The sequence below is a fragment of the Sceloporus occidentalis genome, unplaced genomic scaffold (genome assembly GCF_023333645.1).
Source record: "Sceloporus occidentalis isolate IW3139 unplaced genomic scaffold, rSceOcc1.0.p SCAF_104, whole genome shotgun sequence".
In the NCBI taxonomy this organism is placed as follows: Eukaryota; Metazoa; Chordata; class Lepidosauria; order Squamata; family Phrynosomatidae; genus Sceloporus; species Sceloporus occidentalis.
The window spans coordinates 2,326,396-2,470,574 of NW_028317084.1; the positions used below are offsets into that span (position 1 = coordinate 2,326,396).

The window sequence follows — 144,179 nt, forward strand, 5'->3', positions numbered from 1 at the left end:
CCATCACAAGCACAGTTCATGGGGACTCAAGAGAGGGCCTTTTCTGTAGCTGCCCCTAGACTATGGAACTCCCTTCCTCAGGAGACCAGAATGGCTCCTTTCTTGATGGGCTTCCGCCAACAGATGAAAACCTTTTCAAACAGGCATTCAAAACAGAAAACTTTTAAAGAACGCCCTGGGGTACTATATTGTTTTAATGTATTTTAGACATTTTTAATCTTCTTTTTTATTTTACTGTAGTAGTTTAATACTGTTTTAATGTATTGTTTTTGTATCTTTTTAATTGTATTGTTTTTAATGTTGTAAGTCACCCTGAGTCCCAGTCCTGGGAGAAGAGTGGGATATAAATAAACAAAATAAATAAATAAATAAATAAATAAATAAATACATTTCTTCTTCTATCTTCCACTTCCATGTATATTCAATCTAAAGCTAACAACAACAAACAATGACAACAACATCCAAAGGAAAAGTGGTCTAGGTCTACAGAGTTATGACTCTGATAAAAAATGTTTGTAAAAATAAGACCATAGTATTTTGTTATTATTAGCTGGAAAAATGTTGTTAAAAAAATAAAGCTTAGATCCAAATATTCCAAAGCAGTGTTTAGTAATAATAAAACATGCAATACAGACAAATAACAACATCAAAATATAATATTTGTATTGCCCATGTAATAGGGGATAGGTTGGACCCTGCAGGCTTACATAATTGGCTTAGGTTTTCAACAAATGTGTGGTAAAATTAAAAATAGTTGGAGCATGTCAAATTTCAGCAGAATGAGTTTTCCCCATAATGGATATCAAAGTGTGTAATGTCATGTTCTGAATAATGACTGTGTGGACCCCAGGGACATCTGGAAAAACCTGGAGAGCTTTTCAGATGGCTTTAATGATTGCAAGAGAGAAGGCAGTCTCACAGTAATGAGGCTCTAAGTTGTTCAGGCCTTTAAAAACCAAACACAAAACTGGAGAGGTGTTATGTGCTCCTGGTAGCTTGTCTCACTTGGAGGTGTCAGGAGAAGATTCACCCTTTAAAGTTCATGAAGGTCCCCTTCCCACTGAACAGAAAAAGTGGCTTATATTGCTGCGATTCTGACTTGGATTTGTTTTCTGAGTCGTATTCAAATCTGCTCCCTCGTTCCCATTACGAAAGGGGGAAAGGACTTGGGTTTTTTTTACCCATGTTCTCGTTCCCATTGAAATTTTCTCAGTTGTAATTGGAAGCGGACTTTTTTGCTCCCCGTTCTCATTGCCCTTCCGGAACCTCTTAACGTCACAGCCAATCAATCGCTTAGGCACTTTTCCCCTCTGGGAAAGAGAGAAGGAACCTCTCTTCACCCCAAATCCCCTTGCCTCCCTGGCTCTCCTATGTCTTCCAGACTTCCCTTTGTCTCCCCCATTGCTCCATGGGCTGTTTGGGGGACGATTGAAATAGTTAAAAGTGGTATTCAACGAGTCTCCTCACATGTTGATCTATGCAGGGGGGAGGTTGCAGGGGGGCGTAATGTGTTTAATGTGTTTGGAGGTCAATGTAGCAATTTGCTGTGTTTGAACACCCGACAGAGCGCCTAGGCAATCGAAAGCTTAATTTTTTAAAAAAAAATACATTTGTCTACACATGCGATTGCCTTACCCTGCTTCCCACTCCACCGGGGGAAAGGCTTTGTAAACGGGGGAAATGGCACTGGTAATGCAGGAAAGAGAACAAAGCTGGTAACTCTCCCAAGCCAGCCCCTTGAGCACTGCTCCTCCAATCCCCAAATTACTGAATCAGACACCCTTGTCATTCCCATTCATTTGCCTTGAATCAGGCTCAGGAGGCTCAGGAAAAACCTCTAAAAATGTTTAAACCGGTTTATTCACCACTGATTTGGGTTTCCCAAGGAAAAATCGAATATATGGGGATCAGATCCGAATTCCAATGGGAACGAAATCGGCACAGTGAGGATCGAATGTGCACTCAAATAGGAACGACGCACCCATAATCCAATTCTTGATCCGTGTTATAAGCCAGTGGGAATGGGGCCGAAAAAAATCTGTTGACCTTTTGTCTTCAGAAGACTAATAGAAGCAAACTGCTTTAATCAAACTTTCCAAACCAGCCTTGTTAGCACACCCTATACCCCTCTCACTGAATATTGGGTTTCATATTTTTATATTTGAAATCTAGTGTCAGGCATGTATTTAAGAGGTTACAATAACTTTTGGAACACTATAAGCAGGAATAAATAGAATCCTAGAATAAGAAGGGACTCCCAAGGGGCATCCAGTCCAGACCTCTTCTGCCATGCAGGAATACAAAGAATCCTTGAGTTGGAAGGTGTTGATAGCAATAAAGTAGTTGTAAGTATTTTACATAGAGAGACATAACCAGGAATAAATAGAATCCTAGAGTCAGAATGGACCACCAAGAGGCATCCAGTTCAGACCCTTTCTGCCATGCAGGAATACTGAGAATCCTAAAATTGGAAGGGATCCCCAAGGAGCATCCAGTCCCACCCCCTTCTGCCAGGCAGGAAGACATAGGATCCTATAGTTGTAAGTATTTTACAAGAGAGAGTTTCAAGTAGCTACTCATAAGGATGGGTGGGAGAAGGCTGCCTTTCAAGTCCAGCATACTTGGAAGTTTCCGACTTGGAAGGTGGTGATTGAAGCATTGTCTGGCCATGTGGGGAGGAGGACAAGGCAGTTCAGCCCCACACACACCAGTTGACATCAATGCTAGTGACACCACTGCTCAAGGCTATGAACCTGGATATACATATCAGTCACAGACAAAGCCACCTTGCACTCACAGTTTGCCTATGGCCCCTGTGTGCACAGAGTCTCTCTCACTCACTGTATCTACCATCAACATAGATGAATCCAGATCATCTATGCAAATTTCCAGATGATCACTCCCAACAGCTTCATACAGATATTAAACAGCATTGGAAAGGGGATGAAAATAAACAGAACATAGTTGTCAGAGAAATAATTTCCCAGTGCCCCTTTCTGTAATCTGCCCTATAGTCAAGAGAACGATTAAAGTGCAGGCCTGCCAACCCAACCCACTGAGCCAATTCAGAAGGTTACCATGACTGATGGTATCCAAATCACTGAGAGATAAAGCAAAAGTATCATGACTGTCTTGCCCTTGTTCTTCCATCAATAAATATCGCCCATAAAGTGACTAGGGAGTTTAGCGCACAGCTAAATAATCTGGTTTACTTTGCCCAGTTATAATTCTCTTCCGGGATGCAGCCGGATATTATCATATGCATTTTTGCCACCTCCCTCCTAAAACCCACCTAAATCCTGGCTAGAACCTGAGCTCAGTCAGCCAATTTGCAAAGCCAGCTGAGCATGACTGGGAGCTGGGTTTTAAGCGGGAGGCGGCATCAGTGGCAAAATGCATATGATAATATCCAGCTGCATCCCAGAAGAGAATTCAAACTGGGCAAAGTAAACCAGATTGTTTAGCTGTGTGCTAAACTCCCTCTACTTCAATCCAGAATCCAAAACCAGACAGATTTAGATGTGTTTTTGTCCCAGTTATGAATCACACTAAAGCACCCACCCGCATGCATAAACCTGAATTTGTTTACTGAGCTTATTTTGCAGGTGTGTGTTGTATGTTTTGGCTCGATTTGTAGGAAACCACTTTTTTCTGTTGCAGCTGTGGCCTTTACCTCTATTTCCTCTTTTACAGCATTGCTTTTTCTTACTTGGCTTGGTGTGCAGAGAGCTAGTTTCCTCCTCCTCCTCCTCCTCCTCCTCCTCCTCCTCCTCCTCCTCCTCCTCCTCCTCTACTCTCTTGCAACTCTAGAAGGTGTCTGTTCTATTCTTGATCATTAGATTTGTCTACAACTGGATGAAGTGTTAGATTTTTGGCAGCCTAATAATTATTTGTTGTTGTCGTCGTCATTTCTGATGTAGGGCAACCCTAAGGCAACCCTATCACAGAGTTTTCTGCAGGCTGAGTGTGTGACTTGCCCAAGGTCACACAGTGGGTTTTTATGGCCGATGAGCTGTAGTCCAACACTCAAACCACTACACCATGCTGAGTCCTCTTTTTAGAGTCCTCTCTGCCATGCTGCACTTTCTCTATTGATTCACAGTAGTATGGTCACTTTGTTGCATTTTGGTTTGAGTATTGTTTTGACTGTAGTGTTTAGAGCTGTGCTTGACCCGCACTCTTGCTCTATTTCTGGCCTCCCCTTCCATTCTTGCTGTCCAGGCCCAGATTTCACATTTTAGAGGAATTTTAAAAAGAGGTTATGGCCACTCTGGGCTTTGATCATTCTGAGCCCTTGCAGCTTTTATTATATAAAACAATTGCCCATTTCCTGTGATGTTGCAAGACATTTCTTCTTCTGATATTACTCAGAAGCATCTGTCACAATTCCTATAGGAATGAGATGATCTGGGATAGGATGCAATGAAATAAGCAAACAGAGCCTACTTTTCATTTCCATAGAACCGGACTGCTGACATGCCAAGTGAGATGTGTTTACGAGTGCCACCTTTCCAATACTGCTTCAATTCCGTGTGAATCTCAGTTGTTTTTATTTTGTTTGCAACTGTTAAAAACCAAACAAAGTGACTCCCACACATCATAACATGACAAATGCTCACCTGCTTATTTTGCCATATAGCTTGTGAGGTATGAATTGACTACTAATTAGAACTTTCTGAGATCAGCCCCATTCATAAACATTGAAAATGATTCTTTTATGTGCAAATTACATACACAGAGTATCTCCTTCGCAGAAGTGACTCCTGTTTAAGAAATTGGTCACAAGTGAAAGGCTGATATTTTCTAGCTTTTCTGTTAATACTAAGTATGTGGGAACCATTTTGAAGGATATTGTGGGAGGAGAAATAGTAGCTAGTTGGAACTGTAAATCTTGATTTACAGTATACATTTCAGTCCCAATCTGGGCGAAAGGTGGGATAGAAATAAATATCATCCTTATCATCATCATCTAGGCTGGATCAGCAGTAAGAAAGTTGGGAAGTTGGGAAATTCTTGTGTTCTCCTGCCACCCCTAAGCCAATCCAGCCAGTTGTAATATGGATTTAAATCACATGCCTTTCCATGTTGCAGTACTTTCCAGTTATCTATATAATTCAGAATTTTCTTACTGACTTCCAGTATTTCTCTACTAGCCTTCAGGAAAGCTTCAGGTGACTGAGTGAGTTACAAAACAAGGCAAACTTCAAACAAAACATAAGCAACAAATTAAAATAAACATTAATACATGCAAATAATTTGTTTAAAGTTTGGGAAGATGAAAGCAATTTTGTGTTGCATCAAAAAAATAAAACAAACAGTGAGCTCTTGGGGGTAAGAATTCAACAAATAGGGTATTGCCATTTCTGAAGGAGGTGATAGGGAGACCTGGCTTCAATGTTGGTTGAGATGGACAGTGAAGGGAGGCTGCGGGGAACCAAAAAGTATCAAAAAGCAGGAGAGTATGTCTGAGAGAATTCAGACAGGGTTTTGTTTTTGGACAGCCAGGTTTGAATTTGAAACTTGCAGTTTCAGGGTGTATAGCTGATAGAGTTTTGGATCTGAGGAGAAAAGAGAGAGAGCTCTCTATAATAATGCGGAGCCTAAAGAACAGAGCATTAGCTGTTATTATATTCTCATACTGTGTTTAATAAATTTATTTCTATTGTTGTTTTAAACCTGTCTCTGGCTGGCTGTCAAACTGAAGAACCCACACAACAACACAACCAGAAGTCCACATGTATAAGGGCTCACTCCAAGGCCCAGTAACCTAATCCATAAAGGAAAATCACTGGGGAAACAAGGGCAGGGTGAGTGGCAGGGTCCCAAGGGCTGGAAGTGCAGGTCCAGCCTGGGGAAAAGGATCTGCCACACCATTAGCAGATCTACTACAATCAAAATCTACTACAACAACTGCATCCTCTGCCACACACCTATAGTGGGCCCAGATGTCTCACTTCCAATGTCCGGGAAAGCAGCCAAAGGGCTGATAAGGCAGCTAGTTCCCAAACAAACAAACCCCCTCCCAGCACAGCAAAGTCAGTGTAAGCTACACAGTCCTGGAGATTCACAGTAGCTCTACCAAAAGGGATTACAAAGAGAATTGTCAGACGGTCCGAGGTTCAGGGCAACAGATAGGCAGGTCGATAAAGCAGTCCAAGGTCAAGGTTTCCGGGTAGTCAAGACAAGAAGCCAAAGGAGCCAGAGACAGAGTCTTTCCTCTAAAATAGTCAGATATCCACTGGCAAAGAACCACACATGCACTAGGTGCTTAAGAAGGCAAGGAGCCGGCCTTCAGCTGTGTCTGATTACGAAGACGCTTCTGATAAAGCCTCCGAGATCTTCAAAGGCCCTCTCTTTCTGCTCGATGCTCATTGAAGGTAGGCACACTGCCCAGATCCTCCTCCGTGTCCACAGCCTCGGCACCAGGCAAACTTGACTGCTGAATCTCTGGAGGGGCCATAGACTCTGCTCCAGCAGAACTAGGGCCAGCCTCTGGCTCCTCCGTTACAGGTTCAAGCCCCAGGGGCTCTAGCTCATCCTCTGAGTCCTCCAAGCCATCCTCCAGGCTGGGCATGACATCCAAATACATAACAGGCATCAGTCAGCTCAAAGACCTCCATAGTTGTGTCAAAAAACAACAATCTAAAATGTTCACCTGACCTGTGATCCACCCCTTTGTGACCCCTTTCAATTTAGTGTCACACCTTGTTGACTAGCAACCAGACTGTTGAGGAACCCCCATGTGCTATGAGGATCCCCGATGTTCTGGCAATTTCTGGCTGACTCCTTGACAGTGTAGATTTTTCTGTGTCCATATTACAATAACCCAACCGGCAGCTGAGCTTCTGAATTAAACTCTCTACCCAGTGAACTGGCTGACTCCAAGAGAAATGCTTGGATACAGGCTTTCTCATCCCAACTCAACCCAGGTGAATAGCACTCTCCTTCAGTTGTCAAATTAGCAGACAAGCTGCACTGTTACATGCAAGCATGCAAACACTCATGCACACTCTAAAAATTCTTCTTGACCATGCACGTAACTGAAAGGAGCACCCTCTTTAATGTGCTTCCTTGGGAGTGTGGTGCAGTGGTTTGAGCATTGGACTATAACTTTGAAGACTAGGGTGTGAATCCTAGTTCAGTCATGGAACCCTCACTGGGTGACCTTGGGCAAGTCACACTTTCTCAGCATCAACAGAAGACAAAGGCAAACCCCCTTTGAACAAATTTCACCATGGTTCATCTTAGGGTCATCGTAAGTTGGAAAAACCTGAAGGCACACAACAGCAACAACAACAACACCCCCAGACTAAGCCCAGAGTATGTTCCCCATCCAGAAGCAACAGGCAAATCTTGCCTAAGGCATGACCTTCATTGCCTGAAAGGAAGATAAAAGCAGGCAGATCCATGCCCAGCTGGAATCACTCCCCTTCTCCCTATTGTTTTGTGAAAACATTTATCTTTAGTTAAGTTATACTCATCCTGAAAAGAGAGCACATAGCTGATCTTTAGAGAGATTTTCAACAATAAAGGTTACTGGCAGGCAAGGCAAAAAAAACCTCTGGATGTTGCTTGACAAGTAATGTATTTTCTAATGTGCGAAGGAGAAAAGACTGCCCATCACAGAATTCACTTTATTTTCTTGCCATTCAAGTCCCAATAAAACTTGCTGACATGTTATTGCTTGGAGGGGGCAATAGTAGTTAAGTCCACCTTGGCATACCTTTCTTTATCTTGTCTGAAGTGATACTCACATGAAGACTTCAGTTTCTTCATCATTGCCATCTTCTCTCATACACAAGCATGCATAATACCCCAGGTTTAACTTCCTTTTTTTAAGTGAAATTCTTTAAACTACTTTTGCTACACAATTAAGCACCACACCCAAACATAACTTTGACATCTCTACTATACCAAAAATGAAGGAAATAAAACTTCAGAGTAGCAACATGGCATCTGCAAAAACCAACCCAAGCTCCTGCCTTTGTATGATATTATTTGTAGCATCACAGTAACAACATCACATGTGTTGGTGTTGATACATTTGTTAGTATGTTGTAATACATCTGAAACACTTATTTAATGACCCAACTATGCCATTAGGAATGACACAGAAGTTGCACAAACACATAGATCTGCTAGTGAAATTGGTACCTCTTGTCCTGAATTCTCTCTTTCCCTATATATTCTATGTAATAATCCTGTTGTGGATTGCATTGTCATTAAGATCTTTTATTTTTCCACTCCAAATCTATATCACTGGTTGCTGTACATGAAGGAGGGAAATGCATAACAACATGGGATGTTTACTAAGCAATCACTTTTTTTGATACATGAGGGGAAATGGTTTATCTAACCCAAAATTATTAAATTATTATTAGATGTAATAAAATGGCACCAGGATATAGGAGTGGCAGTGGTGGGCAGGTACCGATTTTATGGAGAAGAAATGGAGAGGGGGAACAACACAGAGATGACATTTTTTGTAATAACTCCATTTCTAAAGTGTAATTCTGTTCTCTGATTCAATAAACAAAACTGGAACAGCTGCAATTCCAAAAAATGAAAAAAACCTAGGGGCCAAACAAGTTGTGGAATTAGCTTGTTTATTTCTATGAAAACCTGTAAGCATTCAGCAAACTTAATTATACAAAGGGAAGCAATAATTCCTTTTTTAAAATTTTCTTCTTTATTTATAATGGTTTTAAAGGCCTAGAATCAAAATTTGATTTCAGAGATCCTCATTTCCAAGGACATATTCCCAGATAAGCCACTGAAAGTCTTGTTGAGATTTAACATTCAGGACCAAACTATATATAGCAGTGTTGGCCCTAGTTGTTTAATTCCAGGTGTCCTGCATTCATAGAGTCTGACTTTTGCAGCTTAAATTCTTGCCTTCAAGTCTTTTTCTCCAATCACACAGGGACATAGCCAAGGGGGGGGGGTTCTTGGGGTCCGGACCCCCCCTTCCATTAGAAAAATGAATGGTGCATGCTGCTGTGCCGCCGTGCCCAAGCCCCATTATAATGGTGGCATTTAGTCTGGACCCCCCCTTCCTAAAATCCTGGCTATGTCCCTGAATCACAGCTCACTAGTCACGACTAGAGCAGCACAAAGGAGGAAACTACATGGATCAACATAACATCAGGAGGGGAAGGGAATGTAAATCTCAACAGGTTTAGCACCCTGCCCCCCTGTCCACTCATCCAAATGAGGTCCTTACTTTTCACATTACACAGACCTGCAATGAAAAAAACAACTTTTTTCAACACTGTAGTTTTTAATGTTATTTTGGGGTGCTGGGTTAAAAAAACCCACACTCAAAATATAATAACGCACACAGCTCTTTCAAAATATTTTATCAATTCAGTTGTTACTCATCTTTGATTAAATGCAGACACTGATGTCTCAGTGTGATTTCTTTTAGTGCTTTTGAATGGATTTTTTTTTCATATCAGCAAATTAAAGAATTTTGAAAGTCTATTGGCAGACTTTAACCCCTTTCTTACTCTTTGCAGGATAATTGTTTTTGAAGGATCATTTTATTCAGTCATATATTACAGCAGAGAAACATGAAAACATTTTGAAAAAAATGGTCTGAGACCATTTTTGGATTTAGAATGCCACATTCTTATAAAACCAGCATACATTTTTAAATAAGTTTTTATGATCCTCAGTTCTGCAGGCCTGTGCTATATGCAAATAGAGGAGACCCTGGTTTAAGAGATGGCACTAATGATGTTACACTTATTTTGGACCACAGATCTGTGCAAAACCAACAAATGGGAAAATACACCTGGCTACTCATTGGGAAGCAATTTCATTGGGAAGCAATTTCATCCATGGTGTTTATATTACATTCCAGTCTGAGGGTGTCTGCTTTTTCGCTTATTTAAAACACATATTGTTATGCTAACAATGGCACAAATAACAATTACAGCAAGACATACTATGATTACAATTACAGTAGTCATATTTAACACACTGTTCTTGTTTCCATCATCAGAATCAGCTGGGTAAGTGGTTTTTACATGAGAAGGAGTAGTGTGTGTGCCTGGTGGACTTTGGGGAGTAGTATGTATGTCATCTGAAGTAGTTCCAGCAGGACCAGTGGGAACAGGCAGTGCAGCAAGCAGCAAAACTGCTCTTGCGATATTAGATGGTTCTCCAACATTGTTGCTGTCATCGATGGCACGCATGGCAAAGTAGATGGAGGTGCCGTTTTCTTTTGTCAAGTTCTCTGATTTGTACAGAAAGGACTGTCTGACCCCAGCAACTTCTGGTATCAGGGCAGAAGTGTTCAGAGAAGTAGCAGTATTAAAGCTAACATCTCTTAATTCCAAGGGATTTTCACTCATTTTTATTTCATACCTTTCAGCTGCAAAATAAAAAGTAAACAACGTGTGTGTTAAAATATGTCTTCTCATACTTCAAAGCTAACAATGACAACTGGGCATTTTGCTGTCAAAGTTGAAGGATATTGTCCTCATTCAATTCTCCATATAGAAGCTGGCCATACCAACATTTACTGGTAATGGGAGAGCACCTGAAAACAGTTGACTAGCTCAGGGTTTGCAAGGTAAGTTTTGTGGCATGTTTAACAGCCCTGTCTTCAAGTATCTTTCCACCATTTATCAAACTTCCACCACCACCACCATCGCAATACCTGCTCTAGCTGGACGTCTCACTTGTCCTTGAATGACTAAGGCCCTGTACAGACCGGCCTGAAAGGCTGGCCTGGTGGAGGAGTTGGGCACTGCATCCAAATGACTCATGCCCTGACTCTGCCCCCAGGGCACCATGACACTCCTCCTGCACTGCGTCCATATGACACAGTGCCAAAGGAGTGCCATATAGCCACGTCACCATGGCTATAGCACCCCTTTTGCTCCTTTTTGCACCCTCAAAAGACTGGATTGGGGCCATGGCATGGGGTTGCCACAGTCCCAATCCAGCGTGAAAAGGGGCAATTGCAGGCTGCCCCCTTGGGGTGGTCTGTAGAGCCCCACAGGTTTTTTTTTTGTGAATTTCAGACTTATAGTCTTATCAGAACCCTGTGAATATCTTGTCCATCACATACAGCTCTAATGTGTGCCTGAGACATGATTTGTTTGTTTTTCACCATTACTAATCATGTTCCCCCTCTAGCCATGATGGGATTAGCTGTTTTCTCTACAAACTGAAAGCATGACCTAAACAGCAAAACACATTGTACACACCTAGTTTTATCTGGCAAAGGAAACACCAGACAGAGTGAAAACTCAAATTGTTAAATATCAGCAAAGAGGGCCTTATTTCCTGTGCCACTACTGTCCTCAGTCCTCACTGCTGACAGAAAGGATACTCTTGCTACCATCAACAGGAGGAAAATAAAGAGGAAATTTCAGTTAAATTATCTCATTTTTGAGGTTGTATCTACACTGTAGAAATAATGCAGTTTGATACCACTTTAACTGCCATCCTACAGAATCCTGGGATTTGCAGTTTTGCACTCTTTGGCAGAAAAGATTAATGACACTATAATCCATTGTTCTGTGTTCTAATCTCTGGAGCAACACAAAACAATCTTTCTCCTTTCTCAGTATTACTTCCTTTCAAATATTTAAATACTGCTAGTATGTCACCTCTTAACCTTTCCTTCTGCATGCTAAACATACCCAGCTCCCTAAACTGACTCTCATAGGGCATGGTTTCCAGACATATCACCGTTTTTGTCACCCTGCTCTGGACACATTGTCAATACCCTTCTTGAATTGTGGTGCCCAGAACTGGACAGAGTATTCCAGGTGAGGTCTGACCAAATAAAAAAAAAAGTGGTACTTTAATTCCCTCAGTCCAGACACTATATTCCTACTGATGCAGCCTAGAATCGCATTGGCTTTTTTAGCTGCCACATGACACTGCTGATTCATGTCACCTTGTGGTCTTACTATGACTCCTAGATCTTTTTTACATTTGGTGCTATCAAACCAGGTGTCATCCATCCTATATCTGTGTATTTTTTTTTTTTCTGCCTAAGTGTAGCACGTTACATTTCTCCCTGTTGAAATTCTTTTGGTTAGTTTGGGCCCAGTTCTCCTATCTGTTAAGATTATTTTGAATTGTGATCCTGCCCTCTGGAGTATTAGTTACCCCTTCCATTTGGTTCCATCTGCAAATGTGATAAACATACCCTCTATTCTATCATCCAAGTCAATGATAAAGATGGCACCCTGCTAGTCACTTCTCTTCAAGATGAAAAGGAGCGATTGGTCAACCAATTACAAATCCACCTAACAGTAGCATACAGTGGCATCACTAGGTGGGTGTGGAGGGTGTGGATCACACTGGGTGACACCCCAGAGGGGAATGTCACCTGATTGGGTGGTACACCTGGAGGATCTAGTAGGGCTACTGGTCAAGTGAGAAAGGACTTTCCTGCTTGCCCAGCAGCCCTACTAGACCCTGTAGCATCGTCCCCTTCAGTAGCAGAGCCCTGTTAGTGTAGTGGTTAAATGCCTGTACTGCAGCCACTCACTCACAGCCACAAGGTTGTGAGTTCAATTCCATACAGGGGCTCCAGGGTCACCTCAGCCTGGCACCCTTTTGAGGTTACTAATATGAGTTTGTTGGGGGGAATAAGCTTAGACATTGTAAACTGCTTAGAGACTGCTTAGTTCAGTATGAAGCACTAAAGAAATGTAGCTGCAATTGCTATTGCTATAGCAGCAGCTTCTGGGGTAGAGGTGCCTTCGGAGCCCTGCATGGCACAACCCATACAAGACTCTGGAGGTCTTGAGGCAAGGTTGCAGTGATCTGGCCTTCAAGGCAATTCCCCCCACCCCAGCACAGGGGGACACCAACCCGAGCAATGCCACTGGGAACACAGTCTACCCCACATTTTACTAGTTTATATGCAAGAATATAATGGGAGACATTATTGGAAGCCTTACTAAAATCAAGATACAGTACATCCACAGCATTTCCTTCATCTACCAAGACTGTAACTCTATCAAAAAGAGAGACAGAGAGAGAGAGAGAAGATTTGGCTGGCATGATTTGTTTTTGAAAAACCCATTGTCTTTTAGTGGTCATGGCATGATGAACATTAATCAACATTGTGTTGCACACAGATTAATGACTGAAGACCTCCCAGAGCGGATGTTTTTTATGTCCCTGGCTATTCTAAAAATATATGAACATTAAGTAAACATGTGTACAATGTTGTTTAAGTGCTCATAAAAATAATAATGGGCTCCTTACTCCCTAGAATTAAATGTTCCCTGTTTATTCTGAATTTTATTACCAAAACATTATTTGATAGTGATTTTGGAATTAAAGAAAAACCTGACTGAAAGATTCTTTCTGGCACATCCCTTTGTTGTGTGAATTTCTACTCCTTCTTTTCTGCCCTTTCAGTATCTCTGATCCTGATTTTACCTTAATCTAGAACAAGGATGTGTGAAATGCAGCCTACAGTGTATGTGAACCTTCAATTCCTTTTCTGTGCCTCAAAAGGCTGGGCCACATGTTGCCTGTTACTGGCCTAAAATATGTGCACCTCTTCCTGCAAATCCCAAGGGAGACAGGTAGTGGTGGGCCCATGTGCCAGTTGAAACTCTCCATAGGAACAGGGTATTGCTGCTCCAAGATCTTGAAGGGATAGAATTGCTTGTATAAACAGAATCTGGTACTGAATTTTCACCTTATTATGCAGAAAGAAATATCTGTTTTTCAGAAGAACTAAGAAGAGTCCCATACTTTAGCAGCACTGCACTTACCTTTTCCAGAATCATAATCATTCCCAGGAGCTGTCCAGGACAAAAGGAATTCATCATCCTCATTCAGTTCTACCTCAAGGTCAGTGATTTTACTTGGCGGGAATAAATCTGGGGGAGTCCCACTAGGAACGCCACTCATCACAAAAGAACCTCCTGATGTTGTTCTGCTGAAACTTCCTAGATTTGTTTGGATTTCATCTTCATTAGGTTCAGGCTTTGGTTCATTCAGCTTTATTATACCTAAGAGAAAAAGTTATATTGAAACGAAAACTTATCAGACTATGTGGTTACAAACCTCCAAATGTTCTTATTACTCTATTCCTCAGATGTGTCCAGTCTAGTTTTGCTAAAATTTGTCATTTTTCTTTTTTGACTAAGAAAGAAACGTTCTTTTTTACATTAAATTTTATTTAAGACAAAAGAAAATGAGAAGGTGCCATATCTAAAACTGTAATAAGGAAAGGTTTAAGGAAATTAACATAGTATATCTGATTGTTGAAGGAGAGTATGAGAATATGTGGATGTTTTGTAATAGCATATCTATGTTTTGAATGTGTAGTGGATGTAGTAATTCTTCAATTCATAATGTAATGATTCTATGGAAAATTAATAAAGATTATAAGAAAATTAATTAAATTTTATTAAGCACATAAAATATAATCAATCACATAGAACACACATTCCACACAAAAACACTAAGTTCATTAAACAATACATTCCATATATAGTATATGCTGTTATTCTTCTAGCATATTATCCTGTCCTGATAATTAAGTATTGCCATCGTACCTTATTTCTCCTTTAAATATTTGGGTACTGTGGACCATTCCCTCTCAAATTTTGCTAATGAATTGTATTTAATTATTTGTGTTATTCTACCGATTTCAGTTATATCATATAATTTAATAACCATTCTTCTTGAGTAGGATTGGACTCTGTTTTTCACTTTTTCACTAAAGTTATTCTCGCTACAGATACTAAATAATTTTTTTTTCATATTCGTTCTCTAATTTACTTTAAAATATTCCTTAAAGATACATTTCTGGTTTCATTTGCAGCTTCATAAGAAAGAAACATTCGTAATATTCCCATTCTTAACTAAGGAGCTGACAAGTGTGCTTACCTGCTATCTTATTGTCTCAGAATCAGTTATGGTGATATTGGCACGGTACAGACCACGCAAATGTGCCATGCTGACACTGATTTTAGGATTAGGGATTGCACGGCAACCACACAGTCCCTAACCTTAGCATGGTGCGGCAGTGTAACAATGGTGGTGTCCCATTGGCTGCACAGTCCCTAACCCTAAAAGAACCTGGTTCTTTTTGCGCTGCAGGTCAGACGTCACGAGTGCGCCAATGGTGCACTCATGATGTAAACGATGCATGGTGCTGTGTGGATGCCACATGGCGCTTACGTAACAACGGTGGCACCCGTGTACATGTGATGCCACCATTGTTATGCCACCACATCATGCTAGGGTTACGGACCTTGCAGTTACCACGTGGTCCCTAACCCTAAAATCGACACCAACATGGCGCATTTGTGCAGTCTGTACTGCACTACTGTCTTTCTTTTCTGAGCCTTCAGAACCTTTATATATATCTTAAACCTTTGTATATTTTGTCCTTCTCTAGGAACATGCTTCCTTTGTATCTTTATGAGTTTGAAGGTCAGGCAAATGCTCTCTGAAGATCTGACCCAAACCAGTGGTTCTGTGATCATAACGGTATAAATACCGTTATAAATAACAACAACAACAACAACAACAACAACAACAACAACTGCTGAATTGAGTCATACTGGTTGGACCAATTTAGCTCATCACAGCTTCTTTCAGTGGGAAGGCTGACAGTGAAAGCTTTGCACACCTGTCACATTACCGCACTACAGTGGCTGCTATTCCACTATAACTGCTCTGGCTGCCTCCTATTGCATTCTGGGATTTGCAGTTTAAGGAGGATCATTTACAATTCTCAGCCAGAGAGCTCTTAGGCCTCATTGAACTACAAGCCTCAGTATGCAACAAGAGGCAGCCAGAGCAGTAATAGTGGAACAGCAGCACTATAAGAGTGTAGTGGAATAGTGTGGTTGGTCTTTGCATGGTTGTGGTAAATGGAAAGAAACAATATTGTAAGGGAACATCTGTATCTTTCCCCACATTCTTCCCTCCCCAGTGATGACATAAATCAGCAAGCAGTTTGTTGCATAAGATGCATCAATATAGCTGAGGCAGAGATGTCAGGCTATTATATTTTTTATTTTTTGTGAATTAGGGGGATATTTCATCAATTTTCAGCATATTCTGTACACAATAAGATTATCACACCAGAAAATTCTGCTGGGATATGCGTGGGACTGAAAAGTCAAAACCAGATGTTATCACATGCAGCTACAGCCAGGTGAGTGCATCCTGTATGCAACCTGGACCGCAGCCACACTTATCCAGCAGCTTTTCAAAAACAGCAAGCTCCCAGGTGCAATAATCTCTTGAATTAGAAGGGACAAGGCTGATTACAGTATTGTACAGTCTGTCCTCTGTATCCATGGACTTTCCATCCATGGATTTGAGCATCCATGAATGGCAAGCTCATGGGGGGGGCAGTGGTGGTGGCAGCAGCAGTGGAGGATGAGGAAGAGGAGGAGAAGGCAGGGAAGGCAAGGAAGATGGAGAAGGAGGAAGGAAAAGGGGGACGAGTGGTGGCAGCGGCGACAGAGAGAGATAAGAGGAGGAGGAGGTGGGGAAGAGGAGAAGGAGGAAGAAAAAGGAGGAGGAAAAGGAGGAAGAGCCATGGCAGTGGCGATGGAAGATGAGAAAGAAGAGGAGGAGGAAGAAGAGTTAGCCCCTCCTGCCTGCCATGGTGGGAGTAGAGAGGCTCATAGAACCCATTGAGTACTGTGGGACTTGAGCATCCAGGGATTTTGGTATTCACAGGGAGATCTGAAACAGTTCCCTGCAGATACCGAGGGCCCACTGTAGCAGAAAAGTAATTATTGGCCTGTTACAGACAGCCAAAATAAAGCTGCTTCGAGTCACAGTGGAGGTATGGTGTTTCAATGATGCATGCGTCCTAAGAGTCCAGAAGTCGCACCAAAGCCACACTCCAGACTGGAGCGTGGCTTTGGTGTGTCTTCTGGACTCTTAAGATGCATGCATCATTGAAACATCATACCTCCATTGTGACTCGAAGCAGCTTTATTTTGGCTGTCTGTAACAGGCCATTGTTACTGTATGTGAGAGTGTATATGTAGGCATGTACATCTAAATGTGTACTCAGTGTCCTTATGAAATCAATAGGCTTATTGCACGGCACTCGGAGGAACGGGAACAGAACAGAAGGGAATGGAATGGGGGGGATGTGTGTTAGTGCACAGGAGAACGCTATCGATGCCGCCAGGAGTCCCCAAACCATTCCCTAGCCATACCACAGCAGCCGATTTTGAAGAACGGTTCAAAATCATCCTTCAAAATTGGCTGTTTTCCCCTGTTCCATTCCCTTCTGTTCCTGTTCCTTCGAGTGCCATACGATAAGCCTACAAGACCTACTCAAAGACAAGGGGGTATTTATTTATTTACTTACTTACTTATTTAATATCCTGCCCTTCTCCCAGTATGGGCCCTGGCACAGAAATAGCAAAAAGGAACCTGTATTTCTATAAGAATAACTATTTTACATCCCCCCCCAAGTATTTAGCTTCATTTTTACCACCATTCCTTTACAGCAATGTTATTTCATAATTAATCCTCACCATTTTCCACATAACCTGGTACATAGAGAGATTGGCTTTGCCTGCGGACTCGTCTGACAATCTTGTCATTCCCTTGGACACGCACTTTGATGCTGTATCTGCCATTATCTTTGAAGGCTGTAAAATACCTTGAGTAGATTCCATCATGCTTCAGAATATCGGCACCTTAGTATATAAAACATAGAGAACATCTTTAAAAATCGTACTGATGATCAGTAAAAAACAACAACAAACAGCATGTCTAAAAGAAATCCAACCTTGTTTTCATGGAAATAGATAAATGCAGCAGTGTTCCCACACCAGATGTGACCCAGTGCGGGGGGCAGGGCTAGAGGGAACGGGACTTCCAGTGCGGGACTTCTGAGGACTTCCGGGATGGCACGCACTCCCTCTCCCTGTACCACCCCCCTGTGCATGCCACTCTATCCCCACACACCAGTCAGGAAAATGAGGGAAAGGTGGGCAAGAGATGGAGCATGGGGGTTGGTCATGCATGGAGGCATGGAGTGGCATGCATGGAGGTGGCACAGGGAGAGGGCATGAACACCACTCTGCCCCCTGGAAAAGCACCAGACAGTGGACGCAAGACAGAGCGTGCATGGGGGGGATAAAGTAGCACACACTGGGAGGATGGAGCAGCACAAGCGGGGGACAGAGCATGGCGTGGGGTTGACTAGGTGTTACCCCCTTCCTGGGGTATCACCCCCCTCCTGGGGTGCCACCCGTATGGCCTTCACCCCCAGCATGCCCACAGTGATGCTACTGGATAAATGTTTAGATATATATTTTATGTCTTTTATTGGAATGAGTTGATTCTTCATTCTTGCATATGCTTAAAGCAATTTTGATATAGGTGTCATATCCATTATCTAGCTACAGCCAGCATCTCCAGTTCCAAGAGATATGAACATAGGAAAATTCTGAACTGCTTTATATCTCAAATACTTCAAAATAAACCACAAATACAAAGGAAAATCATATTTTATACATTAACATTTTTAAGATGTACAGTGGAAAATCCTAAACTGTATAATACTTCAAATTCTACACCACAAACTGCATGTAACTCCACAAACACTTCAAAATAAATTTACCTGAACCATCATCAAGGAGTTCGATCTCTGTAGATATTTTTTCTGACTCAACTGTGGCCGTGACGTTTGCACCAATAACTGGCAAAAATCCTTGGCTGACTTCTGCATAAATGACAACTGGATTGGGATAGTTGTTGGTATCTTTGTTCATATAAGACTTTACAGTTACTGGAGGCACAGTTGCAGACGCTGCTCGGGTAGTGACTGTTATTGTAAGGACTTGAGCTGTTGTGTGTGTATTTTGAATTGAATAAGTCCATTCTCCTGCCTGTAAATGAAAGAGTTAAAATATGAAATGCTGCATATGTGACTTTTGGGGAAAAAAGATTGTCCCATACTAGTATGGTCTGTCATGTTACTTTATCTGTACTTAGCTGCAATTTCAACAGCTCCATCAGACAGCCATTTTCCCATTTCAGAGAAGAGACAGATACATTTTTAATGACTTAAGTTGAATATAAAAATCAAGACAAAAAAACAGTTTCTACCTGAGCAGTTCCGGGAATCCTGAGTCGAGCTGTTCGGACATTGGTGTTCTCAATTACAAAATCAGTCTGAGAATATCTTTTTCCTTTGGGATCTATCATAAAAATGCCTGGTGGATATGTGCTCAAGCTCCATGTAACTACAAAGAAAGTATCATTTCCCACAGTTTTATCAATGGACACAGTTCCATCCAGCCATTTATGGGGACTGATGCTTTCTCCTTTACTTTCAAGCTGTTGCAATAAAATAAAATAAAATTCAATACCAGCAGTAAATACAGCAGAAAAGGAAATATCTATTAGACTGTGTATCTTATTTCACTTCTTATACTGTACTTAAGTTGATACACTGCCAGGAAGGTATCTGTGGTGTAGATACACTAATGGACAAAAACAAAACAAAAACAAAACCACCACCCCATAATTGTCTTAAATACACAAATGCTGTTTTGTGCTTTATAGATCGTGATTTTCCAGTGGTAGTCAAACTGAAATCAGACTATGCCCTGACTTCCATTGGTGATAAGTATAGGTTTAAACTGGGATTGCACAAGCAGGATGTCTTTTTCTCTCTTCTTCATGCAGTGTCTTGCACACACACGTGTGCACATGCACACACGCGCACACACAGAGCAGCTTTAAAGCACTAGAGCGACTGCTTTGGCCACTGGGAAGGCCACTTGGCTGGGAAGAACAATAGCATCTGGAGCAGTGTCCAGCTACAGCTTTACAGTCAGAAAGAGAGCTGATTTCACCTACCAGATTGCCAGTAAGTACATTTGTACTCACTGGAAAGTACAGTGTCAGCTCCTTTCTCCCAGAGATGCAGCTGAATACTGACTGAATGGCTCCTTCCTTCCACTGGCCACTAAATAACTGCATGGCTTGGAAAGGGCTTTCCTGCAGAAGCAGAGTAGTGAACTGTGCTTGCAGAGCATTACACTGTGCATGGCAATATGCACCATGTGCTACCTCCCTCAATAGCTTATTCCCAGACATAACTAATCTGTTAAACTGCTATGTCTAGTATATAGGAATAACTTAAAATCCAGTCCAGACAACACTGATAGGCACTATCTCAGAGTGGCACCACTCATATCTGCAGGGCCAGTTGCAGAGAGAAGCATTAAGGGGATTCCTGTGCAGCCCCATGGCCATTAAATTGTGGAGTAGCAGATGGTTTCATCTTGCTATTAAATGGCTATATGAAGCCATAGGTTTAGATCATAGGGGGTTTGGTATATATCTCTGGGAGAAACTGGTATGCCATTCGATGTTTAACAATAATTATCCTTATCATTGGAGTCAAATGAGGTGCTGGACCAGTTCTGGGATGCTGTAATAGGCTGGATGAGGGCCAATAAACTGAAGCTGAATTCTGACAAATTGGAGGCTCTGTGGACAGGTGATTCTTGAATTAGGTAAATCACCTGTCCTGAATGGAGTTTTGTTTTTTTCTGAGGGAGCAAGTGCATTGCCTGGAAGTAGTCCCTATCACTGGAGGCCCACTTGGCCTCTGTGGCTTGAAATCCTTAGGGCCAGATTCAATTGGTTGCCAGCTGCAGACTTTTTGGAGATAACCCAGCCATATAAATTCATGCATTTGTAATCTTCTGGTAAGACTAGTATGATGAAATCTATGTGAGACTACCTATCAAGAAGATACTAAGCTGCAGCTAGTGCAAAATGCAGCAGCCTGACTACTGACTAGATATCATCAAAACAGTACACAATGCCAGTCTTAAAATAATTGTACAGACTGACAATATGTTTTTGATCTCAACTCAAGATACTTGTGATGTCACTGGCTGCATCTGCAGTACAGAAATAATCGAGTTTGATACCACTTTAATTGACATGGCTCATTGCTATGCAATTCTGGAAACTGTAGTTTTATACGACATTTAGCCTTCTCTGTCAAAGAGCTCTAAAATTCCCTAGTATAAATATAAATTATATCTATCTATCGTTCGTATATTATATTATATATTTATTATATAAATCATTAATTAATCTTCTTTGTCTTCATGAAATATATTTATTTGGGTCCAGGTTATATGAAGGACTGTATCTCCTTTTATGAGCCCATTAAAGCCCTAAGATAATCAGAAGAGGCACTTCTCTCTGACCCTCTCAGGCTCATTTGGTGGGAATGAAGAAAAGGCACTTCTTTTAAATCCTGTGCAAATCAGATGTTGAGGTTAGTATATAATTATTAATACATTTTAAAGATTTAATGTATAATGGTTTTAAATCATTTAAATGTTTTTAATGTATAGTTACACTTATTAATACTTTTGTATTTTTTTTTATTTGTACTGTTTTAAATTTGTTGGGAGTCCCCATATTAAAAGAAAGATGGGGTGTTAGTAGTATTACTAGTAGTAGTATCCGTGTGTTTATAAGGGGTTTTTGTCTGTATGCTGCCTAGGAATTTTTTAATTGAAAGTGAAATTGAAATTGAAATTGAAACATGGAGGTATTCATGCTCACATATAAAACTCTGGAGTCAAAGATGCATATTTCTTAGTAGCATGTTTCGATGGCATGTCTGAATTGTTCAGCAGATATTTCATTAGCATGATTCCATATAATAGTAAAGTGTAAAACAAAGGAACAAGCAAATAGAAATAGAGTAGTGACTGGAAGTAACAGCACTGCCAGTAGAATGTCACTTGTGGAACTAATGAGGATGTATCAACAAAATTTGTGCAGTAGTTACAAAACACAACTACTTGATTGCTTTGCTTGCTTGCTTCTTTGGTTGGTTGGTTGGTTGGCTCCCAAATCTTTGAAATCCAAACCTGTATAGACTGTTGACTGATATTTCCACTTCCAGATGAAATTCTACTGAAAGCATCTATGAGGCCATTGGAATCCAAAGTATCAGTGGCAGCAAATTTCAAACCTTCTGAAATATGATTAGAAGAGTAATTATGATAAGCTGAAATCTGAAATAAAATGTACATATATAGTAATGTATGAAAGTGAGATTGTGCAAGAATAGTTGCACATCCAGTGGCCCACTATTATACATAGATATGGGGCTGAACAGACAGGCCAGGATATGGGTTGAACCTGTGCTATGCTGGCCTGGGTGCTCACCCAGGTTGGTCCCCAGGTCAGCAGGGGACAGGTATGTCCTTACATGCCCATTCCCATGGCACACTGGGACCTGCTACTAGCACACACTTCTTACCTTGCCGCACCAACGTTCCTACTGTGAAGCCCCCTGTCACCATGACTGACATGGAAACGGGATGCTTGGCTGCACCCACATGGAGAGCAATAGCATGGCAAGGTAAGGAGCACTGGTGTGTGTGTGTGTGTGTGTGTGTTTAAACAGCTAGGGTTTGCTGCAAAGTTTCCAGGAAATCTGGTGTCAAATTGACCTAGGATAAAGGCCATTTACCTCCGGATTGTGATGGATCCACCAGATCCGTATCTGGTCTGCTAGGATCTAGCCCAATCCTGCCCCTGGGGTTTTGGCCTGTGCCATCTAAACAGGATGACATGAAGCCATGAGGAACATGGGCCTTTTGACCTGCGTGGACAACCTCATAGTTGTATTAGGCTCCATAACTTCTTTAAAAAACAGCATTGTTCTATTATACAAAAGAATGCAGCAAAAGTAATCCCCCTATTTTTATTGGCAAAGCCTGTACATTTACAACTAGCTCGACATCCAGATTAATGTAAGAAATTTTACAAATTGTGACATCTTATATAAGAATTATAAAGACATCTCTCCCTGTCCCCGACAAAAGCCACCCTCGTGTACATTTACATGGATGGCCCAGGACAAATGTCACACTACCCAGTGCTGTGATTGCACTTTAACTGCCATAGCTATTTGTAGTTTGTTGAATCACTAGATCTCTCTAAATACTCCTCCCTAAATAGCAAATCCAAACTCAATAGGATGGAACCACAGCAGTTAAAGTGGTAGTGTAGGACTATAATTATGTATTGTGAAAAAGCCCCTACTAGGCAACTGTAGCCTTGACAAATGATCAAGCATGCTTTGACATGGTAGCAAAATAGTTGGCTAAACACCAAGGTTGAGTGCGCTCATGGAAGAAGAAAATGGCAAATGCAGTTTCTCTCTTTTTCTTCTTCCATATGATATCCCATATCTTTCCAAGGTGTTTCCTGAATATTTTGCAGGGTGCAATTATCCTTGTTCCACCAGCAGAACTCAGTTTTCAGTCTTTAGGTTTAAATCATAATGGTCAGATTTTAAATCTGTCAGAGCTGATATACTTAGAAGTGCTATATGATGAGCAATATTCTGATTACTCGCACGCTAGTCTTGTTTGGCAACATTTCTAGTTCTATTGCAGCATCTGGTCCCAAAGCTATGATATGGACTAAAGATCCACTATTTAAACATCAGTAAAACAAAAATGCATAGTATTATCTTCTTTGTTGGTTAAGAGCACAAATTTACAGCCTTTTTGCTTGTTTACCTGTCACGTCTGCCAGCATTTCTAGTTCTTTTGCAGCATTTCTCCCCAAAGCAATGGTATGTATTATAGATCCACTACTTTGAACCTCAGAAAAACAAGAGCTTACAGTCCCATCTTCTCCATCTGTCAAAAGCACAATTTCACAGCCTTCTGTACTAACATATTTTTGTAAAAACACCTAGATGGAAAAAAGTATTTAAAAGTATTTAGCAGAAATAATGCAGATGCAAGAACAAGTTACCTGGAGTTAAAATATAAGAGAAACATCTTCTAAGTTCTTCAGAAACAGCCAGTTTATAGCATGAAATATGGATCAACTAATCTCCTTTTTGTAAGAGTCAGAATCAGGGTTTTGTAAGATTACGCACTGTAGTTTGCTATTTACAGAAGCACACCATATGCTACTTTTTTATCTTGAGGGTGGAAAATCAAACTTGACACTGGGGGCTAGACAGACTTTAAATAAATCATCATAAGGGTGATTGCCCTTCTCTTCTCTCCCTAGATTCTGTTTATCCACTCAACAGCTGTAGCACATTTTTGCATTCTTCTGGAGGAGACATATTTGGTAAATGCCCAGCTTGGCAAAATTACCTGACCACAATGCTAAAAGGTATGGAGCATTTATAATACCATCCCTACTTTAATCTGTTCCACCGACAAACATCCCTTAAAATCAGGAATTTCTTTCTAATAGTTAATTGGAATTTCCCTTCTTGTAATCTGAATCTGTGAGTTTAAATCCTACCATATTAAGTAGCAGAAAACAAGCTCACTAAATTTCTAAATGACAGCGCTTCATATTCTTTCAAAATGATGATCCTGTCACCTCCCACTCTTCTCCAGGCTAAACATACTCTGCTTCTCAGTCATTTCTCATCTTTGGCTATCTTTTTTTAAAATAATCTTTATTAAATTTTGCATTTTAAAAGAAAGAAAACAAATCTATCCGACAACACAATAATACAATGTTACAATTCATTAAAAAAATCTTTGGCTATCTTGACAGCCATCCTCTGAAGACATCCCAGCTTCTTAATATTTTTCCTAAACTGTGATACCCAGAACTGGCCATAGTATTCTTGGTGAGGTCTGGTCAAAGTAGAATGGAGCAGTATCATGAAATCATAGGGTTGGAAGAAACCACAAGGTCCATCCATTCCAATGCTCTACCATGCAGGAATACACAATCAAAGCACTCCAGTCTCTGTTTAAAAACCTCCAAAAGAGGACACTCCACCACACTCTGAGGCAGTTTAGTCTACTGCTGAACACCTTTACCATCAGGAAATTCTTCCTAATGTTTAGGTGGATTTTATTTTCTTGTAGCTTGAATTCATAAAACATCCATTCTTACATTTAGTATTCCTGACCATGGTAATGCCCCTATATTTTTCTAAGTCTACTGAAATCAGCTTTTGAAAAACAACTAGAATATGTGTTTGACTACACTTAATGTCACCTTTCTGCTGTATAACAAATTCCAGGAGAACACGGTCACTCCCATCTAAGGATCCCACCCCTTCCATTCCATTAACCAGGTCATCCCTGCTGGTTAGGTTCAGATCTAAAATAGCTGATCCCTTTGGTACTTCTTCCACCCCTGGACAATGAAGTTGTCTGCAAGGCAAGTGAGGAATTTGTTGGACCTTACATTCTTGATAGAGTTTAACTTCAACAAATATCAGGCTAGCTGAATCTCCCATTATTACCACATTTCTTCTTTATGAATGTTTGGTACAGTGGGCCCTTGGTTCCAGACCCCCCCCCCCCCGCGTATACCAAAATCCGCGTATCCTCAAGTCCCATTTGTTCCCAATGGCAGTGCACATGCACACATGCTGCTATTGGGAACAAAAATTCCTAGCCTCCCCTCCTCTCCTTCCTTCCCTCCCTCGCTTCCCTCCTCCCTGCAACCCTCCCTCCCTTCCCTCCCTCTTACTTACCTTTCCAGCTGAGTGCCAGTGCTGGAGGCCTGGGAGGCCTCCGGCACGACTGCTTGGCCTCCTCGTCGCCGCAGCCACCGCAGGAAAAGCCGTGTGGCAGTGGCAGCAGCAGAGGCCAAGCCTCAGCCTCCTCGTTGCCGCCACGGAAGTGCCCAATGGCAGTGTTGGAGGCCAAGAGGCCCCCAGCACCAACACCCAGGAACAACTTCCAGGTTTGCCATCCGCGGATGCTCAAATCCACGGATGGCAAATCTGCGTATAAGAAGGGCCGACTGTAATCTGTTACAGGAAGGCATCATCCAAGTCCTTAGATTGGCTTGGGGTTCTGTAGTAGATCCTAACAATGACATCATTGTTGTATCTCTCCCCCTTAATTTTTATTCAGATGCTCTCAACCTGGTTCCCAGGATTTAAGTCATGGGTCTATGGATGTAAACACCCTTGATATATAATGCTACTCCTTCTTTCCTGTTTGGTCTATTTCTCTGAAATATGTTATTGAATCACTCTATTAAAACATTCCAGTCATGAGACTGTCAGTTATACCTATTCTATCATTTTTGCTTTGCTTTGCTGTGTTCTGTTTAAATTCATCTTGTTCACTTCTTGTGCTCTGTGCATTCATGTAGACATCTATGATTTTGGGCCATTTTCTCTGTTTATTTAAGGTTTTTTTCCTCCTCTCACTGTTGTATTCTACTATTCACTCAGTTCCCTCTATAATATTCAGGCTATTGACTCCAGCACTTGTTGAACTCCTGTCCTCAAGAATACTGCCTCCCTTCCTCACATAACTCAGTTTAAAGCCCTGCTGATCAGGTCTGTGAGACTCTTAGCAAACTGCCAACTGTTGTGAGGGACAACCCATCACTTGCCAGAAATCCATCTTCCAAAAACCACAGACTATGGTTCAAGAAGCCAAACTGTTTTCCAGCAGCACCATCTGCAGAAGTAGTTAGTTGTTTACCTCTATTATTCTTCTCTCTTTTCCTGAGCTATGTCCTTCAACTGGGAGGAGAGACAAAATGACAATCCGGGCATCAAGGTCCTTGAGTTTCCTACTCAGAGCCTCATAAACCTTCGTGAAATTCTCGAGGCTGTGCCTTGCAGTGTCATTGGTTCCCACAGAGACCAAAAGGAAGGTGTTAACAGTCAATGGGTTTCATGAGTCCAGTCAGCCTCTCTGTTACATCACAGATTTTTGCCCCAGGGAGATAGCACACCTCTTGAGACATCCTGACAGGCCTGCAAACCACTCCTTCTGTTTTCCTCAGTTGGGAATCCCCTACCACCACCACATGACTCCTCTGAGGATTGGAAGGGACCATTAAATGTGACAAATCTTCCAGGGTCACCTGTACATTCTCTGAGGACTGACACTGTTGCTCTTGATGCTGCTTCTCATCATCCCTGATAAGAAAGAGAGCTTTGACTGAAATCTTTAGTTCCAAACTCATGGAATGAACTCCTGGGCCTTCTACTTCTACATGCCACATTCCTCCAAATGCCTCTTGTGCTTGGGGACTGACCTCCTCCTTAGAGATCTCCCCTATGTGTTCCTCACCCAGGACAGTTTGCTCCACTCTGTTCAAGAAAACTTCATGCTCCCTAATATCCTGAAGAGTAGATACCCGGGCCTCAAGTTGCTGGACCTTCCCTTCCAACAAGACAATCAATTTGCACTTACTGCAGGTGAAACTGCTCACATATTCTAGCAAATGCCCAAACATGCCACAGCTGTTGCAGCTCTCTCATCATCCATAATAAGTAGTCTTAAGCAAGCTTTGAAACAAAACTATGGGGTTTCCCCCTCAAACTTCCCCACTAAACACTCACACAAAACACCCATTGGGCTTTCTGCCTGTTCACCAATGAGATTATCATATGGGAGCAAAGCGGCTTGCTCCTGTCTTTAAGGCATGCTAATTGCATGATCAGGGGGAAGATTATCACGCCCTCGCACATTTATCCCATCCTTCTCACATCCAGAAATGAAGCCATCATTTGGTATTAACGGAAACTCCCATTAATACCAAATAATTGCTCCATTACTCTTTCCGGATAGCAGAAAGATGGGATAGGTGTGCAGGTGTGTGATAATCTTTCCCCTGATCAAGCAGTTAGCATGCTTTAAGGACAGGAGTTTGCTTCAAGGTCTGGGGCTGTTACTATATAGAGAGTGAGTGGCTGCTAGCTCCTACCCTAACCTGACTCACTTCCTTTCAACAGATGGCCATGTGCTCAGGCAGAGGACCTAAGTGTATACACAAAAGAGCAATAGAACACTATCAAACACATAAGCAATCCCCTTCCCAGTTCACACAAACAGCATTACCCAAACAGACACAATAGCCTTAATCCAACTATGGGCCTAAACAGATGGACCAAATGAAGCAGCTTCAGACCATTTTGGAGGTATGCTGTTTAAATGACATACACCTCCTAAGAGGCTGGAAGCCATGCTGAAGCCATGCTCCAGTCCTTAGGACCAGAGCATAGCTTCAACACAGCTTCTGGTCTCTTAGGACACATATGTCTTCTAAAAAACACATCTTCAAAGTGATTCAAAGCTGCTTCATTTAACCTATCTGTTCAGGCCCAAACTCTCTCAAAGGACTCTCTAGGGCTGGGGATGTTTAACTCAATAGGCACAACCTCACCTTATGCTCTTTCTTTTACTATGCTCATACAAAATGCCTGTCAGCCTTTCCAAAAGCTTAGCTCCAGGGACTGGGGCTGCAGCTATATAGAGAATTAGTACTATTACTTCTCAGTATATTCTGCTTTGGTCAGCATTTACATGGTGGTTAATAACTGGATGTCAGTCTTCTTTCATTAAATTTCCCCCTCCAAGTCACTCACACACACACACACACACACACACACACACAGCATATATACTTGACTATAAGTCAACTGCATGTATAAGTCGAGGATAAGATTTAGGGCCAAAATTATGGATTTTGCTATGACCAGTGAATAAGTTGAGGGTAAAATATAGGGACATATAGCAAAGGATCTAAAAGATGGAGCAAAGCAAAACAATGTCAAAACTTACAAAATTTCAGTAGACTTTGTCTTTAGTTTTAAGGCTGGAGGGATGAGAGAGTAGAGGGGACTAGTACTTCCAGGACAGATTATACTCTTGTTTTTCACCAGGGGATGGTTCCTTCTTTTAATTAAGAGTTAAGATACAGTACTTACATTGACCCATGGATAAGTTAACTCAGGTTTTTTGGGTCAATTTTTTGACCAAAATTTCTAGACTTATGCATGAGTATATACAGTATCCTGGGCTTTCCAATAACTGCTTCCAAGACAACTGGATAAGTAAGATATAGTCCAAAACAACTAGCGGGGGGAAAAGAAATGAAGTCCAGTTCCATCAGGACTAGCCTGGAAGAAGGAAGAGCCCTCCTTTCAATCCATCTGCCTTGGTCCAGGCCTTAGAGGGAGAGAAGAACCACTGGACCTCATCCCCTTTCCCTCCATCATTCCCTTCTCCTTTTGTTTCGTGTCTTTTAGATTGTAAGCCTGAGGGCAGGGAACTGTCTGATTAAAAATAATATTGTAAGCCACCCTGAGAGCCATTAGGGCTGAAGGGCGGGATATAAATACCTAAATAAATAAATAAATAAATAAGTATCTGAACATTTTTCTCCTTTACCTGAAATCCTGTACGCACTCCAGAGCATATGCTAGTTCCTCCACTTGCTGTAGTAGGAAGATAGGTTTTAAGAGTTTCACGCACATTGTCAGAGATAATTTGTTGTAAATAAGTCTTGATTGTTGCTGCTTGATTGAATGTGACAATTCCAACCCAAGAACCCTCTTCAATTATCTGTAGAAGAAAAAGTTCTGCAGCTTGTTTCAGCCGAGTAATTCGGTCGCTCTGCATTTGGGGAGAAGATGTAGAGTCTTGAATACATATACTATATAAGAGAGAATCCATTACTAAAAAGATTCTGTTCTTAATGACATGTAGCTCTATTTAGGATAAACTGAAATTAATAAACTTTTGTTAATAAAACATAGGCAGATCAAATGATTTCAGTATCTCCATCCATCAATAAGCACCCAGAAGCCCCAGTCAGGATGGTCAGGGATATAGGATTTTACCACCCAGCAAGAGCTGGGGGCCTGGCAGTAGGAACAATTGTTTTAAAAGCAGGTTCATGCACTCCACCAGGGATCTAAATGTTCACTTATTTCATCCCTGCATGTTAAAACAATTTAACCAGGAATTCTTTTCCTTCTGAGCACTGTTTGTACTTTGGAGCTTTGCAGAGAAAAATTCACTTGTACAAAAATATATTGAATTATTCCTACATAGGAAATGTGGGTTTGGTCAGAAAACATGAAAGTCTTCTAGAAGTACAAACTTACAAGTAACTAAGGCCCATGGTGGTGCTGGGGGCGGGGGGAGTGAGAGTAGAGATTCGGTAAAATGTCCAGAAATTTTGAAGCCATGGAGGGGAAACAGGTTTTTTTCCAGGTTTTGAAGGAAAAAATTGAAGAAAATACAACATTGGCCCTTTTTACAGATTGAAAGTCACTCTATTATTTTAGGAACATAAATTATGACTATGTACAATATGATATGGCACTAAATTATCACAACTGGTATATTAAAATATTATGTATCCAAACAATTATTACAAATGGAATTTACTTTTTTAAAACAAATGGAGTATGTAATAATCTCCTGAACTTTTAGTTTATGTGGAGCAGGCAAAAAAAGAAAGAAAGAAAGAAAGAAAGAAAGAAAAGAAAGAAAGAAAGAAATCATCAACATTAGTAACAAAGAAAATTATTCACATTTCCTCTCCACAGTATCAAATAGACATAAAGCATCCATTCCCATAAAAAAAATGGGGGGGGAGGGAAGAGTACGTGGAAGGAAGGAGGGACTAAGGCATGAAATTCAACCAAATTCATTTTCCAAGCTCTGAACTGCATCCACACTGCAGAAATGTTCCAGTTTGACACCACTTTAACTGTCATGGCTCAGTGCTATGGAATTCTGGGAAATGTAGTTTGTTGTGGCACCAGAACTCTCTGACAGAGAAGGCTAAATGTTTCATTAAAAAAGCTACAGTTCCCAGAATTCCATAGCACTGAGCCATGGCATTTAGACTGGTGTCAAACTGCATTATTTCTGCAGTGCAGATGCAACACTGGCTATCAGTATCAGTCTCTGCTTCTGCTTTGGTATGTTTGTCATCATCACAGTTATCATGGACTTCCAAAAACCAAAGGTTTACCCAAACTGAAATAAGCTTATCTACCCTTTCACATGTCAGCTTATTTCTTGATTTAGTGTGTGTTTCCAAGCATAGGAGTTTATCACACTGAGGCTAATTGCAGCATTAAAGAAAGATTAAAGTGCATGTAAAGCATCCCACAAATAAAGCGAAAATGGCAAGTAATTGTGCAAATGTTTATCGTGTGCAATTGTGCAAATAAAGTGATATCTGAAATGCATTGTCACTGAAATCCCAAAAGTAAAAAGATGTGCGTTAATGCTTCTTTGTGGCCACTTTAATGGTGGGTTTTGTGCGATGTTGTGTGAAATTGTTCCGCATAAATACACAATTTTGTGATAAACTCCACAGACCAGATTCTTTTGGTGCCCCCTAAAGGAAGAAATGCATCTTGCTCTTCCACTGGAGTGTTCACTTTGTAACCTAGGACTTGCTTGTCCTCATTCAATGCACAGAAATTAGAATAATTTGATAGTGTACATAGTTTTTAGAAATGATTTAGAAAATATGTGAGCACCTTGTCTTAAATTTTCTTCCTTATTTCAATTTTTCAGAAAAAAACAAGAAAAGTGTCAGGAAAAAACCTGGGGAAAGTGTTATTGTTGTTTTAACTTTTCTGGGGTTTTGGGGGGCCTTCACATCTTTAGGTGAGAGACTCCCTGAAAACAGATCCTGCTGACCTTATCAAAGGAGCCCTTTTCCCACCCATTTGTGTGATTCGCAGAGACCACGAAGAAGAAGCATCTAAATCAACATATCTAATCAGATATAGTAAAACAACCTTAACATTTCTAATGTAATGAAGAGTTAGAGTTGTTAGAGTTTGAGAAAGAGAGAGAGAGAGAGAGAGAGAGAATAGAGATATAGTTCCTTTGTGTTGGTGTTTGCATTACTATTAAATTCCAGATAGGAAAGAAATGAACTTACTGAAGCCATACTACCAGAAACATCCAGTACTAAACATACAACTCTGTCGTGGGTTTGCAGCAATGAGATACTGGGTTCAGGTGGAGGTGCATTTATTGGGGATGAACTGGCAAAGTCAGGGGAATCTTTAATGACTTCCCAGGTGCTTCTGAAGTTACATAGTTTGTTCTGCATATTTGTTGCCTTGATGTTATGGTTGCTTTCATTACAGAACTGAGTGACCTAAATAAAAAGAAAAGAAAAGTCAGGATTACAGCCTTACTAGCAATTTCTATCTGAATACGTACAGTCATTTCTTTCATATAAAATGCTGGTACAAATGTGTGGGTGGGAAAGAAATGGTAGCTACAGGGGCTATGTGGATTTTAAATTCTGAAAAGATTTTCTTCATAATCTCACGAGAATATAATAATGTGTGACCAAAGAGTCTATCCGAGACTGCTGCCACACTGCAGAATTAATGCAGTTTGACACTACTTTCGCTATTATCACTGCAGCCAATGGAATCCTGGGATTTCTAGTTTTTGTGGCATCAGAGCTCTCTAACAGAGGAGGCTAAGTATTTCACAAAACTGCAAATCCCAGAATTCCATAACATTGAACGCTAGCAATTAAAGGGTGTCAAAATGCATTAATTCTGCAGTGTGTCCAACAGCCCAAGTTTACTTGCTGCTCTGAAAGATCACAGAGAAATGTTTCTCATGTTATGTTAGTATCTGTGGAGATAAGGCAGATTTGAGCAGGCAGAGGGAAGCCCTGGCAGCATCCAGTCAGGATGGGTCAAGTGCCAGCCAATGAGAGTGGAGTCAGGAGGGATATAAAGGGGAACAGAGCAGTGTTTGGCATTAGTTAGAGGCGATGTTTTAGTGCACCCTGAGGGGATGAAGAGCCTTGGTGGCTGGGTTATACTGCGGAGAAAGGCAGTTAAAATAGTTTTAGGTACCCAAGATAGACAGTTGGTTAGGGACCAGTGAGGGTCAAGACATGAATTACCCTGAGGGGGTGAAGAGCCTGAGAGGCTAGATTATACTGCACAGAAAGGCAATTAAAGGTTTAAAAAGCATCCAAGAGAGGACTAAGGGCTCATTACCACTTACATTTAAACCGCTTTGCAATTTACCTTTGCTCCGTGTTGGTAAATCAATTCCAAAAGGTTCCCACTATGAAAGTGGATCTTTTCATTATCCCTTTGCTTCTTTTGGGGCACAATTGTCATCCCCACTAGTTTGCACCATTCAAAAGGCATTGCAAAATGCAAAATCATCTGTGCATCATCAGTGATGTAAGCAGCAGCCCAGTCTGGGAACTACACCCTCTGTATATGCAGACTTGCCACCCGCGGACTTAAGCATATGCTGATGGCAAGCCAGTGCAGGGGAGGTGTGGCATTGGCAGAGGAGGAGGGAGTGGCAGGGATGAGGAGGAAGAAGGAGAAGGAGAACAAGGAAGAAGGAGAACAAGGAAAAGCAGAGAAGAAAAGGAGGAAGGAAGGAAAAGGAGGAGGAAGAGCAAAGAAGAGGAGGAGAAGCAGGAGGAAGGAAAAGAAGGACAAGCGACAACAGCACGATAGAGGGAGAGAAGAGGAGCAGGAGGAAGGCAGAGGAGGTGGGTGGGCTGGGAGTGACCCCCGGGAGCTGAGGGGCAGCAGGCTCGGGGGGGGGGGGGCCTTTGGGAGGCCAGGAAGCACAGGGACCAGGAAGGTGGGCAGCTCTTGCAGGATCCAGGCACCTCCTCCCACCGTGCCTGTTCTTCCCAAAGACTCTTTTCTCCTTGTGCAGATGGGGCTGTGGCTGTTCCAGCTGAGGTGCGTGCGCCATACCACCATTGAGTTCTATAGGACTTGAGCATGCACGGATTTTGGTATACATGGGGGGGGGGGGGGGCTGGAACATATCCCAGTGTATACTGAGGGCCCGTGTGTGTGTGTGTGTGTGTGTGTGTGTGTGTGTGTAAATTGATAGAAGATTCAATTCATTGGTTTTGCAGCTACTTGCCTCACTGATTGCAAGTAGTTGCAAAATCAATGAATCGAATCACCTATCAATTTTTTTAAAATCATGTGTCCATAGGTCACACCACAAGCACAAATACAACACTGACAGTGTGGGGGGGGGGGGTGGATCTACCAAAAACTGAGGAGGGATGGTAAACATCCCTCTGCCATTAGTTCCTTCCCTCCGTATTGATAAGTTTTCAGATCCATCATTCTCACTTGTTGAACACGTTCAAGAATCGATTCTTTTCAAAAGAACCACCAAAGAACTAGTGTCAGGAAAGAGTGGGGTTTTTGGTATTTGCTACATTATGACTGAAACCAATAATAGTAGGATCAGAACTGGTTTCAAATGGGAACAACAGTCATATAACCCGATTAGCAATTCACTTTAAATCATCGTGGGAACATGGCCTAAGAGTGTCCTAGGGGAAAGTGAAGTGTTAGTCTCTGAGAATAGTAGACAGTGAAAAGTGAAGCACAAACAGTTAATAAAAGTGTAAGGAACAAAAGTATAATTAAAATTTTGAATAGTTTTGGGTTACTGTTACAAACAAGTATAAGGACAAGAAATCACAAAGGTAAAACAGTTAAGCTTACCTCACACTCCTAGGGACGCTCCTGGTGCGGAATTAAAAGAGAGTGGGATGAGAACAGAATGGGGGCTCTCACGCATTTTATCGCACTCCAGAACACCACTGCCACCACCGGAAGTTCCCATTCTGTTCCATATGCGTCCCAGAGGAGGCAATGTTCAGGAACCCTTCTGAACAGTTCCTGAAAATTGCCTCCTATGGGACGGATCAAGAATGGAATGGGAACTTCTGGCAGTGGCAGCGTTCCAGCATGTGATAAAATGCATGATAGCCCCCATTCTGTTCACATCCCGCTCCCTTTTGTTCCGCACCGGGAGTGTCCCTGGGGGCTGTGCGGTAAGCTTAAGTGTATGTCAATAACGTATCAAATGTGAGCAATGTCCCACATAAGTGATCCTATATTTAAGTTAATCTGCAAATAAACTTACAACGTTGTTTCAATAAATTACTTTCTGTAGTGTTTTCAAAGATACAATTACACTCTACCAACATTGAGCAAAATATTTTGGTATTAAGTCCGATTGAGCAGTTTGAGAAAAAAGTAGGACTTCACCATGGATTGGTGGCAGCTGTGGCACAAGGTGACAAAGGAGTAAAAGGGTATTAAAAAGGGAAATACTGTAAAGAAGTTTGGGGCAGTGCCACAGTGTCATGGTCACTGTAGCTATATGTTAGCCTTATATAGTATCCTTTTAAGATTTCTGTTTGTTTTTTTAAAACCATAGTGCCTACTCGGGTGAATTATCCCTTCCCCACTCATGCCTATGAGTGTGGGAAAACAACAGGATATACAAACAGAAAAAGCACAACATCTCCAGTATATGGAAAGCCCATTACAATTCTGCTTATTTACTATGGAAGAGCACATTTTAGATAGCAATAGAAATTTTAGATAGCAAATTTTAGCCCATCACTATGCATGGGTGCAAAAGCTGGACAGTGAAGAAAGTGGATAGAAAGAAAATCAGCTCATTTGAGATGTGGCTCTGGAGAAGACTGCAGATACTACAGAGAAAAAGATAAACAAATGGGTACAAGAGCAAATCGGATCTGAATTTTCCCTAGAATCCAAGATTACTAAATTGAAGCTGTTCTATTTTGGCCACAACATGAGAAGACATGATTCACTAGAAAAGACTTTAATGCTTAGTAGAAAGAGAGCTAGATCACATACCAGATAGACAGACTCAATCAAATAGGACATGACCCTAAGAGGCAGTGTTATACACCAGCCTTGGGCCAGAGTGGGGGCCTGGCATCTTCACAACACACACACACCTCGATGCTGCCCTGATGCCGTGTACCCAACCACATGGCAGGTGGTGTCACAGCACTCCAGATGATGCAGCGCCAAAAGGAGTGCCAGAAGTATCACTACGGCGCCAAAAGTGTTTTTCCCCCTCGGTGCAAAAAGGAGCAGCATGTGGAAAGGCCAGATTGGCACCATGGCATGTAGTTATTTATTTGCAGTCCCACTCTGGCCCTGAAAGGGGCAGCAGCAGGCCACTCAGAAGAGACAGTCTGCTTAGCTCCTAGGTCTGCAGGAACTGAGCAGGGTCATTGTCTTAGAGATGCCTCATTCATGGGATCACCAGAGGTCAAAGTCAACTTGAGGGCAGTTAGCAACAACAAAGAAATTTCCATTCTGGAAACTCCCCAAGAGTCACTTAAGTTCAACAATCACCACCTGCTTCCTTCTACCTGGACATAAGTTTAGGTTCAGGCATTACTGTATTAAGGACAGTCTCCTAGTTTTGATGTTTGATATTCCTAATGTATTGTCCATTCTTGCTATTCTAATGTTGAGTTATGTTTATGCAATCATGCTATTTTGATTTACATTTTTATACTGTTATTGCCCACTTCACACAATATGCATGTGAAGGGGTTCTCATGTGAGGAGTCCACATGTAACCAAGGAATAGCAGGGTTGCATGATTCATGCTGCTTCTGTGATCCTGCTCTTGTTGCTCCAGCTCTCACACTTTAGGGATGAATTCCTATAGCTGAGCTTAGAAAAGTTACTTTTTGGACAACCGTTCCAAGAACTCCCCAGGCTCCATCACCACTTTATGAGACCTAGAACCCAGTCTGGTTTCTGAGGACAGGATGCTGACACACATAGAAGTTCATGCACAGAGCTCAGTGTGCTGTTTGTGGACAGTTGGAGGCAGAACTGAGGAAAGATATGCAATCCTAGGTTAGAGACAGCAGTGTAGTCCTTATTCAAATGGCATCTCTGTCATCAGGGCTGTGTTATGGCCATGCCGGAAATGAGGACTCCCACTAGCCAGAGTGAAGTGGCTGCTTAGTTGGCACAGACTTGAAGGCACACAACAAAAACAACAGCAACGCACCACTACAGCTAAATTGGGAACCAAGACACACTGAGAAGCTGTACAATACTTTTACTCTAACAGTGCCAAGCCACAGAACTGTAAGGAGCTGTTTTTGTGCTGATGTCCCCACCTTGTACTAATACGTTTTGTTAACTATTAGTGTGCTCAAAAATCCAGTCCATTTTATGTTAACATATGGTTGCCAAGAAGGTCTATGACCTGTGCACCTTAAGTTGTCATCATGTCAGTCATTAACATTACTATTAAAACTCATAGACTTAAAAGGGAAAAAAAATGGCACACAACAATAATTGGCACCAAATGGCATATTGTTCTTGGCTCTTTCAAGAGTGCTGTTCCAGAAAGATGGATTCTGCTCTTGGGGGCTTTCTTTGGCATTGTCTGCTTTTCTATTGCAACTAGCCTGTGGTCCTCCAATAAGAATACAATTCTTCACCAATTTTCTTCTGAAAGCAAGGGACATGTAATTTTAACAATTTTCTTCCCAATTACAAGAATATCTTTAAAAACCACAGTTTCTGAAGCCCATTTGCAATTCATGCCATAAGTGTAATGGTGACCTACCATCATAGACAAATAAAAACAAAATGAACATGGGTGCTATAAGAAGACAAATAATTAATAAAACTGATGAGAAAACTAAAGAAAAAATAAAGAAAAAAGAGCAGGAGAAAAACAAAAAAAAATTGCACCTTTAGAATATCATAGAATTGCACTGGCAATCAAGAGAAGCAGAAATGAAAATGAAAGTGAACAAGCTAGAGAGAACAGGGGGAGAAAAACTAGAGAAGAAACTAGAAGGAGAATGAGAGATATGAATGAACTTTTGGGATTATTGGTGAAGTAATTAGCAAAATCTCACTTTTGCATTAGCTGCAGGAATGCAAACTACAGTGTCTTAAATTCATACAGTATGTAATATGGCAAAAATTCAAAAATATCTTGTATTCTTGAAGACAAAGGACTAAAGAAATATCTTTCCAAGAAACGTTAGTTATACTTACTGAAGAGAGACTTTGCATGTACATTATAGATGCCAATGAGGTTTGTTTTTTGTTTGGAATAAATTCACATCCGGCTTCATAAAGCTGAGTTCGATGTTCAACTTTGCATTTTCTGGTAGTTCCTTTGTTAGTTCGAAATATATACTGTCCAGTGATACCCTCTGAACATCTAAGTAATATTAGGAACAAATATAGTTAGCAGGCCAAATGATCAAGAAATGATCATGTTTTGACACAAATTATTTTTGACACAAATTGTGCTATGATGTTTGAGATTTAACACAGCCAAGAAGAAACCTTGCTAATAAGTTGATTGATAATATCAAAACATTTTCATGCGAATGCTGCAAGGATATGGATTATGTCACACCACTACAGAGAGCCAGTGTGGTGCAATGGTTTGGGCGCTGGACTATGACTCTGGAGAGCAGAGATTGAATCCATGCTCAGCCATGGAAGTCAACTGGATGATCTTGGGCAAATCACACTCTCACAGCCTTGGAAGGAGGCAATGGCAAACCCCATCTGAACAAATCTCACCAAGAAAACCCCATGATAAATTCACCTTCTGCTCACCATAAGTTGAAAACAACTTGAATGCACACAACAACAACACAACACTACTGCTAAAATGAGAACCAAGGCCCACTGAGAAACTGTACAACACTCATTTGCTGCTTCTCTTCCTTGCTTTCCATCCTCACAAACCACAACAAAATGTATGCTGTTCACTCACTGTTCAAATACCATGAAAGAATGGATTACATTTAGGGAGTGGGGGGAGCCTTCAAAATGCCTCTAAATATGTCTAATAATGCCCTATAAAAATAACTGTTAAAATAGAGAAAATACATTAATTGTACAACAAAACAAGTAATGCCACTCTAGAAATTACTTTTGAAATTTAGCTCTGCTGTGTTTTCAATATAGAAAGAAAACTTGAATTACTTTTTACAGGTAATTGCATTTTAATTTGTCACTTCATTATCTTTGGGACCATACAGTGATGAAAGAGTAATCTATAAATAGTAGAAGAAGCTTTATCTCCTACAGAGAGCAGCCATGCATTGAATATTAGGTATCTATTCTAATATTAATCATATTTTACAGGTATGTAAAATACCTGTATTCTACATGCATTTAGAAGAACTGTCAACAAAGATCCTTGCTATAGTAATGACTTTTCATGACCACTGGTGATATCCTTCCAGGATGGTACCTTGTTGCTTCAGCCTTGTTTAATCCGGTAGTATAGAAAGGTGCATCATTGTTATATTCATCAAAGACACCCCATCTGAGGTGAGCCCACTCATGTACCAAAACTCTGCCTGTGAAGAGTAAGGAAACAATTACCACTATGATTTATATTTACAACTTGTCAAAAAGTATGTGAAAGTATCCAGCTTCACTGGGTTAAAAACCTTTTAATTCTACCTTCACTGTCGTGCTCCTTCCCTTCTTTTCCTCTCACTCTCTCGAATCATTTTTCCCTTTCAACTGATCTTTGCCTCCCTTCCCTCATTCAGCCTCTGCCAGCTTTGTCTGGGTTAGAAGCACCTTTGTTTCCTTCGGAGACATTTCTATTTCCCTCTGCTCTCTTTCGCCCACCCCCATTTTCTTCCTTGCTGGTCTTTCTCTCCTTCCATCCCTGTGCTCAGTCAGCCTCTTCTTCTCCTAACTTTCCTCTCCTAGTACCATGTGTTTTTCTCTCCTCTGCCTAAGAGTTACTAAACTCTTAGGTTTATCACATGAAGGAGATCAGGAGTTTATCATGTGAATATCCCGGAAAAATCACGTAATTACACAAAACTATTTCACATGATGTCGCACAAAACCCGTCACTAAAGTGGTCACAAGGAAGCATTAACACATATCTTTTTACTTTCGGGATTTCAGTGACAATGCATTTCCGATATCACGTTATTTGTGCAATTGCATGTGATAATCATTCATGCATTTACTCGCCATTTTCGCTTTATTTGCGGGATGCTTTAAGTGCACTTTAATCTCTCTTTAATGCTGAAATTAGCCCGAGTGTGATAAACTCCTCTGATTCTCCAAAGTCAGGCAGCAGCATATTCTTATTTTGCATATTTTTGCAAATCACATACTGAGTCATGAAAGATAATTGATCGACACACACATATCATGCACTACTAATTTTCCATTCAGAAACATTCCTTTCAGAATGATAATATACATTATTAAGCTATGTTTTCTGAGAGTCTTTCCAGATAACCCAGGGTGCACAATTTGTAATGCAAGGTGTCTGGGGCAATCCTATAATCCCTTTTCTTTATCTTTACCCCCTTATCTCCTTACAACACTCCTGTGCCTTTAATGGTTGCAAGAGATGGAGATATTCAACATATATTAGGGTCCAAGGAGTGGAGTTTCTTTAAAGCTTGGAAACATCAAAATCAACATTGGAAAAATTTTCAGCTGAGGTCAGCAAATATAAAACAAAATAAAATAGTGGTGTTTGGATTTGATGGCCCTTGAGGTCACTTCCAACTCTATGATTCCATCATTCTATTTAAAGCGCCCATTTCAGAGAGGGAAAGTGATCATGTAGCATGTCCAAAGCACATAAACATTGAGCAAATTAATGTTTTTAAGGAGCTGCAAGAGCCAATTTCAGAGATGGAAAAGATTTTCATATTTAGGAGACCTAGAGCATGCTCAAGGCGCAGACTGTCCAAGCAGTGTGGATAGTAACTGTTGCAAATACATCCATTCCAAAGCAGAAACATTTTTCACTGCCACAGGGCTGTTGCCTAATTTGCACACAATAATGGTGTGCAAGTTTACCAAGAAAGAGTTGCAAAAACATTTTGGAGTGAAATAATATTTTAGCAACTATACCCTATACCCCATAATGGCCGTGAAGGAAAATTTATCCGGCTGGGTCTTTGTCCAGCTTCATGCCTACATGGCACAGTGATGACTGTTTAGAGACAGCTCTGTGTTCAACACCCCACCAGCAACATGACACACTTGCTTCAGCCTGCTAATAGCTGGGCTGGTGGCATATAATCTGAAGGTACATGGTATTAACATTGCTGAATCTGAACAAGAGCATACCCTGCTACAGTTAGCGATTTTATGGCTTGAAAATGTACTAATAAACCTAACATTGCCATTTCCTATGTAAACTTAGGACACTTCAGAAGAGTATTGAATAAATGTCATTCATGTTTTCATAGGACTTCCCTTAATCAGTTAAAAACTGCATTTGAATTAACAGGAAAATAAACCTCATGATCCATAAACATCATGCAAACTGTCATTTCTCAAGAAGTTAGATGTGAAATGAATTTTCACAGGACTTCCCTTAATTAATTAAAAACTGAATTTAAATTAACAGACAGTACCTCGTGATCCATAAACATCGTGCAAACTGTCATTTGTCAGGAAATTAGATGTGAGATGAATGTAGCGTCCCTGTTCTCCACACCCTCCATACTGCAAGGTGTAAGGATCATCTCCATATTTTAGGAAAGGATCAGCTACTATGATATCAGCCTAAAATAAATTAGGAATACAGCTAAGAAAACAATGAACAACTACGTTCTAATAACCACCAGTATTCTACATAAGCTACATAGTATAATATATGGGTCAATAATGTTTCTATCAGGTTTGCAGGGGTCAGGCCAGTGATGTGCCCTGATGTACTGTTGTTGGGCCATTTGGAAATTCTTTTACCACTGGAAATAATCTGTTAATGTCCCTCTAGCCTGCCATTGTTTAGTAATGACTTTAGGTACAAATGTCTCATTTTTCCTTACTCTTCCTTTGGAGATTCCCCAGGGATCTACAAAAATGAAACCCAATATTACTTTTGGTGGTTGGGCTGGGAGGACAACAGGAGTCCAAAAAGTTCCCAAGATTACTGTTATACATTCCTTTGCCATTCTCCGGCATGGTTTGGTTTTTTTTTTATTAAAAAAACCCAAAACATTATTTTAAATGATTTTCTTTAATATCAGAGGAGTAGCACAATAGTGCAATTTCAATGTAATCCGATTATAGATTAGTGCCCACAGCAATTGCAAGGTTCAAGAAAAGTTTAAATGGTACATTAAGAATAAATATACAATATTCTTTATATTATAAAATATGTATTGCTAATATACTAATATACATAATAATATATCATATACTACATATTATAGTATATAAGAAGAGCTCCCTAGTATAAGACCAAGACTGTAAATAGTCCATTTTATGGAAAATCACTTTATAGAAATTACAAGCAAGACCTGAAGGAACAATCCTTCCCCAGTGTTTGTTCTCTCCTCTCCTTGTACACACAACTGGTATTTAGATGTCTAAAGCGTCTTTCTAATCATGGAGATTACATGTTATGGCTTCTAACCATTAACAAAGTTTTGTGCCCTGAAATTTGTCTTAGGGGTCATTCACACTTACTTTTTTGTTGTGAGGAGATCTGGGTCTCCTCAGATTCCATATCAGATTGAAGTTCTCATTATTGTTTGCCATAATCAAATCTCTCAGTGGCATTTTATCCCTATTGCTGTTCACACTCAGGGAGGGAATTACCATAGGAATAAAATGTGACAAGGGATTCGATCATAGCATGATGGGAGGGAGAGGAGGAAGGAGAATGAGGAGGGATGATAAAGTAGGACATAGGAGGATGCAGCAGTGGCAAGGGAGAGGATGAGGAGGGAGGAGGAAGAGACAGCAGACTCACTAGATCATTTTGAAAATGGAGGTGCCTCCATTTTCAAAATTATCCCGTGTGATCCAGATCAATCCAGTAGTGAGTTCTCACTACCAAAGATCCGGACCATTGCAGCGCTGTGAAAAAGACTCACTAGATGACCCGGTGCCAAATATACTAGGCCAAGTGGGGTGTTTTTGTGTCACTCCCACCCACCGCAAACTGCACTGAGTGCAGTTGGCGAAAGTGTTCCACACCGGGTTATTTCATAATGTGAATGGGCCCTTAGGAATCCTCTTTTTAAGCCATCACCACATCTTTAAGATCATTAAACTGTGTGCTACCCAACTCAGGTCCTGTTTACTCAGAAGTCAACCCCATTTTATTTTTAGTGGCAGGTACTGGATCATACTCTTATTCTGAAATTTTTGTCCCAAAGTTTTTTTAAAAAATAGCACAAATGTATTTCATTTTAAAGTACACTCCACACTTACGTTTTCATAGGATTCTGTGGTAACATTTTTATATTCATCCTGGGTTGTCCATGTCAAAGGAATTACAACTTTTACAGTCTTGAAATAAAACCTTTGCTGCGTTGCACTGAAGAGATAAGAAGATGCCTCTTTAACCATATCCTAACAAGAAAAGAAAAGAAAGGGTATATTATGTGTTACAGATTTATGTTCAAGTCAATAGCGAGGAATTGAATTTCATGTTTTTATTTCCCAACACTTTGCTAAGTGTTATTTAACTGTAGGTCTGTAATTTTAGCTTTAAGAAGAATGGGGACACTCTTCTCAGAAACTCTGATCTTCTGATCCTTAGAAGCTGGTAGGACAAATCCAAAACTGTGCACAGGTAGCACTTGAACATATCCTCCTGTGACTTTGTACATTCAACTATAGCTTTGCATATGAGGCTTTATCTTGCACACAGTATTATTGCTGGTACACAGAAAATGGGTGCAAAGAAACTGTTCCCTACTAATTGTTTTGGCATCACCTGATGTTAAGGGCATAGAAATGAAACCAGATTTGGAAGGTAGCACCACCAAAAACAATGTTTATTCTTCTATCTACATTGTTCAACCCCCGGTACCAGAGTGTATAGTATGTAGGCCTGTTTTTGGAAGCACTTCTCCAAGACTTACTAAGTTGAACATTGGCACATATGTAAACATACATATAGAACTAGAGCATGAGAGGGGCACTATCCAGCAATCAATGTTCTGCCAGAGACCCTCCAGGCATGAACTACCAAATAAACAAAAGCAAGAAACAACACCAGAAATAGAAAGAAATGGATAGATTTTGCTGTTAGGGGCCCTGCAATCTATTTAAAAAGTAAATTGTTCCTGGAGACTCTCAGTAGAAGATAATCGCTCTTTTTGTAGCCAAGGGTAGTCCAGAGAATTTGGAGGGACTGAGGGCTTATAAAAATAGACTGGGATGTCAAATGCAGCCCCACAAACTGCACTATGTCCACATCATCCTAGACCAAAATAATTTTCTGGGTTGATATATGTGAGATTTTTTACTTTAAAGGGCATGGAAAAGAGGAGGACAATACAGCGAGATCCTCCAATACTAGGGGAGAAAAAGGAATATGGTGGACTCAAATAATTTTTAGAGGCCATCCTGTGGATTACAATAGCCCTGTACAATCATTCTCATTAGCAAACTTCTGGAAATAGGACATTTTCCAATCTAATACGCAAAACTCACACAAACTACCTCATATAGTAGAGGCAATGTTCTGTTAGAAAGCTAAGAAAACCACAGGCAGGATTGAATGTTGGATTTCAGGCAATCTGTTGCTCTTTGTTGTAATCATTGTTCCCACTCTTTCCAGCAACATGGATTAGATTTTTAAAAAAACAAGCTTCATTTATATACCACTTCATACCGCCTAAGCAGTGTCTAAGCGGTTTACAACTGTAAGATAGCCAAAACATCACCAGGAGGGAGAAATCAGTAGGTTGGAGGAGTCTCAAGCTCAAAGGTTTGTAGAAGTATAGGAAAATCTTTACAACAAAAACTGTAATGGGGGGAATGAGTTCCACCCTTCCAAAATAATAATAATAATAATAATAATAATAATAATAATAATAATAATAATAATAAAAAACAGCTTAATTGACATGTTCACATCAGTAAAAATAAAGAAAAATAAGAAAACTGAGCAGGAAGAGGTATGGAACATTCTACCATACTTTGGAAAGGGCCATGGCTGACTGAACAAACAGAAACAATATCACTCCATACTGGAATATTTTGTTGCTGGTGTCACTGGTTCAATTCCCAGCTTGGCCATGAAACCCACTGCGTGACCTTGGGCACATCACATGCTCTCAACATCAGAGGAAGGCAAACCTCCTCTGAACAAATCTTGTCAAGAAAATCCCATGATACAGTCGCCTTAGGGTCACCGTAAGTCGGAAACTACTTAAAGGCACACAACAACAAACAATAATTATTTGAATCCTGTAGGGGAGGGGTGAATGCTCAGTAGCAGCAGCATACATCTATGGTTACAAATTGTACAGATTTTTTTCAACTTTATGATAATTTGTCAAACTCAGTAATGATTAAGGTACTACATCAATATATTAAAATATTTATCTTACCTTTATGTTGTCAATGATTTTATTGTCTTCAGGTAACACAGGATTAATGGCAATAACAATATTTTCAAACCCACCATTGTTGAGTTTTACATTGGTCCCTGCCACCCTATGTAATAGCACCAACACCATTAAAAGATGGCATTGATTCAGCACCATCTTTGCCTGTGCCAACCTGTATCCTGGTAAGAAATAAATGTGTATGGGGCTGGAGTATTTATGCATTTATACAAGTTCTTGCAACACACACATGCACACACAAACCACCCTGTTACGTTTTATGACGAGACTCTGTTCTGTTAAGGAAAGTCAGCTATTTTGTTAATTCTGGTTATATGTTAACAGTCTGAGTAACTCTTTATAGGAGATCATAAATAAATCAAATCCGTAGTTCCTCGTTCTCCACTTATCATAAATGCTATGTAAGCATTTCTTAGCACATGAAAACTGAAAATCACAGCAGCAGTTTAGAACTTTTGGATTGCTTTAGAGCTAAGCATGCTGAACAGAAGAAACCTGGATTCTGTATCCATCCTATCATATCTGGTGACTTATTAAATAAGTAAAGATGAACAGGAAAGAGTGATATATTTAGCACTGGTTAAAATAAATAAATATAGCTTCAGCTATTTTCTCTCCCACCTCCACCTCCCACTCCACAATAGCAGCAGCTGAGGGATGGGTGAATTTCTTGATTCTGGCAGTCTTGGAAGAAAAAGAGAATTCCTTCCAGGTGGTAAATATTATGATTTGCCTCCTTTTGAATATGTGTAACAAGTTAACATATTATAGCCATAATCCAGCATGGCACAGAGCAGCATAAATGATCAGTATATGGAACTACAGTATATTGCATCTGACTGTTCAATTCCCCCTGGACTTACCATTAAGCCACTGCAGCCTGCCACAGCCATTTGGTGGCTGGTGCAGAGGAGGAAGAGAATTGTAAAAGCAACTGGTCAGTGGCATCACTGGGGGGTGTGGTGGTGCAGACCACACCAAGTGGCACCCTAGAAGGGGATGCCACCCAGTGGGATAGTACAGCCAGTAGAGGAGTGGGCAGCTGCTGCTCTCTTCCAAGTACCGTGTGGGACTCATGGCCACGTGGGACTCAGAAGGCCGGAGCAGGCAGGCAGTTACTTTCTGGGTCCCATGTGGGTCTCAGAAGGCTGGGGGGGGGGGGGGAGCAGCTGCCTTCCTGATCCCACACAGCCATGGCTACCTGAGACATGGAAGGCTTTGAGGGCTACTGAGAGGGCTGAGTGTGCTTCCCACCTCACTGTCATGGTGCCATTCTATTTGCTGCAGCAGTGGGGTGTGGGGCTGCCTTGGAAGCCCCACCCCTCGGAAGCTCCACTCCCTGCACCAAGTGACTGTCATGGCCAGCCAAGATCAGCTCTCGGAGGATGAGGAGGAGGATGAGCCTCCTCCAGAGCAAGGGCTGATTGAGGCAACGCCAGGTGCTGTTCCTGCCCTGCCAGGTCCCAGCTGTGATCCTCCAGCCCCAGAGGAGGAGATTCAACCAGGTCCTAGTGCCGAAGAGAGGCCTTCTATGGTACCACTGCCTAGTGGGGACTCTGGGGACGAAGCTTGCATGCAGGTGCCTTCTTTCAAAGAGAGAAGAGCCGAGAGTGCTTGCAGGCGCAGATCACAGAGAATTGCCGAGAGGCAATTAGCCAACCAGCCTCAGGTGGCACGAGGGAGAGTTTCCCTTACTTAAGTGGGAGAGAGACTAATGCTGGTTGCTAGAGTTTATTGCATGATCCCTCGGCGTGATTGCTCCTAGATTCTTTGTTACCTTGACCTCGGACCGGACTTCGTTATCTCTTGGCTGTTTTGACCCTGGACTGTTTGACTACGCTGTTTCCCGGTATCCTGACTTCGGCTTGACTTTCGGAACGTTGGAATCTCTGGAATCCTGACTTCGGCTCGTATTCTTGACCTGCCCTCGGACTGCTTCTTTGCAGGGTCTGCTTTACTTCCACTAAACTAAAGGCTCTGTTATCAGCTACGGTCAGTGTTGCTGGCAGCTTTCCCGGACAGTGACACCCTGGCCAGGGATGCCACTGCGTCTGGCTATGTCCCCCTAGCAGGACGCAAAATGATTACATCATTCACTGAGATCAGCTGAAGTCTCAGCAGATGTCATCATTTCATACTTGGCTATGGTAACATAGCCCAATACTTCTCTGATCCCCTCTTGCTTTCCAACAGCCATGGAATGGATGAGGGTCTACAACAGCTCAACCCTAAATCAGGGTTGGCCCTTTGGTCATTGTGGAAGGAAGGAGGGAGGAGCAACTACTGCAATGACAAAAAAGAGACATACACTGGGGTAAGCTGGACCTATGCCTGTATGTCACTGACAGGATGCCAGCCATTAAATGTCATTAAAACAAGATAGCATTGCTGAGAAAATATATATACTGAGCGTTAGTATTTTCAGGTTTGGGAAGTGGGAAGTCAAGTATAGTTTGTGTTTTGTTTAGTCAATTATATGTGAATTATTGATTTTGTAGGGGGGTATTGGGGAAGTGGGAGGATGGGCAAGTAATGTAGAAAAGTAGAACCTGGGTTATGTTTTTAGTTCAGGTTAGGATTATGGTATGCCTATGATTATGGGTTTTTAAGTTATGTATGTTTTAAAACTTAATAAAATGTTTAGAAAAAAACTTAGATTTTGAATAATATAGACGATCCTTTACTCTGTAATATCAACTCATGCTATCTCATAGCATGATATAATTAGTTTACAGCATGAAACCATGACCTTTGCACAAGAATACAGAGTTTACACTTAGATAGAATATGAGAGAGAGAGCTGCATAACTCAGGCAAATTGAGCTTTGTATTTTTCAAGTGAAATGTTTTGTGGGAAATGAATATTTACACAGAAATATGGAGGTAGCGAGAAATTGTATTCACCACAGAAGTCTCCGCTACATTGTTGTATACAATTTTGTGAAACCCTTTACGCTGTTGTTCTTTTCACTGACAGATGTACAGTAGCTCTATATCAGTATTTTTCAACCTTTGGCCTTTCAGTAGGAAGCTCCAACTAGAAAGGATGACGTCTAGGAGCTGGTGCAAGACAAGAACTGAGGCAAAGGTTAGAAAGATACTATGGAAACATAGGAGTTTATCACACAGGACAGATCCCGTGCAGAAACGGGATGTAAAAATCCAGAAACAACCCACAAAAGTGGATTGATTTTTAGACACGTCGGGGCTAATAAGCAACAATGCAACAATAACACGAACAGAAAGTCGACAAAGCCCGCTCCTTATTATTTACAGGATTTCCCAAAAGTAAAAAAGAGAGGGTTTTGTCTACTTTTCATTCGGGCTATTGTTACATTAATGCTCATTAATCCTTATGTCATGTGAAAAGCAACCTGCTTTTGAGGGTTTTGTCCACTTTCTGTTTGGGTTAATTGAACAACAATGTGATAAACTTTATAGAATGGGACTCCTGTCCTAGAAGCATTTTGAAGAACGAAAGTCAGATGGCTAAAAGAGGGCCAGGCTGCTCTGGAGGTTGTCCAAATAAACATCTCCCAGATCCTTGTGATATATGAGAAGTGACAGATTTTGCCTATTCAATTTGAATTTTCTTTATCTTTTTTCCTTCTCTTAATCCTTTCCATGTGTTCAGCCTCTTGATTGATTTCCTTTGACTATCAATGTGTGTGTGTGTGTGTGTGTGCACGCTTCCTCAATAAGCTTATCTGTACTTACCCATTTTCTTCTGGGACATTTATGTCTTTATCCAATTTCTTTGAAGCATTTATTCTCCTTGCAATCCACAGCATTGTTTACCACACCTACGTTGCTGTGAATGTTCAGATGGGAAACAACCCTTTTTTCTACTCAGAGGTGAGAGGGCAGCAAGTACATGTTTGCTTGCTCAAGTTGAGGAAACAGCAAGTGAAAATGCTGGGGTCAGGAGAGGGAGGGATGGAAAGATCTGGTGCAGACCTCCAGAGACATCCTAAAGTAACCAGAAACTTCATTCAAAAAATCAAAGGAAAAGAAAACCAGGCTAGAAACTTTGGAACTGCTCCTCACAGGGAGCATTTATTACAACATAATCTGTGGAACAAAGAGAGAGGTGCAAGATGCATTCAAGGCATGGGAGGAGAATAACCTTGTCAAAGTCTGAAAGCCCTCTGACAGCACTGAGCTGAAGATAAATAGTGCCCTATTGTTCCTGGTGGTAATACTGTATTATGGACAACATGAAGCTTTGAAGGAACCATGGCGTCCAGTCTCATGGTGCTGCCACTTCGAAGCAACAGATGCACCTGAAGAGATTCTGTGCATTCACAGGATGTGTCAAGTTCAACAACAAGGAAATAAGAGCAACACATAAAGTCACTGGCAAAGTGGCTGCTTTTCAGGACATTTAGACTCCATGTTTGTTGAACAGCTCCAAACACAGCACACACCAGAAAAGGATCCAACCACTGATGAACTGCTGGTTGAGTTCAGAGATAAATGTCCATTCTGGGAATATACGGCATGTAAACCAGGAAAATGTGGCACAAAAGAGGCAGATATTTTAACGTTTTAAATGTGTTTTTAATTTGTCAATAATTTAATATGTTTTAGCCTTTTAAAATTATATTACTTATATTGTTTTACATTTGTTGGAAGGTTTAATTGAATGCCACCAAGATATAAGCAATTCAATGAATGAATAAATAACCATTCAGGAAGTATATGCCATGTAAAATAAGGAAAATATATACCTTAGCAGGCAGCCTGATACGCAACACGAATTCCAATTTGGTTATAGTGTGCTTACAACATTAGTTGAACCATATTTACATAGTGGACAAGATATGGAGGGAGTCCATTTTTTCACCAGTTTAGTACTGGCAGAAGGATGTAATTTTATATTTATTCAATAGAATAAACCATGTATTCCTACCTCCTGTTTCTTTTGCACTGACACACCAGATTTTTAAATAAACAAACAGACAATGAAGCATGGGAGGTATGCTTAGAATGACACAAAGAGTGACCATTCACTGTGGGAGTGTTCCCCCAGCAGGCAATAATTGTTATTAAGGCAGCATATTTCCACACTATACTATTAATACTAAGCATACCCAGTCTTGCTTCAGGGTTTATGTCCATTTCCTAATTTTCCAGAAAAGTGTGTTTGTTCATTTGTTTCAGCTGAAAATAATAGTGGTGGTATTTTTAGACAAAGAAAGTATATTCAATATGTCAATATGTATTAATGGAAGGAGGTCTGTCAGCTACTTATATTACTTAAAACAATTGTTTCTTCCCATGTGAATATGCATTATTTACTCTGGGTTTCTGGGTATCACAGAACACTCTTTACCAACAAATGCTCTTCTGGGCACATCAGTTCTATCCCTTAATGTACACTGGAATACCCACCAGGTCAGTAAATACATCACTTAATGCAGATGGTTTTCATCTGACTGGATAAGTGCTAAAAAATATTGGAGAAATAAAAGCATCTTTGCATTGCATCAAACAGAATAATACTGGTGGGGGTCTCTGGTGAAGGAAGTCTACTATCTGCAACCAAAAAGAAAGAGAAATCTCAATGGATGACAGATAAAACACTTCAAGCAGTTAAGGACAGACACGATGCAAAAGTAAAAGGTGACAGAAATAGCGTAAGAACCCTGAATGAGGTGACTTGTGCACAGGGACAAAGAGAACTACTATAATAATCAGTGCAGAGAAATAGCAAGTGACCAAAAAAACAAACAAACAAAAAACAAGAGACCTCTTTCACAAGATTGTTGTTGTTGTTGTTGTGTGCCTTCAAGTCTCATAGCAACAGTAAGGTAAACCTATCATGGGGGTTTCTTAGCAGACTTTGTTCAGAGGAGATTTGCCCTTTCCTTCCTCTGAGGCTGAGTGAGTGTGATTTGCCCAAGGTAGACGATGTAGACATTGAAATACTTCAAGATTTTCCATACCTTAGCTCAGTCATGAATCAGAATGGAGACCGGGATTAAAAAAAATCAGAAAACTAGGACTTGGAAGGGCAGTTATTAAGGAACTAGACAACATCCTGAAGTATCAAGATATATCATTGAATAATGTTAGCATTGCCCACACCATCATGTTTTCCATTTCTATGTACTATGGATTTGAAAGCTGGACAGTGAAAAAAGCTGATAGGAAAAAAAATCAACTCATTTGAAATGTGCTGCCAGAGAAGAGTTCTACAGATGCCATCAACTGCTAAAAAGACAAATAAATGGGTTGTAGAGCAAATAAAGACTAAACTCTCCCTAGAAGCTAAGATGACTAAACTGAGACTGTTGCACTTTGGATGTATCATGAGAAGACTAGACTAACTAGAAAAGACAATAATGCTTGTTAAGATGGAGAGCAGTAGGAAAAGAGGGAGACCACATTATAGATGGACAGACTGCAAGACCTGAGTAGGGCTGTTAATGACAGGGGAGCTTGGAGAGCTCTCATTCATAGGATTGCCATAAGTCAAAGTCAGCTGTATGCCATAAATCAATGTAAGCTCTGTAAATGGGATGCACGTAAAACATATATGAGATGGAAAAGTATACAGTGGGCCCTTGAAATCCACTGGGGGTTGGTTCCAGGACACCTCATGGATACCAAACTCTGTGAATACTTAAGTCCCACTATATACAATGGTGTAGTAAAATGGTATCCCTTATATAAAATGGCAAAATCAAAATCCCTCCATCCTTTTTTACTTTTGTATCATGTCTTAATTAGATTGTAACTTTTATATATAGCTTTTATAGCACATCCCAAAAGTACATTTCATTAGTTTTATTCCACAGTTTATATGTAAGTTGAAGATATGAAAATTTAAATGTAATATTGTTTTTTTAAATGTTAACCTTGCAAAATTGGATATAAAACATAAGCAACGTGTGTCATTCTCTTTAAATGGAAGAGATAGTTGATATTATGAGACATTGAAAACTCATGTCCAGATTGTTTCTCTCAAATGATATAAAGCATATTCACAGCTGCTAATTCTTATCTTTTCCATTTGCATCAAAAGAGTTTTAAGTTGTAGCTAAAGGTATTTGGGGCTTGTTCTGTTTTTATTGAATCGTGCTAGTTAGTTTAAATTTACGTTTTAGAGTTATATAGCTACTGTGCGTATATAGGATGTCTTCTTTCCTTTCTTTTTTGGCTTTCCCCTTTTTCTTTGTTTTGCTTACGTATGTTGACTAATTATTATTGGATGTAGTGACTATATTTGAATACTTCAAAATTTAATAAATATAACATTTTAAAAAAGATTTTTGAGTCAACCTGTTTTCCATCTTTTAAAATTAGTCTTTCATTTCTGTTTATTTCTAAACCAGGTAAATGTTACATATAGTGAAAACTGCAGACCAGTCTCTTTAATAAATGATGATGTAAAAATACTAGGTGAAATACTGGCTAATATGGATGCCTTAACACTAATTCACCTGAATCAAGTAGATTTTCTCTGTCATGGGAGAAGATAATTTAAGGTTAGTTTCAAATTCAGATTTCTTTAAATACCAAATGATGAAAACAAATTTCACAAATTAATTGGCAGTTTATTCTTGTAGCTTTGAAAACATGTTGTTTCTACAAGAATTCTTGAAACAGACTCACAGTTTTCTGCTAATTATAAATGGGATTCCCCAATCTTTTTTGTATAGGAACAGGAACACAGCAGGAATACCATCACTCTCCTCTGATATTTGATTTCTGGTTGCTGCCTTCAGAGTGTACATTTAGGCCATCCATGTGTGCATACAAGAAAAAACAGATGAACTTCATGCTGTCACTCTTTTGGACACAGTATATGCAGAACCACCAATGCAGGGGAAACATCTATGTAGGTGTTCACTTCACATTATCACTAGGAAACAGTTTCACCCATGATAGTTATCTTATATGTTAGTCTCAGGATGCCTGTTTCTTGGCTTACGTGAAGTATATATCGTTATGAGAACAATGGCACTAATAACTACAAGGAGACAAACTATGATCATAATTGTGGTAAAAGTATTCGATGGACTGTTTGTAGGAGCAGTAGTAGTGAAACTAGTAGGAGTACTAGGCAATATACCAAGATTCAGAGACACCTTTGCAATATTAGATACTTCTCCAACATTGTTGTTGTCATCGATGGCACGAATGGCAAAATAGACCGAGGCGGCATTTTTTTGGGAAAAGTTCTCTGGCATATACCAAAAGAACTCTTTGGCTCCAGCAACTTTAGGTATCAGACCAGAAGTGTTCACAGAGGTAGCTTTAGGAAATGTAGCATCTGTTAATTCCAAGGGGTTTTCACTCACTTTTATTTCATATCTTTCAGCTGAAAGACAAGACACAGACAACATATGCCCATCAGACTACAGATACTCAGTCATAATTCTAAACTCTCCCTTGATCCCCAGTTCTACACACAAAACAGCCAAGCAGACTGATAGCTGAATCTTAATTTGACAATGTTCATGGGACAGTACCTGAAGGAAAGCAGGCTATCTTAGGTCTTTATTATTATTATTAACCTTTATTTATGAAGTGCTGTAAATTTACACAGCGCTGTACATGCAATCTTTTTAGTTAGACGGTTCCCTGCCCTCGGGCTTACAATCTAAAAAGACATGACACAGAAGGAGAAGGGAGTGGTGGTGGGAAAGGGTAAGAGGTCCAGCAGTTCCTCTCTACCTCTGAGGCCTGGACCAAGGCAGATGGACTGGAGGGAGGGCGAGGCTTCATAATGGAAGGTTAATCTTCATCCAGGGAAAATACATACTCTCAAGTAGGACAATACATATACAATACATAGCAATACAGGAAATGGTTCGATAAACAGGCAACAAAAGAACAACAGATAGTAAGCGACAATTATGCAATGCCTGGGAAGGCTTCTCTGAACAGGATGGTTTTCAACTCCGTTTTGAAGCTGGTTAAAGAAGTGATGGCTCTTGCTTGTGGGGGAAGAAGGTTCCAGGAGTGAGGGGCAGCAAGTGAAAAGGGGCGAATCCGGGATGGGGCAGAGGAAATCCTGGGCTGAGACAGGAACCCTTGACTACCAGAACGGAGGGCCCTAGTGAGAAGGTGAGGAGAAAGAAGGTCTGATAAGTAAGGAGGGGCCAGTCCATGGAGGGCTTTGAATGTCGACAGCAGGAGCTTGTACTGGATGCGGAAAGGGAGAGGGAGCCAGTGAAGGGATGCCAACACAGGGGAGATGTGGTCAGAGCGGTGGGTGGAAGTGATAACGTGTGCAGCTGAATGCTGGACAGAGATTAAAGTACGGAGGTGAGAAAGAGGAAGCCCAGCCAGGAGGACGTTACAGTAATCGAGTCGTGAGATCACTAGGGCATGGACCAGGATCTTGGCAGTAGAGGCGGAGAGATATGGTCGGATTTTGGCAATATTGTACAAAAAGAATCTAAAAGCCTTGGCTGTGGTCTGGATCTGAGGGATACACGACAGAGAAGAGTCAAAGATAAAACCAAGACTGCGGGCTTGCTGGACTGGTTGAATAGAAATGTTGTCCACAGAGACAGAAAAGGAGTGTTGAAGGGTGGGCTTAGGAGGAAAGACAAGAAGCTCTGTCTTGGACATGTTGAGCTTCAAACGCCGATGGCGCCTCCACTGCGAGACAACTGTAAGGCAAGACGAGACTTGCTGTTCAAGCCTTGGAGAAAGGTCAGGGGCAGAAAGATACAGCTGGGTGTCATCAGCATACAGATGGTAGGAAAAACCAAAAGAGCTGATGAGTTTTCCTAAGGACAGTGTGTAGAGAGAAAACAGAAGGGGACCCAGAACAGAGCCCTGGGGAACTCCAACAGATAAGGGAACAGGAGAAGAAGTCTGACCCCCTGCAACTACTGCAAAAGATCTGCCAGACAAGTAAGATCTAAACCAGTCGAGAACAGAGTCTGAGAACCCAAGGTCAGAGAGTATGTCAATTAGGAGACAGTGATCAACAGTGTCGAAGGCTGCAGACAAATCGAGAAGGATGAGAACAGAGTAAAGGCCATTAGCCTTGGCCTGTAAAAGGTCATTCGAGATCTTAGTGAGAGCTGTCTCTGTGGAATGCCTTGGGAGGAAACCAGACTGAAAGGGATCAAGGATGGAGTTGGTTTCAAGAAACTTAAGACAGCGCAAATAAACAACCCGTTCCAAAACCTTAGAAAGAAAGGGGAGAAGAGAAATCGGACGATAGCTAGACAAAGAGGAGGGGTCAAGAGAAGGTTTTTTCAGAATTGGGGAAATGAGAGCATGTTTGAAGTCCGAAGGGAAGGAGCCTGTAGAGAGAGAGAGATTGAAGATATGGAGAAGCGAGGGCAGAAAGGAGGGAGCTATAGAGATTAGAAGACGAGTAGGAATTGGATCAAGAGGATAGGTTGCAGGTTTGGAAGAGTTCAGAAGTGTAGAGAGTTCATCCAAAGAGGCAGGAGGAAAGACAGAAAATTTGTTAGGCGAAGGCGATAGAAGATTAAGAGCAGAAGAAGAATCAGGAGGGACTATCTCAGAGCGAATAGTGGTAATCTTAGAGATGAAATAGTTAGCAAAGTCTCTGTGGAGAATGATGAAGAGAGAATGATGAAGAGACAGGAGGAGAGGGAGGTTTAAGCAACGAGTTGAAGATGGAGAACAAACGCTGCGGGCGCCTCTCATTGGCGGAGATCAATGATTTGTAATAATTCTGTTTTGCCATAGAGAGGGTGCGTGAGAAGGAAGAAAGAACAAATTTGAAATGGATAAAATCAGCCCACTCTTTGGACTTTCTCCAAAGACGTTCGGCCGCTCTAGAGCAGGACCGGAGAAACTTAATGTTGGGGGTAAGCCAGGGTTGAGGTCTAGTCTTAGAGGAAGAAGTGCGTACAGAGACAGGGGCAAAATAGTCGAGAGTTGAGGAAAGAGTGGAGTTAAAGACATTGCTGAATCAGCAGAATCCCCGAGATTTAGGGAAGAGAGAGATGAATCCAGGGTCAGACCAAGATGGTTAAAGTCAACAGATTGAAGATCACGAAAATGGCGTTGAATAGTATGGCGAGGAGGAGGAGTATAAGTGAGAGCAAAGGAGATTAAATGATGATCAGATAGTGGAAAGTCAAGTGCCAGGTAGTCAGAAATGGCGCAGTTTGCAGCAAGAACTAGGTCAAGACAGTGACCAAGAGAATGAGTTGAAGAGTTGGAGTGTGGTTGGAGGCCAAAAGAAGCTAGCAGAGAGTTAAAGCGAGAAGTTGTAGGGTTATTGGATTCATCAACATGGATATTGAAGTCACCTAGGATCAAGGTGGGGACTGAGTCTGAAAGAAAGAATGTCAGCCATGATTCAAAGTCAGATAGGAACTGGGTGGCAGAACCAGGAGGGCGATAGATGACTGCAACCCGGAGCTGTAGAGGAGAAAAGAGTCTAATAGGATGAAACTCAAAGGAAGAGAAATGATAGCTGGGGGGAAAAGATAGAACTTGAAACTGGCAGGAGTTAGATAGCAAGATACCAACCCCTCCTCCTCGACCCTCAGGACGGCTTGTGTGCGTGAAGGAGAGACCGCCAAAAGAAAGGGCAGCAGAGGTTGCAGTATCATGGGTTGGGAGCCAGGTTTCTGTGAGAGCAAGGAGGTTAAAGGATTTAGAGAGAAAAAGGTCGTGGATTGCTGCTGCTTTAGGGGCAGCAGAGCGGCAGTTCCAGAGGGAACAGAGGAAGGGAAGCAGGGAGACAGGGAGAGGCCGAATGGGGATCAGGTTAGGAGAAATGTGGCGAGCCAAGGGAAGGATGGGGTTCACAGAGAAAAGAAAGAGGTGTAGCTGGCTTTACAATTAAAGGTCAACAACAATAACAATAATGACAAAAACAATAATAATATTGCCAGCTCAGGCCTTCTGGGTAGGAGTCCGATGCAAGCAGGAAGTTCTTCCAGGGAGCACAGGTTATACATGTCCTTCTTCCTGTGGAGAATTGTGGGACCAGCAGGAGAGTGAGATGGAGCCAGGTGCCTTCTGGGAAGGGTAGAGTTCCTTTGTGCAGGGCAGATGGGAAGCCCTACCTTCCTTCTTTCCCCTCAAAGGCAGAGATGTGGCCAGGTCCCTTGCCAGAAGGCACCTGGCCACATCTCCGCCTTTGAGGGGAAAGAAGGAAGGTAGGGCTTCCCATCTGCCCTGCACAAAGGAACTCTACCCTTGCCAGAAGGCACCTGGCCACATCTCCGCCTTTGAGGGGAAAGAAGGAAGGTAGGGCTTCCCATCTGCCCTGCACAAAGGAACTCTACCCTTGCCAGAAGGCACCTGGCCACATCTCCGCCTTTGAGGGGAAAGAAGGAAGGTAGGGCTTCCCATCTGCCCTGCACAAAGGAACTCTACCCTTGCCAGAAGGCACCTGGCCACATCTCCGCCTTTGAGGGGAAAGAAGGAAGGTAGGGCTTCCCATCTGCCCTGCACAAAGGAACTCTACCCTTGCCAGAAGGCACCTGGCCACATCTCCGCCTTTGAGGGGAAAGAAGGAAGGTAGGGCTTCCCATCTGCCCTGCACAAAGGAACTCTACCCTTGCCAGAAGGCACCTGGCCACATCTCCGCCTTTGAGGGGAAAGAAGGAAGGTAGGGCTTCCCATCTGCCCTGCACAAAGGAACTCTACCCTTGCCAGAAGGCACCTGGCCACATCTCCGCCTTTGAGGGGAAAGAAGGAAGGTAGGGCTTCCCATCTGCCCTGCACAAAGGAACTCTACCCTTGCCAGAAGGCACCTGGCCACATCTCCGCCTTTGAGGGGAAAGAAGGAAGGTAGGGCTTCCCATCTGCCCTGCACAAAGGAACTCTACCCTTGCCAGAAGGCACCTGGCCACATCTCCGCCTTTGAGGGGAAAGAAGGAAGGTAGGGCTTCCCATCTGCCCTGCACAAAGGAACTCTACCCTTGCCAGAAGGCACCTGGCCACATCTCCGCCTTTGAGGGGAAAGAAGGAAGGTAGGGCTTCCCATCTGCCCTGCACAAAGGAACTCTACCCTTGCCAAAAGGCACCTGGCCACATCTCCGCCTTTGAGGGGAAAGAAGGAAAGTAGGGCTTCCCATCTGCCCTGCACAAAGGAACTCTACCCTTGCCAGAAGGCACCTGGCCACATCTCCGCCTTTGAGGGGAAAGAAGGAAGGTAAGGCTTCCCATCTGCCCTGCACAAAGGAACTCTACCCTTGCCAGAAGGCACCTGGCCACATCTCCGCCTTTGAGGGGAAAGAAGGAAGGTAAGATAAGCCACATGGCATGTGGTGCAGCTCTATCTTCCAGGACATTGCCATCACTTCTCAAACCCCAGCATCTGCTGCCTGATTAGGCAGGCAGATTCTGCATAATAGTGGATAGCAGAATGACAAGCATTTCTTTTGGTGGATCTCAAATTTACTTCCTTCAAGAAATATTATTGATTTTGAATACGCTATTTTCATGTGTGTGAGAGAGGCCCGGGGAGGGGGGGGTCTGGTGTGCCTTTTTGGGCATTCTTTCAGTCTGCATGGGGTTCTGTCTGAATTCATTGAGGTTTGCTGTCATATTATACAATTGAAAGCATGACCTGAGTGCTGAGACACATTGCATATACTTAGTGCACACCTGGGATTTCTTTGCTCCCTATTTATTTCTTTGCTCCCAATTTTTCCCCTCCCAGCAACCATACATGATCCCTAAATGATTACAATTCAGAGTAAGCAGAGGCTGTTGCTCGATAGTCTTCCTTCCTGAGCTACCTGGGGTGGTTTCAGGACTGGTATTGCAGTCTCCTTACTTTGTGCTGCTGGCAGACTTGAATATCCAAGCTGAGGCTATCTTGGTAGGAGTGGCCCAGGACTTCATGTCTGCGAAAACAACCATGGGTCTGTCCCAAAAGGTATTGGCCCCAATCATACTGCTGGACACACTCTAGACCTTGTTTTCTGTACAAGAGGGGATGATGGTGATCTGGGAATGGAGGAACTTTCTACTGTTCCGTTTTCATGAGCAGATCACTTCTTGGTCAGATTTAGATTTTCTGGGATTCACCAAATCTTAGCAGTGGTGGGGAACCCATTAAAATGGTCCATCCTGGGGGGTTTATGGATCATGGTGGATTCCTGATGGTTCTTGGGGTGTTTCCTACTGCCATGGAAGGTGATCCTGTCAAAGCCCTAGTTGATCTCTGGAATGGGGAAATAACGGTAGACATGATTGCTCCTAAGCATCCCATCTCATGGAATGGCGCTAAACCAGCCCCCTGGTTTACTAAGGAACTGGAAGCAATGAAACAAATGAGATGGAGACCACAGACTAGGAGATAAAAGCTGCCCAGAAAGACAAATAAAATCAAATAAGAAAGAAAATAGCTGAAACTGGACTGGAAAGGAGATAACACCCACTGAGAGTAAGACAGTAAATATTGTTGAAAAATAGACATAAAAAGTATATTTTAAAAAGAACAATTAAGTGTTAGGGATTAATATACAGTAATTAAGTAAAATATTAAAGTTATTTTAAAAAAAGAGAAGATATTGAAATATCAGGTAATAAATGAGATAGTTGGCCAAGTAGTTGGAAAGCAATAAGACAATTTAGAATATATATAGGAAAAAATAATTTAATATAAGTATATATATTGGGACTCGGGGGTAATATTATCATTTTTATACATATCTTCTTATATATAAATAATTATATATAATTCTTTAAGTGATTCTTGTTGGAAATATATCAGAGAATAACTGAATTAATTGGTTGTAAGGAAAACAGAATAATTGAATATTTGGGCAATTGGTTATATGTTTAATCAACCATCTGTTTAAGCTCATTAAGGACTCATTAACTAGTGGACAGAAAAAAATGTCTATAATAACAAGAAATATGGCACAAAAGCTACAAGTTTCTCTCAAACAAGAAGACCTTCAGTAGAGACGAAGACAACCGACTCCAATTCAAAAATATTGGAAGCGATAGAGAAAATGGGAAAAAAACCTTCAGACAAGAATTTAAAAACCCCAGAGAAGAAATAAGAAATGATTTTTAAAAAGAGATGGATGAACTAAAACATTGACAGAATACTTAAAAGAAGCCCATACTAAAAATGACACCTTACAAAACAAAACAGATGATCTAGAGAAAAGAACAAAAGAAATAGAAATGACACAAAAGCAAAAGAGTAAAGATAATTTGATGACAGAATCTAAAAGCAAGAAAAAATGTCTGAAAATAAGGGATCTAAGCGAAACATCGAATGAAGATATATATGAAACAATAATTCAGTTTTTAGCAGATTTAATAGCTATAACCCTGGAAGTGATGGATCTGGAAATACTGTAGATTTTTGTATCAACTCAGCAATTGCTAGGAAAAGAGAACTTCCAAGGGATATAGTAGTTTACCTGATGAGAGAACGAATATGGGACAAAATAATAGAAGCAAGTTACGGAAGAGATGTCAGAGTAAATGACTCAGAAACTAAGATAGTCAAATATCTAAGTACCCCAGTGGTACTTAGCAGAGGAAGAGACTACCTGTTCTTAACTCGAGAACTGCAAGCATGAAACATAAGATTCAGATGGGTAATGACCGTAAGGAATAACAGTTACTTGGAAAGAGAAAATGTATAAATTAAATACAGTAGAAAAATCAAGCAAATTTCTGAACAAAATCCAAATATATGAAGAGACTAAGGAAAAGGAAGAGAAAAAGAAAAAATAAACAAGAAGGGGAAAAACAACCAGACATAAACAATTAAGAAATCCAACAAAAAGAACAAGAGAAAGAAACACAAAGTGAAATGAAACAGAAAACCAAAGAAGATAAAAGATGACAAGATATATCAAAATATAGCAAAGATGATGATGAAGAAGACAAAGAGTTATTAGCTGCTGCAGGAGGGTTAAATTTGACAGAAGAGGTAGATCCTGAAGAATAAGAAGAAATTGGTATAGACAAAATTATGGAATTACAGAACTAAATGAAATATTGAAATATTAGTTAATATTTTATTCAGCTAAAAGAAAATCATGACAAAGATTATCTCTTGGAATGTGAGGGGAACGAATTCCCCCATAAAAGAAAGCAAATATTTCATCCCTTGGAAAAAGAAAAAGCAGTAATAATTAGCATACAAGAAACACACATTAGGAAACAAGATCAAAAGTATCTAAATAATCCAAAATTAGGACAGAGTTTCATTACAGCTAAGGAAAAAAAAAACAGGGTGGCTATATATGTGCCAAATCAAATACCAGTGAAAGAAATAATCAACAATGATGAAGGAAAATATACAGTTGTCCCTCCATATTCGCTAGAGTTAGAGGAACAAGGCCCCCGTGAATATGGAAAAACTGCAAATAACAAAAACACTGTTTTTACCTGAGAGGACACCTCTCTAGGAATCTCTAGGTCCTCCAGTGCAACTCTGTAGTCAATGTCCAACATACACTGACCATAGAATAGCACTGGAGTAGCTACAAATGGTCTTTCAGTGCAACTTTTAGTTAAAGTTGACCACAGAGTTGCACTGGAGGACCTAGACAGTCCTAGAGAGAACATATTAATGAAATCCATGAATAATCAAATCCGCAAATATCAAAGCTGCAAATATGGAGGGATGATTGTATAGCTGTTGAGATTACCCATGAAAGAAAACAAATATTAGTAGTTAGAGTATATAGCCCATTGAAAAACAAATCAAATTCTACAAAAATCATTCAAAAAAGATATTGGACTACAAAAATATAATACTAATGGGAGAGTTGAATGGGATAATGAATCCGACTATAGACCGAGGCCTATCCCAGAAATCTTTTTTAAAAGATCAAGGCAAATTGCCACAATCCTTTCTTTGATCCATGGTGAGTGCAAAACAAAAACTTGAAAGAGTACACCTTTTACTCAGAAGCACACAAATCAGCATCAAGGATAGATATGTTCCTAGTTTCAACTGATATGTATAAAGAAGTCACTGAAATTGAAATCATGCCCCCAAAAATTTTGGAACACAATCCAATCATGATGAGACTAAAAAAAGAGAAAAAAGAGCTGTCATGGAGGCTTAATGAATATCTTTTGAATAAAGAAGAAATAATAAATCAGGCTAATAAACATTTAAAATTTTATTTTTCAGAAAACCTAAACAAAGAAACTGGAATACAAACAGTATGGGAAACAAGCAAAGCAGTGATGTGTGGGTTTTTTATTAAAAAAATCCAGAATGGAACAAAAAAAAAGCACAGACATCAGAATAAATAAATGAACAAATAAAAATAAAAGAACAAGAACTAACAAAAAACTCAAGGAGTAAAAGAATTCTAGACCAAATTAAATTGCTTCAGAATCAACTATCTGAAATAACAATGGAAAAAATTGAAAGGAAACTCAAAATTATAAGACAAACCCAATTTGAATCAGGAAATAAAATTGGAAAATGATTAGCATATAAACTCAGGAAAAATAGAAGGGAAATGATCTCAGAAATGAAAGACAGTAACAAATTAACTACAAACATAAAAGAAATCCAAAGAATATTCGAAAAGTATTTTAATAATTTGTTAAAAGAAGAGGAAAAGATAAAAAAGTAACAAAGATCTTGAAAATTACATTAAAAACATGGATTAAACAAAATTCAAGAACAGCAGAAGGAAATACTAAACTCAAATGTTACAATGATGGAACTAATAGAAGGAATAAAAGAAATAAAACGGAAAGCCCCAGGACCAGACGGTTTTTCGGCCATATATTAATAAAAAATTTCTGGCAGAATTGAGCCCCATACTACATTGTTTAATAAAGTAAAACAAAAAGGAATTCCAAATTCTTGGATGAATGCATACATAACTCTCATTCCAAAACCAAACAAAGATCCAACTGAACCACAAAATTTCAGACCCATTTTGTTATTAAATACTGAATATAAATTATTTGCCGCAATTCTATCAAAAAGATTTTTTTAATTCTACAACAAATCATATCTGAAGATCAATGTGGATTTCTACCTCAACGACATATGAGACAAAATATAAGAACAATGATCAATCTAATAGAATATTATGACAAAAACTCAAGTAAGAATAGTAATAATAATAATAATAATAATAATAAATATTTATTTATATCCCGCCTCTTTCGATTGAGGATCGAGGCGGGTAACAAAGAAAATACAATATACAACAATAAAAACAACAAGCCCCACAAAGCTGCAATTCTCTTTCTCAACGCAGAAAAAGTGTTTGACACTGTCAACTGGAACTTTATAATCCAAACAATGAAAGGTATGGAACTGGGTGACATGTTTATAAACTGTCTACAAATCCCAAACTGCTCAAATTATTGTAAATGGAGAAAAATCAAAAGAATGTCAAATATCAAAAGGTACCAGACAAGGCTGCCCCTTATCCCTACTACTATTAATTTTGACACTAGAAACCCTCCTCAACAAGATAAGAAACAACAATCAGATTAAGGGTGCAAAAATCAGAGGCAACAAATATAAAATCAGAGCGTATGCAGATGATTAGACAATAAATTTGGAAAACCCTAAAAAAAAACGACACACACAAAAATTAATGGAAGAAATTCAAAAATTTGGAAAATATGCGGGACTCACAATTAATAAATGTAAATCAAATATTTTGACAATGAATCTATCCAAAAAAGAAGACAAAGAAATAAAACAAATTCAGATTTCAACTTTGTAAAAAGATAAAATATTTTGGAATTACACTATCAAAAAATAATTCTGAATTGTTTGACAACAATTACACAGATATGTGGAAAAAAGTAAAAGAAGAATTAAACAGATGGAAAAACTTAAACTTGTCTTTACTGGGCAGAATTTCCTCAATAAAAATGTCCATTCTTCCCAGGTTTATATTTCTATTCCAAAACCTGCCAATATTATATAATGAAAATATATTTAAAATATGGGAGTTGGAAATCTCGAAATTCATTTGGGCAAAGAAAAAAGAAAGAATAAAGTGGAAAGTAACGAAAGATACAAAAAAGAGAAGCTCTTTAGGAACACCAAATCTAGCAATATACTATTATTCATGCACTCTAGATTTGATTAGCTGTTGGATAAAACTTAAAGATACAAGAACACTAAACTTAGAAGACTTTAATATGAGATATGGCTGGCATGGTTACTTGTGGTATAGAAGATCAGAAGTTAACAAAGAATTTAAAGACCACATTGTAAGAAGATCTTTACTGACAATTGGAACAAAATCAAACTAAAATTTTACAACAAGTTACCATGCTGGCTATCCCCTCAAAGAGCATGGAAAATCAGACAAGCAACACAAGCAGAAAGACCTTTAAAATAAGAAGACTTACTTAAATGGGAAGAAAAGAAACCAACACTAAAGACAAGTAAAGAACTGGAAGAAGAGAGATACATTTGATACTGATTTTCGTACCGGCAAATCAGCGAAAGATTCAAAATGGATTTAAAATGAGAAGGTTTCTGCAAAACAGAGAATGAATTAGATGAGTTTAAACTCAAAAAAGTCCACAATTAATCATGAGAGCAAGGAAATGTCTAATTAACAAATTGTAAGCCGCTCTGATAGCCTTGGCTGAAGAGCAGGATATAAATAAATAAGTATTATTATTATTATTATTAAATTATATAATCTTCTTCTGAAAAGAGAATTAGAAAATGAAACTATAAAAGAATATATGATCAAATGGGTGAAAAACATAGGCTATACAATAAAATTAGAAAACTGGGGAAAGGCATGGGATCAAGCTCTAAATTTCACGTCTTCCATGCATATAAAAGAAAATTTCTATAAAATGGTACATCACTAGTAAATTAGTAAAAATTAAAAAAAAATACGAAAAAGGTATATGCTGGAAATGTGACAAAAATGAAGGATCATTATACCACATTTGGTGGACATGCCCAACTGCAACCAAATTCTGGGGGGAAATACACAAAACAATACAAACAATATTACAAATTCAAATTAAATTTAAACTCGAGAGTTTCTTGTTAAATATCATTGAAGAAAAGGAAAAAATAAATCATCTAAAATTCATACTATACATGATAACAGTAGCCAGATTAGCATGTGCAAAGAAATGAAAGTTAAAGGAAACACCAACTTTAGACGAATGGTTAAGAAAATGTCTTGATATGATAGAATTAGACAGACAAACTATTATAATAAATGGAAAATGGATAGAAGGATGGAACAAAGATTGGGACTTATTAGCAAACATTTGCAAAACACGTTGGTTTTAAATGAACTATATACAAAAAAGAAACAAGCACAATAGATAAATGATAAAAATATAGTATGGTTTAAGAATACAATTTATGTATGTCTCTTTGTATGTATGTAAATATCTTTATGCATGTATGTAAATATGTATAAAAATAGATAAAAATTGACATATCAGAAAGAGAATGTAGAAAAACAAGACAGGAAATAAGACATTGAGTGAATAAAATACTTAAGATATCTGTTGGAAACAAGAAATATAATTACAAAAAATCAAATATGTTCATCTCTGAACTTTACTATTACAAGATATAGAATATCAAATCACAAACAGAGAAAATGTGATATAAAGAAAACAGAAAGATAACTATTCAGAAGTTCAGACAACAATTACAATCGAAACTATTGTGACAAAACTCGGATAAAAAACAAAATAGCATAAATAAAAGAAAAAATAATGTTTCATATTGGCTCAGATAAGAACCAAACAAAATTAATAAAATGATATATGGGGGGGGGGGGGGAGGGAGGATGACCTAGTAAAAATATTGATAAACAGGACTGCACACAATGATGTAGCAATATGAAATATGTAACAACAAATATTGCTGTAAGCTGTGTCAATAAACAATAACTATCCAATAAAAAAAGAAAGCTAAAAAGCTAAAAGACTCCCAGGGGAAACTCCCAAAGAGTTGCTTTGATCTTATGCAGGAACATGAGCTTGAAGATGTATGGTCGCATGTTTATAATGAAAAAGCTGGCTTTACGTTTTTTTCCGGAGTCCATAGATCTTGGTCTAGGATAGACCTCTTTCTGGTTTCTAAATGTTTACTAGGTAAAGTTAGAAGAATGGAAGTAGACCCTAAAACATACTCTGATCATTGTTTGATTGATATGTCTCTAAATTTTAATACTAGAAAGAATTGGTCTTGGAGGTTGCAGGAGAAACTTTTAAAGGAAGAAGACTTTGTGCAGCTCCTAAAAGAAGAAATTAATTTCTATTTTAAAGTAAATGAAACATCGGGCTGCGATATCAAGACAATATGGGATGCGAGCAAAGCTACAGTTAGGGGTCTGTTGATTAAAAAACAAAGTGAGATAAGGAAAGCGGAAAAGCTAAAAGAGAGAAATCTTATTGAGGTATTGAGTAAGAAAGAGGAGATTCTGAAAAGACAACCTGGGAACAGAAGTTTATTAAATGAGATTACAATGCTGAGAAGGCAACTCCAAAGTAAATTAGACACAGAAATTGAGATAGAATTAAAAAAGAATAGATTGAATTTTTTTGAAAATGGGAACAAGGCAGGAAAGTGGTTGGCTAAGAAACTAACGAAGTATAAAGAGGGAAAAGGGATAACAAAATTAACAGTAGATAAGAAGGATTATACAAAACAAGAAGATTTAATAAAATTGCTTCGGGACTACTATGAATCTGTGTATGACTTAGAACAAGAAAGGGAGGACATAGAAAGTAAAATTGATAGTTATCTAGATTCTAAATTGTTAAAAAAGATATCACAAGAGCAGAAAGAAATCTTAGAAACTAAGATCTCCAAGCAAGAGGTCCTAGGCTATATCCCAATTAAAAGAAGAAAAAACCCCAGGGGTAGATGGCTTCTCGGCGCTGTACTATAAAACTTTTATGAAAGAATTGCTTGAACCCTTAGTAAAGCTATTCAATTCAGTGGAAACGGAGGGTGTGCCGCAATCATGGGAACAAGCTTGTATAACGCTTATTCTGAAGGAGAACAAAGACAGTACGTGTATGGCAAATTACCGGCCCATTAGTTTATTAAACGTTGATTATAAAATATATACTATGATTTGGGCTGCAAGATTAAAAGGAATATTGAACGAAATAATAGGCAAAGAACAGAATGGATTTTTGCCGGGTAGGCAGATAAGATATAATATAAGAACGGTCTTAAATAGTTTGGAATATTTTCATGTGAACAACAATAAACAGGGTGCTATAATAGCACTTGATATTGAGAAAGCGTTTGACAAGTTAAGATGGAAATTTTTATTTGGGGTATTTTATTTGGGGTAAAAAAGAGATATGGGTCAAAATTTTTTGAATGCAATACGACAAATCTATAATAGACAAAAAGCCTCCTTGATTGTAAATCAGGAAAAATCATCCGATTTTGAGATTAAGAAAGGAGTTAGGCAAGGATGCCCTATATCGCCACTTTTATTTATTTTAGTAATGGATGTGTTAGTAACCAAAATTAATGACAACAAAGATATAAAAGGAATTAAGATCAGAGATTGCTCGGTAAAGTCTAAAGTGTTCACAGATGATATGGTGATAATTTTAGAACAACCACTTCAAGGCATAGAACCTTTAAAATTTGAGCTGAATACCTTTGGAAATTTGGCAGGATTAAGAGTGAATAAAGAAAAATCTGTAATAATTACAAAAAACCTATCCCACCAAGAGGAAGAACAATTGAAGAAAAAATCTGGATTTAGAATTGAGAAGCAATTTAGGTATTTAGGCATTATAATATCTAAAGATAATTTGAAATTGTATGATAATAATTATGGCATCAAATGGAAAGAAATTAAAGAAGACATGAGTAGGTGGAACAAATTTAATCTCTCAATTTTAGGGAGAATAGCGGTCATAAAAATGGCCATTCTCCCTAAGCTTATGTTTCTTTTTTTAAATTTGCCAATTGGAATAGAAACTAGGAAATTCAAAGAATGGGAGAAAGAGTTAAATAAGTTTCTTTGGAAAGGTTCCAAACCCAGAATTAAAAGTGCTATAATGAAAGATCAAAAAGAAAGAGGTGGCTTTGCATTGCCAGACCTTCAAACGTATTATTGGGCATGTAGCCTGTTGTGGCTACAAAATTGGGTGAAATTAGAGGATAAGGAAGTATTAAATTTGGAGAGCGTACAATTCCGATATGGTTGGCATGCGTTTTTATGCTACAATCAGGAAGGGAAAAACAGAGATTTTAATAACCACCCAATTAGAAGATCTCTGTTACAAGTTTGGCGGAAGGTTAAAGAAATATTTTATTGTAAAATCCCCGTTTGGACTTCGGCCCAGGAAGCTTTTTTCGGTAGATGGATAAGAGGAGGAAAGGATAAATGGCTTTCCTATAAAGATTGCATAAAGATAAATCATAATGGGGGCCTGATATGCAAATCCAAGGAAGAACTAACAAAGGAAGGGTTTGATTTGAACTGGTTTAATTTTCAGCAAATAAGAAATAAATTTTTGGAAGATAATAGACAGATGGGGATAGAAGAGAAAAGAAACGAACTAGATAATATATTTTGGCAATCAGAAAAGAAAAAAATATCGAAATTTTATAAGCTATTGCTTAGCCGTAAATTGGAACAAGAAACAGTAAAGGAATATATGTTAAAATGGGCGCAGGATTTAAAGCAAACAATTAATTTGAATGAGTGGCAGAACGCATGGAAAAAAACCCAGGATTTCACGATAGCCCAGGATCCTAAAGAAAATCTGTTAAAAATAATGAATAGATGGTACTATACTCCATGGAAAATTAAGATGATGTACAAATTAGAGAAGGGTAATTGTTGGAGATGTAACCATGAAAAAGGAAACCTGGTGCACATATGGTGGAGATGTGGTATTATACAATCTTTTTGGAAAAAAGTCCATGGATCAATCCAGGATATATTACAGATTAAGTTTTCTCTAGATCCAAAACTATATCTCCTTAATATGACGACAGTCCTAAAACCTGATGATGAGAAAAAATATTGGAGAGTAATTCTTTACATGGTAACAGCAGCCAGAATAGAAGTTGCCAAGCTTTGGAAATCGGATAAGGCCCCCTCTTTGGATAAATGGATGTTGAAAGTCAACGATTATAGAATATTAGATACACTCTCCTGTAATGTTAAAAATGTTAGTACAAAGAAAAGAAAAGAAGGCTGGGAGAAGTTACTGAGATACTGGGAAACAGAATGGAATGTGGAAAAAGGACTCCTTGATATGTAAATGAGGAGGTTAATGAGCTTATATAAAGCAATTATGGTTGAGAGCTTTTTATTCTATACTACTTGGTTGATTCAGTGCTTTTCTTTTTCAAGGGTTTACAAGACTTAATGGATATTACAACTACCTGGTACTCAGAAATCATTAAAGGATTAGGGGGAAAGGAATGTGTTTAGAAGCGGCAGCCCAGGGGGAAAACCTGATACTTTGTATGAGCTGATTGTATATTTAAGCCTGCATGATAACTTAAATAGGCTGAGAAAGATACTTTGTTTCTTTTATGTTAGATCACTTTTGCTTCTGGGGAAACCAGTATTTTGTATGCCTCAATAGGTGATTAAGTGATTTATACGTGCAAATATTTTTAAGCATAGAGTTTTTAGTCAGCTCAGTTAAGATTGAAGGTGTATTACAGCTGTATGAAGCGGAATTTTTTTTCACGCTCCAAGAGAAGAGGAAGTCAACCTAAAGAAGGGTCACAGAAGATATGAAGATGTTAGACTTTGAAACTTAAATTTATGTGTTATAGCTTGGTGTTTTGAAATGTACAAAGCAGATCTCATATATTCTGTTTGGTTTTTTTACAAAAATTTAATAAAGATTATTTTAAAAAAAAAGAAAGAAAGAAAGAAATGAAATGAAATGGGGATTAGAGAGACAGTGGCAGAAAACACTCCAGCAGAAACAGGCTAAAATATATTTTAAAGCCTATGATGGGGCATGAAAAGTAGCTGAAAAGGCTTTTCTTGCATCTGCACAGAACCTTTCAGCAGAAAATGGAATTATAGTTTTTTGTGGGTTTTTCTGGCTATGCGGCCATGTTCTAGAACTGTTGGAAATGGAAAATGGAACTGTTTTGAGTGATCAAGGATCTGTTATAATCTGGTTCAGAGGAGAATGTAAGCAACTTAACAGTTTGCTGTGAAGAATTTGCCCACCATTTCACAGATAAAATTCTCTCAGATTCACTCTGACTGCGGAGATTATCGCATTCAGGACTCCCAGCGGGAGAGATGCAGGATCTAAAAGACAAAAATTGATGTTATCGCATTACTTCATGTCTGGGCTGTAGGAAGCCTGTATCCGCTTGGGCAGCCAATCAGCCTTGAGTGGAGATTTTCTCATTCTTGAAAAAGGCATGGGAGAAGTTCAGTTTGCAGACAGGCTGTCCAAGTAGATATGGGCTGCCTACAGCCTGGACATGGGTAAATGTGATAACATCCGTTTTTGTCTTTTAGATCCTGCATCTCTCCCACTGGAATTCCTGGGTGCGATAATTTCCTTAGATGCCAAACTTGATACAATTCCAGTGGATGTAACCTTGGCACTTGCTTGTCCACTGTTGATGGATACTTTTCAATGTGTGCAGCCTGAGGACATGGACAGGATACCTGGAGATGTGAGCGCTACCACATGTATATAGGCAAGAGGAGAACTGGCTGAACGAGTAAAGAAAGTGATTAATGCCTTTTTAACCACAAGGCACGGTCCCAACATGCCTTAAGGAGGCTGTGCCAAGACTTCTTCTCAAAAAACCTTCCCTAGTTCCTACTATATTAGATAATATAGGTCTGTGCACACACGTGCACACACGTGCGCGCACACACACACACACACACACACACATATATATTGGTGGTGGTGGTTGTCGCAGGGCTTTGCAAATATTTTGGGACTACATTTTGCCCACCACTACCTTATAATAAACCTAACATTCCTTGCAGTAACACTGTACCAACTTAAAGGCTGAAACCTTTTCTCCCACAGCAGCAGTGTCATACTACAGTGCGCCCTTTGTTTACACAGGGGATCCGTTTCAGGCTCCCCTGCATAAACCAAAAACGCCTATGCTCAAGCCCCATTTAAATGTATGCGGCTCGTACACAATGTGGTGCAACGGCATGGCGGTGCACACGTGCCAGTGGCACACGCGCCATTCATCCCTATGGGACATGCCGCCCCTTCCTCCCTGCGCGGCTTTCAAAGCATGCCCACGTATGACGCGGGTGCACTGTACTCTAAGATATTAAGGAGAGGGAAATGCTGGTATAAATAGAACTGGAAACTGTATTTCCCCTTTACCGTGCAGAAAAGGCCACCTTTTTTCTTAATGAACCCATAAGAGCATTTGTTTGAAGCAGAATTTTACCCACCTTTTCCTGAATCATAATCATCCCCAGGAGCTGTCCAAGTCAAAAAGAATCCATGATCATTAAGGTCAACCTGAAGGTCAGTGATTTTACTTGGTGGAAAGACATCTGAGGGAATTACAGTAGGAACGTCTGTTACCACAATAGAACCTCCTGATGTTGTTCTGTTGAAAGATCCTATGTTTGGGTTTTCATCTACAGTAGTGTTAGGTCTTGGGGGATTCAATATTATTACACCTATGAGGAAAGGTTGAAATAAAGAGTTAGCAGAATATGTGACTAGAAACCTAAAAAGCCCTCACTGTTCTTTCCTTTAATTTCATTTATTTATTTTTGTGGATTATCTTTGATAACTTCAGTTCTCAGATACTTGCTACAGTTTGCCATTTTTTCCTCAAATGTTGGCTTTCTAAAAACATTACTAATGATAAGGACAAATTGGTCTCATATTTTATTATTGAATATTTCATTATGAATTAATTTAGCTATATACTTAGATTGTAAGCCTGAGGGCAGGGAATCGTCTAACTAAAAGATTGTATGTACAGCGTTGTGTAAATTTACAGCACTATATAAATAAAGGTTAATAATAATACTTAATAGGAAAAATTTTGCCATCAATCTCATTTTAGTAAACCCCTATGAAACATGAAGCTATGCCTCTTCACATGATGATAATTTTCAGTTTCTGTCATTCACTGAAGAGCACCATTCTAATGCCACAATAGGGATATCTGAAGCCATTCATTTGTTTATATTTGGAGATACTACTTTGGAAACACTGCGACTCTTAAATAAGATTCATTAATGTAACATTTCAAGCTTATTTCCAAATGTCTGTGCAATTCTGCACGTCTTTTGCACTCTCACAGTGACTATAGCTGAAGTGGGGAGGCCCTCTGGCTCATGTTAAAAATGGCATCAGGTCAACTGTATATCAAGAAGACTTCCAAGATTTGGGAACTCTGGCTTATAAAAACTTGCAAGAAAACTAAACTCTGATTAGATACTGGAAATATTTGCTAGCAGAAAAGCTCACAGGCATTGTTAAATGTGTTGCAGAAACACAGACTGATGATCACTCACAATGGGTTTTTATGCAGTAGTACTAAAATGTTAATTTTGGGAACATTCATACTTGTAGTTTGAAGCGAATCTTGATTCGCTCTCGCTGCCTTTTGCAATTTGATTCCTAAAGGACTCTCCTTCTCACAATGAAAGGTGTTTTTTTCCTTACCTCTATGAAACTGGTTCTATTTATGTCTTGGTTGTTGTTCCCACTAGTTGCCCAACTTCAAAAGACATGTCAATCATTGGGATATAAGCAGCCTGGATTTACAAGCCTGGAGGGGGAGCTGAAACGGAGGGCATGTCCTGGAGAAGGAGGACCCACAGGCTCTATCCAAGCATGGCAGAGGAGAGGGAGACCCCAAGGGGTCCTCTCCAGACCTGTACCATGCTTGGATCACTGGATTCAAGCATGGCAAAAGTGAGGGAGATCCCCGGGGTCCTCTCCGGATCCGTGCCATGCTTGGATCGCTGGATCCAAGCATGGCAAGGACAAGGGAGACCCCCAGGGTCCAATTCTTGAAACTGTAGTTTTGTGAGACATTTAGCCTTCTTTGTCAAAGAATTCACAATAAACCACAATTCCCAGGATTCTCTAGCACTATGCCAGGGCAGTTAAAGCAGTCTCAAACTGGATCATTTCCGCAGTGTGCTTTGGATCTTATGTCACACTTTAACATTATTCTCTGCAGTTTTTTTTGAATTCAGTGCTATTTCAGTATTTACCATTGTCTACATAACCCGGTACATAGATAGCTTGACTTTGCCTACGAGTTCTTCTAACAGTCTTTTCTTTTCCTTGTACACGTACTTTGATGCTGTATCTGCCATTTTCTTTGAAAGATGTGAAATACCTTGAATAGATTCCATCATGCTTTATAATATCAGCACCTTAGTACATAAAATACTGAGAATTAACATATGCAATAAACGTCTTACTATTAGTTATTTTTTTAAAAAAACATCGTAACATGAGATGTTCATTCTTCCCCTGTTTTAATGGAAATGCCAGAATGAACCCATAACAGATTGCTATATTAATGTGAGTATACCACATATCTATACAGCGTGGGATCCATAAAACCAAACATACTATACTAACATGGCTTTTGGCTTGGCACATCCCTATCTTCTGCAGTCACAGACAGACAATAAAACCAAGTGATGGCATTATTGCCAAGTAATGGCATTAATAACTAGTGACTCTGTTCAGATTAGTGGCTATCATACTTTCCAACATTTCACATAGACTACAGGGTATGACTTGATGAACCTAAACATAGAAAGGCCCAAAAATGTAGACTGCTTTACAGTGCTGGGCTGATAGAATTAAAACTTGAATGTGCTAGAAGTGGGAAGTAGGACCATACTGTTACATATGAGATGAATAACAGGGTCTAGTTTACAAAAACATGATGGAAAAGCTAGACTTTAGAAGAAAAGTCAAATTAATGCATATATAGTATTTAGTATTATTCGATTCATCAAATTATTATATTACTCAGGCTGTAAACAAAACCTAAATAGTGAATAGTACAGATCCAATATATTAGTGAAGCGTTTGTGGTACTAACAACCTGTTTTTAAAAAAAAATTGTAAAAAGAGAAAATTAGAAATGTGTACATGAAAAGAAATGTTGTGGGGGAAAATTAAAACCCTCAAAAGTGATTGTATTTGTTCAATATTAAGCAATTCAGGTTGATATGTTTTAGTTAAAGATCCTTGCCTCTGAAGATTTCTTTCCTTTAACATGCAGCCAATGAGTCTCTCTCATTCTTAGCTGTAGTGTCCCAGCACCTGGTCTGGGGATGGGATTTCTGGAGGTGGGGCTTCTGGGGGAGGAGAAGGTCAGGACGGCACGGGAGGAGCACACGCAAAATGGCATGGGGGGCCAACCAGGTGTCACCCCTCTTCTGGGGTGTCAGCCGGTGTGGGCCATATCACCACACACCCCTTACAGACACCACTGATTCTTTATCCTCATCCTTCTTCCTGTCTCTGAATTTAGTTTCTCCCTCACATATGGAGAAATATTAAGAACAAGCAGGTCCCTCCCTGAATCCTTGGTGTGTATGTACTGTACAGTCCTGAATCCCCGGTGTGTATGTACAGTCAGCCCTCCATATTCATTGATTTTTTTAATCCACTGATTTTTTTTTTCATGGATTCAAGCATCCATGGTTTGAAAATATTAGGAAACCTTGATTTTGCAATTTTATATAATGGGTATAGTCTTACTGTGCCATTATATTCCATGGATTTTGGTATCCCCAAACTCCAGCAGATACCAAGAGCCCACTGTATTGGTCAGGTATGTGGCTCAGGGATCAGAAAATAAAAGTTAGCATTGAAAACAGGAGTCCCTGCTCTAACTGGAGACTTATTTAATGTGTATTTTTGGTTCTTTTTGGCAGCATGACATTGCAATCAGTGTACATACCCATCAGTGGAGCATGGGTTTCCTCTTCAACCAAAACTTCACCTAACCCAGGGGGTGTTACCTAAATTGCAGGGGGTCCCAAGAGGGCACCCATGAATTATATTCAGTGGGAAGATTTATTTAGCTCAATAGGAAGCAGTGAGAGGGGATCAGTAATATACAGCAGGAATCTTGCCTATGTCTAACATTTCCAGACCCCGAGAACTCTAGAAGCAGTTTCCAAATTAATGTAGTTTTATTTAAAAGGGGGAATCAACAAGCACACAAATACACTCTCTCATTCACATGCACACACAAACTGATGATGCAAAGGTAGAAAATGATAGCTAATTGCAGGGTGGCTAAGAGGTAATACTATCTTGATCCTGACATGTAGCTCCAATTGCGGGGTTACTGGAATGAAGATGGATCAGTAGCTGCCTGAGACACGTGGGATAGCCAACTACTAAGGTGAAGAGCTGAAATCAAACAGAGTTTTTGTCCAGTTTCAGACTAGACCAATTTGCTGGTGCGTAGGCACATGTATTTATAGTGCGGGATGGGTCCGAGGCCAGTGTTCAGGAGTTAAATGGCTTTTCCAGAAATTAAACTACTTTCCCATGCAAGAAGAATAGGGTACAATATGTGGGAATTACGGGATAATCAGCATGAATGTCTTCAGACAAAAAGGGTTCCATTCTTGGAAGGGAACTCCCTTTGTCTGCTATATGCAAACAATCACCAAGTCCAGCTTCTCAATACCACTTTCCTCAGTGAAGGCATTATACTGATTTCAAAAGTGATCACCAGCTAAGCGCCTTTGGCTTCTCCCATGCTGAGACATCCAGATTTCCTAATATGGTATGGTTCATTTCTTGCACTAGAAAAACCCCTTTTGGTTACTTGCCCAAAATACCCCTTATGATATTAATTTGATATCAGTGTTCACAGAGGGGTGACTGAGAGCCAAATCCTGGAGTAACAGGGAGACACAGATAGGAGTGAGCTGCCGTGGCAGTTAAAGAGGAACCACAGAGCTATAAACTGGGCAGTGTGAAAAGGTTCTAAGCTGCTACCCTCAAAAAAGGATACTGTCACATCACTTGTGTCAAAGTACGAATGAGCTGCCAACCTGGTCCACTTCTTTAAATGGCAATAAAATATCATGGCCTGGCCCTATGTTGGTACAGTGTATTTGACCTCATCTATAAAGTAAAAAGGTTATAAAAGTGGAATGAGGGGTTGATTTTTGCTACTTTACACAGCATATGTCTAACATAATTTTGATAAGCAGTCATATGTCCTAATCACTCCAGTGTGTCAGCTACCTGCTAGCCTAGTGTGCCCAACTACAGTTTTAAAAGCTCAGTGGAAGGGGAGGTGCCAAAGCTAAGTGGCAAACCACATGCTTTGCATGCAGAAGCATCCATTTCCAGCATCTTCAATTAAAGATGATCTTGTCTTATATGTTTACAACTTCCAAGAAAATACACAGGAAATTTTTTAAAAACCTGCTTAATATCTCTCAAGAAAATTCTAAACTGCTCAGTATTTCAAAAATTTCAAAATAAACTATATAACACTATAAATCCTATGATTCAGTTGCTACTCTGAATCTGTAAACTGCCAATCGGAATCTTCTTTAAGTGGATGGAGGAGTAGCCTTGTGTCCTATACCTTAGGCAACAAAATGTCATGGGATGATCTTTACTGTGTTCCAACTATGAAGTAATACAATTATTGAGGGAATTTGCATTCTTTTATTTAGTTTGTTGTTGCTGCTGCTGCTGATGTTGTTGTTAATTGTTACTGTCTTGTGTCTTTCCACATGCATAAAGCAACTTTGGTAAGCAAGTGTTTCTCTCTCTCTCTCTCTCTATCTCTCTCTCTCTCTCACACACACACACACACACATATATAAATATATACATATCTGCTATGTATTGGTTTCAGCCAATATAATTTATATAGTGCAAAACAAAACTAAATTGTCTTCCTGAGTTTGAAAAGGAAGACTGCTTAAAGGTGACAGTTTGGTCAAAGAGAGGATCCTGAAAGTCGCAACTGTTATAGACCAAGAATACTTAATTTTCCAAGCCTTCAATGAGGTTTATATGTACATTTAGCTCAATGGGAGGGGGAGTGTCCCAGCTCAGTTGCACAGCACCTGGTTTACATATTGATAGAACTACCTCCAGCATCTTTGGTTAAGTAAGATCTTATTTTATGCACTAACCACCTTTGAGATGCACACTGGCAAATACTAAAGTGAATAATATTCTTAAAAAACCAAACAATAAAATGCACATAATATCCCAAACACTTCAAAATAAACTTACCTAAACCATTATCAAAGAGCTCTAGGTCTGAAGATATTCCAGATGCTGATTCAACTGTGGCTATGACATTTGCATCAACAACAGGCAAAAACCCCTGGGTGACCTCTGCATAAATGATCATTGGATTTGGAAAGTTGTTGGTATTACTACTTATGTAGGATTTCACAGTCACTGGAGGAACATTTGCAGATGCTGCTCGGGTGGTAACTGTTATCGAAATGACTTGAGCTGCTGTGTGTGTATTCTGAATTGAATAATACCAGTTTCCTGTCTGGAAATCAAAGTGTTACAGTATGAAAAGCTGCATATAGGACTTCTGGAAATAAATAGTTATCCATTATTGGTATAATCTGTCATGCTATTTTATCTGTAGCGATCAATGCTGTAATTCCAGCAGCTGTGGAAGATTGCTGTGTCTCTCATAAGGGATAGGCACATTTTAATGACTAAATATTAAATTAAATATATATAAAATATAATTAAAATAAAACTGAAATAAAATCCAGATTTTACCTTTGCAGTTCCAGGAATCTTCAGCCTAGCTGTTCGAACATTAGTGTTATCAACTGCAAAGTCTGTGTTAGTGTACTTCTTTCCTTTGGGATCTGTCAGAAAAATCCCTGGTGCTTTTTTGCCCGCACTCCATGTAATCAGAAAGAAAGTGTCATTTCCCACAGTTTTATCAATAATTATAGTACCATCCAGCCATTTCATGGGACCGATGCTTTCTCCCTTACTTTCAAGCTGTTGTGGGTGGGGAGGAATAAAGAGTACTTTGATGTAACAGAAAAACAAGTATATTACATAGCCCCCCTCCCCCCACCACGACACACACTGATCAGGACATTGCCTCAGTGGTCTCACATTGCATATTCTGGTGGACCAAAAACACATAGGTTGAGATCCAACATGAGGCATGCAACAGTGTTGGCCTTTTGGCTCCTCTCTGTACCTCTTGCAGCCCTCCACAGTGACAAAGACATGCTTCAGATGGTTTTCCTGACAGTCTGGAACAAGTTTTTCAGGTGCTTGTATGACTGCGGCAAAGTGTTCACCTTGTGCCCGCCTGCAGTTATGCTAGAATTTGCTCTAGTACAATTAGATATCTACTCCACAATGTTCCAACAAACATAAATGCTGGTAAGGCAGCCATAAGATTTGTCTTGTGCTGTACACATTCCATTGGTCCATCAATGATCAAACTGAAACTTACTATATGAAAGCTGTGAATCCATTTCAGGCTTTAACCCAGGTTTCATTGGCACTTTCCAAGGTGCTAAACCCTGTTCATAAATAGATTCAATACCCTGGATAGCTTCTTTAAAGCTAGCTAAAAGCTGGAGTAGATTCATTGCCCCATTGGTATAGGAATCATCAGCTGCCACTGTCTTACAGCTAAACATGGCTAAGTTGTTGAGCAGCCACATCTTGCACTTAAGAGCAATTACAGCTACATCCGAAAGCACTATTTTTGAGCTGTCCTAAGTAATTTTTTGTCTGTTGCTATTGTTTGTGTGTTTATATAAAGTTGGCCTTCCGCATTTGTGGCTTTGACCCTTGCAGATTTGATTATTCACAAATTTGATTAATATGTTCTCCCTAGGAATCTCTAGATTTATCCAGCTCATCTCTGCCAGACATTGACTTTCCATGTGGGAAGGCATAGAGATTCACAGTGAAAACAATTCTCTAATGAAGCTTAGTAGGTCCTCCAGTATAATTCTGTAGTCAACTTCTGCTAGATGTTGGCCACAGAGTTGTGCTGGAAGACCTAGAGATTCCTAGAGAGATATTCTCTTAGGTTTAAAAAAAGGTGTGGGTTTTTTTTGTTTTTTTTTTTTTTTCATTTTCACTGGGATCTTGCGCTCCTAACCCCAATGAATCTGGGGGGGGGGGGGGCACTGTATTTTATTATTCTCTATAAGGTCTTAGAAGCTTTAAAGCAAAAGGAAGAGATATTCAAGCAAATGCACAAAATGCCAGTTAAAGGGCGGGGGGGGGGGAGGGGATGAAGCTTAGTAGAACATTTCAAACAGACATTCTAATTACATATTAATCTGTTTCATAGTACAATACATGATAATAGCAATGTGTAAAAATCAGAACAGGTTTGACTTCCAATGTAATGAATTATAGTTTAGCAACATGATCTAAAACATCTGACTTTGAAAGATAGAAAGGGGTAAACAATGTATATGTATAGCCCATCTATTTATACATTTGAACCAAGCAATGGTAGGAAAAACCATACTATAGAATTCATTTCATTTTGTGTCTTTTAAAATGTTTGATTAGTACCTAGAAATGTTAAGCATGCTACTATTTATTTCTACAGCTACCAACAAATCCTGCTTCCTTCAAAATCTTTAAAATACAGACCTGAATAGATTGTTGACTGATGATTCCACTTCCTGATGATATCCCACTGAAAGCATCTATGAGGCCATTGGAATCCAAACTATCAGTGACCGAAAACATCAAACCTCCTGAAATGTGATTGGAATAATATTAAGAATAGTTTGCCAAATGGAATAAAAGATAGCACATAGCATGTTTTGTAGTTGTGGAACCAATCACCCCAAACACACTGTTCCCACATCTTGGTCTACTCATGTCACAAGAGCTACATCAGCACTACAGAAATAATCCAAGTTAACACTACTTTAACTGCCATGGCTTAATGCAATGGAATTCTGGGAATTGTAGTTTTGTGAAACATTTGGCCTTCTTTGTCAGAGTTCTTTGCACCACAACAAACTACAAATTCCAGAATCCTCAGCATTGAGCCATGGCACTTAAAGGGGAGTCAACCTAGATTATTTCTGCAGTGCAGATGCAGCCAAGGACAGATATATGAGCTGGAATAATTGCATCTGATCATGTAACACCACAAACTCCCATGTCAGCAGATAGCGTGTCATCATGGGATTATGTTGCTATGTGCTCAGGCTAAATACACCTAAAGCACAGAAGTATCTGGAGCATGGATTGGAAATATGAAAGAAAGGCACTTAGGTTCAGAAAGGATGAACTTTTGTACTAAAAACCTGGATTTGAAAGAAATATGGGAAATGTAGGATGCTACCTTAAAGGTACTGTTTCTCAGAACTCCAGATACAGTATAAACTCCCAGTAGCAGAGGGCTCCAAAGATGGAGCACCCCAAATAAGAAAGCCAAGAAACGTGGGGGACTGAAGATAATAAACAATAGTGCTGTAACAATGCAGAAGACAGATTGTTGTTGTTGTTGTTTTAAAAATTGTAAAAAAAAATATGTTTACTGTCAGCCATCTTGGATCCCTTCTGTGAGAAAGGAGGCATACAAATGAAATAAATAAATAAACAAATAAAAAAAATATTTTTCACCCATCATCACAGTCTCAATTCAGGGTGGGTGGGATCCAAATGCTGTTTGGGGGGGAAATATGAAGAGATCTGAATGTATTTATTTGTTCATTTTATTTATTTAATTAGCATTCTGCCATTTTCTGTTTAGGAGCCAAAGTGGCTCACAATATGAGTTAAAACAATGGACAAAACAAACTTTAAAAATCAATTAAAGAATCATATGAAAAATAATTATTTTGAAACAGTTTTAAAAGGCAATTAAAATGACAAAAAACAACAACAACAACTAACCCACAACATATCAAAGCTGAAAGACCTTCTGCATCAAACAATCAATGTTCAAAGGCTTGAGCCTTCACTTGCCAGTGAAAAGAGAGCAATTGAGGGGGGGGGGGGGTAGCAACCTAACCTAATTCCACAGTCCTGGAGCAGTCATTGAGATAACTCGCTCCTGTGTCCTCAACCAAGCATGCCTATGATGTTGATGGGATCAAGAGAAAGTGCCCCCCCTCCAAGAATTTTAAAACTCAGGCTGACTCATATCAGAAGATACAGTTTTTCAGGTAGTCTGGACCCAAGCCATCTGCATCACATCTAGTTAGGTATTCAATATGTGGTGTTGGGCAAATAACTTGTCTCAGTCTAATATCTGTACCAAAAGCATATGAGAACTTTACAAAATCATCAGTGTTCTCCTGCTTTTTTGTCCCCAGCATCTGAAACTTATCTGTACATTTCTTCTGCACCTGGAGATTTCATTTTGTTATCATGGCTACTAGGAAATGTTCCATATGGAGAGAAAGTAGGAAAGACATTGTAAAGTAACTTGAAAAAATGGCTGGGTAGTAACTTCACTTTTGACGAACCACCCAGCTGACATTTCATAGCACATAAGAAAAAGGCCCAGTACAGATTGGTGCTATGTGCCGGCATGGGGCTGATTTTAGGGCTTGGGAGAATGGAACGTCCGTACTCTCCCAGGTCCTACTGCGCTGTCCAGGCACCATCATGGCTTGCCCCCATCCAGGAGCAGGTCCCTTTTATGCCTTGCGGAGGCTGTGTCGTTTCGTTGCTGCGGTGTCCATTGGGGGCAGAAAGGGGTGGCATCTCACCACCCCTTTCTCCCTGTCTGTCAAGCCCCAAAGTCTTTGATATTTTGTTTGCTCATTTACCTGTCATCTCTGCCAGTTTTTCTAGGTTTTTTGAAGCCTCTGGACCCAAAGCAATGGTATGAATTATAGACCCACTGCTTCGAACCTTAGAAAAACAAGAGCTTACAGCCATATCTTCTCCATCTGTCAAAAGCACAATTTCACAGCCTTCTGTACTCGTATATTTTTGTAAAAACACCTAGACAGAAAAGAAGATTCAGAATGTTAGGAATAATGAAAAAAATAACATAGGAATGACAGGAAGCTAGCTGAAACTCATGTGTAAGAAAAACGTTTAAACAATTTAGGACATAGTGGGGTTTGGTTGTGAAATAAAGATGAATACTTTCCTACTTCTAACGGATGCATTGTTTGGTGAGATGGGTGAATATAACTGAACATCAGTATTAATAAATAAACAACACAGAACATTTTGCTATATTATGGATCAGGGCAGCCCTCTAAATAAAGCTTCACAAAATGGTTGTCCTAGCTTTTTCTAGTGACTTCTTTGTTGTGCTTCATGTTGCTGAGAGCCAGTGTAGTGTAGGGGTTTGAGTATTGCACTAGGACTCTGGAGACCAGGGTTCAAATCCCAGCTCAGCCATGTAAACCCACTGGGTGACCTTGGGCAAGTCACTTTCTCTCAGCCTCTCAGAGGATGACAATGGCAAGCCTCCTTCAAACAAATCTTGCCAAGAGAACCCCATGATCCTCCTCGATGGTCAACTTTAGAGTTGCCAAAATAGCTATAAACTACTTGAAGGCACACAGCAACAAGCTCCTCCTCTGTTACAACCGCCATAACAGATTGCTTATTTCCCTGGGAGTCAGAGTCATTCCCTTGACCAAAGTACTAAAAGGGAGAAAAGCACTACTGTAGCATTGCACCTGCTAAAAATATATAGGGATATGCTATGGCTCCTTCCAGTTAACCTTCACAGTTTAGGACTCAAACATCACCAGACTTTAAAGTTCTTACTTATTTTCTAAAATAAGTTCCATATTTTAGAAAACAAAAAGGAAGTGAAATACAGTACAGAAATTTGATAACTTATTTAGTAATTGAAGCAAAATTGGTTCTCACAAGAAAGTGGAAAGCCAATGAAATCTCAACTTATAAGGAGTGGCCTCAAAAATTGATGGAGATGGCTCAACTAGATAAATTAACTAATTTGGTGAGAAGAAAGCAAACAAAAGTATTTATAGATAATTGGAACCATTTATAGAATCTATTAGAAAACTAAAAGGAGATCTTAATGTTATTGAATTTGATAGGTAAGTGGTAAATATTTATGTTAAAAGAGGAAAATAGGAGATTAACAGAGGGGACATTTTAGCTAGGAAATCAATTAGCGAATGGGCAGGAAGTATTTTGTTATTTGTTTTAAGGGGCAGGGAATGGTGGGAAAGGAGATAGTTTGTCTATGTTTCATTGTTTGTTTGTTTAAGTGATTCTGGTTAGTGTTTAAGATTGTGTGTTCACTTTTTGTATTAATAAAACATTTACTAAAATAACAAAATTTCCTTTGGATGTTCTCCCTTGGTAGAGATAAAACAGATGCAGAGCTTGGAAAAATTACTTTTTTGATTGCCTTAATGAGTTTGTACAGATCTGTACTGTATACATAATGTTTTTTTTAAAAAATGTACTCCTTCACCTGAAATCCTGTGAGCACTCCATCACATATGTTAGTTCCACCACTTGCTGTAGTAGGAAGATAGCCTGTAAGACTTTGGCGCACACTGTCATTGACAATATGTTGCAAATCAGTCTTTATTGTTGCTTCATTATTGGATGTTACAATTCCAACCCAGGATCCCATTTCAATAATCTGGAGAATAAATAGTTCTGCTGCTTGCTTCAGACGAGAAATGCGATTATTCTGCTTGGGGGGGGGGGGGGGAGATGGGGCATTAGAGGAAAGAGAACGAATTAAAATTATTGAGAAGGTTCTGTTTTTAATTCTAGTTTGTTGTACTTTGATTTTTTTAAAAATAAAATACAGACAAGTCCATAAATTGTTTTATACTATTTTTATTGAAAGCTTTGAAATACATAAAAATTACAGAAATTAATTCCAGAGTCTAGGGCCAGCTACAGAAAAGGACCTCTCTCGTGTCCCCACCAACCGTGTTTGTGAACGTGGTGGGATGGAGAGAAGGGCCTCCCCTGAAGATCTTACAGCCCTGGCCAGTTCATAGAGGAAGATACTGTCAAATACTCTGGGCCTGAACCATGCAGGGCTTTAAAGGTCATCACCAGCACTTTGAATTTTGCCCAGAAACAAACTGGTAACCAGTGGAGCTGCTTCAACAGGGGTGTTGTATGATCTCTGTAACCTGCCTATTAGCAGCCTGGCTGCAGCTCTTTCAACCAGGAAGCTCCCAGCTTTGCAAATCAGCTAGCTGAACTCAGATTCTAGCTGGATGTTACCCAGGATGCACCTGCCCAGTGGTATTGGTGGCAAAAATACATGCAATAAAATCTGGATGTATCCCAAATTCAAATTGAATTCAGTAGCGGTAAATTGATTTTTTAAACTGTGTGATAATCTTCTTAGAAATATCCAGATTAACATATCTACCGGTAATCAGATACAGAAATAGTGACCTCAAACATTTCTAGTAGAAATGGGAGACATACGTACCCTACTCATACTTCCAGAAACATCAAGTACTAGACACACAGTTCTCTCCCGCATTTGCATCAAGGAAATAGTGGGTTCAGGAGGAAGTGTACTAATTGGAGATGAAGTGGCAAAATCAGTGGAGTTCATAATCACTTCCCACGTGCTTCTGTAGCTGCACATTCTGTTCTGCATATTTGGTGCCTTAATGTTATGGCTACTTTTGTCACAGAATTGAGTAATCTAAATAGATAGTAAGAATAAGTCAGGATTACAACCTCATTAACAATTCCTATTTGCTGACAGCCATTCCTGCTTTATTAAATGATGGTACAAAGGCCATATAAAAAGGCTACAGAGACTCTTTGAATTTTTGATTTGAAATATAGTATGTCCTCAGTCTCATAAAAACATAATGACAAGTCTGTCCCAGTTTACCTACTGATCTGAAATCCCACATAAAACTACTTGAAAAAGAAAAGAAAATGGTAACAGGAAGTAGGGGGGAAGTTAGGAGAAGGAACAATAAGAGGAACAGGAAAAGGTAAACATGAATGAATATCTGTGGTCATTAATAAAAACAATTAGAAAATCCTGCAGCCAAATTTGCATTAGCTGCAGGAATTTGTACTATAGTCTCCTGGAAAATATTTTGTTTAGCAACAAATTGGACGCAGAATAAACTAATTTCTATAACATTCCTACTGACATACTTACTGAAGAGAGACTTTGCATGTACATTATTGATGCTGGAGATTTTTGCTTTTTGTTGGGAATAAACTGGCATCCAGGCTCATAAAGCTGAGTTTCATGAACAATTTTGCATTTTCTGGTTTTTCCCATACTAGTTTGGAATATATATTGGCCAGTGATATCAGCTGAGCATCTGAAGAGTATTAGAAACAAATAGAATTACCCTGTCAAAAAGTCAAGACTGATAACATTCTGCTATAAATAGTACTACATTGCTCTTGATAAAAAAAAAAAGAAGAGAAAGCACATTACTAAAAAGTGGCTGATCACATTAATGTAACATAGTTACATAGCTATGGTGATGCAAAGGTAAAGTGTCAACCATGCGACTACAACAAGATCCAGTGCCCACTAATAAGGTTGGCATTTTTCACTAGGTGCTCTCTTTACTTCTACTTTTCCGAGAAAAGCAGTTCATAAAACTGTAAACACTGTATATGTTCAACTATCTATTGACCTTATGTATAAGTCGAGGGCAGGTTTTAGGGATAAAATTATGGATTTGGATATGACCCATGGATAAGTCAAGGGTAAAATTTAGCAGGCACAGGTGGGACTCAGAAAATGCACTCATGTCAAGAAGGATGAAAAAGCAAACCAAAGAAAATGACTATGGGGTGAAGCAGACAGCCATGAAGGAGCGGCCAGAGGAGGCAATCGGGTCATAATCAGCCCATGACCATGGTGACCACACAGCCTGCTCTCAAAGCAGGCCACCACCAGAATCCCAAAACCAGCTGTTGGCAGGAGTGGCCTTTTGCCACTCCTTTTTTCAGAGGATTTGGGCTGCCTTTGGCAGCCTCAGAGCAGCTTGTGTCTACTCTGGAGGCATGCACCATCTGAATGCCACAGTGGCCATAAGCCGCTTCTTTTGATCCATCTGTTTTGGAGCTATGGGGCTGTGATACCCGCAGGAAAAGTCAGTCTTGAGGCACAAAACCAAAGAAGCACTGTAAAGCTGTGGCGCCATGGCTATCACATCCTTTCCAATTTGATTGGATTGTAACTTCCTCTACACTGTTTTTTTTTGGGGGGGGAGGGGGGAGAGGGGAGAAAATTATAATATGACTGTACAATTTGTATTATGCACTGTGTAATCAAAAATTGGGGGGGGGGGGGGACATCCTTTCCAGGATGAAAAAGGAGCTGCTTTTTGCTGCTCCTTTTTGAACCCTGGAAAGGCCAGATCGGGGGCCGCAGCGTGCAGTTGCCACAGCCCTGATCCAGCACAGTCTCTATGTTAGCAGTAATTATAGTCTTTAACTTTAATGTAATAACTTTGTCTAATTTTAACCCAGAAAAGTTGTCAAACATACACAAATGACTTATTCACATCATTCAAAGTCCACTTCCTCTCAGGACTCATTTGAGAGGAAGCACCAAAGAGCCATTACCGCCATTTTCTGGCCCCCATTGTCTGAGGTTTTTTGGGTCAATTTTTGACCAAAAAAAATCTAGACTTACAAATGAGTACTATATATAGTAAGAGATGTAGATAATAAAGTTATGAAGATGTAAAATAAAAATCATTGAGAAAGGTTAAAGGCTAATGTTCTGCAAGAGGCAGCCCCATATATGTCTGTTTTCATATTAATCAAATTGTATATGAAAACAAGGATTCTTCATTCTACATATATTTTTAAGCGTTGCCCACAAAATTCTTTTGCTGTATTAATGATCTTTTGTGATAGTGCAATCAACTGCTTTTATCGATGGCAAATTCTTGTCTGTTCAAAACTTAAATGTAACACTGAACATCCTGTGGTTGTGGGCTGATTAGGCTCTAACAGATAAGCTTATTGCATAGGCCCCGGGGAACACGACCAGAGCAGAACAGAGCGGAAAAGGAACGGAATGGAACGGAATAGAATGTAAAAAAATGCATATTACCACACGGGAGAACAATTTTCAAGAATGATTCTGAACAGTTCTTGAAAATCGGCTCCTATGGAAAAGATGGGGAATGGATCAGGGACTTCTGGCAGCATTGGCGGCATTCTCCCATGCGGTAATATGCGTTATTTCCCCATTCCGTTCCCTTCTCGCTCCTTTCCATTCCGCTCTGGTTGCGTTCCCCAGGGCCTGTGCAATAAGCTTAAGAACCATTTAAATTCAGGTACTCTAAGTGAAAAAGCAAAACCTCTTCAGTTATAATAATAGAAAATTATGTCTATGTCAGCCATATATCCTTGGGGCATCATGCTAGATGTCTCAGTATTTGACAGGGCTTTTTTAGGTTTTTCTCCAAATTGCAGTACTGAGTTTCAGGTCAACATTCCAAATCATCCATGTTTCTGTGTCTATGGCCCGAAACAGAAGGGTCAAAAGGAGTGCACATCCCCAGAATAGTTGGAAGCTGCTCCGAGGCCACCAGAGAAAGGAGCAGTGAAAAACTGCTCCTGGCAGCGGCCCATTTGGGACCACGTTAGCAGCCCACTTTGAGAGTGGGTCGTGCAGTCCCCACCCGATCACAAGCTGATTGTGGGCAGAATGGTCAGAGGCTGCTCCTTCATGCCTGTCTGCTTCGCCCCTATGTCTCTTAACTCTGTGTGTGTGTGTGTGTGTGAAGATCACTAGAAAAATATGGTGGAACTGCTATAGATTATTGATTATTTATTATTTTAAAACCAGAATTTTAACCCAGAAATCAGCAGTGAGAACAAGGAGCTTGACTGGAAAGGAAACACGATTCTAAAATGAACTAAGTTTTTATAGTATTTTGAACAAAGGAAAATAGAAATCACATTTTCATTGGTTATATTGAATTAAACATTTACACCTCTGTATATTCATTGGCTGTCCTAACATACGTCTCTATCTCACATGGGTTAGCCATCAATCAATCTTTTATTGATATGTTTTGTTTCACTGTCCCTAAACTATCTCTTGCAGTACTTCCTTTTATTTGGGCTAGCAACTTAAAATCTGGAGCCATTTCCAAATTGTTTACATTCCAAAGCAGAAAATTTGACATGAACTGAATCCTTCATCCCGACAAACTTTGCCCTCAATTCCTTTCAGTACTATAATTTTCAACTCCTGAGCATAAGTAAAATTTTGAATTTTAACAACTCTACCATAAGACCTGCCAAAACACATAGGTAATCATTGTAAACAACTCAAAATTTGTCAAAACCTTCTCAGTCGTGGTCCAAGCTACAGTGCCAATTTTAAGGAGCAATTCTAAAGCAAAAGGCTTCTTAGAAGCAAAAAAGAACAGATCTGCTATAATTCATTGTGATTTTTTTAAAAGCTAGAAAATATAAAAATATTCTCTAAGACACTGCTGCTAAGACTGAAGAGGCAGGAAAATAAATTGTGCAAACATGGGTTGCTCAAACCCAGGAATCTATTCTACATTTCATGCAAATTATTATAAGTATACCTATTTTTAGTTTGCATTCTAATTTTCTATCACTATGTTTTAGCCTTAGTCGCATTTTTAATTAGTGCCTGAAGCAGCTTGGTGACTTTTTTTAAAAAAATAGTGACAACTCTTCTGAGAAAATGCTGGACTCAGAACAGAGTGCTGCACAGAGAGTCAGGTTCAAATACTTGCTTGGACATGGAATTTGCCATGTGATCTTGGGACAGTTCTGCCTCTCAACATATCTTTCTTACAAGCCTGTTGTGGGGATTAAAACCAACATAGCAAAACAGGAACTTTGTAAACTGGCTATGTGCATACTGATTTAGTGGTGGTAGTGGTAAACCCAGTCAGGTGTCATCCCTCTTCTGAGGTATCACCCAGTGCAGGCCACACCACCGCACCCCCCACTGATGCCACTGCTAACATGATTAATTCTTTCAAAATTACCCTTTTACCATGGTACCTTGTTGCTTCAGCCTTTTTTTCCCCAGTAGAATAGAAAGGTGCATCTTTATTGTATTCATCAAAGACACCCCATCTGAGATGAGCCCATTCATGAACTAAGACTTTGCCTGTGGAAACCCAATAAAAACAAACCTAATTGTAGCAGTATCATTTTTGTTGTTTAAATATGATAACTCTCCTGCAACCCCCACTGAAGGTCTAAAATAACATTGGAAATTATTTACATCAGAAAGTGAATACCGTATATACTCAACAATAAGTCAACCCCATGTATAAGAAAAGGGCAGGTTCAGGGGCTAAAATTATGGATTTTGGTATGACCCATGTATAAGTCAAGGGTAAAATTTAGAGGCATATGACAAAAGCTCTATAGGATGAAGCAAAGAAAAATGATGCCAAAGAACTTAACAAAATTCCAGCAGGCATAATTGTTTGTGCTCCCACTAAAGGCTGGATGGATGAGAGAGCAAAGTGGGGTCAGTGCTTTCAGGACAGATTCCACTTTTGCCAGTCACCAAGGGATGGCTCCATTTTTATAAGAGTTAAAGTACAGTACTTACATTGACCTGTGGATAAGTCAACTCAGTTTTTTGGGGTTAATTTTTGACTAAAATTTCTAGACTTATACATGAGTATATACAGTAGGGGTGTGTGTGAGAGAGAGAGAGAGGGAGGGAGGGAGAGAGAGAGATGCAATTGTTTGGGCTGATGATCTTTTCTCTTTAATAGATGTGCTGCTAAGGGAATATTGGAAAGCATACTTATACTGCTATTATTCAAGAGCCATATATGTTACAATTCACTAGAGACCACGCTTGTGCAACTGCTTGTACAACTATTTTTACACTAGCCTAGTGGCCCAACAGGATTCTGACCAACATATACATCGCCAATTAAAACAAAAGGAATTGATGATGGCTTCAGATTAAAATGTGTAATGGAAAGAACATGTGCATTACATGGAAGCATTCTGATTTTATCACAGTTAGACTGCCAAAAACATTTTGCTGCCTCAAGCAAATATCACTCCCCCTCCCATACTGTGTACTGATTACTTTAATGGACATAGAGATGGCTGTGTATACAGTTCTGTCTACCAATATCATGCTGACACACCTCATTCCTAGCACAGGTCATGTAAGGAAGCTGTCCAGCCCACCTATTGTTCTTCACATAGTTGGAAGACATATAATAATGTAACCCAGTAGCAATCCACATGGCTTCAGAAAGATTTTTTTTTCTGCAGCTTGAAAAATGTAGTGATGAATCAAACATGGAATTCTGCTAATTCTTATGTAAATTTAATATCCATTAAAGAATGTACTGAACATAAGGCATTAATGCTTTCTCATGGCTTTCCTAATTCTGAGATCTTTTGAAACTTTGACTAAAAGCCGACATTTTAATTTGAATTAAGAGGTACTACCTCGTGATCCATAAAAATCATGCAAACTGTCATTTGTCATGAAGTTAGGAGTGAAATGAATGTAGCGTCCCTGTTTACCACATCCTCCATACTGCAAGGTGTAGGGATCATCTCCATATTTCAGGAAAGGTTCTGCCACTATGACATCAGCCTAAAATAAAATGAGACCTTTTTAAAGAGCACTAACAGAAGCAGAAGTAAAAGCAGCAGATGCAAAAGAAGAGGAGGAAGAAGATCATGACCATTATGAAGATTTGTTTAAAAACAAGTCTCAGCATGGCCAGCTTGTATCCAAATAAGGACCACAGTGTTTGAACATACATGATCTAGCTAAGGGTGTAATTGTTAGCATCTTGTTTCCAAGATAATTCTGGAAGATTATAAGTAGTGGGATTTAGAAGTTACAACACTTCACAGATTATTCCCTATCTCACCTTAGCAACTGGTATTCAGAGGTATGGGATCCCTGTGTAAACCTGGAAATTACCTTTGGTTGTTATGGCCTTAACAATGACTGTTATCGATCCTCTATTAATTGATCTAATGAATCTTTCTTTAAAGCTATTATCGTATCCATAGGAACATTAAATTGTATACAGCCCAGTTCCATCCAGAAAGTCCCACTGCATTCAAAACATTTTTGTTCTATTAAGCATGTATCTGATCACTGTGTTATCTTGCATTTGTGCTTTTTTAAAAAGAAGATTGGGGCAAAAATTACATTTAGATTTTAAAGGTAGCTTTATACTGCCCACTTACATTATCATAGGATTCTCTGGTGACTCTTCTGTATTCAGGTTTTGATGTCCATGTTGAAGGTATTACAATTTTTATAGTCTTGAAATAAAACCTCTGCTCTGAAGCTTTAAAGAGATAAGATGAAGCCTCTTTAACCATATCCTAACAGGAACAGAAAAAGAGTACGTAATGTGTTTCAGAGCTATATTCAGGTCAGGTGCTAGGATCTTTTGTTACAGTTTACATTACTTGCATTTGTATCTGCCAACAATTGTTTAGTTGGATTTCTTGCATGATGTATTTCTTAAAGGCAATATGTAATAGGTGGGATGGAAACCAGTGAGACCCAGACACATTTTCTTAAGCTTGTAGGCTGAATTCACATCTTTACCTCTCATACAGTTAGATTCCCCCCTATAACTACAACAGCACTTTGACAATGCAGAAATTTATTTAGCATAGTGATTCCCAAAGTGGGCTGTACATCTCCCATGGGGGTACTGGAAAGATCGGGGTTGGGGAGAGGCAGTAGGCGGGGGGGAAGGGGATGGCCTTCAGTCAAAGACTTGGGGTGCAAGAAAGGCAAAGGGAACCAGCATCTTTAGAACCGTGGTGGGGATAAGAGGTTAGAGCATATGGCGGTGGGGGAAAATCAGTGGCAAAAAAGAGCTTTCACATTTGGGACCCTGCTTAAGCTTTGTGAGCTTTTCTGGGACCTGGCTGGCAGGTTGGAGCTGTGATGCTGGTCCTACTGTCTTTTGTTAGACAGGTCGGGAGAAGAGGTAGCAGAAGAAACAAAGGAGCGGGAGGAGTATCCAGGGTTGATTATTCTTGAAGAGAGAGTCCTTCCTTGCCAGGGAGATTAGTTGGAAGCCAGCTGCACCCCTCTCCACTCAGGTGAAGGATTGAGAGTCTTTCCTCATCAGGGAGAAGCTTCTCTGTTTGCACCCAGTTGCCTTTGGAGCAGCTACAGAGCACCTAGTCAAGCAGTGACTGAGAATCCTCTCGCCCACGCCAGCCTTAACTCACAAGGCTATCTTAGGCTTTTCAGTCAATGTTCAACCATCTGCTGCCTTGCTGCTCCTAAGGTGATTGACAAAGAGAGCAGTGACTGAGCCCCAGTCAAGCACACAAGACCAGCATGGTGAAAGACTCCTCAGTTGCTGCTCGATCAGCTGCTCAATTGCTTCTCTCTTTGCTCCTGGTCACGCTTGGAGGAGCAACTTAGCAGCTGGCTCTCTGGGCTTGATTTTGCTGTAAGGCCAGTGCAAATGAGAGGGAGGAGTAAACCTGGGTCACTGCCACTGCTGTATTCACACATGAGAGGCAGAGGAGGAAGAGGCAGTGGCAAGCTGGGTGCAGCTGAGGGAGATGCTGCTGGCCAGTTGGCAGCTGCACTAAGAATAGACCTAATATCAAGAAATAGCCATTGGGCTGCACTAGGATGGTCACTCAAGAGGAAAAAGGGGCAGTAAACCGGAAAAGTTTGGGGACCACTGATTTAGCACATGAAGCTATACTTGGTATTGAGAAAACAGGTGGGAACAAGCCATTTTTGAGCTACTATCTGCTGTTAGAAGCAGAGGAGAAGGGCCATTAAAACATTGGTAGCACTGGTAACTTGGCTATTAACAATATAGGTTTATACTGCTAGAGTATATAACCAGCCATTTTAGGTTGGGTGGTTATTTGTACATTCCCAAGTTAAAGGCTGCTGCTGCATTGCAAAAATAAAGCAATTTGACACCACTTTAACTTCAATGGATCAGTGCTATGGGAATTCTGGCATCTATAGCTGGTTGTGACACCAGAGTGCTCTGACAGGGAAGACTAAATATCTCACAAAACTACAAATCCCAGATTTCCATAGCATTCGCCATGGATATTAAAGTGGTGACAAACTACTTTACTTCTGCAGTGTGGCAGCAGCTGAGATTTGGTGCATATGCATATACACAGCAGCTAAATTAGTAGAAATGTTTGCAATGGGGCATTTGTACGACTGTCTTTCAACCAAAGCAGAAAGCAAGCCAAAGAGTACACAAAACAGTTGATCTACTCCAGCACTCAAAGGAAATTGAATGCTTGCATGCTGAAATGGAGGTCTCTTTTGCTACCAGCGGCATCTGAGATGGGGAAAGCAGAAAGGGAAGGGCCTTCATGAAAATATCACCTTGCCTATGCTTCCTCTAGGAGGATTCGCCAACAGTTTCAACTGGGATTGAGGAATGAAAACTGCTGAAGGCAACATATTAACCCCTCTCTCCTTTGGGGGGGGGGGGGGGTTCTGTAAGTACAGTAGGTCCTTGATATCTGCTGGTGTTTGGTTCCAGGATCCCCCACGGATACCAAAATCATTCCTGCATGGCAAGGAGTTGGACTGGATGGCCCTTGTGGTCTCTTCCAACTCTATGATTCATTGAATACAATGGCATAGTAAGATGGCACCTCTTATATAAAATGGCAAAATCAAGGTTTGCTTTTTGGCATGTATTTATTTTTAAAATATTTTCATGTTGTGGATGCTTGAATCTGTGGATAATAAATCTGTGGATATGAAGGGCCAAGTGTATTGTACAGCCAACTTTCATATCCACACATACTTTATCCATGGATTTAACCATCCACAGCTTGAAAATGTATCTTTAAAGATAACAATTCCAGAAAGAAAAACTTGAAGCCTAGCAGATACCAAGGGCCCACTGTATTGATCATGGGCAGTGGAGCTGGACCCTTGTAATTGTGGATGCTGGTTGTTCTTCAGTAGGAATCTTTTAGGGATTGTTGGGAGCTTGGGTTGACATTTCTTTGATCTGGAGTTTATTGGGTTTTGTACCAATTTACTCTTACAGGCAAATTTTGTGAAGACGCAAGGGATGGTTATCTTGGGTCCCTGCCCCCATCTCTGTTGTATTTCTTGCCACCAAAAAAGACCTTCTCATTTGGACATGTTTTGGGCCACTGACTTATTGTTGAAGAAGTGGGCTTTAATGCAGAACATTTTTCTCCTGGCATGCTATTAACATTTAAAAAAAATCAGTTGCTATTTTAATATAATCATTTTCTTTGTGTTTTAATATTATTGCTTTTTTTTTTTTAGTCCTGACCTCTTTTAAAATCATGTTCTGAGTCACCTTGGTTCCAGTATGGGGAGAAAGCCACACATCAACGAATAAATGAATCACTTTAAAATGCTGAAGGGAAGCGTTTATATTTTTCCCCTTCAAATTTTATCCCCCAAATAATTAACATATTTTGATATTGAGTTATATATTGAAATTTGGCGCATGAACATCTCATTAATAGAAATGCCTGTAAATGTGATGTTTTATTGAATAATCAAAACTCAGAAAAAATTACCTCACAGGATAGAGACAGAGGGTTAACATAACCATGCACAGGAAGGGATGTTGGCTTATTATAATCATAATTCTCTCCCTTTCCAGTGTTCAAAATGGCATTGCTTATATACGTCTCTCCTCGGCAAAAAAATACCTGCTACTACTTGTGCATAACAGGGTAATATCAACAAGTTGGAAGAACTCCCAGCTCAAAGGTTTGCCAAAGTATAAAAAATATTCCAACAACTCCTACCCTAAAAAAACCTTAAATGTAATGAAGATGACCCATGCTCAACAGCCATAGAACTGTTGAGCAACCAACTGTTAGAAAACAGGGCAGGGAGGAATATGTGGGAAGAAGAATGGGATAAATTGCCCTGGGACATGGCTGTCTGACTGAAAAAGTGCACAGAAGCGCATCTTGTTGTTGTGTGCCTTCAAGTTGTTTCTGACTTATGGTGACCCTAAGGCAAAACTATCATGGGTTTTTTGTCTTTTTGGACAGGTTTCTTCACAGAGGATTTGCCATTGCCATCCTCTGAGACTGAGAGACTATGACTTGTCCAAGATCACCCCATGGCCAAGCCAGGATTTGGACCCTGGTTTCCAGAGTTTGTAGTCAAACACAAAAACTACTATGACACACTGGCTCCTTGAAGCACATCTTACTGCAACTTTTTGTTGCAGATCCCACTTATACCCTTGAATTAGCCTTAGGGGACTGTAGGTGCATCTACACTGTAGAAATAATGCAGTTTGACACACTTTAATTGTCATGGCTCCATCCTACAGAATCCTAGGGTTTGTAGTTTTGTGAGGCATCAGCACCAGGACTCCATAGGATGCAGATACAGCACTTAAAGTGGTGTCACACTGCATTATTTCTCCAGTGTAGATCCTCCCTGAAACAGTCTGAAATACACATACATGCTAATAGAATATTTTCCTGCATTATTGTAAATAAAGTCACTAATGGCTAAACTTCTAAATTAATACATTAAAGAAACTAGTGATCTTACTTGTATGTTGTTAATGATTTTGTTATCTTCAGGTAGCCCAGGGTTAATTCCAATAACAACGTCCTCAAATCCACCATTGTTGAGCTTTACAAGGGTCCCCTTTGCCCCTTCATGCAGGAGCACCACCACCATTAAAAGATGCCACAGGTTCAACATCTTTGCTTGTGTCAAACTGTATCCTGGACAGAAATTATGGGACAGATGGGTTATTTATGCAAGTGTGTGCGTAAATATGTATTCACATATACATACACAGAGAGAAAACCTGTGTTGTGTTTAATGAGTATTTTATGGCAGACTTTGTTCTGTCAACAACGTTCAGGGACTTGCTCCTAGCAGATATAGACTGCAACCATTTCTTAAGAAGATGGGTCTCTTAATTATACATCTCCATGAAGAGCATGAAACTTTTTGAGGGAAAAGGGGCTGCTAATGCTGCCTCCAATGGGGACAGTCCAAGTGTAAGTTGCAGCTTCACCTGGACATCAACTGATGGAGGCAGAGTCAGAGGATATTTATGTCCTCCCGTTTCCCTTTGCCTCCTCTTTCTTGTTGTATGCTTTGGAGCAGCACCAAAAAATGTTGGGCATTGCCAAATAAAACCTAGAAACATTCATAGAAATAAGCATTCATGTATCTTCTGTTTTGTAATTCCTCCTGGACAGAAGAAGGCTGATGTGGAGGTCATGTCCTGGAAAAGGAGGACCTCTGGTCACCCTGTGTAGGAAAGCCTATGGGTGGTAAACCTTGGAGGCCTTTGGAGGCCCCAGTAAGCCTATTGGGAGGACTGGGGGGAAAGGTAGGCCTTGGTAGGCTTATTGTATTTGGAGCAGGCCTACTGGCCTCTGGGAAGATTGTAGGCCTCAGTAGGCCCCAGTGGGCCTCACTGGTTTAATTGTAAGCCCCCCCCCCCTCTTTTTGGTTTCTTTGTAGACCCCTATATGCTTTATACAATTCCCAAATTTTTGTCCTCCAAATGTTTTGCACTTCAGCTCCCAGGATTCCTGGACATCGGCCATGGTGGCTGGGGCTTCTGGGAGTTCAAGTCCAAAATACTTGAAGAACCAAAGTCTGGAAAGCTCTGCTCTGTAGTAGTGATTCCCAAATTCTGGTCCTCCAGATTTTTCGGATTTCATCTCCCAGAATTCCTGACTGCGGGCCAAGCTGGCTGGGGTTTCTGGGAGTTGAAATCCAAAACACCTGGAGAACCAAAGTTTAGAAATCTCTGCTGTGTAGCAGTGGTTCCCAGTCACCTGCTTCAGACTTCAACTCCCAGAATTCCTGACTGCTGGCCAACCTTGTTGGAGCTTCTAGGAGTTGTAATCCAAAACACGTGGAAGACCAAAGTCTGGGAATCACTGCTCTCTAGACTCCCCCCCTTTTTAGTCTTAGCTCCCTAGTTGGCCCTACTATTGAGGCTTTTGTAGGCCCAGTGTTTGTTGTGAGGCCCATTGTCCATTGATGTCAGAGGCCCATCACCTGCTGGCCATTGCTCCCTTTGCTCTTTTGGGACTGATTTTAGTAGCAGAGGATTTGGGAGGGGTCTGTATCCTGAGGCCTAGTCAGGCCTTTTGAGACACACTGGGGTGACAATGTCTCTTATGTGGGCCAGGCAAGCCACCTGCCTTCAGGATTTGGGTGGTTTAGGTATAAATCCATACACAAACACACACACACTCACACACCAATAACAGTACAGAAAATTTTCTGACAATTTTGTGGCCTGGGTCATCAAAGTACCCTGGTGAGGATGTGATATGCTAGTCTGGATAGTTGAGAATCAGGTAGCTGTAGTTTATTTCCATTGTTGTTTTAATCTGAATTTGTGGATTCTTGGCTGTGTTGAGGAGGAGGCACAGTCACAGCCCTACTGGCTGGTATCCTGATGAGTACCTACCAACAGTGGTTCCCAGGTGTCTCTTTGGATTCAAGTTCATACGTTGATATGGAGGATTTAAATCCGCCTCATACACTTTAATCCACCCCATACACTCAGGTCCTCTGCTGGTTTACTCCAGTCAGCCAGGACTAGGTTGGTAGCTGTCAGCCAAATGAGATTTTCTTTAGCCACCCTTTGACTGTAGAATGACCTGCGGGAAGAAATTTTACATATGAATACACTGTCCAAATTTAAAAGAGCATTAAAGACCACTCTCTTCTGGCAGGCTTATCCGGATGGTTTTCTTCTTCTTCCTTTAACCCGTTAAATGTAAATCAGATAGTTAACTCCTGTGTAACTTTATACTAGATTACTAGTTGCTTTCTACTGAGCTAACAAACAGAACAGCACTTACCTATTAGAAGAATTTGAAGATGTAGCCGTGTTAGTGTCTAATGTCAGTATGTAGAGAGATCTTGTAGTACCCTGGGGACTAACTGAAAGAAAGAAGTTGGCAACATGAGCTTTTGTAAGCTTAAATGCATCTAAGGAAGTAGACTTAAAGCTACAAAAGCTCATGCTACCAATTTCTTTTTTTCAGTTAGTCTCAAAGGTGCTACAAGATCTCTCTACATACTGTTAGAAGAATGTCATATTTAGGCTTCTGTCTTTGGTTCTGATTGTGAAAAGCCTGGTGGAGATCTGTGAACATTAGTGAAATCACTCCCTTGGCCCCCTGCCTTTCAAAGAAGCCTCTTATTGGTTAATTTGAAGAAACTATTAATTATAATTTTGTTTCCCAATTTGCATTGTTTAAATGCTTGTATTTCTAAAATACAGGGTAGGCTGTTCCTCTGTCTTTCAGTTTTGAACCATCCCAACCCAACCATGTGCACTCATTAGATAAGTGTTGCTTATCAGCTACCATGCACTGCCTGGCATATCTTCCATCCCCCTGCATCCTGCCCTTGCACTAAGGGAAAGTTGCATTGTCCAAAAAGCCGTGTTTCTCATATATATATATATATATATATATATATATATGGTTTCTCATAAAACGGTAGGATTTGACATACAAACTGAAAAATGCATCTATTGTATCTACTCATGTATGTCTAGAAATTTTAGTCAAAAATTGACCCAAAAACTCCGAGTCAACTTATCTACAGGTCAATATATGTACTATACTTTAACTCTTATTTAAATGGAGTCATCCCCTGGTAGAAGTCAGGCATGTAGTCTGTCCTGGAAGCACTGATCTTTCTCTATTTTCTCATCCCCCCAGCCTTTAGGGTGTGCAAAAGCAGTTATACCTGCTGGATTTTTTAAAGTTCCTTGTCATTGTTTTCCCCTGCTTCATCCTTAGGATCCTTTGTTACATGCCCCTAAGTTTGCTCCTTGCTCCATATGTTTGTCCCCAAAACCTGCCCTCGACTTATACATGAGGTAGACTTATAGTCGAGTATATATGGTATTTAAATTGTAAATTAAATATTGCTCTTGGGTGTCAGCCTCTAGTCAAAAGTTTTTCTGGATTTGGAAGTTTCTCAAAAACAATCCCCCCATCTCAAACTCCTAGCTTCCCTCATTTTTTAATCTAGTCACATTAGCCCTGGGTATGTGCTCTAATAAAAGCCATTTAATATAACTTTCTGCTTTATTGATATACCTGCAAATTAAACACTACTGCCTTTTCATCTTCTTACTTTCCAGGTTTGCAACCAGACAACAGTTAGAACCTCCTGTAATCACATTTTGCAGAGCCTCTATATTTTTTCTCCACTGTGGGAACAGAAAATTACCATCAGACATCACACTGGACAGTTCATTCCATCATCAGTACCCTCATCCCAGTGATGTCATTAGGTGTGTATGGAGGATGTGGTCCACACTGAGTGACACCTCAGAAGAGGGGTAACACCCACTCACGCCCTCTAGTTCGCATTAACTCCAGCCTCTTTCCCCCTTCCCCCTGGGAAAGGGGAGTAGTGGGGCAGTCTGGCATCCTTGCTTGCCCCCTCACATTAGAGAGGCCAGTGGGGCATGTGTGGCAGGAGGTTATGCATCAGGTGTGGGTTGTTTCAGTGTGGTTCTGGCAGGAAGAAATAGAAAAGTAAAAGTAATATACCCAAACTCTTGGAGGGAAGAGAAGCACAGACTATTTATCAACAAGTGTAGATGGAATAAAGCTTGTGAATGCATCACATTTATAAACACTAAAAATGTGCCTTCTCCAAGTGTCCTCCTATTTCCCTGGAGTTGAAACTGCTACATCACTGAGGCAAACAGTTCTGTTGCACTCACAGTGTTTTATCACACTTTAAAATCAGGCAAAAAGTTTAAATTGGCTCCTTTTACAAGAGGCACACATGCTAGCCAAACAATTGAGATACACGCTTTATGATTACTCTGGTTAAATACATGCTGCTGACATGACTCAGCTGAGAAGCAGTTTATGTAGACTGTTGCCAGGAGGGGCCTGCATATCCCCCAATTTTAGTTAGTGCACAAGTTGAAGAAGAAAGGCCCACCCAGATTCTGATTACTCAAAAGGAGCAGCAATTGTCTCAATGAATGAATCCCCTATTAGGACAAGTACATTTATCAAAGCTTCATTTCACATAACTGGGCAGTCTTCGGATAATAATAATAATAAAAAAATTTATTTATATACCGCCTTTCCAACAGATCAAAGCAGTTTACAAAAATGCATAAACAGTTACATAAACAATTACATAACACATACACAACTAAAAATTCATCCCCTTACCTTAACTAAATACAGTTAAATTAATCACATTACAGTTAACATCAGAATACAGTTAAATTAATTACATTAAAATATAATAAAATATACCCTCCAAGGGTGGACTGGCACTTGCCCTTACTCCCCCCCGAAACGGCTCCCCCAAAGGGGTGACCCACCCACCCCCAGTGTCGACCCCGCCAGCTGTCTGTGTATACAGGTTGCACCTCCCTTATGCTGAAATACAAATTGTGAAAACTCCAAAATTGTCCACATGGGTGGTTGGGATAGTGACACCTTTACTTTCTGATGGTTCAGTGTACACAAACTTTGTCACATGCACAAAATTATTTAAAATACTGTGTATAAAATTACCTTCATTCTGTATGTATAAAGGTTATACTAAACATAAATAAATATCACGTTTAGACTTGAGTGCCATCTCCAAAATATCTCATGATGTGTATGCAAATATTCCAAAATTAAAAAAAAAACATATATCCAAAATCCAAAACACTTTTGGTCTCAAGCATTTTGATAAGGGATACTCAACCTGTATATGTCTTTTCACAATCCTGGGATTTTATACATTATGTACCAAACTCTTCCTTTGTTTCTTCCAGTAATCTTATTTTCTTCCTTGATAGAAAAGAAAAGTGGTTTGCTTACTTTTGACATGTATGCCATGCATGCATTAGACACATTTTTTCTTTACATATCTGAGACACAGGCATTTGACTATCGCTGAGGGAGACAAGGCTGTGTGTGCCATCCAGTCTGGCATGAACTGGATCCATACAGCTACAAAAAGTAAAAATAAATAAATTAAAAACATTGTGAGCTTCCCCTTTACACATGCACACCCTGCCCCATGAGAGCCTTTTCAACATACTGTGACCTTACAGTATGATGGAATCCTCCATTTGGGGATAAAAATTGGAATAGTGCAAGTGTTGATGGGACATTTTGGACCAAACTCCTGCATCAGGAGGCATATCTCTGGCCTGTAACTGCACTACATTATTATTATTATTATTATTATTATTATTATTATTATTATTTGTATTCCGCTTTTTCCTGAAGGAATCAAAGCAGATTCCAACAGTATAAATAAAACATCAAACAAATAAAAATTACAATTTAAAAACCCCAAGACCCCAACCCTCCCTCCATCATAAAAACAGTGATTCACTCATAAAAAGAGATTAAACATCAAAGAATTTAAAACTATCCAATAGGAATACATTAAAATTTCAGGCAGATTAGCGGAAGAAACGAATCTTCCTCTAGATGGTATCAAACAATTTTGGTATCAGTAGCAATAGAGGTGTAATAGAGGGGGAGGCAAGTCTACTTCTCCTGAGGTAACCCCCTAAGTCCAAATTTTCTATGTTGCATCCCCTCAAGACAACAATTTCTGGATTGGTGGAGTGCAAGACAGGCTGCAGCAACTAGTCTAGCTAGTTTCCTGTAGCTGGATGCACTGCAACAGACGCCTTAAATGTCCAGATGATGGAAAGTAGCTGGACTCTGCTGCTCCTCTTGTTCTCCAACATGAAAATGGCCATCTCAAACTGGTTTTGTCAGGGGGGTTTAGCCATTGCATAAAAATCCGTGACCTCAGCAATGATCGAAAAAGTGGTTTACATTGACATACATTTGTCATCATAAGGGAGACATCCAGTCTGGTGCCTTTTCTGTCTTCTCATGATGTGGTCAAAGTATGACAGCATCAGTTCAGTCATCTTGGCTTCCAGGGAGAGTTCAATCTTGATCTGTTCTAGGGCCCTCTAAAAGAATGCCGTTTTTAAAACACCTACATACATATACCACAAACTATTTTCCTCAATGGTGATCAAAAGTCTGTCACAGTAAAAAAATCCGTACAAATACATATTCTTATAACTTTGTTGAAAAACCTATCACAGGATAGCCCTGCTGTAAACTGCAGGTGGATACTATACATTTATAACCCTTACAATGAGAAACTATATTTTTATCATTGCTAAACTTAGAAATAAGCTTCTATTGTGTATCAAAGGTTAACCATATACATATTTTCCACTCTTCCTCTACAATTAAGAAATGGCTGTGTATATTAATTCTCAATGAAAAACATAAAAAGATCTAAGTAGTAAAATCTGAGTGTCACAGTATGGCTTCATGAGTCATCTTTTTCTTTAAAGTACATAAACCTATGCCTACAATAAGGTAAGACGTTGCTAAGGATAACAGTTCACATGTCAGAGTGATGTTTATGGCACTATGCTTGGCAGGAGCAGTGACACTATCCTTCTAAGGAAGAATAAATTTCTGTACTCTGTTGGATATGTCAGAGTGCAGGAAGGTTTTATCAGCTCTGTGAATGGTAACATAAATGCCATATTTGTTAGAGACTCTGGTTTAAACAAAAATATTTCCTTAGCACCAGCCTGCCCAAGTGTCAAGGTAGAAGTGTTTATGGGTGCAACCTTTCCAAAATTGTCTCTCAATTCCAGAAGACTTTCCCTTCTTATTTCATATCTTGAAGTGGAAAACAAAACAGTTTTTCTCCACAGATTTTACTTGCTTTCATGTTAACAAACAAGTCATTGAACCAAAGGAATAGTGTGCCTATTCTAAGAAAATATCTGTGAGACACCTTGGGTCCCTTTCTTGGACAAAGGCAGCATATAAATTAACAACAACAACATTTGATTTAAAAACATTCTCCTCATTTCAGTTATAACATTCCAAACCTAGATTCCAGCAATTTTGAAATACCTGATCTGCTATCAGTGAGCTGCTTTCTTTTAAAAAGCATAACTTCTCCCACCCGAGTTTACTAATATTTATTTATTTATTTATTTATTTATTTATTTATTTACTTATTTTATATGGGATCCAAGGAGCTCACAAAAGGAAACTAGTGCAGTTTTAAAAACACTCACATTAATATATATTTGAAATAGAAAGACAAAGAAATTGAATGAAAAAAAAACTACTGAGAAAGGTAGACTTGGGCAAGTGGAAAGAAAGAAAGAACAATATGTAAAGCCTTCCCCAAACCACCAGTATCAAAAAGCCATAACACAATGGGCTATATTCTATTGGCAGAGTCCATGCTATCTATAAGGGAGTCACAAGGTTCAGCCTCAGCAGTATAGCTGAGAAAGGCTTCTGCCTGAAACTCTGGAAAGCCATTACTAGTCAGAATCAAACATCATCGTAATTCTGTAGAAATGCATTTTATCAATATCCACTAGAAATTATCCTAATAGCACATCTGAGTAACTTGTTCAAAGATGAACATAATGATCCATGAATTGTGCGTTTAAATGAGCTTGAGCTTTCAGTACATCTAATTAAATGTTTTCATCTAATTTTAACAGTGAGAATAATTTTAAAGGGAACAAACAGGTTCTCTGCTTCAACATTTTTCACAGCACTTGTGCCACAGAACTCCCAAGTACAGTTGGCCCTCAGTATCCACAGATTTTTTTATCCATGGATTCAGATGTCCATGGGAGTTGAAAATATTCAAAAAGAATATAAATTCCAAAAGACAAAGTTTGATTTGCCATTGTATATACAAGATACCATTTTATTACGCCATTATATTTAATGTGACTTGAGAATCGACATATTTGGTATCTACAAGAGGCCTTGGAACTAAACCGCAGCAGATACCAAGGGCCCACTGTTATATCATCCAATGGAAGATATAATCCAGTAGAATCTCCTCTAACACAGGACTCCAGGTGAAAAATGTACAAGAGCATGGCATGACTAATATCCCTATATCGTATCATGTTATATAGCCAGGATTACACATGCCATGATTCCAAAGAGTTGTAAGGTATGGACCAATAGTCCTGTTGTGTGCACTGAACATGCACTTTCAAACACAAAAGTTACCGGAAAGTAGAGGATAAAGCAATTAAGCTAAGGAGAACATAAGATCTAATTTACAATCATAAATCTTTGCCTTTTTATTTGTTCTGTTCTTACATGAGAAAGTAAAACAATGAAAAACATTCTTCTCACAGGCTGAGCTTGAGAGATTTTGCATACTTTTTAATTTTTTTTACATTCTGAGACTTTTAAAATGTTGTTTGTACAAAATATATTATATTTTGTGCAAATACATTTTGTGCAAATATAGCATTTTTGTATAAAATGTGGCTTTTTGCAGCAACAATTTTTTTTGCAAAAAGTGCCAGAATAGGAAAAATTAACAAAAATGCATAAATACTTTGACAATATATCTTTTCTCATCAGGAATGAATAAATTTGCAAATATTCTTTACAAGTCCCTTCCCTTGCTTTTTAAACTCTCAGCCACACGCAGTACATGTTCCAAACATAGGGGTTTTATTTTCATATAGCACATAGAGCGTACATAAAGATTCAACTGCCTGTTCAGCTAGTTTTTTTACATGGAATGGGAAGGGGAACACTGAAACACGTGAGATACAGACATGTCTTTTTTGCTCAATCTATGTACAAAAGCTAACATACCCGACAGTTGATTTTTTCTTCAACGCTAACAAAGGAAGGTAGCATAGCAGCTCAGAGAATGAAAAGTAGGTTGCATAGCACACAGCTTTGTCTTCTAAGGGCAGGACTACACTGGCCTGAATACTCCAAGTTGCCCCCAGAATATTATGGATGGGTTTCTCTCAAATTCTTCCCTTAACTGCTCTCTTTTGCTGTGGGTTTTTGTGTCTCACTGCAAACGATGGGCAGCTGCCTTCCTGTGCAGCCATTGTTTGATGCCTGGTGCCACTGCTTAGGTCAGAACAAGATGCCAAGCCATGTTATTGACACTGGACACTTCGTTCTGACCTGAGAGTGATTTGCACCCGCATTGACAGTGCCGGGCAAGTGAAAAAGCAACCGCCATAGTCACTGCAAACAGAGCCAGAAACTTGCAGCAAAAGGCAAGTTATTTAAATACAGGTTAGAGGGCAGAATCCCCAAATTGGCTGTGGGCATCATAAAGACAGTCCGGACCCTATTTGCAGGTTTTGCTCTTCTACATGTAAACAGGATGCAGCGATCCTGGGGGGAATTTGGGATAAATCATCCACGTAGACAGGTCATAGGACCTTGCTGCCACTTCCCAGCAGCTCAAAACCTTCAGGCATGTAACACATCTGATTTTAAACTGGATTGAGAAGAATTTGGTTCAATATGCCAGGACTGAGATTGGGGTAAGGATACATTACTTTCCCTGTGTAGATCTAGCCTTTGTTTGTTTTCTGGGCCGAATTCAAGGTGGAGGCTCTAGGTATACAACCCAAAACTGTTTTAGGTATCCAAAATACTGACTCTTCCTGCATCAACCAGCCTGTAATTCACAGTATTCTTCAGGGGGGCTACTATGTGTCCCATTACCAAAGGAAATAAAGCTGCTTGGAGTTACAGGTAACTGGTGGATTTGTTTGTGGCAGGACATTGACTGTGGAACTCCCTGCTTAGAAAGGTCACTTTGACCCTAACTTTGCCTGAAGAAGCCATAGATTGTTTTGTTTAGATTGGCTTTTTATGAGTTTTGAATAGATTGTACATCGTGGATTTTTAAATCAATTGCTTTGGTAGAAGTTTGTTTTTAAAGTTGTTACATCGTACTTTCAGGGCTCTTCTCTTTAAAATATGTCAATAAATAAATATTCCAAAGGAGAAGCACCCATTTTCTTTATGTATTTAAGAGTTCATGAAATTGTCATAGCCTGCAAATGTTGTGAATTCCTTTGGGGATGTTAGTTAAAGAAAGGAAAAGGAAAGGAAAGAGGAAACCTGGGAAATTTAAACTAAAACAAAAGAAATCCTAAAATCAATAGACCCAACATAATTCTTTGACTGCTTGAGTCCACTAGCATATAAATTTAGCATGCACTTTGCCACAGGAATGGGGTATACAAGTTCACCTCTTACCTTCATTGTTAAATACAACATGAAGCCAGGGGCCCATTCAAATTACACATTTATTCCACTTAAACTGTTATGGTTCCATCCCATGGAATCCTGGGATTTATAGTTTGTTGAGGCACAGGAACATTCTGGATGCTAGTTCTACAAATACATGAAAATGAAATGCACAGATATAGGATGGGGGACACCTGGCTGAACAAGACTACATGTGATCTAGGAGTCCAAGTAGACCATAAGTTGACCATGAGTCAACAGTGCAATGTGGCAGCTAATAAGGCCAATGCGATTTTAGGCTGCATCAATAGAAGTATAGTATCCAGATCAAGTGAAGTAATAGTGCCACTCTATTCTGCTTTGGTCAGGCCTCACCTGGAATACTGTCTCCAGTTCTGGGCACCACAATTAAAAAAGGACATTGAGAAACTGGAGCATGTCCAAAGGAGGGCGACTAAAATGGTGAAGGGTCTGGAAGCCATGCCCTGTGAGGAATGCCTTAGGGAGCTGGGGATGTTTAGCCTGGAGCAGAGACGATTAAGAGGTGATATGATAGTCCTGTTTAAATATTTGAAGGGATGTCATATTGAGGAGGGAGCAAGCTTGTTTTCTGCTGCTCCAGAGACTAGAACGTGGAACAATGGATGCAAACTACAGGTAAAGAGATTCCACCTCAACATTAGGAGGAACTTCCTGACAGTAAGGGCTGTTCGACAGTGGAACAAACTCCCTCGGAGTGTAGTGGAGTCTCCCTCCTTAGAGGTCTTCAAACAGAGGCTGGATGGCCATCTGTCGGGGATGCTTTGATTGTGAGTTCCTGCATGGCAGGGGGTTGGACTGGATGGCCCTTGCGGTCTCTTCCAACTCTACAATTCTATGATTCTATGATTCTGTACCCTGCCTCAAACTGCCAGTAACAGGATTCCATGGGATGGAGCCATGCCAGTTAAAGTGGAATGATAGCTCTATAACTGTGTGATGTGATTGAGCCCCAGGTCTTACTAGAAGGTTTGTGTGGTGAATGCTTGGGAGTGTACCAAAGGCACAGACATTTCTCCGAATATGCTTCACAGTCCACACCTCTTCTTGTTATTGCTTATTCAAGAGAGCTACTGACCTTCACCCACGTATACGTTACACATCTCCTTCTAGCTATTTATTTGCTGAGAGAATGGTAGATACATTTGATAGTACAATAAAATGCTCAAATAAAAAAAGTGAACAAACAGGTGGTATCAGAAGGATTCCTAAGCTACGTGCTGTTGTGCCTATGTGTCACCAGGGTGAAATACAATATATATATATATATATATATATATATATATATATATATATATGATTCATAAGCAAAGTACTTTATTTTTTCATAAGCACCATCATTCCCTGAAAGATAGCATAAAAATAAAAGCATGAAGACACCTCTGTCGTTTCCAGTATAGTATCCCCCTCCCAATCCAGGATAGAATTCCTCACAAAAGTTTTCCAATACGGCTCCTATGAGCTGCAATAGACCAGGCTGATGATGCAAAACACTTGGAGGATACCAGTTTGGGAAAGGTGTCCTATGAAGATTACACCATTTCTGTGCCACTTTGAATGCCACATTTCCCAGGATAATAGGGCTGGAAGGATCTTTTCCCCCACATCTCTCTGAAATGCCAATTTCTGTCTTGCTAAGCCCAAATAGATAACCATGTGATTTCATGATCAGTTCAATTTCTGCAACTTTGGGCTAAAGATGGCGTCCCAGGACATGAATGGTAATTATGTATTGGCTTAATTTTCTCTCAGAACATTGGTCATGTGAAGGTACCCTGTAGTCAATCAGACCATTGTACTGGCAGCTAAAAAAGGCTCTGATTGATAGTTTCCCCCCTGTATTGAATGCTCTTTCAAAGAAAGCTCAGATCATATTTACATGGGCCATTAAAACTGCCCCCCCCCCCCATTCTCACATCATCTGTCCAGACAATGCACATCCAAAACCTCAATTTGGGTTCATACTGTCTTCATGTGGTAAGGCCAATTCCACACTGAATATGGGCCATGTTTAAAATAACTTACCTTTTACTCCAGATCTTTCAGGGAAATCTGGACCACTTCAGAGCAACACAGGGTAGCTGTTTACATAGTGTCCATCAAGGTCACAACAAGATGCCCTATCATATGATCGATATTGAGTGCCACGTTTTTGACTTCAAAGAGAGTGACCTTTTCCAATGGCAGTGCCAAGGAACACAATGGGATGCTGTGTAAACAAAACCACCCAGCATCATTCCAAAATGTGCAGCTAACTGAGGGAATTCAGGGCAGTTTCAGGGCCAGAATACAGTCCTCTGGGAGCAGCCCAGAGTATTCGAGCCAGCATAAACCCACCCTCAGCTGTCAGGTGCTGACTCTGCTGTCTTTTCAGCACCAGATGAAAACCTGTCAATTGGACAGACTTGACATCTGTGCTTTTTAACACTGTGGGTAAGATAGCTTTAATTTAATTTAATTTTTGCTGTTGATTTAAAAAAAGTATTTGTGGTGCTAGTTTAATAAATTTTCGGTTAAACTTCCAAGTCCCATTGAACTTAATGGGACTTTCTTCAGATAGAACATTTGCAGAATTTCACGGTCAAGGTTGAAACCTTCTCTGAAAGTTATCTAATTATTGAATGGGATAAAAATCGTGAAGGATCTATCCATTTGAACTCCTAAGATGTAGCAGATTTCAACATATTTTTATTTTCTTTAAATTTACGCCTTTGGTTTTTTTTTCCTTTTACAATAAAATTGTTATAATTCTCATCTTTCCAATCTTTTTTCTTTAGTAATCAAGCATCTATTTACATCTAGTAGTACTTTTAAGAAATCCTAGAATGGCTCAGTGAGAAAAACTCTAGTTTTTCTCACTGGAGTTTAGATATTGCAAAAGTAACCAGAATTAATAACTCGCTCACCTTTACTGCAACCTGTAATCCGGAGCATACATTTATCTCTTTGCCTAGTGAAGCAACTAGCAAGTCTCAAGCAAGATACTTTCATATATCCTTTTTGGATATTTGGCAGTTCCGAGAGTTGATTTGTGCTTTGTTACTGAAAGTGACAAATCCCAACATAGGAATTATCTTCTACAATTTGCAGTAGATACACTTCTACTGCCTGATGCATATGGTTGAATCAATTGTGCTATACAAGATAAAACATTACTTCATTATTCATTTGCCAAGTCTGGAGCAGTAATAGCCTTCTCATTTATTTATTTACTAGTTACATTCATATCCCATGCTCTAACTAATCCACCACACTGACTTTCTCTTTATCAAGAGTTCTGTATAACATCAACGTCTGCATATGATTATCCAAATATCTATCTGGGGGTGGGGAAGGGGAGATGGCTATATCTATTAAATGTATTATTCTCTTCCACCAACAGGGCATGAATTACGTATAATAAGCAATACACTAACACAGTTTATATGGAAGCACATTTTATCCAAAACTTTCCCTTTGTACAACAGATCTCTTTCTTCATTACCTCATTCATGCTACTGGTAAAAATCACAGATCACTCTGTCAGTAGGTTGTAAGAGTGAGAAACTAAGAGACAAAGAGAACTTCTTGCTGCTCAGAGGAACACTGAATTTCAAGCTATCAGAGCTCTGGATTACATCTGGAGATTGAGAGCTTCTGTATTAAGGCTACTTGCATCATAGAATTCAAACATCTGAAGGCAAGAAGAAAGAAAGCAAAGAAATATAAGAGATGCATTAATCCTTGACAGTAGTGGTGCCAAACAATGGACCTCTAGTGATCCTTGAGGGTAATGCAGGTGGTCCCTGGGAATCAATGATCCATTCATTGATCAGTCAGTGAGGCTTTAATCTGCAGTGCATGTGTGAAATAGATCAGTGCTCCTCATCATGCTGTCTGATGTGGCAGGCTGGCAATTATTTTTTCCAATGTGCCAGGGCAAGGGCCAGCACTATGTTTATGCCCATTCCATACAATTGTTGCTTACGTTCCTGGAAACATGCCAGGAACCAACAGCATACCTTTCAGCATTTCACAAATGAAAACCAGGACATCTTTGCCCAACCAACTTCAGAGTATGGTTAAGATGGCAAGAGATATTAATAAGGAATAATTAATAACAAGCCGGGAGAAGGATGCAGCAGTTTGCTTTTGTGTAAGCCTACCAGGAAGGGCAAGATTTTCTTTTCCTCCTCTTCACCCTTGCCCCTGATCAAAATTGAGTTCAAACTGCTATGCACATTGAACTCAGTTTGCAGCATTTGAAGTAAGATGAGGACAAAGGAGGAAAGTGAGAGGAGGAGAGAGAAACTGGGACATTTTAAAAGCAGCTAAAAAACTGGGATGGCAGAGGATTAATCAAGACTGTACCTACAAAATGAGGACAGTTGGAGAGTACGTGGGAAGCAATAGTTTAGGGACTGGCACTAGTTCAGGGGCCACCAGTTTGAATAGAACTGAAATAGATTAATCAGTTAAAAAAAAGAGAGGGAGCATACAAACATGGGTGTCACTAAGGGGATGTGGGGGTGCGGCCCACGACAGGTGACACTCAAAAGAGGGTGACAGCACTGTTCACCAAACATCTGCCTTTGGGAAGATATGGGCTGTGGCCTTTTAAGATGCTTAAGAGATGGTGTGATTGAGCTGAGGCCCCCAGGTTTTAACAAAAAAATATTTTTTTAATTAAAAATTACATTTTTAAAAAAATATTCCTTCTAAATTTTCTTTAAAAACACCAGATAAACAATTTTTTTCACATTAACCACATGAAACTATGTACATGTAAAAACACTTAGGCTGTGCATATGATATGGTAATTTAGAAGCGTACATTTAATTTTGCTACTTGTTTATGTCACAACTACAGTGGAACCTTCCCATACGCGGCGGGATCCGTTCCGGATCCCGCCGCGTATGGCGATTTCCGCCTATGCTCGAGCCCCATTGTAAACAATGGGGCTCGTGCACGGTGGCGCGGAGGTGCGTGAGGTGCAACGGGCGCGCGCACAGCGCAACGGGCGCACACGCCCATTCAACTGAATGGGACGCGCCGCCCCTTTCGTATGCTCGAGGCCGCGTATGGCGCGCCCGCCTATGGCAAGGTTCCACTGTATTACCATTACGTTCAGTGTTATATGGGAATTACGATTTATGAACTGTGAAAAAAACAAGTTTAAGGGGTGCTGTACAATGGTGGCCCACAGGATACTATTGGTCCCCAGCCTCCACTCAGTTGTTCACCCCTAGCATAAAGGGGCAAGTAGGAAACCACAACACCACATTATTACAGAGTTTGCTACAAGAATTCATGTTCAACCTCTTCTTGCAATAGTGTTGATCAATTTCCTCCGTCTTTCCAGAAGTCATTAGTGTCCCTGATAATCTATAATAGGCTCTGGTGATGGTAAATCAGGCTTTTCCTGAGCTAATGAATAATATCTCTTCCTTTAGAAATAAGCACTGGATTGGATCCAGACCTAGGCTGGTTCCAGAAGGCAGTGGAATAGGAGGAACAGTGAGAAAAGGGGGAGCAGGGAGCTTTTCACAAGACACAAATGCAGAGTAAAGTCCACAAATCCACCCTCTCTCCTGGAGCAATTGCATGCAAACCTGTTGTTTGCTCACTCCAGTCACTTTCAGTTAAAGGAGCCAGAGGATGCTAAGGTCTGCCACCTATCTTCAGCGAAAAGTTGAACATCAAATAATGATAGGGTTTTCTCAGAGCTGTTTATGGAATCTCTTGTCCAAGGTTAAATATCAGGCACAGAGCATACTTTCAACTATCTTGATTTGGCAGTCCTGATTAATTCTCTGTCATCCCACTTTTTGTTTTTAGCAGTTTTTAAAATGTCTCATTTTCTCTCTCCTCCTCCCACTTTCCCCTTTTGTCCTCAGCTTATTCAACTGCTATAAACTAAGTTCAAAGTGAAAAATAGTTTGACCTTGGCGGGGGTGGAGTGTTAGTGGCAAGGAAGATACAAAATCTTGCCCTTCCCAGTTTGCCAGTTGGCTCAGGCAAAAATAAACTGCTGCAGTTTGTTTATTCTTCCTCATTAATAAATATTGCTATTTTGATCACACTTTGATGTTGCTTGGCCACACACATTCCCATTTTCATACGTGAAATACTGGAGAGTATGGCAGAGTGAAGATCTTTCCATTTGCCTGAACCTTTCTTTGAGTACTGAATTTGTTTTACTATAGAGTGTGTGCTTTAACCTTTTGTTGTTTTTCTGTTCTATTCTGTTGTTCTTTTTTATACTGTTATTGTCTGTTTGGCTCCCTTTAATTATAAGTGTACAACTTTTCTGAACTTTTAGTTACCTTTCTTTCCTGTTGTTTAACTGCTTCGGTCTTGTGGTTTTATTATATTATAAGTCACAACAAAATCTAAGAGTTCGAAAAGCAAGTTATAAACATAGAGAGATGCAGCTAGCATGTACTTCTAAAATTTATTGTCAGATGTTATGCATACAATAGGCTCCACAAAAAGAAAATTATCAGCTTGTCAAAATATTTTTTTTAAATAGACTTTTTTGGATCAATTTGTATTTCCCAGTCAGCAAATCAGTGCTGTCAGAGGATCTGGTTAGCAACTACAGTTGCCCACTCACCAAAGCTTGGAAAACTGTCTTGTTGGAATTAAATTCCCATAATTCCCCAGCCAACATGAATTTATCTGGACTGGAGCCTGACCCTGGCCCTCAAAATTGCTTAAATGTGCTCCCTGCATAGCCATCATGGCTCTGGATTGACAGCAAGGAGGACTAGACTGCTCTTCTCAGGAAAGCAATTTTTAAAAAATCTTTTAAAACATCATATTTTACCAAATTTTCACTTTAACCACATGAAACTATGTACACATAAATGCACTGAGGCTGTCCATATGATATTGTAATTTAAAGGGATACATTTATTTTTGCTAGTTGTTTATGTCACAACTATTGCCATTACATTCAGTGATATACAGTACTTATGATTGATCAGTAACATTAGTACAAAAAAACCACAAAGCATTCTGCAGAGTGTGGTATGGGGGGGTCAATGGAGGGGGGGTTACACCATGAGTTACTGCACCAGGTGACGCCAGCCCTAGTGACGCCGCTGCCCTCTCTAAATTGCCACTCAAAGGATTCCATAAGATGGAAGCATGGCAAATAAAGTGGAATCATAGCACTATAACTGTGCAATGTGAAAGGGCCTCAGGAGTTTATGTGATTCATAATTCAAAATGATGGAACATTTATAGGGAAAATTGTAAATAACTTCTCTGTCTCATTCTACTTTTTGTATGTACATCACAGAAGATTATTATGTAACCTTTCATGTTTTTATATAAGGTTTGCATGTACATTATAGAAGTTGGTGTATTTTGATCCTTACCATGCATAAAGACACACCCTTCCTTTAAAGGTCTGTCAGCTGGTCAATAACACAGTTGCCTTGCGTGCATAATTCTCTTTCACAGACATAAATTCCAGCAAGGTCTGATGAATAACTGGAAATGCACAAAGGGCAATCAGGACTTGAACCAACCATGTTGCCAATGAATCTTATCAGAACAGAAATAAAGAAAAAATAAGAACATTTAAGACATGTATAAACTACACTATGCCAACCAATTTTTTTACTCTAAGAAAAAACATAATTGAGCAATTTTACCCACTCGTACAAACAATGTACACAATTCTTACCACATAGCTTTCATTGATTTAGTCCTGATAAGCAGAAAGACTTTTCACTATCATATTCATCAAATATGAATAACACCCCCCCACACACACTGAAAACCGGTCCACTCATGAACATAAAGTCTTCCTTCATTTTTTTAAAAAGGCATTGCTGTATGTTGGTATTATGTTGCAGCCATAATCCAAAATTAGTAGCCAATAAACACCGGATTAGAACCAATACAAACATGGGTGTACTTCAGGAAAGTTGATTCTTTATAGTTTTGACCAAAAGGCAAGATTTCAAGATTCTGTGTTGGAATCCAAAGCAGATTAGCAAAACAGGCCTGCAAACACCCACCTTTTTGAAAGAAAAAGACCACAAATGCCACCCTAAAGCAACCAGGACTGACAAAATGTCACTTTGGGGCACCCAAAATGGTTCTTTGTATTTCAGATGATATCTCCTTCTATGCCAGCAGAACTGTTCTGTAGACAAATATATATTGAAAAAAGTAGGGTGATGCAACACGGGGGAGAAACATAAGGGCTCAACAGACAAGCAGCTCCGTGCCGCCTGTCTATGCCCCAAATTGGTGCTGCAGCAGCCGCACACTGCAGCACTGTCACGCTGCCAAAAAGAAGCTGCCTAGAGCCACTTCTTTTTTGCAGCACCACAAACAGGAAAGGGCGCCGCCATGACATCACTTCCTGCTTGCAACATGTGGCCACTGCACGGTGCTTGCATCATTGTGGTGCCCCCCATGCAGATAGGAGGCCGCCATGATGGCAACCTCCGTACGGACTAGGATTCAGGAGCGTGTGGTTGCTGCGTGTTCCTGAACCCTAGAATCAACGCCGACACACCACTTCCCGCCCATATGTACCGGGCCATAGTTACTTGTCCTCTAAACTGGTGGTTCATAAAATTTAGTTCTGCAGGTATTTTGGACTTCAGTTCCCAAAAGCCCCACTTGGACAAGCAATTCTGGGAACTGAAGCCCCCAAAAAATCAGGGGGACCAAATCACCTCCTTGGCCTCCTTGGCAAAATAGCTTTCCACCAGCTTATGCCATGTGCAAATAAATTCCTTCTCCTTTTCCATCCTTTTAAAAGGCCATTCTCCCAAGGGGTGCCACTTTGCCCATGTAGACATTACAAAGTACAGTATACAGTTAACTCTTATAGAGAGAGGGGATTCTTATGTCTGGGCTGTAGGCAGCGTATCCACTCGGGATACAATTGATGCTTAATACAAACATGCTTATCGCCTGTGCCATTACAAGGAGCATTCCTAGATTTTAGGGCTTGGCCCTGAAATTTTATGACCGGGAATAGTCCCGAGCTACTGATGGTTTACATCATTAACTTCTGTCGAGAAAAATAAAACAATCTTCTCTCTTGATAAATAGGTCAAAGGTAAATATGAGTAGGTTTCTTAAAACATAATTCCTGGCAGTGAGATAATAAATACAACGTAGTGCCACATGTACTAGGAACTTTATACTTCGACCTTATCAGGATATCCTTTGGCCATGAAGGGGTACTTCCCCATGAGGAAGATTAATTGGTTGATATGTGAACGATCAGAGTAACTCACTTTAAAATGAAATAACCCAGCATAGGACTTTATCACATGGAGGCAAATGTGAGGCAAATTGGTTAAATCCCGTGCAGAAATAGGATTTTAAAATCTGCAAAACAACCGCTTTTGCAGGTGGTTTTTCAGATGCGTTGGCGTCAATGAGAAATAATGCAACATTAATCCAAATGCAAAGTTGACAAAATACACTCCTTTTTACTTTTGGAAAGTTCCCAAAAGTAAAAAGGAATGGGTTTTGTTGACTTTGAGTTCGGATTAATGTTGCGTTATTTCTCATTGACACAAACGTCCTCTGAAAAATTACCCACTTTTGCGGGTTATTTCTAATTTCTGTTCAGGTTAACCCCAAACGTCGTGTGAAAAACAATCTGCTTTTGAAGGGAGTTTTCACTTTAAATCAATTTTCTGTACAGGATCCGTCACGTGTGATAAACTCCATAGCCCCCACTGGGGTCAATGGGTCGTACTCCCAGGAAAGTATAGATGGGAGTGCAGCCTTTTTGGATGTTCAGGGTGTCATTACTTTATTTTGATTGCTTTGATTTCAGCCGCTTCAATGGCTTGACTTGGACTCAACTCAGCAATAAATGGCACACTGATACACACTCGACTTGAGACTTGGGCCTTTACCACACAGGGAAAATTGGGAGTTTAAACAGTCATTTTCCCATGAAAGTCGCACAATTGCGGTGAAGATTTTCACACGACATTGTGATTAAAGAGGTCTTATCCCAGGAATAACCAGGGAATAAACAATAACAAATCATTCACTGGGAAATCCTGTGAATGATTTGTTGATGGTTATTCCCTGGTTATTCCTGGGATAAGTCCTCTCTAATCGCAATGCATGTGAAAATCTTCACCACAATGGTATAACTTTCCTGGGGAAATGACTGTTTAAACCCCTTCCTTGCACATTTTTAGCGGCCGACTTGCTGGTGTCTTTCACCTCAAGTAGTAGGCAAGACCTGGCCCCAGAGTATTAAAAATCATAAAGGAGAGAAAAAGAATTAATGATGTTAGTCCTAGACCTGTATTTTGTGAAGTTGTTGGTAGTGATGTTCTGATTATGGAGGGATACGTATCTGTGCAGGTTGGTTGCTCCTTCTTTTGGACATGTGGTACTAGGAAACAAAAGTATTTGAAAATCCAGGAAATTTAAATTCCATTAGCAAAAGAAAATGTTCCTTCCTATGAGATCCAGGATGTCTCAGATCTCTGTGAGGCCACAAACTCCTGGGACTAACATCATCAAATTGTTTTACTCCTGTGCTATTTTTAATACCTTTGCCTGATGAAGAAGCCAATACAGCTTCAAAAGCTTGCCATTTATATTTATGCATATTGGCTGGTCCAACAAAGGTATCACTGTTTTGTGGATTTTGGACGTTATTTTAAAGTAGGTCCTTGTTATCCGCTGGGGTTTGGTTTCAGGATCCTCTGTGGATGACAAAATCTGTGGATGCTCAAGTGCCAGTAATTGTATAATGCATAGCAAAATTGTGTCTCTTATATAAAATGGAAAATCAAGGTTTGCTATTTGGAATGTATGCTTTTTAAAAAATACATTTTCAACCGTGGATGCTTGAATCCGTGGTTAAAAAAATCCATGTATAGTGAGCCTCTAAATAAATTACTCTAAATTTAGTATATTTCCGTAACTGAATAGGAATGTTATCTGTAAATTAATACTCCTAAATTCATTACTCAAATCTGTTCCTCTTCAAGTAGCTCTCAATACACTCATTTTTCTCTCTACCAACTATCTTTTTGTCTTTGAGAGAAACCAGATGGGGGTTTATCCTATCCTACTTGTGCAAAGGATGGAAATCTGACTATTAAGACTACACACGCTTTGTCCAGGTGTAAGCATGCACATTTATGTGTTGACAGAGGTGTGTTGCACAGTTACCAGGTCAGGATTATTCTGATCCTGAGATTTCAAGGCTGAAATCTGAGACCTAGAGATAACCTCATGAGATGTCATGGATGCACCATTGTAATTTTACAAGGATAACGTTACAAGCGGCAACTTCCAGTGATGTCATTCAACATGGTACAGTCACAGTTGCAGAGAGCATGCTATTCAAATAAAAAAAAATCAAGCCTAACAAATGAGAAATACACACACACATTTTTCAAGGCATTAATATAATATAATATAATATAATATAATATAATATAATGGGAGTGCTTTCAGCCTGAAAGTCATCTGTGGAGAAAAGATGGATTGCAGCCAATCACAAGCCAGCTGCCTCAACCAATGAGATGCTGGCAGGGAAAGACTGAAGTTTCCATTGTGGCAGTTAAGAACCTCAGATAGGGTTCTGTTGAGTCCAGTGGGTGGACATAGTTTTGTGAGTTCCAGAGGGGAACTGAGGTTAAAGTCCAGAGTTGAGGGGCTTATAAGTGAATAGATACTCAAAGTGAAGGAGTTATCATAAGGAAATAACCTTAGGGTTATAATTAGCCTGAGTGGCAGGGTTTATAGTTAGGCTTAGGGGAACCTAGCAGGGGAGGGACAGTATAAGTGTCCTTAAAAACTGTAACATTGATAAGTTGTAGAAAATAACAAAGTTAACATAAAGAAAATAATCTTATCAACAAAACTAAAAAACACAAGTGCCAATGGTGTTTATCTGCTGTCTATTCAAATAACAACCGTTTGAAACAACTGTTTTAATAAAGTTCAGTTTTTATTTTAATTAAAACCTTGTCTTTATTTAAAATACATCTACATTACCATTATAAGACCTTTTGAAACAGAGTCTTTTTAGAGCAGTCATCACATATTTTGGTGGCAGCGGTGGGATTAAAAAAAACCCATGGGACTGCTTTCTTAAGGAGAAGAAATACGGTGGAGGAGTGTTTTCTTCACATAAATTGGTAGACAGCACCCAGATCCGAAAAATCTGGTAGCTGAAGGTGTGCTTGAGTTATAGGGGTCTGAGTGTGAAACACCAGATACCCGATAGTTGATTTAAACTGAAAGGAAAGAAAACCAACAGTTTAAAATCTAGGTGTTTGTGTCAAGGGAATAATCTCTGAGGTAAATATAAAGGGTATCTCATAGGAGATTATTTGGAGACTGACCATGCTAAATAGTGACTAGTCTCTGAGGTAAATGTACTGGGTAATTGTAAGAAACTAGTAGAAAAGGAAAAAGCACACATAGTGATTCCTGAGGTAAAAGTCTGTGGTAAAGTAAAGATTCACTAGCCTGGCTTCAAGATCCAAGTGGATTCTTTATACTTAGCACAGTAAAATAAGAGTGTTTCCTGAGGTAAAAGTTTTAGATAATTGTAGGGAAATACTAACAACATGCCACATAACAAAATCCAGCCTCCAACAATGCCAGAAATGGTGGAAGAGGAGGTAGTTGAAAAAGAAATGGTGGCTAGCCTTGACACCTCCATTTCTAAATCACATGAGAGTGTGGAGATTTGGAAAATCAAGCTTGAAATGGCCAAGACTGAAAATGAGAGTACTCATAACAGAGCAATACATGACATAAAAATGAAGGAACTGGAGAATGAGATGGCTCATGATAGAGAAAAACATGACATAAAGATGAAGACATGGGACTTAATGATCAGTTTAGAATCTAGAGTTACTCATATTGTCAAGAATAACATTAATGGGTTCCCTACATATGATACAAACAAACTTCCTAAATATGTTACTGGAGGTACCTTGACTTATATATAGCTAATTTTGAGCAAGCATATTATGATATGCAGTTAAAAGACAAGTACCTTGACATGATTACGCTTGAATTAAAAGAACTGAAACACAGAAAAAAATTAAAAGATAAAGAGTATGAGAAAAACTTAATAGAACTGAAATATTTCAGAGAAATTAAAGAAAAAGAATGGCAACATGTGAGGGCATTAAAAAGAAAAGACCATGATGGACAGCTAAGAGAAATGAAGCTTAAAAAACGGTTGAGAGAACTGATGTATAACAAAGATTTATTAGAAGAAGAATATGAGAAAAAGTGCAGTGAATTAACAGAAAAACTGGATGTTTTTAAAGAGAAGTTTAAAAACAGGGTGAAGTTATTGGTACACTTGAAGAAAAACTATATGATTTTAAACAAGAAAATCAGATTCTGCATCAAAAAATCAAAAAGATCAAAATGAGCTTGATAACAAAACTGAAGATCTGTACAGAGATTGCCAGACTGGAAAATACGCTAAACTCTAAAGACACAGAAGTTCAAATTTTGGGGGGAAATTGCCATAAACTTGGGCCAGCCTATTCACTCCCTCCCAGGCCGAAGGATGGCAGTTATGTAGGGAGGACCTCTATCTTCAAGCTAGCCCCTGATCGAGTTGGGCCAGCCTATTCACTCCCTCCCAGGCTGAAGGATGACAGTTATGGAGGGAGGAGCCTCTATCTTCAAGCAAGCCCCTGATGGAGTTGGGCCAGCCTATTCACTCACTTCCAGGCCGAAAGATGGCAGTTATGTAGGGAGGAGCCTCTATCGTCAAGCTAGCCCCTGATGGAGCTGGGCCAGCCTATTCACTCCCTCCCAGGCCGAAGGATGGCAGTTATGGAGGGAGGAGCCTCTATTTTCAGGCTAACCCCTGATGGAGTTGGGCCAGCCTATTCACTCACTTCCAGGCCGAAGGATGGCAGTTATGGAGGGAAGAGCCTCTATCTTCAGCCTAATCCCTGATGGAGTTGGGCCAGCCTATTCACCCACTCCCAGGCCGAAGGATGACAGTTATGGAGGGAGGAGCCTCTACCTTCAAGCTAGCCTCTGATGGAGCTGGGCCAGGCTATTCACTCCCTCCCAGGCCGAAGGATGGCAGTTATGGAGGGAGGAGCTTCTATCTTCAAACTAGCCTCTGATGGAGTTGGGCCAGCCTATTCACTCCCTCTCAGGCCGAAGGATGGCAGTTATGGAGGGAGGAGCCTCTATCTTCAAGCTAGCCCCTGATGGAGTTGGGCCAGCCTATTCACTCCCTCCCAGGCCGAAGGATGGCAGTTATGGAGGGAGGAGCCTCTATCTTCAAGCTAGCCCCTGATGGAGTTGGGCCAGTCTATTCACTCACTCCCAGGCCGAAGGATGGCAGTTATGTAGGGAGGAGCCTCTATCTTCAAACTAGCCTCTGATGGAGTTGGGCCAGCCTATTTTCTCCCTCCCAGGCCGAAGGATGGCAGTTATGGAGGGAGGAGCCTCTACCTTCAAGCTAGCCTCTGATGGAGTTGGGCCAGTCTATTCACTCCCTCCCAGGCCGAAGGATGGCAGTTATGGAGGGAGGAGCCTCTATCTTCAAGCTAGCCCCTGATGGAGTTGGGCCAGTCTATTCACTCCCTCCCAGGCCGAAGGATGGCAGTTATGGAGGGAGGAGTCTCTATCTTCAAGCTAGCCCCTGATGGAGTTGGGCCAGCCTATTTTCTCCCTCCCAGGCCGAACGATGGCTGTTATGGAGGGAGTAGCCTCTGATGGAGTTGGGCCAGGCTATTCACTCCCTCCCAGGCCGAAGGATGGCTGTTATGGAGGGAGGAGCCTCTACCTTCAAGCTAGCCTCTGATGGAGCTGGGCCAGGCTATTCACTCCCTCCCAGGCCGAAGGATGGCAGTTATGGAGGGAGGAGCTTCTATCTTCAAACTAGCCTCTGATGGAGCTGGGCCAGCCTATTCACTCCCCCCAGGCCGAAGGATGGCAGTTATGGAGGGAGGAGCCTCTATCTTCAAGCTAGCCTCTGATGGAGCTGGGCCAGCCTATTCTCTCCCTCCCAGGCCGAAGGATGGCAGTCATGGAGGGAGAAGCCTCTATCTTCAAGCTAGCCTCTGATGGAGCTGGGCCAGCCTATTCACTCCCCCCCCCAGGCCAAAGGATGGCAGTTACGGAGAGAAGAGCCTCTGTCTTCAAGCTAGCATCTGATGGAGCTGGGCCAGCCGATTCACTCCCCCCAGGCCAAAGGATGGCAGTTATGTAGGGAGGAGCCTCTATCTTCAAGCTAGCCTCTGATGGAGCTGGGCCAGCCTATTCTCTCCCTCCCAGGCCGAAAAATGGCAGTTATGGAGTGAGGAGCCTCTACCTTCAGCCTAATCCCTGATGGAGTTGGGCCAGCCTATTCCTCCCAGGCCGAAGGATGACAGTTATGGAGGGGGGAGCCTCTATCTTCAAGCTAGCCTCTGATGTAGCTGGGCCAGCCTATTCACTCCCTCCCAGGCCGAAGGATGGCAGTTATGTAGGGAGGAGCCTCTACAGGCTAATCCCTGATGGAGTTGGGCCAGCCTATTCACTCCATCCCGGGCCGAAGGATGGCAGTTATGTAGGGAGGAGCCTCTATCTTCAAGCTAGCCCCTGATGGAGCTGGGCCAGCCTATTCACTCCCTCCCAGGCTGAAGGATGACAGTTATGGAGGGAGGAGCCTCTATCTTCAGACTAATCCCTGATGGAGCTGGGCCAGCCTATTCACTCCCTCCCAGGCCAAAGGATGGCAGTTATGGAGGGAGGAGCCTCTATCTTCAAGCTAGCATCTGATGGAGCTGGGCCAGCCTATTCACTCACTCCCAGGCTGAAGGATGGCAGTTATGAAGGGAGGAGCCTCTATCTTCAGCCTAATCCCTGATGGATTTGGGCCAGCCTATTCACTCCCCCCCAGGCCGAAGGATGGCAGTTATGGAGGGAGGAGCCTCTATCGTCAAGCTAGCCCCTGATGGAGCTGGGCTAGCCTATTCACTCCCTCCCAGGCCAAAGGATGGCAGTTATGGAGGGAGGAGCCTCTATCTTCAAGCTAGCCCCTGATGGAGCTGGGCCAGCCTATTCACTCCCAGGCCGAAGGATGGCAGTGATGGAGGGAGGAGCCTCTATCTTCATGCTAATCCCTGATGGAGTTGGGCCAGTCTATTCACTCCCTCCCAGGCCGAAGGATGGCAGTTATGTAGGGAGGAGCCTCTATCTTCAAGCTAGCCCCTGATGGAGTTGGGCCAGCCTATTCACTCCCTCCCAGGCCGAAAGATGGCAGTTATGGAGGGAGGAGCCTCTATCTTCAGCCTAATCCCTGATGGAGTTGGGCCAGTCTATTCACTCCCTCCCAGGCCGAAGGATGGCAGTTATGTGGGGAGGAGCTTCTATCTTCAAGCTAGCCCCTGATGGAGTTGGCCCTGCCTATTCACTCACTTCCAGGCCGAAAGATGGCAGTTATGGAGGGAGGAGCCTCTATCATCAGGCTAATCCCTGATGGAGTTGGGCCAGCCTATTCACTCCCTCCCTGCTGTAGGAAGGCAGTTATGTAGGGAGGAGCCACTATCTTCAAGCTAGCATCTGATGGAGTTGGGCCAGCCTATTCACTCCCTCCCAGGCCGGAGGATGGCAGTTATGGAGGGAGGAGCCTCTATCGTCAAGCTAGCCCCTGATGGAGCTGGGCCAGCCTATTCACTTCCTCCCAGGCCAAAGGATGGCAGTTATGGAGGGAGGAGCCTCTATCTTCAAGCTAGCCCCTGATGGAGCTGGGCCAGCCTATTCACTCCCTCCCAGGCCAAAGGATGGCAGTTATGGAGGGAGGAGCCTCTATCTTCAAGCTAGCCCCTGATGGAGCTGGGCCAGCCTATTCACTTCCTCCCAGGCCAAAGGATGGCAGTTATGGAGGGAGGAGCCTCTATCTTCAAGCTAGCATCTGATGGAGCTGGGCCAGCCTATTCACTCACTCCCAGGCTGAAGGATGGCAGTTATGGAGGGAGGAGCCTCTATCTTCAGCCTAATCCCTGATGGAGTTGGGCCAGCCTATTCACTCCCTCCCAGGCCGAAGGATGGCAGTTATGTAGGGAGGAGCCTCTATCTTCAAGCTAGCCCCTGATGGATTTGGGCCAGCCTATTCACTCCCCCCCAGGCCGAAGGATGGCAGTTATGGAGGGAGGAGCCTCTATCTTCGAGCTAGCCTCTGATGGAGCTGGGCCAGCCTATTTTCTCCCTCCCAGGCCAAAGGATGGCAGTTACGGAGAGAAGAGCCTCTATCTTCAAGCTAGCATCTGATGGAGCTGGGCCAGCCGATTCACTCCCTCCCAGGCCGAAGGATGGCAGTTATGGAGGGAGGAGCCTCTATCTTCAAGCTAGCCTCTGATGGAGCTGGGCCAGCCTATTCTCTCCCTCCCAGGCCAAAGGATGGCAGTTACGGAGAGAAGAGCCTCTATCTTCAAGCTAGCATCTGATGGAGCTGGGCCAGCCGATTCACTCCCTCCCAGGCCGAAGGATGGCAGTTATGGAGGGAGGAGCCTCTATCTTCAAGCTAGCCTCTGATGGAGCTGGGCCAGCCTATTCTCTCCCTCCCAGGCCGAAGGATGGCAGTCATGGAGGGAGAAGCCTCTATCTTCAAGCTAGCCTCTGATGGAGCTGGGCCAGCCTATTCACTCCCTCCCAGGCCAAAGGATGGCAGTTATGGAGGGAGGAGCTTCTATCTTCAAGCTAGCCTCTGATGGAGCTGGGCCAGCCTATTCACTCCCTCCCAGGCCAAAGGATGGCAGTTATGGAGGGAGGAGCTTCTATCTTCAAGCTAGCCTCTGATGGAGCTGGGCCAGCCTATTCACTCCCTCCCAGGCCAAAGGATGGCAGTTATGGAGGGAGGAGCTTCTATCTTCAAGCTAGCCTCTGATGGAGCTGGGCCAGTCTATTCACTCCCTCCCAGGCCAAAGGATGGCAGTTATGGAGGGAGGAGCTTCTATCTTCAAGCTAGCCTCTGATGGAGCTGGGCCAGCCTATTCACTCCCTCCCAGGCCAAAGGATGGCAGTTATGGAGGGAGGAGCTTCTATCTTCAAGCTAGCCTCTGATGGAGCTGGGCCAGCCTATTCACTCCCTCCCAGGCCAAAGGATGGCAGTTATGGAGGGAGGAGCTTCTATCTTCAAGCTAGCCTCTGATGGAGCTGGGCCAGCCTATTCACTCCATCTCAAAACTCTATTTTTTTTAATTCATATTTTTATGGAGTACATCATACCAACAAACATCAAAACCACAGAACGGAACAAAAAAAAATACATAATATCAACAACAACAAATTACCATACCATGCAACAACTTTCCTATCCTAAAACTCTATATATGGAAGCTCTGATGTAGAGGTTATTGAAATCCTGCTTAACCTGTTCTTTATTGTAAAATAAATAAGCATAGTACCCATAACGTAGTTCTGAACCTTCTAGTTTCTATAATTTTTTGCTTCAAAATACAGTTTGAATTGGGTACTGCAAAGCCTCCCCTTTCTGTAGCATCATAAATGTATTTTTTCCTGATCCTAAGTTTCTTTCCAGCCCATATAAAATTGGATATTTGTTTTTGCCAAGGCTTAATTGCAGTTTCTTTTTTAATTTTGGGGATGGTTTGAAAAAGCAAAAGGAGTCTGGGTAAAACATTAATTTTAACCACAGAAATTCTACCCAATAAAGTCAGTTTTAGCTCCCTCCATTGTTTCAAATCCTTATTTATGTTAGTCTATTTTTCCAGATAATTATTTCTGAATAAATCAGAGTTTTTATTTGTCAATTTTATTCCCAAATATCTGACATGTTTAGTAATATTAAATCCAGTAGTTTCTTTCAATAATTGTTCCTCCACATTTGGTATATTTTTAGTAATCATATTCATTTTTTATCTATTTATCTTTAATCCTGATATTAATTCAAATTCCTTCAATTGTTCCGTTATATATTTAACACTATTTAAAGGCTCTTCAACAGTTATAACAATATCATCAGCAAATGATCTTATTGTATATTGATCTTCTTTCATCTTGACTCCTTTAATATTCACATCTCTTTTAATATTGTTAAAGAGAATGTCTGAAGAAAGTATAAACAGTATTGGAGATAAGGGGCAACCCTGTCTTGTTCCTTTAGTTATATTAATTGCTTTTGTTCATGTTCCGTTAATCAGTCTTTTCACTGTTTGTTTTTTATATATTTTTCCAATCCAATTTAACAGATTTTCTCCTATCTTTATTTTATTCAATACCTTTACCAAATATTACCAGTTTAGGTTGTTGATGGCCTTCTCAAGGTCTACCAAAATCATAACTAATTTTTTATCATTGTGAAAATCAAAGTATTCTATTGTAATAATTACTTGTCAGATGTTATCTGTTATTTGCCGGCCTGAGACAAAACCGCACTGTTAGTGTCTTTTTTAGTCTATTAAATAAAACTGAAGCAAAAAGCTTGTAATTGGTATTTAATAAAGAAATAAGTCAATAAGTATTCAGATCACATTGATTTCTTCCTTCCTTCAAGATCAAGGTTACATTTGCCAAGAAATCTTTGTCTGGTTTCTTCATCCAATGTTGGGATGCTGCTTTTATCTAAATATTTTTCTGAGTCTTCAATTTGTTCACCTTTATAAACACTGATAAAATGATTGTAGAATATGAAGTCGAAGGCTTTCATGGCCAGCAACCATAGTTCTTTGTGGGTTTTTGGAGCTATGTGGCCATGTTCTATAAGAGTTTCTTCCTGACGATTGTAGAATATTTCTCTAATTTTCTTTAATTCTGTAAAGATCTTCTCACCTGTATTTTTGTTATTAATTTTTTATCTCTTTCTTTTTTTAATTTTCCATGGCAGCCATTCCCCAATTTTATTGGCATTTTGGAATTGTTTTGCTTTAACTTGTTCCATTGTTCTTGTAATTTTTTCTAGATTTTCTATTGAGTATTGCTTTTGTAGGAGTTTAATCTCTTTTATTATTTCATCTTCTTCCTTACTATTTATCAGTTCTATTTCTTTTTTGGCTATTGCTTCTCTAATTCGATTCATTATTTTTTTTTTTGGATTTATGTTTTTTAATTTAAAAAACCTCTTATACCTGCATTACTGGCTGCCCAAACTGTGCCTATGTCCACCCCTTTTTCTAGATTTTCTTGCAAATAATATTTCAACATCTCTTTAGCTTCTTCTATGATTTTATCATTATGGAGTAGGTAGTCTTGTATTTGCCATCTAAACTGTTTCAAATATCTTTACATTCATAGTTATAGGATTATGAACTGAATGGGTTCAGCGTGGGACTTCTGTTTTGTTTATTTTGTTGCAAATTATCTTTGAGGCTAAGAACATATTAGTTCTAGCAGCCCTTATGACGTTGCTTCCCCGCATGGCCCTGAGGACGCTGCGCGGTGGTGACATCATCATGGCAGCCTCCGTGTGGACATAAGGCCGCCATGATGCTGCCGTCAGTATGTGCTAAGGTTAGGGACCATGCAGTTTCTCAGCTGATTGAGCCCCATGGTGATGGGGAGAGAGGGGAAGGGAACAGACAGCCTTTGGCTGTGGCAGAGGGATGCAGGGCATGTGTCCGGAGATCGCCATGGTGGCTTGACAGCAGAGAGAGGGTTCCAGACCTTGACAGCCTATGCCCCCTGGCTCAATGCCCCTGGACTGAGGGAAGGCCCCTCAGGGCAAAGCAAGGTAGACAGGCAGGGGCTACAAAAGAAGGAAGTAAGGAGGGAGGGGAGGGGCTATGGAAAGGCATGGGGAGGGATAGAGGGAGGAAGAGGACTTGAATATCTGCAAAATTTTGAATTCGCAAGGTCCACAGAACAGGTCCCCCACCAATTCAGAGAGATGACTGTATTTATTTATATATGTTATTCATATAACGGTCCATCAGTTTTAATTCACTCGATGTCTTGGACTTCTTCTCAGTCTCTGGCCACTTGCCATTCTCTGTTCTTCAACTTTGGAGGACTGCTTTCTTGGGCCACTCTGTAGTCCCTGGCCAACTGCCATTCTCTGATCATCGACGCTGTTTGCTTGCTTGCTTGGACTGCTTCTCAGTCTATGGCAACCTGCCATTCCCTCTTCTACAACTTTCTTGGGCTTTCTTGGGCTTCATAGTCCCTGGTGAGTGGCTACCCTTAGCTTAGCAATTTCGTGAAGTTTCGACTGGACTTTGCACATAAAAACCTCCAGGTCATGCGATAGGTCAGCCAATTGCCGTATGTGGGCCCGGACTCTATTCACCTTGGCTTGGCCCATGTACATAAAACCCTCCAGCTCTTTCAACATGAAGCCCAATCTCTGTTCATAGGCTTGTTAGTTGTCAGTGCAGATGGGCAGAGCACGATGGGGGCACCTGGGAGAACGAGGCGAACTCAGCCACTCTGCTCACTCCAGTTTCTTTGTCAGACCCCCAACTCCCCTGCCCAAGAGAAAAAAGAAGAATGGTTACATGGCTGGGCACCTCGTTTTGCTTTCCCCTGTTTGAGAAGTTTTCATACTTCTCCTAGGCAAGACCTACTGCTCTTAGGTGGATGAAACTGCCCAGTGTTGAAGTTAGAATTGGCTGCGAGGTTCATCAGCTTCAGTATGTGGAACGGGAGTGGGATGGAGATACCATTTTGTCTTTGCCTCATTAAACAAGAGACCTCAGGTCTCCTGGACCTAGATTCTAACACATTCACAATGCTATGGATCTGACCATGGATATCTTTATTAGCAGTCAGTTTAATTTAATTCATTTACATACTTGCCTGTTTCCCAGGGTTGGGATGCAAAAAATTTTTTTAAAGTTCCAATAAAACCACAATTAATTATACATAATAAAATATCAATTAAATATAATGTAAAAGCACAAATTGAAACAATTTAAAACAGCATAGTAACATTCATAGTGCATCAACTAGTGCAGTGATGGCGAACCTATGGCACGTGTGCCAGAGGTGGCACTCAGAGCCCTCTCTGTGGGCACATGTGCCATCGTCCCAGCAGAGTTTGCCAGAGTTTGTTACTAGAAAGCCAAAGGGACATGGCACTTTGCAATAAATAAGTGGGTTTTGTTAGGGCGTGGAAAGACACACTGTGTCCACCACAACCACCTACAGAGTTGAACCACGTCAACAGGATGCCAGGGAGAAGGAATCTGAAGAGATGTCTGCAAAGGTATTCAGGCCAAGAAGGAAAATATTCCTTCACCACTGCAAACGGCCTTAAGCTCCTGGCTTGAGAAATAACGACAAGAGCACTTCAAGCCTTCACTCTACACGAGGACTTTAATAAATAAGTTACTTAATAATAATAATAATAATAATAATAATAATAATAATTTATTTCTATACCGCTATTCCAGCGATCACAGTGGATATTTTTTTAACTTTAATAAATAAGTTACTTTGCCAACCAAACAACCATAACACCAACACAGAGCGGCAGTTACTCTCTTACACCAACTGTCATAACTGACACTCTCACTCTCAGAAGGACCAACTGTCTCACTCTCCCTCAGTGACAGTTAAGAACGGCAGTTGACAGTTGCCTCGATATTCCAATGATGCACTGTTTGAATGCTGACACATATAACTGACACTAGAGCTGTAAATAACTTGCACAATAGCTCCACCTAGTAGCCACATCCATGTTATTTTATCAGACCTGTTTACCATGGTCCTGACAGGTTTTGGGTTGCAGTTTGGGCACTCCGTTTTGAAAAGATTCACCATCACTGAACTAGAGTATCCAAATCAAAACAGATCTGATGGTTTTATCTACAAAGTGTCACACAAATTGTTCATAGCAAGTTATCAAATGGTCTTTCTTCTCCTTTTCTAGGCCAGGGCATAATAGTTAACTGACAACTTGATACCACTTTGTTAATTCTGAACTACTATAGAGAAAAATGCATTTTTTCCCCTGCCAAAACTGCCAACTGTAGACCAAACTGTCTTGCCTCATGAAAACTTTGTTGGGCTTCATCTAACCAAATCTCTGTAATATAGGCAGAGCTGACAAACTCACCCAGTATCAATTCAAAGACATAGCCGTGTTAGTCTGTAGAATCAATATGTAGAGAGATCTTGTAGCACCTTTGAGACTAACTGAAAGAAAGAAACTGGCAGCATGAGCTTTTGTAGACTTGCATCTGAGGAAGTAGAATGAAGTCTACAAAAGCTCATGCTGCCAATTTCTTTCCTTCAGTTAGTCTCCAAGGAGCTACAAGATCTCTCTACATATGCACCCAGTATCAAGTTCTGGGTAGTTTTTGTTTTCCCCATCGGTGATGGTGGTGGCGTGTGCCTTCAAATCATTTGCAACTTATGGTGACCCTAAGGCAAACCTACCATGGGGGTTTCTTGGCAAGATCTCTTCAGAGGAAGTTCCCCTGAAGCTGAGAGCATGTGACTTGCCCAAAGTCACCCAGCGGGTTTCATGGCCAATCTGGGAATCACACCCTGATCTCCAGAGTTGTAGTCCAACGCCCAAATCACTATACTGCTGACCTGGAATAACAAAAACATTTTCAAACCAGGGTGGCCTGGTACCAAAGCTATTGAAAATCCAAGATGGTTTGGGGGCAACTAGTGCCTTGTTGCACTTCCCTCCCTCACATCAAGGTGGCTGCCATAACTATTTGAGTACAAAGGCGTCCAAATACAACAATACCTTCCATGGACCCATATGCAAGATATCGAAATGCACTCAGAAACTTTGCCAAGAGGCTGATATTAACAACCTATATGTGTACTTGAGAATAAGCTCCACTGAACCCTATGTCCAAATAAAAATCACACTCAAGAATCCCGGGGAGTGGTTCCAAGAACAATACTATTTCTGTTTGCACTGCTACTCCTTAATATAGCGCACTTATACACATCATCAAAACAGGCATGGATTGTGATGTTTTTGGCAGCTTTAATTGCACAAAATATCATTTCATGTTCCTATAATGTATACATTTCACGCAACTGCAAATCCCATTGCAGATCATGGGACTTCTAAGTAAACACTGGATCAGACAGCACATCCATTGAGATTCCTGTACATTATGTCAGAACGGAGATTATTTAGGGTCAAGCGGCAGGTTGGTTGACTTTATTTCTAAATTTAAGTCAGCTTAGAGTCAAATGTAAAAGCAAAGCACATAAACAAAAGAAAGCAGGAGATAACATCAGCTAATGAAGTGCCAAAATTTGGTACACTTGATCTAAAGAACAGTGAACAGCAGGACTTTGATTTTTATTTATAGAACACCATGACCTATACTTACTGTGATCTTAAACAACATATTTTAGCACCATATTTAAATTGGAATCAACTATGAAAGGCATTGGATTAATTCTGCTTAGGTACGTTAAAGAAAAATTGACCAACAGAGCTCTGTGCAAATCTTGCTGAAGTGTTTATGGAAGTAAAGAATAAGTTGTTGTTGTGTGCCTTTGGCCCAAAACACACTGCAGAAATTACCCAGTTTGAGACTGCTTTAACTGCCCTGGCTCAATGCAAAGGAATTGCGACGTTGCTCAACTGCGCAGGGTCGACAACACAAACCAAGGCCCTGGAGGAGCAGCAACAGCAATAACAATGTCCGCTGGCCTCTGTTGGGGGCGGGACGAGGAGGGAAGCGGCGAACCAGCTTTATGGCGTGCCGCTCTCCCCTGGTCACGCCCCTCCTGGCCCTTTCCCCAGATGTTCCTGGGCTCTTGCAGTGTTGCAGATGGTCCGAGCAGGCATCCTCCAGGCTGCACAACGGCATAGGGTCGAGGACACAAACCAAGGCCCTGGAGATGCATCAACAGCAACAACAATGTCTGCTGGCCTCGGTTGGGGGCGGAACGGGGAGGGAAGCGGCGAGCCGGCTTTATGGCGTGCCGCTCTCCCCTGGTCACGCCCCTCCTGGCCCTTTCCCAAGCTGTTTCTGGGCTATCATGGCATTGCAGATGGTCCACGAAGGCGTCCTCCAGGCTGCGCAACTGCACAGGGTCGACGACACAAACCAAGGCTCTGGAGGCGCAGCAACAGGAACAAGAATGTCCGCTGGCCTCTGTTGGACGCGGGATGTGGAGGGAAGCGGCGAGCCGGCTATATGGTGTGCCGCTCTCCCCTGTTCATGCGCTTTCTGGCCCCTTCCCGAGCAGTTCCTGGGCTCCCGCGGCATTGCAAATGGTCCGAGCAGGCGTCCTCCAGGCTGTGCAACTGTGCAAGGTCGACGACCCAAACCAAGGCCCTGTAGGTACAGCAACAGCAACAACGATGTCGGCTGGCCTCTGTTAGGGGCGGGATGGGGATCGAATCTGCGAGCCAGCTTTATGGCGTGCCGCTCTCCCCTGGTCACGCAACTCCTGGCCCTTTCCCCAGCAGTTCCTGGGCTCCCGCGGCGTTTCAGATGGTCCGAGCAGGCTTCCTCCAGGCTGCGCAACGGCATAGGGTCGACGACACAAACCAAGGCCCTGGAGGTGCAGCAACAGCAACAGTAATGTCCGCTGGCCTCTGTTAGGGGCGGGACGGGGATCGAATCTGCGAGCCAGCTTTATGGCGTGCCGCTCTCCCCTGGTCACGCCCCTCCTGGCCCTTTCCCCAGCTGTTCCTGGGCTCCCACAGCGTTGCACATGGTCCGAGCAGGCTACCTCCAGGTTGCTCAACTGCGCAGGGTCGACAACACAAACCAAGGCCCTGGAGGTGCAGCAATAGCAACAACAATGTCCGCTGTCCTCTGTTGGGGGCGAGACATGGAGGGAAGCGGTGAACCGGGTATATGGCGTGCTGCTCTCCCCTGGTCATGCCCCACCTGGCCCATTCCCCAGCTGTTTCTGGGCTATCATGGCATTGCAGATGGTCCAGGAAGGCGTCCTCCAGGCTGCGCAACTGCACAGGGTCGACGACACAAACCAAGGCTCTGGAGGTGCAGCAACAGGAACAAGAATGTCCGCTGGCCTCTGTTGGGGGTGGGAAGAGGAGGGAAGCGGCTAGCCGGCTTTATGGCGTGCCGCTCTCCCATGGTCACGCCCCTCCTGGCCCTTTCCCCTACTGTTCCTGGGCTACCGCGGCGTTGCAGATGGTCCGAGTAGGCATCCTCCAGGCTGCGCGACTGCGCAGGGTTGACGACACAAACCAAGGTCCTGGAGGTGCAGCAAAAGCAACAACGTCCGCTGGCCTCTGTTGGGGGCGGGACGTGGAGGGAAGCGGCGAACCGGCTTTATGGCGTGCCGCACTCCCCTGGTCACGCCCCTCCTGGCCCTTTCCCCAGATGTTCCTGGGCTCTTGCAGTGTTGCAGATGGTCCGAGCAGGCAACCTCCAGGCTGCGCAACAGCATAGGGTCGAGGACACAAACCAAGGCCCTGGAGATGCATCAACAGCAACAACAATGTCTGCTGGCCTCGGTTGGGGGCGGAACGGGGAGGGAAGCGGCGAGCCGGCTTTATGGCGTGCCGCTCTCCCCTGGTCACGCCCTTCCTGGCCCTTTCCCCAGCTGTTTCTGGGCTATCATGGCATTGCAGATGGTCCAGGAAGGCGTCCTCCAGGCTGTGCAACTGCACAGGGTCGACGACACAAACCAAGGCTCTGGAGGCGCAGCAACAGGAACAAGAATGTCCGCTGGCCTCTGTTGGGCGCGGGATGTGGAGGGAAGCGGCGAGCCGGCTATATGGTGTGCCGCTCTCCCCTGTTCATGCGCTTTCTGGCCCCTTCCCGAGCAGTTCCTGGGCTCCCGCGGCATTGCAAATGGTCCAAGCAGGCGTCCTCCAGGCTGTGCAACTGTGCAAGTTCGACGACCCAAACCAAGGCCCTGTAGGTACAGCAACAGCAACAACGATGTCCGCTGGCCTCTGTTAGGGGCGGGATGGGGATCGAATCTGCGAGCCAGCTTTATGGCGTGCCGCTCTCCCCTGGTCACGCAACTCCTGGCCCTTTCCCCAGCAGATCCTGGGCTCCCGCGGCGTTTCAGATGATCCGAGCAGGCGTCCTCCAGGCTGTGCAACTGTGCAAGGTCGACGACCCAAACCAAGGCCCTGTAGGTACACAACAGCATCAACGATGTCCGCTGGCCTCTGTTAGGGGCGGGATGGGGATCGAATCTGCGAGCCAGCTTTATGGCGTGCCGCTCTCCCCTGGTCACGCAACTCCTGGCCCTTTCCCCAGCAGTTCCTGGGCTCCCGCGGCATTTCAGATGGTCCAAGCAGGCTTCCTCCAGGCTGTGCAATTGCGCAGGGTCGACGACACAAACCAAGGCCGTGTAGGTGCAGCAACAGCAACAGTAATGTCCGCTGGCCTCTGTTAGGGGCGGGACGGGGATCGAATCTGCGAGCCGGCTTTATGGCGTGCCGCTCTCCCCTGGTCACGCCCCTCCTGGCCCCTTCTCCAGCAGCGTTGCAGATGATCCAGGCAGGCTTCCTCCAGGCTGCGCAACTGCGCAGGGTCGACGACACAAACCAAGGCCCTGGAGGTGCAGCAACAGCAATAACAATGTCCGCTGTCCTCTGTTGGGGGCGTGTTAGAATCCTGTTAGTATTCTACCAGATAGTGTTTGTAGTGTAGTATAGTAGTTGGGGGATGATGGGGCTTTAGCTGCAGTAGAGGAGTAGATAGTGATGGTAGTGCATCGCAGGGCCAGGTGTCTTATCTAGTGGCCTTGAAGGCCTGGCTCTTCGAGCGCTCAGAGCTAGGAATGTGCTTTCACTTCTGTGAGAACCAGGAGGGGTTTCGCTTGGCGGGTTTCTGCTTGGGAGGGGGTTTGGCTTTTGGGAATTCTGTTCCTTTGTCTTTGGGAGGGTGTGGTCAGTCTCAGCTAAGAAGCTGAGTGAGGCACATGTCTGATTCTGGATCTATCAATAAAGTGCTGTTGATTGTATCAATCAAGCTGACTGGTTGATTGTCTGGGATTCTGGGTGCTAACTCTGACAGTTAGCTGAGACTCCTTATACCAACTTCTGCAACAACCATGACGGACCAGGAGGCCAAAGGGGAAACGGCATCCTCCAAAGAAAGCCAAACGACCGAGGCTGTGGGGGACACTCAGACGGAGGCTCGAGGAACCGGGGCAGTGCCAAGGGTGGTGAGGCAGCAGTTGCCACAGACCCCACTGGCACCAGGGCAGTGGTTTGGCTTGCCAGTGGCGCCACCCCGAACGAAGGAGCGAAGGCGTGCGGCACGCTGGTCGGATTGGGACACAGGCTTCACGCAGCCGCTGCAACTGCCTCCTGGGGAAGAAGCCGACTTGGAAACGCAGGTACAACAGCTGACGGTGGACATGGAGGGGGTCCAGGGCACCCTGGCCACGATCCTAGAGGTCCTCCAACGGCTCACGGGTGAAAGAGGAGGGGGAGCAGGAGCAGGAGCAGGCGCAGGACCGGCCCCAGCCCCAGCAGTGGTGCTCCCAGGGGCGGGAGCTGGCGCGGGGGCTGGGGAGGAAGAGGCTTTGCCCCAGGATCCCCCACCGGCGGCGCCCCCCCAAGACAGAGTGCAGGAGGCCCAAGCCAGGAGGCTGGGAGTCAAGTTTGATGGGGATCCCCACACCCTGCCTTACTTCCTATCGCAAGTGGCAGACCATATGGAGGAGTGGGGACCCACCTTCCCCAACGAGACAGCCAAAGTAAAGTGTGTGGCTAGACATCTCAAAGGGGAGGCTGCGAACTGGCTGGTGCAGCTATACGACTGCCAGGCCACTGAGCTGAGAAGCCTAGCAGAATTTATGAGAGCTCTAAGGGCCAGATTTGAAGATCCCTTTCGGGCTAGCATTGCCCTGGCTGAACTTAAGGCTTTGGATCAGGGATCCAGGTCGGTGTCTGAGTATGCAATGGAATTCAGGAGATTGGTGGCACAAGTGCCTGACTGTACGGAGGGAATGAAGATTCAGTATTTTAAAGAGGGACTGCGTCCTGAGATTGTGAGATGGGCTCTCACCAGAGGCAACCCCCCCACCCCAATGGAGTGGATCAGATTGGCTGGAGAGGCGGAGGCCATTCAGCAGGAGGTCAAGATGCTGTCTCGGAGGAGAGAAAAAGATTCCAAAGGGAAGGGAAACAGGGCCCCAGCACCGAAAGCTAAAGGGCAAGGAAGCTCGGCGGAGAGTGAGTGGGAGAGAAGGCGCAGGCTGGGCCTGTGTTTGAAATGCGGCAATAAAGGCCACTTAATTGCAGCCTGTCCGGACAAAGGCCAAGAGAGGAAACCTAACCCCTCGCAGACCCCCCCTGGCAAAGCAGCGAAAGGGGGAAAAGGCAAGCCAGAGAAAAAGACCCCAGCTGATCGCAGCCTGCAAGCAGCGGAGGAAGGGGAATCAGAAGTCTGGACAGACAGTGGAAGCTCGGAGCCTGAGGAGGGGCCTTTAAACTACCAGAGCCTGCCTTAGAAAGCGGCGAAAGGCGGGCTGATGGAACTGAGAGCCGCGTGCGAATGGTGAGTGGGGGTGTCCCCCTATTTTCATTGACTGTGACTTTGATGGTGGGGCCAAAGAAAAGGGCCATGCAACTAATTGCAGCCATTGACTGTGGGTGCACCAGGTGCTTAATAAACCCGGCTGTAGTCAGCAGTTTGGACATTGCAACTCACCCCTTGCAGGAGCCCATACCCTTTACACAGATGGATGGGTCTCTGATGGGTGGGCAAGCAGCAGAGAGGAAAACCGCCCCGGTGTGGCTTGGGGTGGCAGACCATTGGGAACAACTTCAGCTGGTGGTGGGGCCCACCTACAACTACCATTTGATGCTGGGAATTGACTGGTTGCATCACCACAACCCCTCTTTAAGGTGGAGGGACAGACAATTGATTTTTGATGATCCAGTCTGCAGAGAGCATTGCCTTGACCAGGCTGTTGTGCTTCCTCCTCTCCTCCCGCCGGTGCCACGCCCGGGTTTGACTCCAAAGGAGGTGGCTGCCCATTTGGAGACTGTACAAGGAGATGGGATAATAGACTGTGTTGGGGAGGGAGCAGTTTCCTTCCCTCAGTGCTATCAAGATTTGCAGGGGGTTTTTGAAGCTAAGGAATGTGATGTGCTGCCTCCACATAGAGAGACGGATTGCGCCATTGAAATAGAGCCGGGAGCGCCGCTGCCTAAACCTAAGTTGTACTCGATGACCCCAAGGGAACTCACCACCTTAAAGGAGTTTATTGAGAAAAACTTGGCCCGGGGATTTATTAGACCATCGACCTCGACTTTTGCCGCTCCTGTCTTCTTCAGGGAAAAGAAGGATGGCTCTTTACGGTTGGTCACAGACTACCGTAATTTGAATGGGATTTGTAGTACCAACAAATACCCCTTGCCATTGATGAAAGACATGCTGGGACGGTTGGTCACAGGCAAGATTTTTACCAAGCTGGATTTGAGGGATGCTTACTACCGTGTTCGCATCAAAGAGGGGGATGAATACAAGACTGCATTTAATTGCCCCCTGGGGGCATTTGAGTACCTAGTTCTCCCTTTTGGCCTAGCGGGGGCACCAGGGATTTTCATGAGGCATATTAACGAGGTACTACATGACCTATTGTTTGAAGGGGTCCTGGTATACCTGGATGATGTGCTAATTTACTCCAAGGACTTGGATAGCCACATTAAGTTAGTCCGAGAGGTACTCAAGAGACTGTTGGATAATCAGCTGTATGTAAAACTGTCGAAATGTCATTTCCACACAGAAAGACTGGACTTTTTGGGGTATAGGGTTTCTAACCAGGGCATAGAAATGGATCCTGCTAAAGTGCAAACGGTACTAGACTGGGCGCCCCCTAGAAACCGCAAGGATGTGCAGAGGTTCTTGGGCTTTGCCAACTTTTACAGACAATTCATTCCTGATTTCGCCAGAATTGCCTTACCCATAACTGACCTGCTTAAAACTAAGTCTTTGGAGAAGAAAGGGGGGGAGGCACCAAAGGGGAGCAAGGGACCCAAGCCTTCAGCTCCAATTCGGTGGTCAGAGGAGTGCCAACGAGCTTTCGACCAATTGAAGTTGCTGTTCAGTAATGAACCCATTTTGCTTCACCCTGACCCAGATAGGCCCTTTGTTGTACAAGTGGATGCAAGTGACTTTGCTATGGGCGCTGTATTGTTGCAAAGGGACTCAGATGATAAACTAAGGCCATGTGCTTACCTGTCTAGAAGGTTCCAAAAGTCTGAGTTATCTTGGCCTTGCTGGGAGAAAGAGGCCTATGCCATAAAACACGCCTTAGAAAGTTGGCGGCAGTTCTTAGAGGGGGCTCCACAACCTTTTGAGGTGTGGACGGATCACAGGAACTTGGAGGCATTGCAAACTCCTCGAAAACTGACCCCCAAACAGAGGAGATGGGCCAAGGACTTTTATAAATACAAGTTCAAGCTGAAATTCTTCCCTGGGCGCCAAAACATTTTGGCTGATGCACTTTCCAGGTTGCCACAACATGAGGGGAAAGAGGCCATTCCACTGGAAACTATCTTTTCCCCTGAACAGTTGGGCCTAGCAGTAATTACTCGCAGCAAGGCCAAGGCTTCATCCCAGCCCCCTGCACAGGCTAAGTCTGAAACCCTGCTGGATGACATTCTGCTACGGATCCAGCAGGTGGCAGAGACAGATGACTGGCTACTGAGCCACAAGGACTTGCTGTCTCGTAATGCACAGGGACTGTGGGTAAAGAATTCTAGGGTCTATGTCCCAGCTTCCATGAGAGAGGACATTTTAAAGCTCTGCCACAATTCTAAAGCTGCTGGACATTGGGGTTATCTGAAGACTTGGCACAAACTACGCAACACTTATTGGTGGGAAGGTGTGCGTGCGGATGTGGATGCTTTTGTAAAAAGTTGCCCTGTTTGTGCTAGGGCCAAGCCTGTTGTGGGAAAACCCAGAGGTTTACTGCACCCTTTGCCCACGCCGGACTCACCCTGGAAACACATTGCTATGGACTTTATAACTGATTTGCCACCAAGTAAAGGCAGAGACACCATTTGGGTGGTAGTGGACTTGTTTTCTAAACAAACACATTATGTTGCTTGCAAGGGGATGCCTTCAGCTTCAAAGTTAGCTGACCTTTTCATTGCCCATATATATAAATATCACGGATTGCCTGATAGAATAATTTCGGATAGGGGCAGTACCTTCACCTCTAAATTTTGGAGGGTACTGCAGAAAAAGTTGGGGGTTCAATTGGCCCTCAGCACGGCCTATCATCCTGAGACTGATGGGCAATGTGAGAAAACGAACATGGCCCTTGAGAGATACCTTCGGTCCTACACTAATTATTTGCAGGATGATTGGTATGACTTACTCCCTCATGCGGAGGTAGCTTTCAATAGTGCTGTCCATAGGAGCACTGGGCAGTCTCCTTTTTTGATTAACTATGGATTTGAACCTAAGTTGCTGCCTGCATTGCCTGCTGAGAAGTCTGACCCTATTGCTGTGACTCAATGGTCTGAGAAAGTCAAGGGAGCCTGGCCTATGATTACTAAAGCATTGCAGGACGCCAAGCATCAATACAAAAAGTATGCGGACAGGAAAAGGTCAGATGGTTGGGACATTAAGCCTGGAGACATGGTCTACCTGTCCACAAAGAATTTGAAGTCCAGGTTTCCTTCAAAGAAGTTGGGTCCTAAGTTCATTGGCCCTTTCCCTGTTAAAAGATTGGTGAATGGATACACTTCCGGCGGTGATGGCTGAGTGTTAGGTCGCTAGCAGACGGGCTCGTCACAGCGATCTTCAAGGCAAGCCAAACAGGGAGAATCCCTGCTTAATCTGACTCCGAGAGGGAGCCAGAGAACGGGGCTCGAAGGGGGATTTCTGCATCGACCGAGCCAGGGGCTCCTTTTGGGGGTATGGCGACGGACGGTTGCTGAATCCGAAGAGCAGCCGGGGCTTGCCTTGTTCGCCATTTTGGCTCTGAACTCTGCCTGCCGCTTATTTTAAGAAAGAACTGATAAAAGATAACTTTCATTTAGCAATCTTCCCTCCCTTTTCATTGAGCTTCGGAGGACTTTAAATACAAAAATCTGGATCAAAATAAACCTCCTCCTGATAAAGCAGCGCCTGCTGACAAAATTTAAAAGACAAGCCGCCCCCAGAGAGGATCGGCTTTAAAAGCATTTTAAAGAGGAGGCTCTGCTTGTAATAACCGAAATTGGATCTGAGTCAATCATGGACAGGGCAAAATAACTGCAGAAACGTTATAAGATTTAAAAAACCTTGGGAAGCATCCACTCAAAATTAAAACGCTTGCTTGAATTTGCTAAGAGAGAGAGAGTAAGCTAAGGGGGAAGGACAACAAAATGGCGATTTGAAGCTGAAATGCCAGAGGAAAGGAGCTACAAAGCAACAGTTTAAACGATGGAAATATAATTAGTGGACAACCCTAATTAACTAATTTAAACTACAAGGAGGACCATATAAGAAACATTGCTAGACCCTCTAATCCAATTTAATCAACTATAATATATGACTGAACTAAGAGGGGAAGGAGGGGAAGACAAAAGAGACTTTGAAACTTTACCAGATTATACTACCAAATAATCAAGAAAGGTGACGACGGAAAGAGGACGGGGGAGGAGACATCAATGACTTACAAAATTCATAACAATTAATTATATATGTGTTGTGAAGCTAAAAAAGTTCGCAGTGGAATTAAAGGGTGAAATTAAAGGAAAACTTTTAAATTAACTATTCAAGCAAGGTTATATTACCAAATACTCAAGAAAGGCGACGACGGAAAGAGGACGGGGGAGGAGACACCGGATCTACCCCAAAACTTTTCCTTTTGGCTGTTGGGCTTTTTTTTTTTTTTTTTTTTTTTGCCTCTATGTGGAGGTAAGGTGGCTATAGGGGAATCTAAAATTAAGACTACTGGCTCTTACCTATCTCCCAAGAAAGGCAACAACGGAAAGAGGACAGGGGAAGAGACAATGGAGGAATATAAAAACTGTAACACTAGAACATCTCTAAAATACTACTTTCAAAAGCAATTCTAGGACTCAAAACTAAATAAGCGATTTGTAATTTAATTACAGCGAGTTAAGTAAGAATAGTGGTTGAATTTGCATGATAACTGATTTTGGACTTGTTTTCTTTTTTTAAAAAAAAAAAAGATTTGAACTTTGTGCGGTTTGCAAAAAAGTTATTTTTTCCCCTCTTGGAGACATTTACTGACCAATTTGAAGGATAACAGGAACATAGTATCTCTAAAAGTAAATGAATGAATAGTCATTTGTAAAAAGAATTGTCGTAGCTTGTTATTAGAATAAGATAAGTTAAGGTAAGCTTTTGGGAGCTCTGGAGATAATATTCACGTTAAACTAACTGGGGAGATAAAGGAATTAACATTTATACAAATCCTTAGAGTTATTTACCTATGTGTATATATATATATAGACTTTAGATATATTTTCATCATTCTGTAATTTCCTCCCAGTTAGTGAGTTAATTGGTAAACACTGGGATTTGCTCAAAAGGAGTAAGAGAAATGGCTGCAGGATCGAAAAAGGTGACGCAAGCTTATACAACCGCGGTGAGAAGAGGTTCAGACGCATCTGAAAAACCAACTAAACCAACAGACTCAACGGCTCAACTATTTATGGAGCAATTTAACGCATTCAGAGAGGAAATGAGAAAGGAATACAAAGCTTCTAGGGAGGAAACTAAAGAAGACCTTCAAAGAGAACTGGGAACATTTGGGAAAAAACTTGATAAGATAACTAAGGATATCTCAGGATTGCAGACAGAAACAAAAAACTAGCAATAAAAACTGAGGAGCTGGAAGAATCATCTAAAGAAATGAAAGAAAAATATAAGGCTTTAGAAATAAAAATGCTGAATCAAGAAGTCCGACATAGAGAACGGAGTCTAAAACTGAGAGGCGTCCCAGAAGAAATTAAAGAAGACCTTTATGATAAAATAGTACTGGCTTTGGCAAGCTTTATCGATATCTCAGAAGCAGAAATGGGAGCAGCGGTTGACAAAATCTTTCGTCTGAATTCAATTGTGGCTAGGGAAAAAAGACTTCCGAGAGATGTGGTGGTAGCCTTTTTAGGCACGAAATGGAGAAACGAAATATTGCAAAAAAGTTACACAACGGAATTAACGATAGAAGATGTGCAAATTAAGATTTTTAAAGATGTGCCCATAGAGATATTGAAAAGACGTCAAGAGTATAAATTCCTAACTCAAGAACTAACAAAAAAGAATATTCCCTATTCCTGGGATAGGATTGAAGGAGTTTCAGTGCTATATAAACAAAAAAGGTTTAGGATCAACTCCACACAGAAGGCAAGAGATTTCTTAAAAAAGGTAAAAGCTGAGAGAGGAAAAGAACCTCAAGAAGAAAGACAAATGTCAACAAGACTACAAGAAAGGAAACAAAGAGAAGAAGAAGAAGCACAGAGGAAGAAAGAATTAGAGAATCAAAAAGAAGAATTTCTAACCCAAAAGGAAAAAGTAACAACTGAAGAAGAGCTTCAGCTCCTGAATTAAGCAATATAATTAATTAAAACAAACTTATTCTTATTCAGAATGACACTTAAAATAGGTACATGGAATGTAAAAGGCTTGAATTCTAAATTTAAACGCAGTAAAATCTTTCATTATCTAGCTAAAAAGAAACTCGATTTAATATGCTTGCAAGAGATAAAGATAAAAAAGAAAGACCAAAAATATTTGAGAAATTTCAAATTGGGTCAATCATTTACAGCTTTGAATGAAAAGAGGAAAAGTGGAATCGTTATGTATATTAAGGATAAAATAACAGCACGCAAAATTTTTGAAGACAATAAAGGACACTATATTGGAGTTGAAATTATTGTAGACAATGTGAAATACCTAATAGTAGGTATTTATGCGCCCAATGAAAGCCAACATAAATTCTATAAAAAGTTAAATGAACTGATCAGACAAGAAGACTACGATAACATAATAGCTCTTGGAGACTGGAATGCTGTGATAAATCCTCAACTTGACAGAGCCTCAGGGAAGAAAATAAAGAAAAATCAGGGTAAATTGCCATCTACCTTCTTTACATTTCAAGAAGAGATGAAACTTGGGGATGTCTGGAGAAGTATCTACCAAAGTGATCCTGGCCATACATATTTTTCAGATTCCCACAAATCTACCTCAAGGATTGATATGTTCTTGATCTCCAAGACGCTCTTTCCAACAGTGAAAAACATCGATGTTCTCCCAAAAATGGTATCAGACCATAATTTGTTGGTGATGACTATCTGGCAAAATGAAAAACAATTTAATTGGAGGATAAATGATTATCTACTCAACAATCAAGAATTGGTTACAAAAGCAAAAGAAATTTTGAAAAATTACTTTGAAGAAAACGCGAATAGAGAAGTCTCTATGAGTACAGTTTGGGACGCAGGTAAGGCTGTTATGAGGGGTTTTTTGATACAGAAAGGGAGCGAACTGAAAAAAAGATGGAATCAAGAACTGAAGAATGCAGAAGAACAAATCCAAAAATTAGAGAGTAAACGGAATAAGGATCCGACAAATGACAAACTGGATAAACAACTTAAATTTTGGAAAAATCAACTTGATAAAGAAATCACAAGACAAATAGCAAAAAAAATGAAATTAGTAAAACAACGACACTTTGAGACTGCGAACAAATCAGGAAAGTGGTTATCAAACAAATTGAGACAACAAAGAGAAAAAAACAGGATCTCAGAGATTAAAGTGGAAGATAAAATAATTCACTCTCAGAAAGAAATAACAGAAGCGTTTCTTAAATTCTACTCGAATTTATATAAAAAAGATGACATTCCTGTACAACACATACTAGATTATTTAGAAAAACAAGAGATAAAAAAAATTCCCCAGACTCAACAAATCATTTTAAATGCTGCCTTTTCATTGGAAGAAATTGACGAAGCGATTTGTAGAATGAAACCAAATAAAACCCCAGGCCCGGACGGTTTCTCAGCAATCTATTACAAAATATTCAAAGATGAACTGAAAATACCTTTATTAAATACTTTAAATGAAATCAATATCAATGATATGCCGGAAACATGGAAAAACGCTAACATTACGCTTATCCCTAAAGAATCTAAGGATAAATCTGAGATGTCGAATTACAGACCGATTTCCCTGCTAAATGAAGATTACAAAATTTTGTCATCAATTTTGGCCAACAGATTTAAAAAAATTCTATCAGACTACATCAATAACGACCAAACGGGCTTTTTACCATCCAGACACATGAAAGACAATATAAGGACAATAATTAACATCTTAGAATATTATGAAGAAAACAAAGGAGATCAACTAGCCTTAATCTTTGCAGATGCAGAGAAGGCTTTTGACAACGTAAATTGGAAGTTTATATTTGAAGTTCTCAAGAAAATGAATGTAGGGGCAAATTTTCTAAATTGGATCCAAAAAATATACACGAATCAAAAAGCCCAGCTAATCATTAATGGAAGAAAATCACAAACTTTTGAGATAACTAAAGGCACACGTCAAGGATGCCCTCTATCTCCACTTATCTTCATAACAGTAATGGAAGTTCTGACTAATACGATTAGAAGCAACACAGAAATTAAAAGAATTAAAATAAAAGGATCGGAATTTAAACTAAAGGCATTTGCCGACGATCTGGTGGTGATCCTGAATGATCCTATTGAACAAATCGATACTGTGTTCAAAACAATGGAGAAATTTGGTGCAGTTGCAGGATTTAAGATAAACAGGGAAAAGACAGTAATTATAACTAAGAACACATCAAAACAAATAGATCAGTCAATTAAAAAGAAAACCAACTGTGAAATTAAGAAGAAAACAAAATATCTAGGTATTTGGATATCGAACAAAAGCTCAGAGTTATATGAGAACAACTATAAAAAACTCTGGAACGAGATGAAAAAAGATTTGAAAAAATGGGCAAAACTGGATTTGTCAATATCAGGTAGAATTGAAACGTTAAAAATGATGCTCTTACCAAAAATAAACTTTTTGTTCCAATCAATCCCAATTTCAATTAATCCAAGCACATTTAAACAATGGAATAATGACATAAAGAACTTCTTATGGAATGGGAAAAAATCTAGAATAGGGTGGAAAACGATGACTCGTCAAAAGGAAGACGGAGGAGGAGGAGTACCAAATTTGGAACTTTATTACCAAGCGAACATTTTGAATTGGATTTCCGACTGGGTTAAATTAGAGAAACAAGACATATTAAAAATTGAAGGTTTTAATAATAGATTTGGATGGCATGCATATCTTTGCTATGGGAAGGCAAAAATCCATAAGGAATTTACGCAACATGAGATCAGGAAATCACTTCTTAAAACTTGGGACAAAATACAAAAGAAAATCTAC

General features: G+C 40.9%; 2 protein-coding genes across 5 annotated transcripts; both read right to left on the minus strand.

Annotated features, from left to right (window-relative positions):
- Positions 1–9,302: 9,302 nt before the first annotated feature.
- On the minus strand, positions 9,303–48,773 carry LOC149283436 (calcium-activated chloride channel regulator 1-like). Its single transcript, XM_089497544.1, has 15 exons — positions 48,700–48,773; positions 44,965–45,070; positions 42,833–42,973; positions 41,023–41,173; positions 38,868–38,976; positions 37,649–37,817; positions 31,696–31,917; positions 29,172–29,396; positions 23,559–23,736; positions 21,894–22,000; positions 19,093–19,323; positions 18,605–18,872; positions 17,511–17,675; positions 13,761–14,000; positions 9,303–10,378 (listed from the first exon to the last, which is right to left on the minus strand). Exons 1-15 carry the CDS (start codon positions 48,771–48,773, stop codon positions 9,855–9,857), a joined length of 2,910 nt encoding a protein of 969 aa, XP_089353670.1. The 3' UTR covers positions 9,303–9,854.
- Positions 48,774–52,523: 3,750 nt separating this feature from the next.
- LOC149283437 (calcium-activated chloride channel regulator 1-like) lies at positions 52,524–109,011 on the minus strand. Of its 4 annotated transcripts, XM_089497579.1 has the most exons (19): positions 108,852–109,011; positions 107,971–108,154; positions 100,550–100,635; positions 98,920–99,032; positions 97,269–97,461; positions 95,372–95,550; positions 91,033–91,173; positions 90,274–90,424; positions 88,846–88,954; positions 84,977–85,145; positions 84,281–84,502; positions 83,291–83,515; positions 81,651–81,828; positions 79,510–79,616; positions 77,644–77,874; positions 77,131–77,401; positions 73,098–73,262; positions 71,307–71,540; positions 52,524–53,311 (listed from the first exon to the last, which is right to left on the minus strand). In XM_089497579.1, exons 5-19 carry the CDS (start codon positions 97,357–97,359, stop codon positions 52,884–52,886), a joined length of 2,901 nt encoding a protein of 966 aa, XP_089353705.1. In that variant the 5' UTR covers positions 97,360–97,461; positions 98,920–99,032; positions 100,550–100,635; positions 107,971–108,154; positions 108,852–109,011; the 3' UTR covers positions 52,524–52,883. The 4 variants fall into 4 exon arrangements, with proteins under 4 accessions (XP_089353705.1, XP_089353708.1, XP_089353707.1 ...); XM_089497582.1 differs by lacking the exons at positions 97,269–97,461; positions 98,920–99,032; positions 100,550–100,635; positions 107,971–108,154; positions 108,852–109,011 and adding an exon at positions 96,782–96,812; XM_089497581.1 differs by lacking the exons at positions 97,269–97,461; positions 98,920–99,032; positions 100,550–100,635; positions 107,971–108,154; positions 108,852–109,011 and adding an exon at positions 96,625–96,672.
- Positions 109,012–144,179: the final 35,168 nt, after the last annotated feature.

Bases quoted from the DNA above. Each gene is read 5' to 3' on its own strand.
- LOC149283436 (XM_089497544.1), bottom strand. From the start codon at position 48,773: ATGCTGTGGATTGCAAGGAGAATAAATGCTTCAAAGAAATTGGATAAA. The intron at 45,071-48,699 runs GTAAGTACAGAT...GCTATTACATAG, and splicing joins AATGTCCCAGAAGAAAATGG to GGTGGCAGGGACCAATGTAA. The intron at 14,001-17,510 runs GTGAGGATTAAT...TTTTTCTCTTAG, and splicing joins ACCAGGTTATGTGGAAAATG to GTATAATAAAGCTGAATGAA.
- LOC149283437 (XM_089497579.1), bottom strand. From the start codon at position 97,359: ATGGGGTGGATTAAAGTGTATGAGGCGGATTTAAATCCTCCATATCAA. The intron at 90,425-91,032 runs GTAAGTGGGCAG...ATTTTATTTTAG, and splicing joins CCAGAGAATCCTATGATAAT to GCTGATGTCATAGTGGCAGA. The intron at 88,955-90,273 runs GTAGTACCTCTT...GGGTTTCCACAG, and splicing joins TGATTTTTATGGATCACGAG to GCAAAGTCTTAGTTCATGAA.